A 144,179-nucleotide genomic window follows, 5' to 3' on the forward strand; every position below is an offset into this window, starting at 1 on the left:
CCAAATCCGTGGCCACCCAGAACTTGATCCCAAATTTGTCTGGCTTGGTTGCAATATACTGTGTGAATGGACAACAAACCTTGGTAGGGAACAGCTGTTCATCTATGGTCATGTGTTCTCCTGGAGTGAAACTCTTAGCACAGTTCTTGTTGAAGCGTGTCCAGATGTCGGAGATTGACGCAAATTTGTCTGTTTTCACCCGTTCTGCCCACGTGTCCCTGTCATCAAATCAAAGGTGTTGCATAATTGAAATGAATCTATCTCGGGGCATTGTATCTTTGATTACTGGCACCAGAAATCCTTCTAACCAGCAATCCACAATGGCACCAACAGGACATATGATTGCTCTTACAAACAGGATTGAAATGAATGCCATCAGTTCATGAACTGACAAATTCCAGTCCGGCTCTGTTCTGCGGGCTTGATGTACCGTGCATTCTCTGATGGTCTGCAGCATTCCCTGGTCTAACAGGCAAAGGAAGCTTTGGAGCACACTCGTAATCTTACGTTGTCAGAAGATAAACAAATAGAGAATGGTAAATTTACATGAACCTCACTTTAAATGGGTTTATATAAATATCATATGTAATATGGCAATGAGGTGTGAATGTGTGTCATTTATATTTGCAGGTCAGTCAATGTGTGGAATATTTTGTATAGATACGGCAGGCATTTCTGAAAGTTGTAACACAGAGGTTTGGCCTGACTTGGATCTGAGCAACTCTGAGTGAGCAAATGCAAACGTGCCAGGCCTCAAGGATAATGGGTGGTTTGCACAACAAAAGCTGGAGGAGAAACGAGCTGACGACCTGTGAAAATCTCAGCAGGGGTGATTAACTCGGGACTTGCACCAGAAAATAAAAAAGCCAGTAATTCTACTAGGTGTTGGGTTTAGGGAAGTTACGCAAATTTGCGCAGGTTAGTAAACCTAGTGTTAATGGGTAATCAGCCCACTAAGTTTACTGTTGACGAACAGTGGTTAGGAAAAAAAATGTGTCCAGGCGCTGGACAAATTAGTGTGGAAAGATGGAGAAATCCTAAAAAGACCAAATGTCCCACCAGAGAAGGAAAATGTAGCCCATCTGCATTATTACAACTTAAAGGAGCATTACTGAAAGAAGTAGGAGAGACAAAAGATTTAAAGAAAAAAGGAAAACGCACGCAAGAATTAGAATATTTCCAAGTATGGAAGCGAGAGGCAGATAGACGATGTGAGAATAAACAAAAGAAACAAGAAAAGAAAAAAGAAAAGGCAGAAGTATCAAACCCCCCACCATATGCACCACTCCCTGAAGCAGCATCAATACTGAAGACAACCCCCACTCCCGCTGCTGCAAAGCTAACCCCCACTCCCGCTGCTGCGACCCCCCTTAAACTATCCTGTGATCCGTTTAGACCTCAACCTGGTCCTTATGCAGAGGCACAAAACATGTTAGATAAAATGGCACTAGGTGAAAATCCACAGGAAAAAATAGGAAAAGATCCCTACGGACGAGATATGGGAGGCGATGTCGATCCACCTGGTCCTCCCGGCATTTTTCCCATGATAGCAGTACCAAACCCCAGATACGGCCAACCCACAGGGGAAGGTGAAGAAGGTGGAGAGGCACAACGTGATAATAACCCAAATGTATTCGTGTTCCGGCCATGGTCACAAAAAGATAGGCAAAATTGGTGAAGTGAAACAAAAAGAAAATGAAACAGCGTCCGATTTTTTAGATCGCCTGCGTCCAGTTTTTAGGCAACATTCAGGAATGGATTATAATGAAGGTCCTGACGGTCCTTACCAACAGCAGCTAAAAAATGCATTCCTGAATGGCCTGCTACCCTCAGTGAAATCCCACGTTGAAAAACACTGGGTCACAATGAATACGGGACCACTAGCCGACGCATTGCAACATGCCGAGCACGCTCGCCGTGTAATAAAGAAAAAAACTGCAAGCACAGGTACTTTCACATTAGATCCAGAAACGGTTTATCGCATTCTCAGGAGGATTTAGAGGTAACAGACAGGGACAGAGGAGAGGAAATAGAGGCAGAGGAAGAGGAGGATTTAGAGGAAAGGGCCAGAGATACGTAGGACAGACAGACTTACGCGAAAGAAGTGAAGAAAGAGATAATACGTGCTGGAACTGAGGCAAGGAAGGGCATTTCGCCAGAGATTGCAGACATAAAACAGACAGACGGCAATATTCAAATGAATGACTAAATGAGAAAAAGCCAAATGAAAATGACAAAAGTGACGCAGAAGTATTTAATGTCTATCAATTAGTTTCTGAAGTAAAAGGCAAACCAGTGCAGATGTTATGTGATACAGGAGTATGTAAAACCGTTTTGAACAGAAAACCACAGGAAGTACAATTCTCAGAAGATACTTTAATAGTAAAATCAGCATCAGGTCACACTACAGTGCAGTGACTGATAAAACCCTTATTAAGTGAAAACCAGAGATCAAAATAGTTTAAAGTAGTTTAAAAAGGTTGGAAACAGACCCCACCGAATAGATATAAATATAAGAAGTACAAAAATAAAAATAAACAAAGACAAAATTGCATTAGAACTTATTTTTAACGTATTGAAACTAATAATAGGAAGGATAACAACCTGTAAACTGATATTAACAATGAAACATAGTTGGCATGACGACCATGCCCAGAATGTATAAAATGAATAAAAGGAAATAATTCACACGAAAACCTTTTAAATAAAATAGAGAGATGCATAAGGTACATTAAGGCTGTGTCATTGTTCAGCCAAGGAAAGTGTGTGAAAAGGTAAATGTCTCCAGCTTCGGAAAGGGTGAAACTGCAGATCACCCGAAGCCCTTGATGGATACAAAATAAAATATAAAATATATAATAATAAACTGCTTGGTCCGCCATGCAACAGAGAGAATGTGACTGAAGGTTGGATCTGAGATGAGGCAAACAGAAGACCAGTCTAAAAAGTAGGCACAAACCTGTTCAGAGAAAAGCAAATCTGTGCAGATTGGATGAATTCTAAATTATCTGTTTGCTGAGTAAGATGATCCTAACTATTAAATTGGCTCAGTAGTAGTATAGTGATATACACTAATAAAATATTGTAATATACTATTGTTATTATATAGAAAGAAAAAGATGATAATATTAATAATGATATAATATTAATAATAAGAAGCAACCTAGTCAGTTATGATGTGAGGTGGACGATTGTTATGAAGTAGTCTGCATCAAGCTTAAGGTTTGCTCAAACTCAGTATAATGACATATGAGATGAAGAAAATAAAGAAACTTTCTAAACTAATTAGGTGCATAGAGGCACTTAACCTGCTTGAAAACCTGTCATTTATCCTAGATAAAATATTACTGAGATATAGAGCACATCTATAATAACAACTAATAAGCCAAACCCTGTAGACAACAGCTAAAGCTACAGGATTGAGAAGCTGAATTAAATATGTGGACACCGCTAAGTTGATGAGCATGTTACACATTTTCTTTTATTTTTTATTTATTTGTTTTTAGAGCAGAGGCTGCATGCTATTAAAAGCCAACACATGCAGCTGTCTGTGAGCTCAGTTTTTACCTCACACTTCTGCTCTGTTTCAGTAGCAGCATTTTTCTTTTTGTGTCCTGACTCATGTATGTTTTCTGTTTTGGTTGATTATTTTATTTTGTTGGTTTGGAAGCGAATTTGTGACCATACTTGTGGATCACAGTGACACATAGTGATTAGGCATATGATTTACAAATGCCCAGTTTTAGAACTGTGAGCAATTCAAAGTTTAAAAATAAATATATATATATATATATATATATATATATATATATATATATATATATATATATATATATATATATATATATATATAAAAAAAAAAACACCCAGCACGCCCCTGCGGGCGGTTTATCCTTCAAGCTCGGGTCCTCTACCAGAGGCCTGGGAGCTTGAGGGTCCTGCGCAGTATCTTAGCTGTTCCCAGGACTGCGCTCTTCTGGACAGAGATCTCCGATGTTATTCCCGGGATCTGCTGGAGCCACTCGCCTAGCTTGGGAGTCACCGCACCTAGTGCTCCGATTACCACGGGGACCACCGTTACCTTCACCCTCCACATCCTCTCGAGCTCTTCTCTGAGCCCTTGGTATTTCTCCAGCTTCTCGTGTTCCTTCTTCCTGATATTGCTGTCATTCGGAACCGCTACATCGATCACTACGGCCGTCTTCTTCTGTTTGTCTACCACCACTATGTCCGGTTGGTTAGCCACCACCATTTTGTCCGTCTGTATCTGGAAGTCCCACAGGATCTTAGCTCGGTCATTCTCCACCACCCTTGGGGGCATCTCCCATTTTGACCTCGGGACTTCTAGGTTATACTCGGCACAGATGTTCCTGTACACTATGCCGGCCACTTGGTTATGGCGTTCCATGTATGCCTTGCCTGCTAGCATCTTGCACCCTGCTGTTATGTGCTGGATTGTCTCTGGGGCATCTTTACACAGCCTGCACCTGGGGTCTTGCCTGGTGTGATAGACCCCAGCCTCTATGGATCTTGTACTCAGAGCTTGTTCTTGTGCTGCCATGATTAGTGCCTCTGTGCTGTCTTTCAGTCCAGCTTTGTCCAGCCACTGGTAGGATTTCTGGATATCAGCCACCTCCTCTATCTGCCGGTGGTACATACCGTGCAGGGGCCTGTCCTTCCATGATGGTTCCTCGTCTCCCTCCTCTTTCTTGGGTTTCTGCTGCCTGAGGTATTCACTGAGCACTCGGTCAGTTGGGGCCATCTTCCCAATGTATTCTTGGATGTTCCTTGTCTCATCCTGGACTGTGGTGCTGACACTCACCAGTCCCCGGCCCCCTTCCTTCCGCTTAGCGTACAGCCTCAGGGTGCTGGACTTGGGGTGAAACCCTCCATGCATGGTCAGGAGCTTTCTTGTCTTTATGTCAGTGGCTTCTATCTCCTCCTTTGGCCAGCCTATTACCCCAGCAGGGTACCTGATCACGGGCAGGGCGTATGTGTTGATGGCCCGGATCTTGTTCTTACCATTCAGCTGACTCCTCAGGACTTGCCTGACCCTCTGCAGGTACTTGGTGGTTGCAGCCTTTCTAGCGGCCTCTTCATGGTTCCCATTTGCCTGCGGGATCCCCAGGTACTTGTAACTGTCCTCTATGTCTGCAATGTTGCCTTCTGGTAGTTCAATCCCCTCAGTTCTGACTACCTTCCCTCTCTTTGTTACCATCCGACTACACTTCTCCAGTCCGAACGACATTCCAATGTCATTGCTGTATAGCCTGGTAGTGTGGATCAGTGAATCGATGTCTCGTTCACTCTTGGCATACAGCTTGATGTCATCCATGTACAGGAGGTGGCTGACAACTGCTCCGTTCCGTAGTCGGTATCCGTAGCCAGTCTTGTTAATGATCTCACTGAGGGGGTTCAGGCCTATGCAGAACAGCAGTGGGGACAGAGCATCTCCTTGGTAGATCCCGCACTTGATGGTAACTTGTGCTATGGGCTTGGAGTTGGCCTCTAGTGTTGTACGCCACATCCCCATTGAGTTCCTGATGAAGGCTCTTAGGGTCCCATTGATCTTGTACAATTCTAGGCATTCCAGTATCCAGCTGTGGGGCATTGAGTCATAGGCCTTCTTGTAATCAATCCAGGCAGTGCACAGGTTGGTCAGTCTGGTCTTGCAGTCTCGGCTGATTGTTCTGTCTACCAGTAGCTGGTGTTTTGCACCTCTGGTATTCTTGCCAATTCCTTTCTGTGTCCCGCTCATGTATTGACCCATGTGCCTGTTCATCTTAGCCGATATGATGCCTGACAGGAGCTTCCATGTAGTACTGAGGCAGGTTATTGGTCGGTAGTTGGAGGGGACCGCTCCCTTCTTGGGGTCCTTGGGGATCAGGACCGTCCGACCTTCGGTTAGCCATTCCGGGTGTCTCTCGTTAACTAGCAGCTGGTTCATTTGTGCTGCCAGACGCTCGTGGAGTGCAGTCAGCTTCTTCAGCCAGTAGGCGTGAACCATGTCGGGCCCTGGTGCTGTCCAACTCTTCATACTGGAGACCCTTTCTTGGATATCTGCCACTGTGATGGTTACTGGACCCTGTTCAGGGAGGTCGCTGTGGTCTGCCCTCAGATCCACTAGCCACTGAGCATTGCCGTTATGGGTTGCATCCTTCTCCCATATGCTCTTCCAGTATTGCTCCGTCTCCAGCCTTGGTGGTGCTGTTCTCTTATTGTTCCCTTGCCACTGAGAGTACACCTTTGCTGGTTCTGTGGAGAACAGCTGGTTTATTCTCCTGCCTTCTATCTCTCTGGTGTACCTCCTCAAGCGGCTGGCCAAGGCTGTGAGTCTTTGCTTGGCAGTTTCCAAGGCCTCAGGTATGGACAGCTTGCTGTATTTCTTAGGCACCTTATTTGTCGCACCTTTCTGCAACTCTGTTAGTTGGCTAACCTCCCTCCGTGCTACTTTGATCTTGCCCTCTAGCCTCCTTCTCCATGGAGGGTACTGCCCCTTGTGGCTGTTCAACTTGTAGCCAAGCATCTCACTGATCACTGCTGCCGTATTGTAGATCAGCTTGTTAGTGTCGGTAATCGTGGTTGTAGGTATTGCCCGTAGTGCTGCATTAACATCATCTAGCAGACCTTCTGAGGGTACTTCACGTAATCTTGGTAACCGGCTACGGGGGATCCAGGTTTCAAGCTTGGCCATGATCCTATTTTTCAGGTCAGTTCCTCTCGCACTCAACGATCCTTCTCCTATCGCACTTGGGGCTATGTACCCAATCTCGGGTGGGGGTGATGATATCTCCCCCCTGACCTGGCGTCCTGACTCCTCCTTGCCGTAGCATTTGTGTTGTACCTCGTCAATCTCTAGCTGTGAGAGCAGTCCCTTCTTTCGAATGTTGGAACACTGAGCTACTAGTTGTTTCGCTGTCATTGTGGATGTTGGGTATCGAAGAATCCATAGGTCCCTCATCCTATTCATGTAGCCCCTTCCGCCGGGGTTACTTGCGTAGTAGCATTCCAACAACGCCCTGTTTTCGTCCCTTGCCCACCGATGCCTTCTTGTTCCAGTAGCCCACTTTTCGTCAGGGTGCCCTGGTTCCTCAACACCTGACGCGGACCTTGTTGATCCGGGCGACGTCCGAGCCGGCATGCCTTCATATTTATCTGTCTCGCTCATGTCTGCGGTAGGCTTGCTTAGCATAGGGGGTCTAGCCTTAGGACCCTTACTGGATACAGACGCCCCAGGCAGGAATCGAACTTGCGATCCTCTGTTCCAAAGGCGTGTAGTTTAACCACTACGCTATCCAGCTGCTATATATATATATATATATATATATATATATATTAGTGCTGTCAATAGATTAAAAAAAAATAACTAACTAATCTCACAATTTTCTGTTATTAATTGCGATTAATCTCAATTACTTTATTAATAGCCTGGCTCCAATTACATTTTTTTTATTCTTTATATTTTAAGATTGTAACAGACATTTATGCAACACAATGAAGTAAATGCAGAATAAACACAAAGAATGTATGCTGAAATTCAAAGAGAATTTTAATGGTTTTCATCAATCTTTAACACAGTGAAAACTTACAAAAAACCTTTAAGGCCATCAACAGTGACTGAACCCAGGCCTACAGGTTAAAGTGAATATCATAACAATAAAGGGTGCACAAAACTCAGTATTTAAAACACAAAAAGACACGGCTGAAAACCCAGAATGTTGAACATTTTTCACTTCAAAGGAGCAATCTGGATTAGTCCTTCTTTGCACTCAGCCAGTTACTGAGGCAGACTATTCTGTTTACATTGTCTGATGACAAAGAAGCACGCTTCTTTTGAATGATGTGACCTGAGAGTGAGAATAATCTCTCACAAGGCACTGTGGTTGCAGGGGTTGACAGGTACTTGCGTGCAATAGGTGCCAGCCTGGCATGTGCTCCTTCTCTCTTTAACCACCACTGTAGTGGACACTCTCCTATGTCAATTTTGGGCTCTGCTTTGTACAGATTCAGACAGCAGTCTATAGCATCTTCCTCTTCCTCTGTATCTGAATCAGGAGAACCCAGCAAGCAGATGGACATCTTGCTCTTCTTTGGTGAGGGTTCCTCTGTTGTCTGAGCAGATGGTTGGTGTGCATCCGTCTCTGACATCAGAAGGTCATGTACTGATGCCCACACCTCTCTTCTTTCATCTTTGGAAAGGCATTTAAGGTCTTTAAACCTGGGATCAAGGGCAGTAGCGATCTTCAGCCATGTGAGATTGCTGCTGTCCCTCCGCTGAGCTAGGTCTGTGGTAAAAATCTTCTTAAACCTCAAAACGTAGACTGGGTCATCATCTGAGGGCTCCATAATCCTGAACAAATGACACAAGGCTGGCAACACCATGGAACAAGAGACATACCGCTCTTCTCCCAGCAGTTCGGTAACATATCTGCAATAGAAAGATCAAGTCTGTATTTTTCTATTAATCACACAGAGACAAACATAAATACCACATATGAAAATACACAGAGAGGTGGAGGTGGAGAACATACTTGAAAACAAAGCTAGAATGCAAAGATAGACACACAATCATGAGAAACAAAATGTATTTACCTGCAAGGTTCCAGTAGTTCCTCCAGCTTTTGCAGTCTGTCAAGCTCCTGGTCAGTCAACATAGTCACCTTGCTGTTTTGTTGAGTCAGGATGGTGGTCAGCCCAAATTTGTTTCTCTGGATCCGCTTGATCATCTCTAGGGTGGAGTTCCATCTTGTTGGAACGTCCTGAACAAGCGGTTCTGTTTGATGTCCATGTGCAGCTTGCTGTGCCTTTAATTCCTGAGCGTTTGCTGGACTATGCTTAAAATGTCCAACAATCTTGCGACATTTGGCCAGAGCCCTTTCAAATGCGCTGTCATTAAGAGAAACTGTGACCGTTCTTTGCAGAATGTGGGCCATGCAGGGCATGTGTTCAAATGGAAGTAGTCTGGCGGCTGCAACCATGTTACGAGCACTGTAGGTGCCAAGCGTGGTTACCTTGTCCTTGATTTTCCATTCGTTTGCAACATTCAGAAAATGGTCAGCACACGCCTCAGCATAGTGTCTCTCTTCAGTTTTACTCACTGTTAGTGCAAACGATTGCATAGTCCAGTCGTTATCAATAAAATGCGCCATGACCCCCAAGTAATTATCGTTGTTCACCGAAGTCCAGTGGTCTCCGGTGAGAGCGACATTCCTTACTTGCACAAGCTTGCTGACTGCTGAGCCCTCTGGTCCCCATACAAAGTGTGCAGTCTCGACACAATGGTTCCTCTCGAGGGCAGATTGTAACACACATCTCCTGATGCAGCACGAATGACTTCTCTCAGTCCATCATCTTCTACTATGCTAACTGGTCGGCAGTTTTTAGCTATCCAAACAACCAAGGAATTGGTTACCTTTTCTCTCACATTTTTTGTTATTCGTCCACAAGCACCATACTCCTGAAGCGTAGACTGGCGAGGTCCCGTAGAGGTGGATTCAGTTGGGTGTTTTGCTCTCAGGTGATACGCCAGTGATGAACTGCTTCTGTGGTACTTGAATTCAGCTTTGCAAATTGTGCATATTACTCTCGTTTTGTCCAACAAGCCATCAGGCAACTTCTTAAAGAGAAACTTTCCACCCAAAAGTCCGCCCTCGTCCATGCTTGCGTGTGTTAGCTAGTGTTAGCTAGATAGTAGCATGGTGTCACTTCTTCTTCTAATCATTTCTGTCAGGCCAAACGCCAGCATAGCACACTGTTGCCCCCTCCTCCAGAGGTGCTCATGAATTTAAAGGTCTTAGATTACAGGAAATTAATAAAAAAACAAAATCAGCGTTAAATTTTTTTAATGCATTAAACATTTCGCGTTGATCTTAACAATTAACGCGATAATTTTGACAGCACTAATATATATATATAAAAACTCTAACTTCAAAGTTTGAAATATGTAAGATCTGTGAGAGGGTGAATTCTTTGAAAAACTAGAAATTATCTAAAAATGCATTAAGTGAAAATGTAATGTTGCATCTATAGAGAAGAAAGAAGAAGCATTCAGTTGTTTAAAAATAGGCATTACAGACAGATACAGTTTTAGCATTGCCTGACTATGATAAGCCTTTCTACTTACGTGTAGATAGAGGAGCAGGTTATATGAAAGCTGTGATAACACAGGCATTTGGAGAAAAATAACGCCTGTTAACATTCCTGGTGAAACTTAGACTTGTGTAAATTAGACTCTGTTGCGTCAGGCCTGCCTGCATGTGCAAGTCTGTGTAGCCGCAGCAGAGGCAGTAAAAGAGTCAGCTGCACGTATGCAGTCATACGTGCATATGAATTGCACACAGGCCAAAATATAAATATATACACTGACAGCCAGTTTGTTTTTCAGCAGTGCACCACTTTGCAAAAATTTTGCATAATAGAGATATGGTCACCTCTACGGGTAACCCAGTGAAACACGGCAGCTTATTAAAAATCTTATTGGAAGTGATCACCTTGCCAAAACAATTGGCACTTTGCAAATGTGCAGCACATCAAAAAGACAATTTTATTGTCACAAAAGGAAATAATTTTGCAGATCAAGCAGCAAAACAGGCTGCACAACAATCGGCAGAGCTACTAGTATCCGACTACTGCCCAGAAATACCACTTGACGTACTAAAAACCGAACAAAAAGCTGCAACAATCACTGAACAAAACAAGTGGCTGAAATGTGGAGCACAACTGAAAGATGACTTAATGGTCTGTGATGGAAAACCAATATTACCAGAGTCGTTACACAGGACAGCGGCTGTAGTGACACATGAAGTAACACATGTGTCAACAGGAGGGAAATATAGTATAGATAAACAATACACACTTTTACACTATAAATTTTTACACTATAAATTTTGAAACTTCAGCGAAAAAATTTGTAAGAACATGCCTATTCTGTCAAAAACACAACTCACAAGGAAACTTAAGACCTAAGAGAGGCCAGTTCTCCACACAATCCACATGGATTTTATCAAATTGAAAGAATGTCAAGGATCAAAATATGCCTTAGTGATCACAGATGTGTTTTCAAACTGACCAGAGATACAGTGGGGCAAAAAAGTATTTAGTCAGCCACCGATTGTGCAAGTTCCCCCACTTAAAATGATGACAGAGGTCAGTAATTTGCACCAGAGGTACACTTCAACTGTGAGAGACAGAATGTGAAAAAAAAAATCCATGAATCCACATGGTAGGATTTGTAAAGAATTTATTCGTAAATCAGGGTGGAAAATAAGTATTTGGTCAATAACAAAAATACAACTCAATACTTTGTAACATAACCTTTGTTGGCAATAACAGAGGTCAAACGTTTACTATAAGTCTTTACCAGGTTTGCACACACAGTAGCTGGTATTTTGGCCCATTCCTCCATGCAGATCTTCTCGAGAGCAGTGATGTTTTGGGGCTGTCGCCGAGCAACACGGACTTTCAACTCCCGCCACAGATTTTCTATGGGGTTGAGGTCTGGAGACTGGCTAGGCCACTCCAGGACTTTCAAATGCTTCTTGCTTCTACACTCCTTTGTTGCCCGGGCGGTGTGTTTTGGATCATTGTCATGTTGGAAGACCCAGCCTCGTTTCATCTTCAAAGTACTCACTGATGGAAGGAGGTTTTGGCTCAAAATCTCACGATACATGGCCCCATTCATTCTGTCCTTAACACGGATCAGTCGTCCTGTCCCCTTGGCAGAAAAACAGCCCCATAGCATGATGTTTCCACCCCCATGCTTCACAGTAGGTATGGTGTTCTTGGGATGCAACTCAGTATTCTTCTTCCTCCAAACACGACGAGTTGAGTTTATACCAAAAAGTTCTACTTTGGTTTCATCTGACCACATGACATTCTCCCAATCCTCTGCTGTATCATCCATGTGCTCTCTGGCAAACTTCAGACGGGCCTGGACATGCACTGGCTTCAGCAGCGGAACACGTCTGGCACTGCGGGATTTGATTCCCTGCCGTTGTAGTGTGTTACTGATGGTGACCTTTGTTACTTTGGTCCCAGCTCTCTGCAGGTCATTCACCAGGTCCCCCCGTGTGGTTCTGGGATCTTTGCTCACCGTTCTCATGATCATTTTGACCCCACGGGATGAGATCTTGCGTGGAGCCCCAGATGGAGGGAGATTATCAGTGGTCTTGTATGTCTTCCATTTTCTGATGATTGCTCCCACAGTTGATTTTTTCACACCAAGCTGCTTGCCTATTGTAGATTCACTCTTCCCAGTCTGGTGCAGGTCTACAATACTTTTCCTGGTGTCCTTCGAAAGCTCTTTGGTCTTGGCCATGGCGGAGTTTGGAGTCTGACTGTTTGAGGCTGTGGACAGGTGTCTTTTATACAGATGATGAGTTCAAACAGGTGCCATTCATACAGGTAACGAGTGGTGGACAGAAAAGCTTCTTACAGAAGACGTTACAGGTCTGTGAGAGCCAGAGATTTTCCTTGTTTGAGGTGACCAAATACTTATTTTCCACCCTGATTTACGAATAAATTCTTTACAAATCCTACCATGTGGATTCATGGATTTTATTTTCACATTCTGTCTCTCACAGTTGAAGTGTACCTCTGGTGCAAATTACTGACCTCTGTCATCATTTTAAGTGGGGGAACTTGCACAATCGGTGGCTGACTAAATACTTTTTTGCCCCACTGTATATCCAGTAAAAAGCAGAGGCAATCTCCATTGCAAAATGTTTATGTAATCATTTTATTCCAACATATGGTATCCCTTCTCTGATAAGATCAGACAATGGGACACATTTTGTCAATGATGTGATCAGTAAGGTCTCTGAAGCACTAGGATTCAGCATAAGAAATCAATGTGCTTATCATCTATGGAGTGCAGGGTTAGTAGAGAGAACTAACGGCACCATAAAACAGAGACCCAGAAAATGCCTGAAATAGATAAAAATGCAAAGAGTTTAGTTTATTTAAAAGGCAGTGTGTGTGAGAGGATTATGAAATTATTGTGTGAATGATGCTACATTTTAGATTAAAAGTTAGTAGAATTACAGAGGGTTTGTAGATTGTAAATACAAAATGAGTTTGATTAGCCTGTAGAAACACAAAAGAGAGTAACAGGAAGTGTGTGTGTGACAGGACCTTTGCATGCCCATAAAAGGAGTGAGCACCCAGAGAGAAAAACAGAAGAGACAGACTCTAGCCAGATGAAGCAAATGGAGGCTTTAAGAAAAGAAATGAAAATGATATTAATGTTATGGTTTAGTGTGTCAATATAGGTCACAAATAAATAAAGGTGGACTTTTCTCAACCTAGAATTTTGAGCATAGCAGCAAAACCATAGATTAACATAATTGGGAGAAAACAGGCCAAAGTTTGGCTTAAATTTTTACAGCTTGACCTTCCACTTGTCCCGATCCTGAGAAGAAGCTCAAAGGACAGTCAATCTCCTGATGAAGACCAACAGAACATCGTGGACTTGAAGAATTAACAGCAGGCTGGTAAGAACAGTGTGACATAACTGTTTAAAGGCACTGAATGTGATATTTTGCCTGGCTGGGACTTAATCTAAAAGGAAAATACTGAAAAGAAACAGAGAAGAAACAGATTATGTTTGCTGGAGATTTAAGACAACGAAGGATACTTTGAGAAGGGTACAGGGGCCAGTGAACGTGAAGCCCAGAGGAGTATAATTGGGTTGAAATTGAAGCCTGAACTCATGATGGTGTTTAGAGATGTCCACCAGATCACAACAAAGAGGTAAACAAAAATAGAAAACACACATATATACAGTAAATTGTTACATGTGAAATTATTTTTGGAAAGAATCAGAAGTAAGATAGTTTGAATCAGACCTCAGTGAAAAGATGCATGATTTGATGCAAGTGAACCAATAGATAAATCTGTTAGAGAGGCAACTTTAGTAGAAAATAGAGATATTGTTTTGAACTGCTGTGCGACGCTTCTCAAGTCTCTTGCAGATTAAAACCAGGCGATTGGGTCCTTATACGAGTACTCCAGAGAAAGAATTGGAACTCACCTCGGTGGGAAGGTCCATACCAAGTACTCCTAACGACACCAACAGCTTGCAAAATCGCTGAGAGGCCCTCTTGGGTCCACCAGAGCCATTGCAAAAAAGTGGAAGTGAGTGACAGCACAACCTAAAGACACCACCACCCCGACTCTTTGGTGATCTACAGGTGAAGGGAGGGCTGATTGGGTATATCCCGCCTTCTACTTCTCGCCTGTAGTCCACTCACCAGAGTAAATCGGTGTGTCTGGTCATCATGAAGATTATTCTGTTTACCACCTTGGCCCTGCTGCTTACAGCATGGACTCTGATGCACTTAAAGGATCAAGAAGCCAACTTGCATAGAAGGGCATGGACATATGACAACTCACACCTGGCTGAAGTGACACAGGACCACATCCATCCCTGGATGAACAAGGCCTGGTATAGATACATATATAATCGCACAGAAGGCAAAGATTGTTATATATACTCACACATGCCTGCTACAACACAGCATGCTACATTATATGGCAGACCTATGAACATGACTCAAGTGACATGCGCAGCAAGCTTTGCCAGTCTAGGTTATCAATATTCAGGAATTGTCCTAAACCACAGCGACCCCCTGACTATTGGATTATCGTTTTGGGCTGTTTTTAAATGCATCGACCAGCATCAACAAAGAGCAAAATCAGGAAATTGATGCCATAAGAATAACTGTTATGCAACACCGAGTTGCCCTGGACATGATCTTGGCAGAAAAGGGTGGACTGTGTGTTTTGTTTAATACAACTTGTTGTACATATATTCCAGACAATGTGCATTCTGGTAATATGACAAATAATCTACAATTACTTCGAAACGTTCAACAGGCACAGGTAACCGATTGGGCAAATTCACAAAGTAATTGGTGGGATTGGCTTATGAGCGGCTCATGGAGAACATTGATGTTTAAGGTTTTGATGTTTATTGGCCTAATACTTATCATGTTTTATATCTTTACTACATGCATTATCCCCTGTGTAAGAGGAATGGTATCAAGAATGATATCTCAATCTCTTGTTGCATATGTCACTGTGCCAGACGAGGAAGAAGGAGAAGACGATGAGTATGAAACTAATGTGATGAATGATTATGTTTGAATGATACACATTTTATGACGACCAGACCGAAAGCACTCACAATGTAGGGTCTGTGTCTGAAACACGTTGATGTATCTGTTTAAATTCGCTACAACAGGAGGGAATGATGAAAGATTTTTTAGTTTTGTGATTATGTTTAGTTGTAGCTTCATTTAAAGGAAGGAGAGCTTGTGAATTGGAACCACCACAGGAAAAGAGAGTGAAGCCATATGTGTAGAAGAATGCTGTGACATATGATACTACCTCCTGTGTTAACAGACAAGTTAACGGTCTCTGAGTTGTGAGTTTCTTTGCCTTCTAACAATTTTCTCCTCACAAGGGGTGAAAGGTCTTCAAGAAACTTAGAGAATTCCAGCTGCTTTCTTTCAAAGCTCCTCAGACTACCATGACCTGGATGACTGGGAACCCTTTTTTTTCTCATTCATTGTGTGCAGTCCCTCTGGAGTCATCCCTGTTGGAGCTTGTTAGTAGCAAAGGCCTGAAAGTACAAAAATGGCTACTGAGGAGCGCTTAAGTGCATTTGATAATCAGCACCTGGCTGGACAGCTAACGTTGGCTGTAGGTCAGGAGGTATAGTCCATCTACTAATTGGAAGGTTGGTGGTTTGATCTGTGGCTGCTCCAGTCTGCACGCTGTCAGATTCATTTCATGAGATGAAAGACAAATATGCCCAAAGTACATTTTCTTAAATTTATTAAGCAGTTAAAAGGTTCAAGTTAAAAACACCATGCCTCTTAGGTTGTTCAGGAGACCCAGAGTTGTTTTCTTGTAGGTATCACAACCCAACACCCACATTGGAAAGATAACATTTGAATGTGTGAGATTAGATAAAACATAAATGTGTTATGAGTTTATTTGAAATATAAAGTAATGAGGTTTATAAGCATTAAACATAAAAAGTATATTCTAACAATGCCCAAGCATCTGTGGAAAAGACACTGATACCCATAGTTGCTCTCTGATCATTGGAATGTGTAGAAAAGTAGACTAGAAAAGTGATATATAAGAACCAGTCCATTTTCCATTTATTTGCCTAAATAAGGCTTTACTTAATTGTTTCACACTACTTCTACATTTGGATTTACTATACCTGTTAAGGACCAGATGATTTTTAAACATTTTTTGCCACTTTGGGAGCATCCATATAGTGTTTGTTGATTTTTCATCGTTTTCATATTCTGAGGAGCTTTGGGCTGCTTTCACTGAGCATATTTATCTATATCGGTTTTGTTTTTTGTTCAAGTAGCTGGTGGATACTGAGGTCTTGCTTTGGATTATTTACTGGTTGACTGGCATCTCCTTCCAGTACCGTGTTGGAGGGCCCAGTCTTTTTTCACTTTGATGGTTGACAGCTGCACATTTTCACTCGTAATAACTGCCACTCCACGTTTCCGGTCCTTTCACTGTTGGAAGTAAGGATCGACTCTATAATATTGAACCACCACTTTCTCAGCATCAGTTACATGCTCCTGCAGCTCTTCTCCAGTAACATTGCCTGTTTTACTTTTTTGCCCAGCAAAAGTCATCACTGAAAAAGTTACAAATAATCACATCCCGTCCTATTAAGAGTTCTTCATTCCCACTGTCACAGAGTGCTCCCCATTGGAAGGTCATCTGATTGTTGCGGTTTCCTCTCTAATATTGTAGGGGTAAAGTGCTGTAAATTGGTGCTATATAAATGAAGCACAAGTTTCACAAAGTTTGAGCTTGACAGTGGAGGAATAGAGCATCAATTAGAGTTTTCAGAAGAAAGAAAATGAATAAACTGCTGTCCAGTGATATAATGTATAAGGTTTAAATGTTAGACTACAAAAATACCTTAAATGTACATTAACTGTTATGAAGCTGACCCCAACTTTAGGTGGAATTTACTTAAAATGAGGTAGTAAAGACTAATATCAGTTTTTTAGGGATTTAATTTAATGTATAGATTATGTATGTAATTTTTAAAAATATCATTATACCTTTATATACAAACTTTATGTAAAAGAAAGAAACCCTCAACTGCATATGACTAAATAGATTAAATGTGGACTATTAAACATTAAGTGAACTTGATTAGAGCAGGCAGAATGCAATAGTTAAAATGAATCAATACCTAAATCATACTAACTCTCAGAATCCTTGAAGCACAGGCAGAGGAGGAAGAGGAGTGACAGCAGCAGTAATCTTTCTTGCCAGCTGTCTAATTTCAGGGTTTTGCAACCCCTCAGCTGTGGCTCCGGTAATAAAAAGAAAAACAAAAAAAATATATAGGGAAAAAACACTGAGATTGTAGACTTGGCCAGCTCTTTCTTCCACATTTTTGGTCTTGGTTTTCCTGAGACAGGACAGTAGTGGCCCCTGTGTATCATTGAAGTAAAGACCACTGGACAAGCAAGAAGTCAACAATGGAAATGTGTGTTTTGAATGAGTCGGAAAATAATGCGTTCCCCACAGTGAGTACTGCAATCTGGTGCTTTATTTGAAGTAGTGTCTATTTAAATCTTACCATTTTAACAGGATCACAGACCGAGTGTGTCATCTCTCTGACAGGCCTGTGATAACGCACGTGCACGCACACCTGCAAACAGTGGCTTCCTATCGTATGGGGCTGCTCAGAGTAAAAGGTAAAAAGGAAGCCCTCACTTTGCTTTAAAGTTTGGTTAGAAGGCTCATTATGAGGTCATTAAAAAAGGGTAGCTAAATAAAATTAGACACATTAGATTTATGATTGTAAAAAGCAGTGTAGGGGATGACGGACACTCCAGTGTGTATAATTGAAAGGATGAGGGGGCTGCATGTCCCACCCCAATGTCAGTGCAAATCAATGTCCCCATCTCTAATAGACTCTTACACAAAATACATTTGTAAAGGCAGTTTCTTACATAATCCACTTTAGTTGTGACTTTCTATATTTCATCATAATAGAGTATGTACAACAATTTATACTCTTGGTATGCAGCTCTATTTACATTTAAGTCTAGTCACAAATATATAGAACTGTTGTGGAATGTGTACAACTACAGCCATAAAAGTCATAAATGCAAAGGCCAAATGCAGTACAAGGGCTTTCTACATATACACAGTGAAAAGAACACTGCAGTGCAAGTTTTATTTTTTTTCTATCCTGTACATGTCTGTGCTTTCTGAAACATCAGGTCACGTATCTGTACCCAGTACCCTTTACTGCTGTTTGTCAAAACAGATTTAAAAAAACTGTTATCTGCAAAAATCAATTAAATGCCCCACAATCCTGCAGACACCATCTCCAAAAGTCCTGATCAGGATTCAAGCAGTAAGCAGTCCTCATTCTCAGTGGAAGGAAGCATGAGCTGTTGCTCGTAGTACAGACTCTTGGCGTAGTTGATTTCTTGAGATATTTTGATGGCGAGGCTCTCGCTTTTCACATGGACCTACGGAAGGAGCGTCAAAGAATGAAAACACTGAAGTTGGGAAGAGACAGAACAATTTGAATGAAAACTGGTCCTATAAGCCACCAGTCACTGAAATTGGAGAACTAAATTAGACAACTTCTTACAATTTAAAATGACATGGATTTTAAAAATTCAGCTGAAGTGTATCTCATTATCTGATTGAAAAAGAATCCTAGCTCATGAAGGTTCGGGATTAAAGAAAGTTATTTTGGTCTTCTAACCCACAACTTGACCTCTGCAATGTTATCATCACATTATGTAAGTGGGGAGTACTTCTAAGACCTTGAATTTTGTATCTGCAGGCTTCCCCAAACCATTATTATAAAGTGTCAAACTCCAGTCCTGGAGGGCTGGTGTCCCCAAACGTTTACTTTTTTTGCTGCAACACACCTGAATAACATGAGTAGATCAACACTCTATAGACTTGACTGCATGCTGACAGCTCTGAAGCCCATGGGTGTCTGCCCAGAGTCAGCTGCCATAAGAGTATCATCTGTGATTTTGACCAGGGCTGTCTCACTACTGTGAAGTGACCAAAAACCAGAGTGAAAATGCTCAAACAGACGATTGTTAGGAAGGTGAGAGTAGATCTAAACAGCAAGTTTTCAAAAGAAAAGGTAAATTAGCAATTGGACACAAATTATTTAGGTTGGAAGGGTCTGCATCAGGTTTGTTGAGAGTTGGAATTATCACAGCTGTTTTAAGAGGTAAAGGAAAAAAGCAGAGATTAGGGAAGAATGAATAATGTCTGCTATTAAAGGAAAGAGTAAGGATAAGTAGGATTTAGCCTCCTAAGTGGGAAGTGGGTCAAATTCCACCCAGCAGAGTGGATAAAGGAGACACTGGGTTTTTAAAGGAGCAAAAATATCCATAAGACTGGAGTCCATAATTGCAGTGAGACACCAGTTCATCAGGAGTAGATAAATTGTCTCTGCTAGGAAGACTCAATTAAATGGGAGAAAGCAGTTATATCAATGTTCTTGATATTATGATAATCGAAATGGGAAAATTAGCTTTCTTCAGGCGGTGGATGTGCTCTCCCTTAGCATGGGGTGAGGAGTTCAGTCATTTGGGAGGAGTTCACAGTAGAGCTGCTACTCTTACATATCGAAATGAGCCAGTTGATGCGGTTGCCTCCTGGGTTCCAACTGGAGGCCACGGGGTAGACCCAGGACACACTGGATTGGGAATGAAGTGTTTTTTCCCAGATAAGGTGGAGAAGGTGGCTCACTGCTTTTTCAGTAACTTATCTTTCTTGTAGAAATGTGCTCCAAATAAAGAACTTTGTGTTGACAAGATTGTTAATTAATTGTTTACAAATCAATTGTCTGTATGGACAGCAATTCCCCCCCCCCAAAAAGTGCACATGTAAAACTGTGGTGTTAAGCAATGCGGTTGAAAAATTTGGGTGCACCTAACTTTTGTGCTGGTGCGCAAAAAGTACACTGGTGCGCAAAGTGCTCACCAGTGCAACCGTGGCAAAAAGTTTGTCTAGAGCCCTGTATATGAGTGTTTCTTAGTTTTAAATTGGTCTATTAGTCTCATTTTCCCACTTGCTTAGTCGATTTAGGAAATTAGTCGGCAGGAACATCCCTACTTGTGATGACACATGATCAGAGGGTAAGCACCAGACACTTACATGGCTACTAAGATGAAGTTATATTCTTAGTTACCAAACATACTGCAGAAGATGTTCAAAGGGAAATTAGGAGTCTCTTTTTCTGCAGTAAACCATATTGATGGGTGTAGTTGTTTGAGTATCACACAGGACACAAAATAAAAAACATAGTGGATTGGTTTCTTCTTCTGTGAATGAATCTGTGTCTGGCTTTTATTTGTCCTGCTTGGTCTAATGCAAACTATCTGCTTAAAGAGAAATGAGACAGTATTTTTGTCTAATTTGAATCAATCAAAACCACTGGAACAATCCAAAAATGTCACCGAAAACTCACCATGGGCTTCTGGTGGGAAGGACCGGGAATTGCCACACCACTGCTAGTATTCTCAGCCTTCTTGGTGAGTTGCACATATACCTTCCCATGATCCTTAGATACCAGACAGTGGTAGAGGTCATCGTATTTGACCTCCAGAATGATGGCCTCACGATCCACGAAGTCACCTGGCTTCAGGAAGTAGACAACTTTCGAGGAGATGAGTACGCAGTACGTGTCGATGGGCTCAACAGCAATGAAGCTGTAGGAAATAAAACATTAAGCTTTGCTGAATCTGCAGGCAATCAACTGTAAGAACACACAATGAACTGAGTTACACTCACAACTCGGAGTGAATGTTGTCTGTGAGGTGGAACAGTTGCTCCTGACCGTCCGCCTGTGTGGCTGAGTATCGAGGCAGCAGACCCTGGGGTCCCTTACAGCAGCGGGGCTTCCTCACACGCTGCACAGTGAGCCTGAACGACATAGCAGCAGAATGTAAACACTTCCAAGAACAAGAACGATTCAGGATATTTCAGTTCTAAGAACATTAGACAAAAATGAAGCTGTGCCTTAGGGTCGGGGAACGGGTCCTGACTGTCAATTGTGCTTATGCGCCGAACGGGCAGGGTGCTTGAGGGTGCTCCACCTGAGGACTCTTTTGTCCTACTGGGAGACTTCAACGCTCATGTAGGCAACGACAGTGACCTGGAGCATCGTGATTGGGCAGAACGGCCTCCTGGATCGAAACCAGAGTGGTGTTTTGTTGTTGGACTTCTGTGCAAATCACAGTTTGTCCATAACAAACACCATGTTTGAACATAAGGGTGTCCATAAGTGCACGCAGCTGCCCTAGGTCGCAGGTTGATGATTGATTTTGTAATCATATCACCAGACCTGCAGCCATATGTTCTGGACACTCAGGTAAGGAGAAGGGCTGAGCTGTCAACTGATCAACACCTGGTGGTGAGTTGGATCAGGTGGCGGGGGAGGATGCTGGACAGACCTGGCACACATAAAACGTACGCCTGCTGCCAGGTCTATGGCAGAACTTCAACAGCATTCTGAGGGAGACTGGAGACGTTGAGGTGTAAATTTGATCCAGGAAGTTATGGCCGCACATTGGAAAGTCTACATGCTGGTAATACTTAGCAGGAATTTCTTCTTGATTCTCAGCAGGGCTGAAGATTGGCTCCCACATACCGATGGACCATTAACAACTGACATATGAAATGATCTTGCGTGCCAGATATAATTGTATCGCTGACCGTAGGTTTGGCCCCCCTGGTCTAAATGGTTCAGAGAAGGCTTGGGAGAAAGTGCTGTGGTCAGATGAAACCAAAAAACAACTTTCTGACATCAACTAACCCATTTAAACCTGAACAAGAACCTCCCTCCCTCAACTAGAACAGTGAAGACCGATCGTGGATGAGTCTTCCACCATGGCAATGACTCAAAACATACCACCAAGGCAACAAAGGAGTAGCTAAAGAAGAAGCACACTGTAAGAGGCCATAAGAAGATCATTTGTAACCTCCACTAAAGCTGTTTCTGTGCTGTGATGAGTTTTGAAACCTGACTGAAACTGTTTGAATAAACCATTCCCCTGCAGATGATCTGTTAGCTGTTTTACAGCTACTATTTCAACCATTTTTAAGATAACAGGAAAGTTGGAGATTGTCTTTAATTAGAGAGTCTATAATTAGCTAAGACAGATGTGTAAAGCGATGGCTTTTGAGTAGTGGTTTAATCACTGCTAGCTTGAAAGTCTGTGGTACCGAGGTCATTAATAGAGATAGGCATGTTTAAGAGTGAAAGATTGTAGGATGGCAGGACTTCATTGAGCAGTCTTGTAGGAATATGGTCTAAAACACATGTTGATGTTTTGGAATTACTGAAGTAATAATTACTGAGGTTGGAGAAAAAGAGTCTAAATAAACTTCAGTGATACTGAAAGCTGTACTGCGCTGAAGAGAAATCTAAGGTTGCTATTATTTTTTTTTTCAATCAGTGATGAACAGTAAGATGTTCTAGCTTCACAGGGAGCTTTTTTATAGAGTAACAAAGTATTTCAAAGTATCTTCAGGCTAAATGTAGATTGCACATTTCAGTTACATCTTTCCTTTTCAGAGGAGCCACAGTATCCAGACTTGTATGCACCAAACATGTAATACATTTAATAAGATAATTGATGTCTGGGGGCATAGAGTTTAAGTAGTTGCTCTGCACTGTGTGGGCACAAGGCATTGAAGGAGATAGTGGATAGTGGAGGAATAATATCCTTAAACTTACTTTCACCACTATCAGAAAAACATCTACTGAAATGAAGAGTATTCCCCACCGCAGAGTGGCCTAATCTGCTTGGAGAGAATCCGTGTGCACATGGTCAAAATATAAGCTGGTGCATGTTCAGGTTGAGGTTATATAATAAAACTGACTTTAACAAAATAAAAGAATGTTTTGGATTCGAATACTACAGAGAACAGACTTAACCCACCTATGATTACTTAGACTAGCCATATCACGGACTGTCTGGGCTGTCTCTGATGCAAAGTCCAGAGCTCCAGCCACCGGTTTGGTCACAGTACCAACAAGGCCTTTACCCAGGCCAGAGAAGAAGCCACCGACCCCACCCTCCGTCTTCACACCCTCCACTGTGGAAGTGATGATGCTCGTCATGCCTCCAATGATACCTGAGAGAGGACAGAACGTGTATTTAAAAGGATGTACAAACTTGCAAAAATGCTAGCTTCAAGGGGAGCAGGCAGTGGGTCTTTAGTTTAATGTAGGCAATCCGTAACTTTGATATTTCATGTGAGTAATGTTTCTGGTATGTTGTTCTGAGGCTCTTGGATGAGTCGTTGCTGCGCTGTGTAAGTTTGGTTGCCCAGCTACTCTTGGGAAGGTTCACTACTGTTCCATATTTTCGCCCTTTGTGGATGTCAGAGGTTGTGTGTGGAGGCGTGGAAGAGATGACCCAAACGCAGGACTCACGGTGCAGAAATGATGAGGATTTATTGGAGTGGGTGAATGAACAACGCAGGAACGGCAGAACTGACTAGCTGACTGAAAGACTGAGTGGCTGGCTAAATAACTGAGCACTAACGGGAACGACGACATAACATCAATGACATGACAAAAAACTGGTGAAACCGAGGAACTTAAATACACAGGTTGAATGATGACAATGATTGGAAACAGGTGAGTACAGGGCTGAACATAATCTGACTAATGACACGGGAGACAAGCTGACACGGGGAAAAAACAGGAAGTGAGAACATTAATGTGGCGAACTAAACTGAACATGAGCAAACTGAAATCACTGGGTCAACGACCCAGGAACCCTGACAGTGGATAATAGTTAAAAAATTCCTTGCTCCATTAAACAGCACTTTTCAACTTTTCACAATTTCCATAGGGGGCTAATAATTCTGTCATCTGAAGATCAGCTCAAATTATGTAAAAATCAATTCTGAAACATCACTTATTCCAAAGGGCTCAAATATTTTCTATTAACAATTATCATTTTAGTGTCATCTTTCATTCAGTAATCTGTATTGTTTGATCTTAAATCTTTTGTTTCAACAATAATTTGTTCTCCCCACCACTTTTTTTTTTTTTTTTTTAGCATTTTAGCATACGGACAACAGAATTTACATAAATTACATTTTTAAGGGTTTGGGAGGCTCTTCATTCAGACACTAATTAAATGAATCTTTTATCAACTAGTGGTAGCATTAACCAGACAAAGAAGAGTTTTGAAGTTGTACCGTGAGCCAATCCATGAATCCCTGCTACCAGGTGCTCTCCACTGGTGGCTCCGTGGTATCTGATGTACTCTCGTTCATTCTGGTGCCGATTGTCCATAGTCTTTCCCAGCCCATCTGATAAAGTCCCTGCAAACTGACAAACAAAGTAGAGTCCCACCACACTATAAATGGACTGGTTCTATGCACCATTTCTGCAAAGAGTGTGGCGCAGGTGCCGTTTCAGGTCATCTCCAGAAAGACATACTGATCGACCAGGGCACATCGTTCATGTCTCGCACAAGTGAAATGTCACAGCTTGATGCGTAGCCCATGCCCTGGGTTGACGAGCTCACGGACCGGTTAGGCACTGCTCACTTTTTTTTACAACACTGGATTTAACCAAGGAATACTGGCACATTCCCTTGTCTCTGCAGTCTAAGGAAAAAAATGGCCTTCTCTACTCCATATGGTTTGTACAAATTTTTCACACCTCCTTTTGGCTTGTTCGGAGCCCCAGCCACTTTCCAACAGCTCATGAACCAGGTGCTACGTCCACAAGGTGAATATGCTGCCACCGAATTTGAATCATCCACAGTGACACCTGGGCAGAGCTTGATTAAATGATTAAATCATTTCAGATTTAATCTACTATAATCTTAGAATATTTAATCAACAAAAACGAATTAAAAGAATTTAGATGCCTAAATTATGACTAAAACTAAATGACGATTTGCTGTCATTGGCTGGACATTATACACCTAAACAACAAAACTTACTTAACTCTTCTAATGTCTATGTATATATTTGAGGCTTTATGTATATTTTTGATCATGTGTGGATTTGCAGAAAATCCTAAATAAATTTGAAGTTGTGTATCCGAATCTTGTTTTTTTTAATCTCATTAGAGATGCTGCACAATCATTCTAACCTGGAAAAAGAAAGTTAAAAGAAATGATTAAAAGATGACATTCATACCTAATGACCAGGGTATATAAACTATATAAAAATATCACAGAAATACAGAATTCCCTGAATTTTGGGGGTGAATAAAGTTTATCTGATTTTAACCAAACCTAAAAAGTGAGAGGCACCGTGAAACAAACCTAAGATATACATACCTTGGCTGCAGAGTTGGACACACCGTGGGTTACACTGCGTATGAGACCACCCACATTGCCATGTTTGAAGAGTTCAGTCATGCCCTCAGAGACGTCATTTAGGAGGCCCATGGGGTTCCCCAGGAAGTCCACAGACCCAAGTATCTGAGCCGCTTGACTGATGAGCTCCTACATAAAGACAACACTGCACTGTAAGGCTCTGACACAAGCTACACTGTCTACCACAGCACATGACATAGTTGTCTATGTGATAACTTATAGTGGATTTAAAAACATTTTTTTATAAACACTTTAACAGCTTAGAATTGTTGCAGTTTTAATTTTTTATATATTTTTTGTTGTTCTACTAAATTCTTCTAAATGAAATCTCTGTTGACATGTAGTACTGTGCAAAATTCCTGAGCCCACCACATTTCTTTATAGTTTGCTATGAAAATGGGATATAATAGCTGCAGCCTTTCATTGAAAGATATATATATATATAAAAAAAACACCCAGCACGCCCCTGCGGGTGGTTTATCCTTCAAGCTCGGGTCCTCTACCAGAGGCCTGGGAGCTTGAGGGTCCTGCGCAGTATCTTAGCTGTTCCCAGGACTGCGCTCTTCTGGACAGAGATCTCCGATGTTGTTCCTGGGATCTGCTGGAGCCACTCGCCTAGCTTGGGAGTCACCGCACCTAGTGCTCCGATTACCACGGGGACCACCGTTACCTTCACCCTCCACATCCTCTCGAGCTCTTCTCTGAGCCCTTGGTATTTCTCCAGCTTCTCGTGTTCCTTCTTCCTGATATTGCTGTCATTCGGAACCGCTACATCGATCACTACGGCCGTCTTCTTCTGTTTGTCTACCACCACTATGTCCGGTTGGTTAGCCACCACCATTTTGTCCGTCTGTATCTGGAAGTCCCACAGGATCTTAGCTCGGTCATTCTCCACCACCCTTGGGGGCATCTCCCATTTTGACCTCGGGACTTCCAGGTTATACTCGGCACAGATGTTCCTGTACACTATGCCGGCCACTTGGTTATGGCGTTCCATGTATGCCTTGCCTGCTAGCATCTTGCACCCTGCTGTTATGTGCTGGATTGTCTCTGGGGCATCTTTACACAGCCTGCACCTGGGGTCTTGCCTGGTGTGATAGACCCCAGCCTCTATGGATCTTGTGCTCAGAGCTTGTTCTTGTGCTGCCATGATTAGTGCCTCTGTGCTGTCTTTCAGTCCAGCTTTGTCCAGCCACTGGTAGGATTTCTGGATATCAGCCACCTCCTCTATCTGCCGGTGGTACATACCGTGCAGGGGCCTGTCCTTCCATGATGGTTCCTCGTCTCCCTCCTCTTTCTTGGGTTTCTGCTGCCTGAGGTATTCACTGAGCACTCGGTCAGTTGGGGCCATCTTCCTAATGTATTCTTGGATGTTCGTTGTCTCATCCTGGACTGTGGTGCTGACACTCACCAGTCCCCGGCCCCCTTCCTTCCGCTTAGCGTACAGCCTCAGGGTGCTGGATTTGGGGTGAAACCCTCCATGCATGGTAAGGAGCTTTCTTGTCTTTATGTCAGTGGCTTCTATCTCCTCCTTTGGCCAGCCTATTACCCCAGCAGGGTACCTGATCACGGGCAGGGCGTACGTGTTGATGGCCCGGATCTTGTTCTTACCATTCAGCTGACTCCTCAGGACTTGCCTGACCCTCTGCAGGTACTTGGTGGTTGCAGCTTTTCTAGCGGCCTCTTCATGGTTCCCATTCGCCTGTGGGATCCCCAAGTACTTGTAACTGTCCTCTATGTCTGCAATGTTGCCTTCTGGTAGTTCAATCCCCTCAGTTCTGACTACCTTCCCTCTCTTTGTTACCATCCGACTACACTTCTCCAGTCCGAACGACATTCCAATGTCATTGCTGTATAGCCTGGTAGTGTATATAAAGCCTGTTACCTCTCTAAAGTGCTTAAGGATGTCATTGATGATGATCTCCTGTGTTTCATAGGGATGCACTCTTGTGAATGGGTACATGTTGATGACTGCATCTTCAAAGCGAACTAGAGGAAAGCCCAGGGTACCTTTCAGGGCCTAAAATGACCAAAAAAAAGGAAAAGAAAAACAAATCATGTAATAATATGAGGCAGTAGCATGGCAGCTCTCAGATACTTGAATTGTTTTATGCCACAAATGCAGAGTGCCTGCAAAGTCAGGCTTTAACCACATTAGAATAGAATAGAATAATCCTTTAATTGTCCCACAAGGGGAAATTTGGGTGTAACAGCAGCAAGAAAGACACATATACAAACAAACAGTACACATGACAAAGAACAGAAACATGCACAATTTTTACATATTTACATGAAGGACAATGGTTACCAAGAGTACTGTACCGTTATTAAATTAAATAATTAAATACAGATAAGAGGCAAACACTGTTTATAGTGTGAATCGGTTGATAAAATAGTGCAAGTTACAGCGCTGATGTAAACATCTATGTTTGTTGGGAGTGGTGGTCTGAAACAAAAGGCAGCCTCAGGGGCCCACGGACAGCCTGATACAAAACAGCTTGGTAAAAAAATATGTTGCCGTCCATCTCTCCCTAGTAACAACTATATGGGAAGTAATGTGTTTTTTACGATAAATCTCCCATTTGGACGTTGGTTAGTCAGTGGCTTGGCTGCTTGGATTGCCAGGTGTACCTGTGTAGTGCTTTAGCTAGCAGCTGTCTGACTTCACCTCGGCTAACTGTCAATGATCTGGACCTTTTAACAACGTTTGGGTTTTTGGCGCCATTTGGTACTATTTTAACAGATTTATCTAATCAGCAGATATGCACAGGTGTGTGTGTGTGTGTGTGCATGTGTTGCATCAAGCAGTTTATAGATGCCCCTTGGTAAATGAGCTACCAACTGTTAGCTGATAACGTAGCACTCCATATCGAGCTCCAGATGTACTCTCCAGGCTCCAAAACCCAATATGGTGACAGCTTTAAAATAAATTAATTAATAATCGGCAAAGTCACAACTTTATGGTGTGAAAACCAGCTGATCACACATAACATTATAAGTATTTAAGTATTTAATGTAAGAAATGAAAAGCACTGATCTCCTGTGACAGAATACGATGTTCTGGTTGGAAACCTTGTGTCCTAGTATTCATGTGGATATCTCCCACCTAAATATTGCTGCTGTTGGCAGCACGAGTGAGAGCTACACAGAACTGGTGCCTGTCTACTGTTATATCAATCCTTTAAGATTTCATCTGCCCTACAAAGACGTTTTCAACTTTAAACAATTAATTTAGCTTTATTATTTATAAAGATCCAAGCTACTCCAATTTTTATACTTGGTTAGGTTAATTAAATTGTATTTACATGTAAACAGCATATTAAGGAAAAGAAGAAAATATTCTCAAAATGCTGAGCAACTGCTTTAAGAAAATAAAACTTTTGAGTGGTTATGTCTACCATTAAGCTTTGGTTTTTGGACATGTTGCTCTCTATCAAAGGCACCGCCACTTTGCATTATCAGAATGATTTCAAGCTTGGTTATAAAAAAAGATCAGTGTCTGGTTACCTTGAGTTCAGCAGGCAGCTTGTGAGAGGTGAAGACACTCAGTTTGACCTGAGGAAGGCTGATCTTCAAATTCTCAAAGTAGTACCGTTTGTGAGGTCCAGTGTCCTCGTTGGGCTTGTCACGGAGGTTTTCATCCAACTTCTCCAGCTCTGGATAAGGATAAAAATGATCAGTTTTGCGGTGAGCCTCTTACCACTATTAACAATGATGCTGAAACAAAGACCCACCAGCATCTGTCTGTCCATATCCAACAAAACTGAGCAGCTTGAGCAGCAACTTCTCCTCAATTATGACAGTGAAGCGACGAGCTGTCACCATCAGGTGCTGCGTATATATCATGGTTACATCTTTAGTCACAAGATTCTGGTACAACAAAGCTATATGTTTTCTAAAAAAAAATATCAAGATTAAGTTAAAAAATATACTTTATGACAGTTTCATCAGTTTACTTTTCTACAGTCCCCAGTGATCACCTGTGATGGAGCACTGTGTGGTACTCACCTTGTAGAGGTCAGTAAGCATGAGGCTGCTAGGAACCTTGACTGAATTGACTTGCATCGCTGGGCCACTGTCACTTACACTGCTCTCACTGGAACTGGGAGTCACACACAGCATGACAGGATGAGTGGTACCCAAGAGCTGATTATCCACCTGATAACCACAATGTGACAGAAAGAGTATTTATAGAGTTAGCGAAACATTTACTACATAAACAAGTTCATGAGGAAAGCATTCACAGCACAGTGTCAGACTGAATACTTATGTACATATTATATTTTTATTTTCAGATTTTAATTTACAAGAATTTCAAGAAAACTTTTTCCCTTTGTCATTATAAGGTATGTGTGTAAAAATGTGAAATTAAAAAAATAAATAAATCCATTTTGGAATAATATGACAACATCTGGAAAAGGTTAAATGTTGTGAATACTTTCCAGATGCACTTATCAGACTCACAAGTACAGCAAGTTAAATAATTATTTGTAAATTTGCTCACTTACAATACAAAGATGTGAAATCTCTCATTTTTATGGCAGCTTAATTTTGATTTAAAAACATATTTCATAAAAAGTTACGAATTGATTTGTATGTCATTGAGTGAATTAAGTATTTGATGCCTAAGCTAAAATGACTTAGAAACCACAAACACAGCAATAAGATGTTTCTTGTAGGATTTTGGCTGGGGGGGTCAAAATCCTACAAGAAACATCTTATTAAACATCTAACGGCACCAAGAAACCTAAAGGAATTAGTGTTTCTGTGGAGATGGGGGATCTCCACAGAAACACTAATTCCTTTAGGTTTCTTGGTGCCGTTTGGCAACTTGAAGCTTTAGCTCCCTCCATACATTTTCTCTAGTACTGAGGTCTGGAGACTGGCTCCATGATGTTAATGTGCTTGTTATCTGGCTGTTCCTTTGTTAGGTTATGTTGTTGGTATGTTTTGGATAACCGTCATGCTGGAAGACCCATCATGACCCATCGTCAGCCCTCTGGCCGAGGGAAAGAGGTTCTCATCCAAGATTTTACCGTACACGATCCCATACATTGGCCGCTCAATACAACAAAGTCACCCTGTACCCTTAGCAGAGAAACAACTCCAAAGCATCCACGTCTGTGCTTGACTGTTATTTATATGAAGTGTTTTTCTGGATTTTTGGTTTATATTCTGTCTCTCTCCAATAAAATTAAACTACCACAAAATTTAGAGACTTTTCTTTTGTTTGTAAGTGAACTTACAAATTCAGAGGGGGATCAAACAATTTTCCTTCTTAACTTTCAGCATGTATACCACATGAATGTAAAATGAAGCATCTTTTGCATTCATTTATCTATATTATCAACCGCTCTATTCGAATTCAAGGTCATGTGGGGCTTGTGCCTATGAATGTATGTGTTAGATAGAAAGCACGGAAGCATAGAAAAAAGTGCCTGTATGAATGGCTGAATGAGGCAAGTTGTATAAAATCCTCTGAGTGCTCAGGTAGAGTAGAAAAGCAGTATATAAGAATCAGTCCATTTCCCATTTACTCCACATGGAAAGGCCCTAGTCTGGACTCTAACCCAGGACTTTCTTACTGTGAGGCAATGATGCTAACCACTGTATCATTCTGCCACCCATTTAAGCTGAAAGTACACATTTCAATAAAATCTTGGTTGCTTAATTGAAGTCATTTATGCATCTTTTAATAACATGAATTCAAATTTAAGTGATTTATGGCTCAGCTGCAGGGCAGAAGTGGAGCAGTGGGTTCAGGGTGTGGTGTCAGGGGAGGCATGAGACCTGACTGCAGAGCGGTGTCCTGTACTAGAGAGAGGAAGCTGGAAAACTGTTTTACTCTAGGGTTTTATGTAAGCTGGGTTTTATGTATTACGAAGGTGGTTTAATTCCTACTGTAAACCAGTATGTTGCCATGGTAATTTTTGCTTCCTCCCAGACTATCATACACCACAGAGGCTACAACTAAGAGAAAAAAAAAAACAGATTAGTGAAACCTTGTGTTAACGTTGATAGCCAGCTTTGTGTGAAACTTATCCTGACTGTCAGTGTTGGGTAAGTGAGTCCAGATAATGGAAAGCTACCCTGAGCATGTGAAACAGTTCGTTTAAAGTAGCTCTGGAATAAACCTCACACTGCGTGGTCCTCCAATGCGTTTATTAAGTACTGTAAATATTTTCAAATGTGCAGTAAGCTCACCTGTATATTGTGGATGCTCAGCTCCAACACTTCATTGGCAGCAGTGCGAGTAAAGTGGACATCTATACCAGACAGCGTAGTAAAAACAAGCTCCTCAGGAACCTTGTTGACCAGAGACAGCCCTAGCCCCTCCTCCAAGTTCACCAACACCTGGGTATAATTACAGAGAAGAAGTGTATGATTCCTAGATGAACCATTTTAAGGTTTTCTAGAAAGCCTATTCTAACCAAGACCAGTGCAACAATGTAAAAAATTCTAGAAAATAATAAGATAATATTCATCCACACATTCACCATCTTTCTCTTATTCAGGGCAGAGTTGTAGGGCTAGGAAGAGAGAAGGCAAGACAACCCTCTCCCCACCCCATCCAGCATAACCAGGAGAACATTGAGGGATTCCCAGACACGCCAAGAGATGTAATTTCTCCAGCAGATCCAGGGGCTTTCTCCTGGTGTGACATGCTTGGAACATTTCACCCATTTCATCTTTGCCAGATTACTGAGCCACCTCAACTGGCTCCTTTCGATGTCGAGGAACGGGGGCTCTTCTCTAAGACTCTCTCAAATGACTATCTCCTCATCCTATCTCTAAGGAAGAGAGACCAGAGAGCATCACTGTAGCCATGGTCTCTTGCTCCCTTCTCCCATCAATCATGAACAAGACCCTGAGATACTTAAGCTCCTTCACATGACGCAGCAGCTCACGTGGAGGACTCCACCCTATTCCAGCTAAGGGCCATGGCCTCAAATTTGGAGGTGCTAATACTCAGTTTTTTTTTGTTTTTTGTTTTTTTTTTTTCTTTTGCCTGTCCCGTTTGGCTCTTTTGCCATCAGAATTATTGTCTAAAGGCAAAGAAAGATGCCCAACAGATTTACTTTACCAAATTGACCATCCCAGCCTTGCCGTAATGGTCCATTTGATTCACCTTTTATTGTTTATTTTATTTTCACTTGCTGAATACGGGACAGACTTGACTGGGGGAAAGAAGGGGAGAAAGAAAGAGGGAAAGAGAAACAGCTCAGAAGAGGGAAGGGGGACTCATTGTTGGTACGTCACACTCTGCTGTGCTCCTATCCAGTACCATGGAACAGATTTTTCAAGGGAGGCTGTGGAGAGTGATCCCCCAGTAGTTTAAGCACAGCCTCCAGTCTTCGTTCTTAAAGATGAAGAGCTGGGAGAACATATTCACTTTTTTAAACTGTGAGAATATCTGAATCCCCAAATTGAGAAGTATATATACACTACAAATAAACACTTGAAGTGAAAGATTTTTGTTACAGCATAATAAATGCATTTCAAATGATTTTACCTCCAGCTCCTGCTCAGCCTCTCTCTTCTTCACGTCATCTTTGCCCCGATCCTGTTCTGTACTAGGTGAGCTCCTCATCATTCTCCTCTGATTGAAGTCACTGATCTGCAAAAAATGCAGTTTAAACCAAAATCAATACTGAGGAGGTTCACAGATATGAAATTCAGATATTTTCACAAGTATTTTTGGATCATTAGAGTGATAAATATCTGGTACATCATAAAAGAAGCAGTTACCAGATTTATAGTGTGTGAACAAAAAAGAAAAACCAAAGAGACTGTATATCAGATTTGGAACATCTGGAGTCAGGTCAAATATAAATGACTGAAGTAAAGACTGGAAAGCAAAAACAACTGTATTATGGAATTGCAATTTTTTTTCAACATCAAATGTGTTACTCTACCATCCCACCTTCAGTAAAAAAAAACAAAAAACACATGCTCAGATGGGTTAAAATCATTCAAGAACATTCAATTCTTTGTCTTAAGGCACGCTCACACAGGAAGTGATTTGCCTGTCGTGCATCATTTTGTTGCTCACAGTTGTTCGCTACCAGTGTTTTTAGGAATGTTAGTCAGAGGTTTCTAACTTGTTTTGTGTTGCATGCTCTGGCCCCTGGAATACATTGACAAGTCTCTAGGGTGGAAACATGAGTGAGTTGGTAGTGTACCCAAGGCTTCTGATTCACACAATTACTGGGGGGTGTCCTATTGACCATAGCATATTCAGGAGCAGGATAATGAGTCAAGACCTGCTCCCAATAACATGATCCCAAAAAGTTGATTCTGTTCATCCAGACATCTCGTTTTCAGTGGGAGAAACCTTTCGTCACTCATTCAAGTGACTTCTTCAGTCTCAGCTGACTGCAGATTTCCCCAACCTTATAAACAGTACATTTGCATAATGACTGAAACAAGCACCACTTGTGAAAAATGGGCTGTGAGGTCAGTTTCTTGATCATTATTGCGCATGAACAACCACTGGTCACTGACCAATGACTAATGATCAGTGTCCATGAGTACCACAGAGAGTTCACAGAGAGTTGGGGAATGGCTGCAATCACAGCACTGCAAGATGGTGACAGATGTACCCTTAGGACCCCTCCTCGATTCAGAGATGGTCTTTCCCTTTTCATGTAAATGGCCTCTTTGACTCCCCACTCAAACCAGCGTTCCTCCCTGTCCAGGATGTGTACACCCTTATCACTGAAAGAGTGTCCACTGTGGTGAAGATAGACTGCAGAGTCCTGGCCTGACAACTTAACTCTTTTGAGTGTTGTGCCATCTGCTTCGCCAGAGGTTGTTTGGTTTCCCCGATATATAAATTCTGGCAATTCTCCCGGCACTTAACAGTGTACAGTATACTACTCTGTTTGTGTCGGGGGACACGTCCTCCACGTCTGCAATGTTGCCGTTTCTGTGGCTGTGATCAGTTCCACTAGAGGGATTTGTTTCTGTGTCACAGCAAAGTTCAACCCTTTTGTTTTTCTCTGCTTGGATGAGTTGTCTGTTAGACATATTTTTCACCCACTTGTCCCCTTCGGTGTGGCATCCTTCTCTCTTCTGGCCGCATTGTAAGTCTCTGTTGGATCCGCTCCTCTTTCGCAAGTGGTGCTAGTTTTACTCATTGTGCAAATTTACTGTTTATAAGGCTGTGGAAACCTGCAGTCAGCTGAGACAGAAGAAGACACTTGGATGATTGACGAAACCTCCGGATGAACAGCATCAACTTTTTGGAATTTTCTTGCCTGGATGACTGAGCATTCATTAAGTCAATATCATGATGTTATAACAGTATGTTAAAGACTCAAAAAAAAAAGCATACATACCAAGTTGCTTGAGAAGAGAGTACTGCACCTAATCTACAGGGTAGGCGAGTTTGCCATGTAGGGAGGAAAAGATTGATAACTCCCTGGTACGTTGTGGTTTCTAGTAAACCAGGTAAAACAACAATAAACTACAACAAACAAGCAGGTTAAACTATTGGTATGACCTTTTAAGATGAACAAAAGCTGTCAGAACGCATTTTCTTAGTTATTATTTTGAAGAGCCTGTTAGGTGAAACTGTTTGTAATTGCTGTGTTTTTTTATTTGTCTAAACCAGGGGTCAGCAACCTTTAAGACCCAAAGAGCCATTTGGCCCCAGTTTCCACGGAAAAGAAAACACTGGGAGCCGCAAATACTTTTTCACATCTAAAATGAAGATAACACTGCATACATTGTTTTTTTTACCTTTATGCTTTGTATGAACAGCTATAAAGTGTTGCTTATGAAATTCACGAAGTGCTACAAAGAAAATAAAATTTAATTCATGTAATGAACACATTTTGAACTCTTAAAAAAATTACAAAAAAGAATGACATCCAGCTGAAGGTCTCTTTTAAATGAATTAAAAGGCTGAACTTAAATTATCCATGTAGCAAACAAAAACTGAGCTGTCATTCTTATATCACCTTTGGGCTTGCTCTGAATTTTAAAAATAATTGGAAAAAAGCAACCTATCCCCACAAGCTTGTGGGGATAGGTTGATTGGATAATCCAAATTGTCACTAGGTGTGAATGTGTGAATGAATGTGAGTGCGAATGGTTGTCTGTCCCTGTGTGTTGGCCCTGTGACAGACTGGTGACCTGTCCAGGGCAGGGCTCGCAATATCGCTAGCCCGACGTCCCGGAGCTAGCGATTTTTCCAGTCGGGCTACCAAAATCTATCTCTTCCCTGCCCGTCGGGCTATTGTAGGAAGGAAAAATATATGTCAATGCTTTTGCATTCTTTCAGAAATGTAGCTGGGTAATTATGTCATTGGCATCGGTGAGCCACTGTCAATATGTGACATATTGAAATCGCGTTTGAATTTGCGCTTGTTTTTTTGCTTTCACTTTGCAATCGTGCGAACTGTGTATAGAGAGCGACAGCACTGATCTGTGAGTGATGATAATTTGTGCACCAATACCTCTGACATCGTCTTATCAATCGTTAGCTTACTATGCAAACATGACAAGTGAAATCTCCCGCAGCTTAAACATGTGAGAGGTTGATCGCGCAGAGAATCGCTGAGCTTATGTGAGTGCGTGTGTAAAAGCAGCAGGATATATATTTTAGTTCTGCTGAGCCAAATAAGACAGGTCAGGGTGAAGAAGTGACAGCCAAAGAAAAGCTTACCACAAGCAGCTTTATGGTTTCATGGACAAAAGAATTTCTGTGGCTGCAATATGACGAGCTATATAACCAGGGGTGCACATAAGTGGTCCGCAGGTGCGCATTCGCTGTCAAAAAAAAAAAAAAAAAACGCGCACAAGATATGAACTTGCAACGCGTGTTTGCATACATAAGATTTTCTGGAGGAGGACAGACATTTGTTTAAAACTCTTAAAGATGTCGAAGAAGCTCCTTTAAGCAATTACTTTGGTGTTCCTCTACCTCCAAAGAAATGTCAGAAGGAGTCCGAACCACAAAAGAAGCACGTATTCTCGGAAAAGTGGTTGCAGGAGGTGAGCTGGCTTCAAACAAATGATGAACGCACAGAGATGTGGTGTGGAATGTGCCGTGAAAATCCCACTCTAGCGGACAAAAACAGTGCTTTTTATATGGACGCAAACGCGCGTTGCAACTCCTTATCTGGTGGCGTCTTTTATTTTGACAGCGAATGCGCACATGCGGACCACTTATGTGCACCCGTGTAAATAACATAATGTTCTGCCGGGTGTGTTGTTGGTTTTCTCTCGATTTCTGAGTCGACAAGCGCCTTTGTTACTGGGACCAGTCATTTTAAGAAAGGCCCCCATTAGAACCCATGAGAAATGCAAGAAATGCATTATTGCTCAGTCTGCAATATCTTTCCCAGAACAAACACCAATTGCAAATAACATACTAAAAATAAACCTGAAAAATCTGTTTAGAACAGCGTACTATGTTGCAAAGAGTGAACTACCACTGGCAAAATTTAGCAGTCTTTGCAAACTTCAAAAAGCAAATGGCCTAGATCTTGGTTCCACTTGTCTCTTACCCGTGACTTCAGTGGAAATTTCAAATTCAGGATCTGGCACAGACTGATTCATGTCCTACACAGTTCTTACAAGTTCATAGAAATTTCTGTTCAATTAGAACCAAGTATTTGAGTTGATGATTGTAATTTTTATACAATGTTGTAATTTGTTTTTCAACAATTTTTTGATTAATGTTTTGTTTCCTTTACAATATTATACTTTAATGTATAATATTGTAAAGGAAACAAAACATCAATCAAAAAATTGCTCTCTTTTTTATTCGGGCTACTTACATTTATTTTGGGCTACCAAAAACTGAAGAGTCCCTGCCCGAAGGGCTACCAGGAATTTTGAAATTTTGAGAACCCTGCAGGGTGTACCCCGCCTCTCGCTGGGATAGGCTCCAGCGCCCCCCGCGACCCTGAAAAGGATAAGCGGAAGCGAATGGATGGATAGATGGATGGAAAAAAGCACTATGCTGCTAAAAAATGGTTAATGTGTATGGCGGGGCGTGGCCTGCAATGCCTCTGCAGAAGAGGTGGACGCACCTGAGTATCATCCGCAATGACGCCTTGCCACCTTAAAGTCTGTGCTCTCTCTGCTGTTGTGTTATGTGTCGGGCTCTGTGCTGGAAAGCTAAAGCCAGCTGCATGTGTACAGCAACCGTGTGTGAAAAGTGGTCAATAAAGAGATGCTAAAAAGCATGTTCATGCAAACATTGTTGGGTCTGCCGTGGTATGTTTACAATGGGGCTTTTGCTCCTGAACCTCTGCGCACAGCGTCTGCAAATCGGGGCTGTATGAAGTCACTTTCATCTTTACGCAAGACTGTAAGCTGTCATCTGTGAGGCGCGAGCGGTTTTTGTTTTTAACGTAGTGGGGAATAGCTGCTCAAATACGTATGTGGATCCGAAGTCCGAATTTAGGCATACTGGCAGGCCTCGTCAGAAGTAAATGCAAATAAATCTGCCCAGGCATCATTAAATGTTCTATTTTCTTCAGATATTTTTCTTTTCTTACATTTCTCCATACTTGGCCTACCTGGGGTTGAAAGTCCCGAGTCACACTCGCGGAAGCCGGGAGTGTGACTCTTATTTTGAGCAACGAAAAATAATAAAATATCATTTTATATTTTTTCAAGATCACCATGGTAAATGGCCTGTATTTGTATAGCGCTTTACTTAGTCCCTAAGGACCCCAAAGCGCTTTACACTACATTCAGTCATCCACCCACACATTGGTGATGGCAAGCTACATTGTAGCCGCAGCTGCCCTGGGGCGCACTGACAGAGGCGAGACACTGCCGGACACTGGCGCCACCAGGCCCTCTGACCACTACCAGTAGGCAACGGGTGAAGTGTCTTGCCCAAGAACACAACAACCGAGACTGTCCAGGTCGGGGCTCGAACTGGCAACCTTCCGATTACAAGACGAACTGCAAACTCTATACACAGTATAAAGACTAAAGAGCCGCAGGTTGCCGACCCCTGGTCTAAACAATTCTTTACGAGCAGCTTTTTGTCATTTCTTTAGACTTTCCTGTTTTGGGTTTTTCACCTGTAAGACACGTGTGGGTCCATCTGGCAGCACCTGGACCGACAGAACCCCAGAACCCGGCCTCATCTTCTGGTTGATGAACTGCTGCTCAAGACTAGGCTCCAGAAGTCCAGAATCTGGTCCCAGAACCACCTCTGCTCCATCATACAGACCCGCAACCCCACCTTTCACCTGGAGAGTACCAGTCACCGAATAGTGTAAAACTGAAGAAAGTCATGAAAGGAAAAACACAAGCACAATAATAAGCTAAGCTGGTGGTGCACCTACCTGTACTACCAGTCGAGGCAGGCCACAGGTCAGCATGCCTGAGCTGAAGTACCATGTCTGGGTGGTGCTGCGTCGTGAGTCTGGCCTCCTCAGCATTAGTGGCTCAAAACTGGGAGAGGTAAAGAAATACCTCTTACACCCAGAGTTCATCTCAGCTTACGGTCTGGGGTCATTAAATTACTGAAAATTACTCCTGAGAGAGAATTCTTAAACTGCAGAGAACAAACCTGTTGTCACTAACAGCTGCAAGTCCAGCGATGTCCAGTACAAGAGAGGAGTCCAGTGGGCGTGGCTGAGCTGGTTTGCTCTGTGGTGGAGATGAACCTTCATGACAAAGCATGCCAGTCCCAGTCATCCTCCACAGCTGGGAACGCTTTCCTGGTTCCTGCACAATATTCCATGTAAACAGAATGATTAGAATTTTCTATAATTTTCCTTTTTCCTCTCTCCTCTCTCCTCTCTCCTCTCTCTCTCTCTCTCTCTCACACACACACACACACACACACACACACACACACACACACGAAAAGATAATGGCAACAGGTTTTCTGATCAGCCTGACACGTGCATAAAACTTGAGTTGATGGCAAGTTTTGCTGCTGGGTTGCTGCTTATTCACAGTAGTGGAGAGCTAGCCTGCACACAGATGAATGCGTTAACACAATTCCAGGTAGTATTTAAAGTGTGATATTAGCAATGTGACCATTTTTAAAAGAGGGCACCTATGACTGGAGATTCAAGCCATTGCACGGTTGTATAAGGACCGGTCAATCTAAGTCGCTACACTCACCAATAGACAAGTGCTAGTGACTGAAAGAATTAGATCTTGGATGTTAGATGAGCTTTCTCCAAAGGGTGGCTGGCCCTCGTTAAAGCCAGGGGGAGAAGCTTAGCAATTCGGGAGGGGTTCCAAGTAGAGCTGCTACATCTATTGATAGATTTAAATTTATCACAAGCAATGTGATGGAGGAGACTTGTACGTTTTTCTTGAGAGGCCATTAGTCTTATGTTGTGGGAATGTGGATCTACGTCATATTGTAGCTCTTGTCTTTTTCTATTGCATTCATTTTGAGACATTTTGAGTTTATATGGCTGCTAACCTGGCCAGGTCTCCCTTGAAAAAGAGATTTTATCTCAGTGAGACTTTAAGGTTAAATAAAGGTAATAACTAATAAATAAATCAATTACTATCTTAAATGACTTGTAAATCAGTGCATTCTGTTTTACATTTTACAATGTATAACCTAACAAATATACTACCTTCTTCCTCAGGATGACCCTCTGAGTCTTAGTGTCCACATCTAGAACCAGTTCAGCACAGCTCACCAAACACTTCTTCCCAACAAGTCGTCTCTCGACAATCCTGCAGATACAAAATTAACCTTTGAACTTAAAAAAAAAGGAAAACAAAGAAAATGATGTCCTTTTTAATTCCTTCAGCCATACTGTGAGAAAGTGTGCGTGGCTGCGATGTAGATGAAGTTCTCATAGTAGAGTTTGTTGTATTCTCGGAAGAAGTTCATGTCAGCTGTGACCTCAGAAGATCCAGCTCCCTTCACAGTGAGTATGAGGCATGGGGGCAATGTAGGCTCATCACATGCGTAGTCTAGCACTGCGCCTGGCTTCACCTCAGTGTGCAGCTGCATGTCAACTACACCATGCTGCCAGAATCGAATAGGCACCTGCAACAATTAAAACAAAGGAGTTTATTCTAACAATTTACCTCATGCTCCATTTGTCTTTCATTTTTACTGAAGACGTGTAACAGATAATAAAGCCAACCCAGACACTTTTGCATGTGAAGGACACAAAAAGATAAGAAATAACAAATAACCAGACCATAACTGCTATGGATCTCAAAAAAAGATTCTGAATTCCTCTCAGAACAACACCCCCCAAGTTGCAAATTAATAATAAGACCCTTTGTCTCTGGTATACTATCCATTACAGGAGGTAGAGCAGGTCGTTTAACACAAAGCACATCAAAGTATCCTTGGGCAAGTTACTGAACCCTTGGTTTACCTAATGTGTGAGAGTGTGCATGAACGTTAGACAAAAGCACTTGTTGTCCAGTGTTTTGAGTACAGGCGTTGTTTATCTGACTAACACAGTAGCACCTGACAGTTAGGACCAACCTCAGAGGTGTTGTCAATGCGGAAAGGAGGAGGCAGCTGGTCAGTGTCAGTAAAGGAGATCTGGTAGGTGGCTCCCTTGAGGGTGATCTCTGTCCGTAGGAAGAAACAATTCCCCAGTGTGTCCCTTTTTAAAATAAGATACAAATAAAATCAAATAAATACATAAAATATTGTGAAATGTGTTTCTGTTTGTCTGTCTGTAACACCTGCTCCCCAGTATCCTTCTCTGTCTCAATCACCCTCTCATGTCCTCCTTCACTACATTTGTGAATCATCTCTGAGGTTTCCTCCTGCCTGGCAGCTCCATCTTCAAACTCTTTGTCTTATGTATCCACCATCTCTCAGTTGCCCATGTGCAAACCATCTCTCTAACTTGCACTCAGCTCTACACACCACCCTTGTTCTTGAAAATTGATACCAGCGCATTTCTTTCAATTTCCAAGATTGTGTTAAACAATCTGAGTAAAACATCCACTGTCCTTTTTTCCGAGACATCTTCCTACCTGTGCAGGTATTTACACGAACCACTTTTCTACTCTTCATAGCCAAACTCACTTTTTCATTAAAAATCCTCTTCATTATTCACTAACTATTCCCCATCCCTCCTCCCGTAGATGTCTTTCTGAAAGTGCTGTAACTAAGTTTAAGAATATAATCCACCCACTGTTATCATCTTCAATGCCCTGTACCAACACAGAGCAGAGCAGCTACCTGAACACTACTCCAACAGAGGTGGATAGTAATTTTGCATCCTCACTACGTATGACTCTGGATACTGTAACTCCTCTGGAATATAGAGCCTCAAATCAGAAGTACCTGACTCCGTGGTATAATTCTCAAACACATAGCCTAAAGCAGATGACTCATAAGCTTGAGAGGAAATGGCGTGTCACAAATTTAGAAAATCATCATTTAGCCTGGAGAAATAGTGTGTTGCTTTATAAAAATAAATAAATAAACAAAATTAAATTTTAAAAAGCGTCCCCCCGTTAAGCTACAACATCTTTCTATTCTTCACTGATTGAAGAAAATAAGAACAACCCCAGGTTTCTCTTCAGCACTGTAGCCAGGCTGACAAAAAGTCAGAGCTCTGTTGAGCCAACCATCCCTTTAACGTTAACTAGTAATGACTTCATGAACTTCTTCACAAATAAAATGTTAACCATTAGAGAAAAAATTACTCATAATCATCTCACAGATGTAATATTATCTACAGCTACTTTTAGTACCATTGATATTAATTTAGACTCTTTTCTCCAATTGATCTTTCTGAGTTAGCATCAGTAATTACTTCCTCCAAACCATCAATGTGTCTTTTAGACCCCACAAAACTACTACTTCCTACAAAACTGCTAAAAGATGTCCTGCCATTAATTAACCATGGGTTCCTCAGTTTCAGCCAATGTGGCAACTTGTACATGGAAGAATGGAAAAACAGGGCTTTGTTATCCTACCCTGGTCATTGTCATTGTCTCAGGTATGTGGATGACACCTGGGTGAAAATCAGATCTCAAGATTTAAGAGATTTTATCCATAAAATATTCTCTCAGATTATTAGAGAAACAAAATTCATGAGAATTTTTTTTACAGCCAGTAACAAGATTGCTTTCAATGCAACATTCGATACCCCTCATCAAGTGACAGATGGAGCTGTTTATCATGAATTTGTCTGCCATGACCTGACCTAATCAAGTCATAGCAGACACAGATGAGAGAGGGACATGGAAATCAAATAATCCAGACTACACATATGCATAGCAATTCCACAGTAGTATATCATTCCAGCTTTTGAATTTTTTGTTTAGAGGCCACGCTACACATAAATAGAAATGGCACATTCTTTAAATAACTGCATGTGAATTTCATCAAGCTGGCTGCTGAGTGGGGAAACGTGCTCCTAGAGGGACTTTGGCATCACGGAAAGACAACATGGACATTTGCTAAAAGATTAATGTGTCTTCATACAGTAGGTAGCTCACCTCATATTTACATGAAAAGACTTGGGTTTGTTAACCTCAAAACCTCCTGACCATGTGCAATTGGGGATGTCCATGAAGCGCACACATAGCAGTTGGTCATAATCATTTCGTGGCCAGTGAAAGACAACGCTGGAGCCTGGCAGGGTGGAGATGTAACCATCCGGGTTGGCCGTACCCTAGGGCACACATGAATATTTGTTGTTATGGGAATACTGGTTCCCTGGAATCACTTTATTACTTTATTTATCTTTAATTATTTACTTAGTTACCAACCAGCAAAGCAAAAAGAAGCACTGTTTTAGTCTTTGGGCCTGAAAAGTAAAAGTCCAGAGTGACAGGGATGTCAAGGCTGAACCTGGTTGGTTTGTTTGTTTGGTTTGTTTATGTAGGGACAGGATATGGACAGTTTTTTTTCCTGTTTGCGTATCGTATCTTTGCAGGTCAGAGTAAAGAAGTAGACAGGGAATGATAGAGAGGAGTATGAAACAAAGATCACTCTAAGCTGCCACTACTCTAAAACACCTGTGCAAAATAAATAAAAAATAAAATAAGTATTATCCAGAGTTTCTTTCACCTTTCCTCTTGCAAATTCTCTCTGAGCAAAGGCCAGTTTGTGTGTAGATCGGTTGTCCAGCAGGTAGCGTGGGGCAAAGGTTACGATGTGTGTGTCTCTATAGCGTCCTTTTCCTTTGCGCACACTGATACCTGTGTTAGTGAGACAGGGAACAGTTAATGAACTGACATTATATTTTGGGGTAGTGAGAAGAGAGTGCTGTAACAGGCGACATTTAGGAACAGGAGAAAGATCCTTGTTGCACAGAACTATAGAATCAGGGCAAAAGGCCACTATTTACAAGGCACAAAATAACTCAAAACTGATCAAAAAAATGAGGGAGAATACTAAGAAAATAATTAGAGAAAAAATATTAACTCATCTAAAATGTAACCATGAATTTGTTGCATCAGTACTGACAGCAAATCATCCAGAGAGGTCACGAACACACTATGATAAAATCTGCCGGACATCATTCAATCATTCAGCTCACACCGATTGTGAATAGACCAACTTGCCTATGTTGTAAATGAGGCCAGGCCTGTTTCCATGTTGGATCACTTTGACTGCTCTGACTCCACTTCCTCCATCCAGGGAGAAGCCTTGACACCAGCCAGGAATTCCATCTGGATGGATCCCTTTACCAATCCGCATTGTACACCTGGGATCATTATAGATGGGGAAATAAATAGAAAGTAAGGATGAAGGAATCAAATTCTATACCTGCTGGGTAGAACTTGAGGCTTACTGTGGAATCCCTGTTGTTTATGGCACACACTTACATGGCAGGCTGTTCCTTGTCGGTGTAGCAGAAGAGTAACGGGCTGAGGCTACGGGCCAGCTCGTGCTCCTCAAACTGGCCTGCTGCATCAGTCTTGGTATTGTCCTGACGGAAAATTAATGGCAGACCTGAGGGATAAAACCGGCTTTAGAGAACAGAAGCTTCCGGGAAAATGTTTGCTTTTAATAATCAGAGTAACTATTGCGTTCAGAAAACATTACCAGTCTTGTTGATAAGCCAGTAGGGGGCAGAAATCAAGATTTTTAATGCTCCTTGTGCTCGTAAAATGATGCGAATGGTGAGACAAAGAAGACGTTTGTTGGTGTCATACAGCCGCATGCGCACTACATAGTTCTGAGTTCCCGGAGGAATCAGCAGCTCTTTACACACAGGGAAGTTCTCCAGCAGGACTCCTAAAGAACGATGCACATCATCAACATGGAGACTGAGAATACAAGTTTATGACATAAACACCAGCTGATGTTTGGCTAATGCTCACCCAGCTCCATGTTCTGTGAGGTGTCAGCAGCATGGAGCACAGCCTCTTTTCCCGGCTTCAATGAGCCTTTAATGGACATTCCTTTAATGTAGTAGCTGATGTCACAGGGCAGCAAATTGGCCAGCACCATGGTAGGCAGAAGGTAGATCGTGTGCCCTGGCTGTCGATAGATTTGCTTTGTACTGCCAGAAACGTATTTGTTGGCAGGCTGCTGGTCTGGGTAGTTCTCCTTTTTTATGACCACGCAAAACCTGCAAGACATGAAGAAACATTAAGAATGGTATTGAGCGCAGGCGAGACAAGAAGAAAGAGCAAAAACATCTGACCAGATCTACCTGAAGTTGAGCTTGAGGCTGTCATCAAAGTCTGCTGACTGACACTCCCTCTTACTGCTGCTGATCTCTCCAGGCCGCTCCACCGTGGTCCAGTGGATAGGAACCTTACAGAAGAACAAGCCCAGGCCTTTAGGCCGAGACTGCAGCCGCCAGGAGGTCAAGTGGAGGGGGACTGCCAAGGCCTGGCCAGGCAGGATTGGAGGCAACACTACTGGTTCTGTCAAAACACACACGCACACACAAATAGAAGGATTTGACAGAAGACAAGAAAATAACATAGAATAACCCAAACTACATACAATAAAACATAATTAAAAATAGGATAAATCAGTGGTTGATTGGATAGTTGATAAAATAAATGACCCTACAGTAGATGGGAAATTGAGCAGCGTCTTACTGTCAGGCGCGGAGGGGCTATCCAGTCTGACCTCCATAGGAACATCCAGTTGGTTCTTGACCATGAGGGCAGAGCGGACTGTGACCACCTTCCTGGCACTGCCCTCCATTGTGATGGAGAAGACCACTCTCACAGGAGGCAGGGCAGAGAACTGAGGAGCCATTAAGTATGAGGTGTATTATTAGCAACAGTCACGTCAAAGTCGTCCATCTCTTCACACTCAGAGTCTCTTAACTTCTGAGAACAGCTTAGAACCTTTGTAATTACTTTGACAAATGCAGCGAAGTTTGTCTTCAGCTTCTTTGTCCTTTTAACTCCAATGAACTTCATTTTTTTTTATTTGTAGTATTAGATCATAATCAACAATATACAAGGTACATTATACTAGATCCCCTATTATACTGGGCTGCTATTTGTTGCCAGTCATTTGAAAACTGTGAAAAACCTGACTAGACTAAAGACTGACAGAGCTGTTCACAGTCTGATTTCCTGCTGCGTAACAAGCATTACGCTGTTACTGTAGCTTTAGAGTCTCTTCAAAATGCTTGCCTTCTCTGCTGTTCACTAATCTGGAAACAAGATGTGGCATACTTACGTAAACGTGTGGGTGGATAATGTTGGTCCTGCTGATAGGGCTGCCGACCTGTGGGAAAGTAAAGGAGCAAAAAATATTTAAGATGAGAAAAAAAGGAACAACAAAAAAACATCCAACCCTAGAAGGCAGAAAACCTTAGCATTACTAATATGAATTCTGTTTTTGAGTTGCGCTCACAGTGTTGGAAGAGCTGCTCCTGTCTGGAGCTGCATAACGAAAGAAAATGCCCACTTTGTCCACAGACACCGGCTTCACTTGCTCCCATCCACATACACGAACCAGCAGCTGGTGCAGTTTCAGCTCATGAGTGTGTCTGTATTGAAAAAGGCAGTGATACACAGTAAGGGTGCGTAGCTCTATAGAGATGAACCATCTAAAAATATGAGCTGCATCGTGTTGGAGCTCATTTACCTCAACCAAATTGCTATTCACCCTGTTAATGTACTGATAATTTTCTTTTGATTAAAAAGGCAAATGTGAAATGCTTTACACTAACCAAATATCATTCAGATTCTTCTTGCATATCATCATTTGAGCAAAGTAGACAGCTTCTTAACAACATCTTAATTTCAGACAGCTGCTTATTAATAGCACAGTTAAGCTGCTGTGTTATCACAAATAATCAAACCGGGAGGAATAAAGATTAAGACAGTCAACAGAGTCACTGGATGCAACGTGAAGCCGAGCAGTACCGATGACGGAGTTTCTCATGGGCTTCAAACTCAAAGGGAATCTCCTCCCCAGGCAGCACCTCTCTCCACTGGCTCACATTGTGGCTGTCATCAGATCCTGAACTGTGGACATCAGAAATGGAGTCTGCACTACTGCTGTGGGAGAGTGCTACCCTGTGGGAAACATGTAAAGAGCTTCAGGTACTTGTCTATTCTTTGTGGCTGAGGCAATTCTTTGCTGTGTAAATTCATGCTTCATTAGATACAAATTAAACCCAAACGGAGAAAGTTGTGGTGTTAGCAAACTGATGCACTCAGCATTAACAGAACTGTCAGAGTACAGTCAGTGTTCACTTGTTGGCAGTTCATTTCTATGAAACATGGTGTTTCTGCAGATTGTATGCATTAAGATCGTTATGGTTACACCTACCTGGTGGGTGTTGTAGTCATAGTGGCAAACCACATAGTACATCCAGTATGGTTGCGTAGAGCATAGGGGACAAAGGGCTGCCTCTTCTTAGACAACTTGACATCTGACAGAAACAGAATTAAAAACAGAGTTTGTGTATATACATATACACAGACAGATAGAAAGATAGATATTCAGATGGGTTACTGGAACAAGAAGGTCTAAGTGGATGACGGATGAGAATAGGGAGCAGAAAGGATAACAATAAAATTAAATATATATAAATAAAACACATAGAACTAATAATGGTTCATCCTAATACCAACTGCAGTATTATTTTGAATCCCTCAGTAATGTTTGTAGCGCTGCTGAGCAGATAGAGCTAGACTTAAATGGGTTTATTTTTTGGTTAAGAACTCTAAATGCAGACATTTAGACACATTTTTTCCATTCCAAGTCATTTCTATTTTTTTGTATGCATGTTGTTTGTATGGTTGAGTACTATAACAGTATTAACAATTAATGATCAACGGCCAAAAGGAGTGATGTGTGCAAGCAAGAGAGTTTTACATCCAGAACAGGTTTTAGCAGTTCATCCACAACCAGAGACTGAAATGCACCAAGTATTGCATTTCACTTGGTATCAAAAAACTTAACAATACTCACTTAGAAGCTGGAAACATCACATTTTTTATTTAAAAGCTTTAGGTAACAGACATGAGGAGAAATGAGAGTGAGAGAGAATGAACAGATGGAGCGGCTCTGCTGTAAGTCGGCTTCTTGGTTATTCTTGTCTGTAGTTTGGCATTTTTAATACTGATATCAGACATAATTTATAGAGTACGATCATTTTGGTGCTAGTCAGAATCTGACTGAGCCCAGTATAATAAGGGAACACACAACAAACTGTGATGCAGTGATAAGAAGATTCAAACCCATCGGCCAGCTTTGCAAAATTTGCATGTTCTGTGTTGTTTGGTTACGACAGCTTTTCCCCACAGTCCAAAGACACTGTGTTGGGTTAACTGGTGACTCTGAATTGCCTGCAGCTGCGAATGTGATTCTGCCTGTCAGTGTTAGCTCTGTAATAGACCGGGGACCTGTCCAAGGTGCACCCTGCCTCTTGCCCTATGACTGGGATAGGCTCAAGTAGTTAAGAAAACGAATGGACAGATCAATGGATGAAGTGAGGCTATCCAACAGAAGTCATTTTGTTCTCACTTCTAAACAACTTGTGGCAATTTTGAGCAAAAACAGTTTGGGTTTAGTAGCTAAAATAGATTCCCAGCACGAAGCAGGTGCCAGTGAAATCATGGCGATGCTGACATCAGGTCAGCTACAATTCAGCTTCACAGGTTTAGTACAAGTACTAACGCGAATTACAAGTACTGAAATAAAGAGACTACTCAGAAGAACAAAAGGTCTGCAGAGCTTAGGAAAAAGCTGGCTTTGTGTACCAGTGGAAACACATGGGGTATGTGGTTCCTAAAAGAGACAGGCATGCAAAACAAGAACCTCACCAGCACTCCAATAGTTAAAAAAAAATCCCTAACTGTGGTACTGATGCTACTGAGGAAGCTGAGTGGGTGGCTTAATCTGAACTGTACCTCTGGAATGAATCTGCTGCTCGAGGCAAGTCAAGCTGGCTGTGCTCCTAGTTCTAAGGTGAGCAAGAGGCGCACCTGATAGTAGAGACAGATAGTTGAAACAGAGACACATGCAGAGGGAACACACAAGAGGGTTAGTGTTATCCTTCAAACAAGAACACCAGCAATGCACTGAAAATCATCTCTCGACCAACACCCAGCTTCTAAACTAGGATAACAGGCGGGCTTCTGTTTTCTTACCCTGGCAACAATCTTACATAGTACTGTCTGAGCTGACAATACAAATAAAAACGGTTCAAAGAACACAATGTAACTGTTCATTCAGCTTTACAAAGTTACAAGACTGGAGATGTCATGCAACTTGTCGTGCAGTGTTAGCATTGTACTGATAATGACACCTGAGTGCTGATGACACCTGAAACGGCCACTTTACCATTCAGGTGATTTTCAGGCGATTTCAGGTTTTTGGATTTTCTCTTTTACGCATTAAAAAAAAAAAGCTCTAGAGTCCATTAGGTGTTACCGATTTGCTGTAACTTACTTTGCCCAAAGCTGGGTGGATCAACTGAAGAGCCTATCCAGGGCATAGGGGGCGACGTCTGGGGGGGCTGGTCCTCCTCATTACAGTAGTCAGCTATCCAGGAGCTCTTGGTGGTGGTGTATTGTTCTGAAAAGGCCAGACATACACATGAGCCACAGGTCTGCCATGTGGGACAATTTTAACAATGTAACTGGAAACACTGTGTGAAAGTCCCTCCTTACTTACCCAGCAGGACAGACGTGATGTTGATGTCCAGTCTCTGCTTGGCTCGAATCCCCATCTTAAGACGTGGAGGATGGAGACGACCGGCGGCCTGCTGCTGCCACGAAAGGATGCAGGGCCAGGGCTCAATAAAGGGCTCCCAGCCTGGCACGCAGACAGAGATCAACTTAGCAAAACACTGTGCAGTATGCAGTATCATGGTAGTATTAATTTCTTATTATTTTTTAGAGCTAAATACTGCCTGAACTGAAGCTCCTATTTCTGCTTATCTAGCATTATGTCAAAGTTTATAGCAACTCTTGGCTCTCTATATTCTTCTGTTATACCTTTCTACTATAAGGTTGGACTGTCTGTGGAAGTCGCTTCTCTCATCTCGGGAACAATGTTAAAGTCAAGCCCTTGCTCCTCGATAAATGGATGATTGGGTGAATGAATGTTTTTCTCTCATTTACACAATATAATTCACAAATCCTGGTTTTGCATTCAGAGCATTCTGTTGTCAGTAACGTGCCCATTTTAAAGAGCTGCTTAAAACAAGCAGCCAGAAGGAATCTGAGTTTCTCAGATCAGAGAGGAGGATGAGCTTTGATGGTTGTAGCTCTATACCTTTAGAACTCCACCCTAATGGACTCTTGGGTCCTCCACTAGGCCTCAGTCCCCCCCTGTGAGCAAAGTGTGCAGTGACAAGAGAAGAGGCCTGGCCTGCCTACAGGGGCTGCACTTGACATGACTCACTTTGTTGATCGTGGTGCACATGATTCTGTTATACAAACCTGCTGACAACATGAAAATGAAGAGCCGTTGTTTTTCTAATGGCTGTAAAATAAGTAAACACGAGTTTCACACTAGGGCTGCCACGATTAGTCGACTAGTCACGATTACGTCGACTATCAAAATCGTCGACGACTGATTTAATAGTCGACGCGTCGTTTGAAGCTTTGTAAGGTCACAAAAGACGCAGGAATAAGTAGTGGGATTTAAGAGGGTAATAACGGACTGAAACAGAAGATGGCAGCACTGCATGTACAAGGATGCCAGCTGCCGTTAAACCCCGAAGAAGAAGAAGCAGCTCTGTCCCAGAATTCATAGCGCAGCCCAGCTCAGTTTCCAACAATGGTGGCAGCTAGTTAGTTTTAATATTACTCTTATTATACTTTCTGGGTCACAAAATAAACGTTTAACATATTTTCAGGCGAGAATGTAGCTGTATAAACCTCAAGTATCTGTTCAGTTTATCAAGACACCACATATTTTCAAAAGCGCTCCGACGTTTTCGGAGACGTCTGTTACCCACTAGCTTGATAGCTAGCTGGCGGCAAGGCTCTGTCTGAGATTGAGAGATAGATTCTCTCAATCTATCTAGAGAGAGATCGATTGAGGTCACCTTGTTCTGAACTCTGTTGTGAAACATCCTAATACATTTTACAATGCCATTAAAACTCTTGTCAAACTCTGAAAATAACAGTCTACTGAGACACTACTTTTGATTAATCTGCATAAACATAAAAACACAGATGTAGGAAACAAAGAATGTTCACCATATTGTGTAAACATGCAGTAAGTAAATCCTATTACCTGACAGCTCTCTGTTGTAGTAGTCTCCAGACAGAGTGAAGCTAGCGTTGCCTTCATGGATGGAACCAATGCGCTGCAGCACGTAAAGTCCTTTAATGACAAAGACTCTGAGATCAGGCTGAGAAACAGGTGGATGCTGTTCCTTGGATTTAGTGAAGGTGCTTACCTGTTTCATCTTATGCTTAAGGTCTAAAATTTCTAATACTAAAGTATTTTCTCCAATAACATAAAAGAAGCGCTTTCAATTTTGTTGTCCAACATTATTTGGAACACAAGCAGCCCATGTTAGTGGGCACGAGAACAGTAACTTCTAAGTGAATCTAATAAATGGCTTTGCTCAGCAGCAGTTGCTGAGGTAAGATTAAAATGTGCCACTTGAGCTTAAACTACTGGATGCTGACTAATCAATTTTAAATGTCTTTGGTAACAACCATTATTTAGAGAGACTTACTGGAAAAGGTTAGTTCTGCCAGCGGAATGTCACAGTCCAGGCAGTCATCGATGAAACAGATGCAGATGCTATCAGCCTTCACCTCCACTCCTGACAAAGGAGCCGAGTGGCTGCTGGTCCCAGAGCTAGCCCTGGCTCGATGATGACCTGCTATATTCTCAGCATTCTCCAGCAGCCATGTTGCAGCTTGATCCAGCTGACCTGATGGACAAATAATTGGATTTTTAGGAAGGTTTGCACAGATTGTTAAGCATTTCATCTACTTCCAGTTTTAATAGTCTCACTCACCTTTACAGTGGATCAGGGCTGTTTTGCAGTCCTCCTTCCTGAAACCAAGGTCTTCTAAGTGGGTTAGCTGACCCTCTGAGGGAAACATATTTTAGAGGAATAACAGCATATAATCAGTAATCAGTGCAACTAAAAATACAATCTAAAAAGTCAGGAATGAGGTAATAATGTAAAAAATTATGTGTATACATGCACACTGATCCAAGGAGCTTGAAAAGAAAAGCGTGTGGATTTCTTTAAGTTTCCTTGAATACGTTTCACCTCTCATCAGAGAAGTTTCTTCAGTTCTAATAGCAACTGGTGGAGAGTTCCAGTCTTAACGCCCACTCACATCCTGGGCCATTTGACCTCAGGAAATCACATGATAGGGTGGGGCTAGGTTTCACAGTGGGTTCACCCAAAACCTTGGCTGATTGTGACCCACACAAGTTTTCTCACCTTGGCTTAGTGTGATTAAGCAGAGGATCAATAGGGGCTCCTTGACCCTCTTGGGGGACACTCCCATAGGGCTTAAAATCTGGGACTCTCCTCCATTTGACCTTAGAACTGATGAAGCTTGTCAGATGAAATGTCTTCAAGAAACTTAAATGCATTATGTTGATCTATGAAGACTTAAAAATCTGTACAGCATACCTATAAGGGACTCAGTCTTCTGCCTGAAGATGTCTTTGGGTGCAGGGCTGGCTCCTTTGGTGGGGGGAGCAGTGGTGTCAGAGACATGAGGCAGTGGGGCACTGGCAGTAGGGAGAGACTTGGTGATGGCCAAGAAGAGCTGTATGTCGTTGTAGGACAGACGGATGTCTAGAGCTGGAAACTGAATCTGCCAGAAAATCAGATCCAAAGCTAACTTGGTAATCCATAATGTTACATTCTGTGAAGAAATACTGGGAAATACTCCATATCTGCTTTCAAAGCTCTTTTTAACGTATGTCTTCTAACTTCAACTATTTTATGACAAAACTAAAACCTCAATCGTAGGACAAGTCTTTACCAGCCATGCTCAGCGTCACTGATATTTTTTTCACAAACTTATGTAGTTACTAGTTGAAGCTATCAAACATTAACAAAAATATAAACAATGAATGGAAATGATATGTGAATTAAATTTTATTGATGTTAGGGAAAATGTTCTAAAACACTTCTTCAGTAAAGACTCAGAGAAGAGAAACACACAGAACTTCTTGCTAGCAAGGGCAGCCTCCACTCTAAGAGACTCCAGTGAGAGAACTGCCCCGGTCTTTATTTATACTCCATTGAGCGTATGTGTGTGTGTGTGTGTGTGTGTGTGTGTGTGTGTGTGTGTGTGTGTGTGTGTGTGTGTGTGTGTGTTGATCAAAGGGTCATATAACATGAAAGCACAAAAGGTACATCCTTGGTCATAAAGAGGGTAGTCTCCCCCACCCTAGATGGCACGGTGAGGAAGTCCAGCAGTTAAAGCACTTAGACTAAAACAGACATAGCTACGTTAAAACAATAAAACAAGGTACGACCTCTCCCATGCTCCCAGGATGTGGGGGTGAACCAAGCCTGCTAAAAATCACACATCCTGTCACTACCAAATAACTACAAACAGCATCCTACCATAAGCAAACTTATATCACTAAAAGATTATACTGACTACTAAATACAATTTTCCATTGACAATTGACATAGAGGCAGCAAAGGTTGAGTTGAGATTAAGGAAATTGTCCAAAAATACAGTACAGCTAGCTTCATGTGCATTTCGAGTTACCAGCTTTAATCACCAAGTGTCATCATTATTCCAAAGCCATTGTCATTAAAGTTGAATCTTGCCCATTTCTATGCACTAACAGGCAGCCTGGACAACAAGGCTTTCTTAACTCATTCACTGCCATTGACGTCTATAGCCGTCAATTGCAGTGAATGAGTCAGTGGGTTTAACTCATTCACTGCCAATGGCTGGCAGTGAATGAGTTAATAATCTTCGGGGCGTCCTGCCAATGTAATGCAATATCTTATCCTATGTCTCTTTTGAAAATATGTTGAACTTGCAAGTAACTCCCAACCTTAGTTTACTGTACATAGGTTGATTGTAAACCTCTAACCTCCAGCAGCGGTGGGATGTCCTCTACATTGAAGGCGTCCAACAGACCTGAACTGCTTTGGTATGTGGGGCTCCCACACAGCTCCAGCTGGATATTGACCGGGTCGATGATGGAGAGTGCAGTTTCCTGCTCGCTGCCCAGCCGACATGAGAACACCTGGTGTCACAAAATTCGTCAGAATCAAAGGAGTTGAAGTTGATAGCAGTTTTCATATGCTAACCTACTCACTCATCCAAGTTACTTCTGCAGTTTCAGCTGAATGCTGGTTTCCTCATTCTTATAAACAGAACATTTGTACAGGGTGGGCCATTTATATGGATAAACCGTAATAACATGGGAATGGTTGGTGATATTAAAGTCCTATTTGTGGCACATTAGTATATGTGAGGGGGCAAACTCCTCAAGATGAGTGGCGACCATGGTGGCTATTTAGAAGTCGGCCATCTTGGATACAACTTTTGTTTTTTCAATAGGAAGAGGGCCATGTGACACATCAAACTTATTGGTAATGTCACAAGAAAAACAATGGTGTGCTTGGTTTCAACGTAACTTTATTCTTTCATGAGTTATTTACAAGTTTCTCTTTGTTCACAGCCATTGACATGTCCAAGAGGTTAACACATGAGGAGCGGATCGAAATTGTGTTGATATCTGGTGACCGCAGTAACCGGGTCATTGTAGCAGATTTCAATGGAAAACACCGTACGAGACCACCCATCTCCCATGCTACAGTTAGCAAACTGCTCGCTAAGTTTCGTGAAACTGGTTCAGTGTTGGATTTGCCAAAATGTGGACACAAGAAAACTGTCACTAATGAAGAAACATCAGTGGCTGTCCTAGTTTCATTCAGCAAGAGCCCACAGCGTAGCACTCGCCGCATGTCACTGGAGAGTGACATTAGTCGAACATCCCTTCGGCGGATATTAGCTACTCACAAATGGCACCCTTACAAACTCCAGCTACTGCAGCATCTCAACGAGGATGACCCAGATCGGCGCACAGAATTTGCAGAATGGGCAAAACAAAAATTGGAACAGGATTTTGTTCAGTGATGAGGCAAACTTTTATGTGAATGAAGTTAACAAACAAAACCACCGCTATTGGTCTGACACTAACCCACATTGGATGGATCCCTCCAAGACTGTTGGACCAACAAAAGGGATGGTTTGGTGTAGTATATGGGGTACAACGATAGTGGGTCCATTCTTCATCAATGGAAACCTCAAGGCCACTGGATATTTGAAATTGCTACATGATGATGTGTTTCCCTCTTTATACACTGAAGCTGGCACGTTCCCTGAGTTTTTCCAGCAAGATGGTGCACCACCACATTATGGGTGCCAGGTCCGAGCATTCCTAGATGAACAGTTTCCTGGAAAGTGGATTGGTCGTCGTGGGCCAGTTGAATGGCCCCCAAGGTCTCCCAATCTGACCCCCTTAGACTTTTATCTTTGGGGTCATCTGAAGGCAATTGTCTATGGTGTGAAGATACGAGATGTGCAGCACCTGAAACTACGGATACTGGATGCCTGTGCTGGCATTTCTCCTGTGGTGTTACTATCAGTGTGTGAAGAGTGGGAGAAGAGGGTTGCATTGACAATCCAACACAATGGGCAGCACATTGAACACATTTTATAAGTGGTCAGAAACTTGTAAATAACTCATGAAAGAATAAAGTTACGTTGAAACCAAGCACACCATTGTTTTTCTTGTGACATTACCAATAAGTTTGATGTGTCACATGGCCCTCTTCCTATTGGAAAAAAACAAAGGTTGTATCCAAGATGGCCGACTTCTAAATGACCACCATGGTCACCACCCATCTTGAGGAGTTTGCCCCCTCACATATACTAATGTGCCACAAACAGGACTTTAATATCACCAACCATTCCCATGTTATTACGGTTTATCCATTTAAATGGCCCACCCTGTATATTGACTGAAACTAGCACCACTGACTAACAATGTGCTGTGAGGTAGTTTCTTGATCATTAATATGCATCATGACCATTGATCAGCAAATACTGATCAAAGACCATTGATCAATCTCAACTGATTAATGTCCATGAGTACCATTCACAGAGAGCTGGGGAATAGTTGCAATCACAGCATTGTAAGATGGTGACAGATGTACCCTAAAGCCCCCTCCTCAATTCAGAGATTGTCTTTCCCTTTTCATGCAAATAGCCTCTTTGACTGTTACTGATGGGTGGATAAGTGATGAAACACTTAATAATAATAATAATAATGGATTGGATTTATATAGCGCTTTTCAAGGCACCCAAAGCGCTTTACCATGCCATTGTTCATTCACTCTCACATTCACACACTGGTGGAGGCAAGCTACGGTTGTAGCTACAGCTGCCCTGGGGCAGACTGACAGAAGCGAGGCTGCCATATCGCGCCATCGGCCCCTCTGGCCAACACCAGTAGGCGGTAGGGTAAAGTGTCTTGCCCAAGGACACAACGACCAGGACAGAGAGCCCGGGGATCGAACCGGCGACCTTCCAGTTACAGATACGCTTCCCACCCCCCTGACCCACGGTCGCCCCACTTCTCCCACTGAAGGCGCTACATCCAGATGAACTTTTTGGTAGAGCCATAATACTAATACCACAATTAGATCATTTAATGAGTTTTAATTTTTAAACATCATCTCTTTGAACTGAATAAAAGAACTGTGATAAATGAGCAGCAGTACAACAACTAGCAGTCTCAGCTGTCACCTCTATTCCTGCCAGGCTGCCAGAGAAGGGTCGGTCCAGCAGACGGGGTTTGTAGGTAAGGACAGTGGTGCCCTTTAAAATGATGGCATTGGTATCCAGGCAGGACGAATCCTCCACAACCACAAACTCTGTTCCTGTAAATCAAATGGCAAATATTTAAAATGGCAAACTCAGTAAAATATGCAGGTCAGGTATTTTAGGATAACCCAAAATATTTCTAAGCCCTGGCATAATTTACAAATGCAGGAGATGAAATGCTACACAAATATATTTTTCTTCAGTGAGATTTAAGTTATTATGTGACTTTTTTTTAAACTATAAATGTAAAAAAAAAAAAAAAAAGGTTTTAGTTGTCTGACCAGTGACTGCCCGATGTGCAAGTCCTGTTTTTTTAACACTATGCAAAATAATTGTTAACAACATAGCATTCTAAAATGGGAGTGTATACAGCAACTAAGTTGTGCATGAAGATTGTGAGAGAAATACAGCACGTCATGTAAAGGAGATGGGGTATACAGCTGATTTTGTAAGTTTTCCCTCTAACAAAGAAATGATCAGCCTATAATTTTAATGGCAGGTTTATTTGAACAGTGAGAGACAGGACAATAACCAAAAAATCCAGAAAAATGCATTTCAAAAAAGTTAAAAATTAATTTGCATCTTCATGAAGGAAATAAATATTTGATCCCTTTGCAAAACGTGGTTTAGTACTTCGTAGCAAAACCTGTTTTGGTAACTGCAGAAGTCATACGTGTCTTGTCGTTGGACACAAGTTTTGCACATACCTCAGGGGGGATTTTGTCCCACTCCTCTTTGCAGATCCTCTCCAACTCATCGATGTTTCATGGCTAATGTTTGGCAACTCTAACCTTCAGCTCCCTCCACAGCTTTTCTCTGGGATTGGAGACTGACTAGGCCACTCCAAGACCTTAATATGCTTCTTCTTGAGCCAATCCTTTGTTGCCTTGGTCGTGTGTTTTGGATCATTGTTATGCTGGAATAACCGCCCACGGCCCATTATCAGTACCCTGGCTAAAGGAAGGTGATTATCACCCCATCCATCCTCCCTTTGATGTGATGCAGTTGTTCTGTCCCTTTGGCAGAAAAACACCCCAAAGCATGTTTCTACCTCCATGTTTGATGGAGTTCCTTCCGAGTAGTTCTGGCCTGATTCCTCACAGTTCTTATTTTATAAACTCCACGAGGTGAGATCTTGTGTGGAGCTCCAGACCGAGGGAAACTGGCAGTTATTTTATGATTCTTCCATATGCGAATAATCGCACCAACTGTTGTCACCTTCTTACCCAGCTGCTTGGTGATGGTCTTGTAGTCCATTCCAGCCTTGTGTAGGTCAACAATCTTGTCCCTGATATCCATGGAAAACTCTTTGGTCTTGGCCATGGTGCAGGTCGATTGATTGCTTCTACGGACAGCTGTCTTTTATACAGGTAACAAGCTGAGAAGGCTCCAAATGTCAGCTTGTTACCTGTATAAAATATAAATGGGAGCCAGAAATCTTGCTGATTGATGGGGGATCAAATACTTATTTCCTTCAAAATACAAATTAATTTACAACTTTTTTTAAAATGCATTTTTCTGGATTTCTTTTTCTCTCACAGTTCAAATAAACCTATCATTGAAATGACAGACTGGCCATTTCTTTACTGGTGGGCAAACTTACAAAATCAGTAGGGGTTCAAATAATTTCTCCCCTGACTGTGAGAGACCAAGCAATCTTTTCCCAATATGTCACAAGCACTAAAGGACAGTCTTATGAAGTAGTTAGCTCCATATAATGAGTGGAGGAAAATCAATCACTTTTCATTGCAGTTCTTTTCATTTGTAGATGCAGTGAAAATACAACTGCTGAATGGAAGTATTTCTGAATTCATTAAAAAATAAAACTATCTTTAAAAAAAACAACAAACTTGTTCCTGTTAGACTGCTAGTAGCATTAGTTACAGTACTGTGTGTAGCCACTGTAATCTGAAGTTTAAGCTACATTTTGGTGTGCCAACAACCACACTTTGACTACTTTTCAATATAAGAGCACACACAGTTTTCTTTCTTTGTTCTTCATGTCTGACCTGTGACGTTGATCTTGATCTCAAGGCAGCGCTCCTGGGTGACCGACACTGTGGACCTCTTGGTGACTACCCCACTCTTGACTGTCTTTGGCATAACAGTTCCTATTGTACTGGCCATGGTACAGGAACCTGAATCTGTGCTAGTGTTACTAGGCCAGCGCTGATGATGTTTGGCATCACTGGGTATCTTCTCAGTCGGCTTCTGCAGGAAGTCCTGTACCAGCTGGACCCAGTCAAAGATGAGAAAGACCCTGAGGTTGTTGAGGACCACTGTGAAGCTGGAAGACTCACGTGTGGATCTGTAGAAAGGGAGATCATAATGTAAGTGACTAACATTATCTAGAATGTCCACTTCTTCCAGTTCAAAGATGTTCTCCAGTGTTACCTATAATGCAGTTCAAGCTGTAAGGATGCCCGGTTGGTGCCTGTTTTGGATGCCTGGAGAATGCAATCAAATACATTGTGCCTTGCCCCATCATCTTCACCGGCTCTTTTATTTAACCCGGTGTATCGAGTGTCATATGCCAGCAGGGAATGAGACACCAGGTTGACAGACTTGGATCCATTAGAGAGACTCTCAAAGAGCAGTTTTGATTTAAGGAAGTCGAACCTTTGCAAGAAAAATAAAAACAAAAGGGTGAAATGGAATAGTTTCAGACTCCCCTGTAAAAAAAATTAACAATTTAAATCCCTCGAACACCACCACAGTTTTTCATCCATCAAATATTAGATGACCAAACCCAAGTTGCAACTTTTAGCTGATGTTTCTAGGAAATCAAAGAAGACATATAGCTTCTGTTTCTTCTTGGTGCACAAACTAAAATGATACCAAATGATTTAAAATTCTCTGGAGAAGTTTGGCTATGATGCACAGTGCCACGTTTGAAGAAAACCAAATACAGCATATCAACACACCTCATGCCAACTGTTAGCTTAATGCTAGAGCGGTGATGGGCTACATTGCAGCCACTTGCAGTCACTAAGTATGGAGACCATGAACAATCTGTGCACATATCTCAAGCACTGTCCACCATAATGGACATGATAAAAGCACCAGTTGCTAGGGAAAAATGTCTATTCCCCCACAGGCTGGCAGAGGTTTTTGGAGGTTTCTGGCTTTTGGTAGGTGACCTTGAATGCAAAGAAGGTACTGTACCAGAAAAGCGCCAAGTGTTTGATTTGATTGCTAGCAGACTGCCACAGTTGCCGGTAGCTTTTTATGTTTGTCTGCAAACTACGAGTTAAGCAGTAGTACATCTTGAGAAAGAGTGACGCAAACCAGAGATTAAGAAGATTGATCTCAAAATAAAAGTTGTGCCTTTGTGCTGCAGCCAACATGGTTCCTTAGGCACAGCATTTACTCTGAAGACAAACAGTCTCCATTTCCAGTTTGAGGCACCCTTAGTTTCACTTCCGCTCAGAGAGTAACTGGCCAGCCTGCATGAACTGTGTAACTGAGGTTACACAGGCTTAGAGAATGTGGGTTCACTTGATCCCACATTGTCACGTGTCCAAAATGGCAAACAAACGAACCTCAGTACCAAAAATTCTAGGGCCAAATGTGAGGCCTCGTCTCCCACAGATAAAAGCTTGAATTAAACCGGGTCATCCATCAGGATAATGGTCCCAAGCACAGCAGGAAATCTACAGTTGGTAAAATAAATGTTTAACCACTCATCGATATTCGAAGTAAATATATGTCTAAAGGTGCTATTAACATGAATTTCTTAATAGATGTGGTAACAACCCATACAACCCACACGAGCAATGAAATCAAATTGTAGATGTCCATAAATTAAGTGCAATTAGCAATGAGAAATGACACGGAAAAAGTATTGAACACACGCAGAACAGGGGGTCATGACAACGAAAGCCATGACCCTCAAGACCTTTGTGACCTTATTATTGCAAAACATACTAAGGGGCAACAAAAGTCACAAAACAAGTTAAAAAGAGGTAAACAAACAAACATACAAGAGAATGTGTCTGTCTGTGCATGAGCGTTTGTCCCCAGCATGAGCCAAGGAAGGGGCCCCAGACACCAGCCACCCAAGAACTGCCTGACACCTGCCGCAGCTCTCACCTCACAACAGAGAGGCCTAAGTGACCGAACCAGGGAGCAGGCTAGCAACCACCCACTAAGCACCTACATCACGGGGTTGTTACCGTTCTAAACCATGTCCCAGAGGGACCCAAGACTGGCCAAACAGATACACACACAGAAACTGCACAGAGGCACACATCCTTCCACATCCACCAAGAATTATCGCAATAGCTGTGCAAGAGCCAAGGGCCCCTTGTGGAGAGCTTAAGAAAGACCCTGAATCAGAAGGTATGATTGTTTCAAAGAAAACAACAAGTAACACACTCAATCTCCATGGCCTGTACCGCACAACTCCATTGCTGAAGAAAGCCTGTGAAATACTGGGAAACTATAGCCTGCTAAGATGTTTGGAGGTCTAAAAGCACAGCATATCACCCCAAAAACACCATACCATGAAGTCTGGAGGTAGGGCTGTTTTTCAGCACACACCACTTCATATAACTGAAGGAAGGATGAATGGAAAACGTACAGAGACATTCCTGTTAAAAATCTGCTGCCATTAAAATGAAATGAGGGTGGACATTTCAGCAGGACAATGATCCCAAACACACAACCAAGAAAATAATCAACTGGTTTTAGAGAAAGAAAATAAAGCTGCTCTAATGGCTCAGCTAATCAGCTGACCTGAATCTAATTGAAAATCTAAATGCTAAAGCTCAGAGTTTAGGATTTGGAGACTCTGTGGAAGAATGGGCCAAAATCACACTTGAGGAGTGCATTCGACTAGTTTCCCTATACAGGAGCTTTCTTGAAACTGTCATCACCAATAAATGCTTTAAATAAATAAATTTCCGTCGCATAATTTTTGGACATCTATGGTTGGATTTCTTTGCATGTGTGGACTGGATGGGTTGTTACAGACATCTGGTGAAAATAGCACCTTTAGAAATATATTTGCTTAGAAAAATGGTGACCATACCTATGTTACCTGCTGTATAACACCATGGCTGAAACCCCGCCCACAAGGTGCTACAATGACTCAAAGTCCAAACCTCAACCTGACTGAAGTGCTATTGCGGGACTGTAAGAGAGCTGCGCATAAATGACTGCCTGCAAATTTCAGTGAAGTGAAGGAATGCTGTAGCTCCTCCACAACAACACCAGCCCGAAATATGTTAAAGAGCCGTGAAATAGCTGTAAATGCTTCTATATAGAAAGTCAGAAAGGACTTACCTTGCTAGTGAGCATTTGTGTTCACTGTTTTGGGGATTGTACAGTAGCTCCAAACTGACATCCATCATGTTCAACAAGAATGAAAAGTTGGTATAAACATCTCCACTCAACACCGTCTAGGGAGAGAGAAAAAAGTCAGTCTGCAAACTGAAATATGAAAAAAGAGCTAATCTGTTTTGCCATTCTGGCAATGAGATCTTCTATAATTGTAGTTGCTGTCCTCACTACCCACCACGTAGCCTCACCTGAAGAATTCCCTGCACTTTCCAATGTCAGCTTTACGCTCTACATCACCTCCTTTTTACAGCTTTTAAAATGAGTAAATGTTCTGCAGTATTTAAGACATAAAAAACCAGCAAATGCTATATTTTGTAGGATATATGACATATCCTTATTTAAAAATGTACTACAATGCACTGTAAACTGCTCAGGTGTACGTATGTGTGCTTTCTCACATAGGTGCTGGGATCCTGCAGGTTGTAGGGTCGCAGGAACTCTTCAATAGGCTCTCCCAGGTTGTTTTCCAGTAGCCCTCTGACAAGTTGGTAGTGGTCCACATCCAGAGAGCAGTGTACCGATGACAGGCTGCCTTGGATGGACATGTCGGGTACCACATGGCTGAGCTCTCTGAGTTAGGACCAGGTTTGGATTATGAGTATGGTCATATACTGAAACAATTCTAGCATGTGCTACAGAAAAAGGTTTTCTCTAAACATTATCCCATTATTCATGTGAGAGTTGGTGATGTTTAAAACTTCAGCATATCAATGAGTGTAGGATTAAAATATTTGATGTACTGAAAGCCTGTACTTTTCAGTATCCTTCAAAGTTGGAGGAGAACCCAACAAAGCCAAAGTTGGGTGCTCGTGAGCCTAATAGCCCTGAGTTATAACTGACTTATTTTACGGTAGGGGAGCAAAACAACACAAAAATAATGGATGGACAGTGAAAATATGCCCTGAAAACTGATTTTCAATTCAGCTTCAATTCAGTTTTATTCATTTAGTGCCAAATCTCAACAAAAGTCACCTCAAGGTGCTTCCACTGCTAAAGAAAAAAGAAAAGAAAGTCTGTTATGAGCATTTAAAAGCAGGGCTTACTTGTCCAGGTTGCGCTCCACTTTAAGTTCGAGGCGGCAGCAGTCTTTCAGCAGGTTGTTTCCGGTGCGACGGACACAATAGGAAGGAAAGACCAGGTCTGAATATTCAAGAGGTTTACCACCACTGTCCAAAGGTTGACTTGGCAAACGCTCTGCAGCAAAGATATCCATCTCCTGCAGGTCCAATGCAATGCAGTCCAACAAGCACACATGGTTTTCTAATGGGGATAAAGACACACCACATACAGCTAGGTTCATAGTGTTTTGGACAAATTCTATAACACTGCCTTTACCATCTTCAATAGATGACATGGCTTCCTTTGGCTGCTCTTACTTTCATAATTCTTTTCACTTCCCATCATTCTGATACAAATTAATCTTGTACCAGAATGATGGGAATCAGTCCAATGTTGTTTCTCTACAGGCCTCAACTGACATGTTAAATGTTACGTTTCATATCAGTATAATTACAGAAAATATGGCCTGTTTGGAGTTAGGGAAAGTCTCCTCGCTCTTAAAGGAAGACAGCAGCAGGGCTAAAGTTTGCAAAGCTCCAGCTGAACAAAGCACAAGACTTCTATTATGTCCTTTGGATAGATGAGGTGAAAGTGGAGATATTTTGCCATAAGTTATGCAGTCTAAGACCTAAGTCCAGACCTCAACAAGATTAAAATGATGTGGTAGGACCTTAAGAGAGCTTATCATAAATGACGGCCTGCAAACACTATGAAACACCAAGGACTGCTAGAGATGTGTGAAATGGCCGTGCATCCTTATCGAGGGCTTTAAGAACTCAGAAATTACTCACCTTGCTAACGAGCATTTGCATTCACTGTTTTTTGGGACTGTACAGTAGCTACAGAGATGCTGACCTAAACTGCGAGGGCCATCCTTCTCAGGTGTCTTCTCTGTGTCTACGGTTTGTGGCCTCCCAGAGGTGAAACCTGTGTATGAGGTCGAACTGGATGTGGAGACTCTGCACGTCTCCTGATCACTGCACCTCTCTGCTGCACTCTGGACATGCTCCTTTAAAAAAAAGAAAAAGAAAAGAGCTGTATAGTTGAACACCAAGTACTTTTAAAATTGATTTCTACATACACACACAAATAGTAAATCATATTTTTGTTAAATGCCAAAATAACTAAAAGCAAAAGACACTATAAACTGTTTTACATATATATTTATGAGATGGGACTGTGGAAAAGCTTACCAAGAGCTTAGAAAATAATATACACGAAAAACAAATACAATTTTCAAAATACTTTATCATAATAACCTAAATCTAACATAATTCCTAAAATTTAGTAACACCAATTGTTAATTTTTAAGTGAAGTCTATTTCTTTGTAAGCACATTTAAAAACAACACACAGATTGACCAAAGTGTCATGCAAACTGGGGGAAAAACACTGAAACAAAAACAGAGACAAGACACAAACCAAAAAAAGAATTTAAAAAAATCCTAGGGAGTAAAGACGTGTCTTCAGGCGGGTTATACAATACAATATTCTTAATTATTTTTATATAATTTAATCTGTGGATCTCTTTAGGTCACAGTTAAACTTATACATTCAAGCATGTATTTGTCCTTAAGAGTATTTTTTCCCCCCTGTGTTATACATTTATGACAGGAGGAGTAACCTCTGTTTAGTCAGTGTAACATGTAACAATAACTGTACAACCAGCTTTGTGAGGCAAATGAGTATGTAATATATGCCGATCATTGACATATCGGCATTACTTTACATCATCATTCAGATATTTATAGTATGGTGACTTGTGGCACTGTAAAAACAGTACAACCTGTTTCCACATCAAAAGCATTGTCCCATTTCAGATCCTTGTTTTTGAATTTGCTGGGATTTAATTCTTCACACACACACACACACACACACACACACACACACACACACACACACACACACACACACACACACACACACACACACACACACACACACACACACACACACACACACACACGTAGATAAGCATCATTCCAAAAAAACAGTGATGATGTGCACACAGTCATCATAATAGCTGGTTAAACACCAAAGCCAATCAGAAATTGAACTACACTTGACAATCACTAACTTATAGTACATTAGTGTGTGAAGTGACATGTTGTTTTTTTTAAACGTATAATTTAAATAATAATAAATGTGGTGAAATTAGAAAAGACTGGAAGAGAAATGGGGCGCAGGCATCACTCCATGCATGGATGAAACCAGAAGCATGACTCACCAGAGAAGGGAAAAAGGCATGTGCCATGGTCAGTTTCTCTACCTTGTCTCTGAGGGAAAAAGTCCCATACGCCCCTGCAGGAAGGAAGTGGTTCTTCACCCTCAGCTGACCAAGGTTGACTACAATGAGCCTTGGTGACCAGGAGCTCTCTGGGATGAGAATAACTGGGGCACCAGCCTCAATATCCAGCAGGAGTCTGGATGCCCTCTGAGGCTGATCTCGTACCTTTTGACAGACACAGGGAGGAAGGAATGAGCAATATGCAACAAAACCCCCACTGGTTAGCACAATCTCTCCAGTGCTTTATCATGAAATGTAATGGAAAAACACAATCTAATTAAAAAATTAACAAGTAAACACCTGTGCTTATTTAGTGCCCCTCCAATTAAAAAAAGTCATGCAAAGTGTAGTTACTGACAAAGCCTGCTCTGCCCAAGAGTGAACTGTGCCACTTTAGCAGTGGTCAAATTGACAATGTGGTCCATTCTCCAAAAGAAGGAACGAACCTTCTCAAGAACACTAAACGGCCTGAAGACCACAGAGGACAACTGAAGTCTTTCCTTGGTTAAGAGTCTTTACATCTAACCAAATGAAATGCAGCCTGGAGAACATATGCATAACTTTACAAGGGGCTACAGGCAATGACACCAACTTCACTAACATTTGGTTTGTAAAAACTACAGCCTAAAGAAATCATGTTGTTTTCTTTCCATGACGGCAGCCCTAGCAGACAGCACTCACAAGCTGGCCCTCCACTGCAGCCCGCTGCCGGCCTAGCACATCCTGTAGCTGAGTGAAGTGTTGGATGAAGGCTGCCACCTCAGCTTGAAAGCGCTGTGTGTGCACGTAATGCACTGACGCCATCTGCAAAGACACCTTGATGTCACATTCCCGCTCCAGGTCGGGGTCAGGCTGGCCATACCTGAGGAGAACAGAGCACACAGGTGACTAAAAACAGCACGATACTTCTAATTCCTTTAGCACAGAGGAACAGTCTTTCGAGCACTGCAGTGATACATACTTAAGAATATTGAAGATCAGTGCCTCCCCTCCTTGTGTAGTGAAACGCTCTCTGTAGAGATCACCATGTGGGGTCAGGTCACTCAGGGACAAACTTCCTAAAGCTCCTTGTAATGCCATGTCACCATCTGAAATACCAGACAAAATATAACAACAATATACATTTTGGTGAATCGATAATAATAAGATAAAATCTGAATATGCACAGTTTGTTTTTTTGCTTTTACAATATGGAAAATAAAATAAAAAAGATTCATTCATACCAAACATCTCCAGATGAGCAGATAATTTGGACACACTTGCTTTGGCAAGCTCATTGAGTTTCTTATTCAGTACAAGAGACAAAGAATGAACCTATGAATGAAAACACGGAAAGGGGTTAGCAATACAAAAATCACTTCAGAATTGCCACTTTACACTCACCAGCCACTTTTATCAAGGACACCTTGCTAGTAGTAGGGTGGACCCCATTTCACCTTCAGAACTGCCTCAGTTCTTATTGACACAGATTGAACAAAGTGTTTAAAACATTCCTCAGAGATCCATGTCCATGCTGATATGACATCATCACACAGTTACTGCAAATGTTTTGCCTGCATCCATGATTTTAATTCTCCTGTTGCACTAGAGCCCAAAGGTGCTCAAAGTATCTAGCCATTACATTACCGCCAACCTGAACCAATGATAAAACGTAGGATGGATCAAATTGTGACTACGATCCAAATCTTGCAGGAGAAACTGAAACTCATAAGACCAACATTTTTTTCCCCCAAATCTTCTGACCATTTTTGGAGAGCCCTTGTAAACTGCGGCCTCAGTTTTTAACCCCCTACTTAGCTGACAGGAGTGGCACCCGGCATGGTCTTCTGCTGCTTTAGCCTATGCGACTAGTTCACTCCCATGTATTCATGTGTGATTATCAGGGTTGCAGCAAGGCTATATGTTCCAGGTGTAATCTCTCCACTGTGGAGGTCTCTCCGGTTGGTTCACAGCATGACTGACTGTTATGAACCAACACTTGATGAATTTGCTAGTATGTTTACTAGATGATTAGCAAATGACATGGTATGCTTTAGATCATAAGCCCTGTTTTTCCCCAGCAACCCCCTCACCTATTATCATTGTGCTACAAAGTCCTTCTTTTCCTTCTGTTTTTTTTATTTCTAGCAGCGTGACAGAAGTTTATGTTCTTGAATTATTATGCTATCTCTTGATTGCAGACTTTGAAAATAATACACCTACCTGTTAAGTACGTTCTTGACTTGACTACATGCTGTACACCACATTCCAAATTATTATGCAAATTGTGTTTAAGTGGCATAAAGATCAAATAAGTTGTTTTTCAATTAAACTCTTGGATGGAATTGTGTCTCAGGGCTCTTTGTATCACTGAAATTAATCTCGGATACCTATGATCATTCGTTTGGCAGGTGAGCCCAATTAAAGGACAAACCACTAAAATTGTATCTGACAGCCTTACATTGCTATCCTTAGAGCAATGTAGCCTGCATCAATGATAAACAGACTATATTTTCATACAGGATCTCTTAATTATTGAATCCATATGCATTCAGCATAAGGTCTGATAACTTTTAGCAGGCTATGTGACATACCTTTAGGTCGACTTTGGTGTTGACAGGCTCTCTTTTGTCTTTCTCACTGCTGTCTGGCTCATAGAGAGGCTCTCCTGGCGCGGGCTGGGGTGTCACAGGCACCTTGACTGCATGATTATTGGCAGTAGAGCCAACACCAAAAAAGTCCAGAATAACCACCCAGGTCTGCAGCGTGATCAAGACGTCCAGGCAGTTAAAGTCAACGTCCACACTTCGGCCTACGCTCCCATAACGCGTTCTGAACTCTGGATGGTTCTGGTCAACCAGCTGTACACTGATATGGACTAATGACTCATCAAAATCTGGTGGTGGGTTAGGAGAGGGTGTGTGGTGGTTCGGAGAAGGAGGAGGAGTGCAGGGACAGTCCGGGCCCCTCTTGGATTTGCGACTGCTAGATGAAGGGTTGCTGGGGTGCCTCTGGTACAGCTGGAAGACATTCTGAGCCTCCTCCATGTGAGCGGGCAGTGACCGAGGCATGACTGGGTACAGAGCATTAGATGCTGACGGACAGCTTTGAGAAAGGTACTCCTTTGGACTAAAGGTGGAAGGTTTGGGAGCTCCACGCGACACCATCAAATGTTTGTACTTGGACTCGGGATTCTGCTCCAAAAGGTCTTCCATGAGCAGGGAACGAAGAGCCAGCTGGATTTCCAGTAAATGAGGGTGATCCTTGGTAAAGTCTCCCTCCAAATCTTGGAAGCGCAAACTGACTAAGCCCTGGGACCCCTGTGTTAGATCAGCACTGAGATGAACCTGCAATTCTGCCACATGTAAGGTGACTTTTAGCTGAGTGAACGAGGAAGAGTCAATTGTATGTTTGTTTGACTGTAGAGGCAAAGGAGATGAAAGTGACATGTGAGAGAAGCTGAAGTGAGGAGGGTCCCTTGCAAACATTCCTCCCTGGGGGTCGGGAAAGCGGTGAGGTTTGGTGCAGGAAGGTGTTGGTGGTGGGGGTGTGGGCGGCTGGCTCGGTGTAACATGTTGCTCTTCAGTCAGAGACAAATTGTCCAGTGTCTGGAGGACTTGTTCATACACAGGCTTGCACAGGAACACCTGTCACCAGAATGAAATGTTAAAGCAATTAATAACCCAGCAGTAAGACTTGCACAGCCATCGCATGTTATATCCGACTTCATCTCAAGCAGAAGATGGTGCAGCTGTGTTGGAATAAAGTATTCTCAAAAGGGAAAGGTGAAGCCAGTCAAGCTAGTCTTGGTGTAACCATGTGATGTTGTGATAAGCCAAAATTATTAAAGTAATAGAGTCAGTTTAAAATTTGTATCTTTAAAATCTAGAAAAAAAGAGAGGTAGTTACATCTAAACAAAAACTGTGGTTTTTAAATTATTGCTTTTAATTACAAAAGTCTTACTTCCTAACTTTTTACAAGTATATTTTAGGAAGATTAATCCAAAATACTCTCCACCTTTCCACCTCTGAAAAATATAAATGATGCAGATGTGCCACAAACTGCAGTTACACGAGTGGCTGGCAGCTGAATTCCATTTTTATCTTAAAATGCACAACTCTACAGCAGCGTGTTATAGCCTACAATAAAAAATGTTTTTTGTCTCTATGTATAGTTTTCTCTATATTAAAAACATGCATGGGCGGTGAATTTTTTAAATCAGTTGTTTGGGGAATCTGGTGTCTACGACAGAGTATTATGGCCACATTAAGAAAAAAAACAAATACAGATCAATTTGAGAATAAAGTTGAAATTCTATTTTAAGAAAAAACTCAAAATGTGGAGATTACAGCTGTTTCTAGGCAAACTTCCACTTTCACTTTAATTTTAAAATGATCAATGCTATATTTGTTTCTTATTGTGGTCATAATACTGCTTCATAGATGTCCACAGCTTTTAGCTCAGGTCTCTGAACTAGACCTTTAGACCAACATTTTCTGTGTTGGTGCAACTTTTGTATATGATAAATTACATGACTTACTACATGTTACAGACCAGCTCAGAAACTAATGGAGGAAATCAAGCTGTGTTATTTTTGTAATCTTGTTTATAAATTTAGTTTAAATATAGTTTACACTTCTCACACATTAATATTCAGTAATTGTCAGACTACTGTTGTTTAGAATTTTTCTTTTATAGAAATACAGATTTTTCCAACTATAAGGAGTTCAAAATGTTCTACTTCATGGTTCTTTGTTCAGTATTGATGTGAAGGACACTTTACAGAAACATCTACTGACAGTAGTTTAAAGAAAGAAAGGTAAAGTACAGGTTTGAATTGTTGTAAGGACAGCATTTATGTTAAAAAGTGAAATTGGGCCCAGCTCTGTTGTAATACTGATGTGCAAGCACTGTTGTGCTTTCCTTAATGTACTATGTGATCTGTAAAGGCAAAAACCACCAGTCTGTGTTTTCTATTTATGTGTTTAGAAGTAAATGGTAAATGGCCTGCATTTGTATAGCGCTTTTCTAGTCCCTAAGGACCCCAAAGCGCTTCACACTACATTCAGTCATTCACCCATTCACACACACATTCACACACTGGCGATGGCAAGCTACATTGTAGCCACAGCTGCCCTGGGGCGCACTGACAGAGGCGAGGCTGCCGGACACTGGCGCCACCGGGCCCTCTGACCACCACCAGTAGGCAAACATGGGGTTAGTATCTTGCCCAAGGATATTTGGCATGCAGCCAGGAGGCAGCCTGGGATCGAACCACCGACCTTCTGATTAGTGGCTGACCTGCTCTGCCACCTGAGCTACAGCCACCCCATAGTAACCAGTCCTTCATTCACGAATAGTGACTTATATTTAGAATGCATATATAGTTATGTTATATACCTTAACAGGATTAACAAATTTGCCCTCAATTCTCAGTAGTCCTGTGCTCTTGAAGGATTCCTCTGTGGTGAGGAGAGTAAACTGTGCATCTCCATCAACAGGAACTTTCTCCAGGGTGAACTGTATAGTGGTGTCTTTCAGTATATGGAAAGCTAATGAAAGAAAGAAATTATATGAACATACTTGCATTACCATGGAGAGAATCTGCCATCCGAAATACAACTATCCTAGAAATTTTAAGCGTGCTCACCTTTTCCATCATTTAAGGATTCAAAGAAGTCATGACGTGTGAACTGTGGTCCATCCTGAGTGTTGCTCCTGTTGCGAGTTGGTGACACGCTGCCAGCATTAACCCCCTTGCCTAGCCTCTTCACAACTAAATTACTCATGTTGAGTGAATAGAGGCAAATGTCCTTCACCAACACCTGCAACCTTTCTTTTTCTGAGTCTTGCCCAGCAACAAAATTCTGGATTGTTATGCTTCCCAGGTGACCAACCAAGAGTTCTGGGTGACCAGGTTTACGGGGAATGGACACAACTGGTGATTCAATGCTAATGTTGAGGGTCAGTTTTACTAAGAATGTATCTAAAGTGGATTCAGGTTCCTCCATGGGAACGTCCTCTTCATCCTCAAACGGATAGGCCCAGCTCTGACTCAAAGATCGCATTTTCCGTGACGGCGTCTCAAAGAGTGACACCATCCCACTATACTCTGCTGTTTTGTTAGCTAAAACTGTTGACACTTTCGTGGCAGCTCTTTTCAACATGGAGCGGAAATTGTCTTCTACTTCATTGGCTGACAGACTGAGTTCCTTTAAGAACTTAGCTGAGTGGTTGTAGTGCAATGATGCCATTTGAAGTTTCAAAGAACACTCTCCTTGGGATTTCTCCATAAGGCGGAAATTCAAAGCTTCTGCAGGAGAACGTTCTCCTGTATTGGGAAGGAATGTTAATCCATCAAGACTTGGGGAGCAGTCTTCAACACTACCGATGCTGACCACAAACTGGCTTCGGCCTCCCTCCTGGGTTAGGTCCACCAGCTGCATGCATCCAAGTGAACCATTAATGTCCAACCGGCTACCCATGGACACATTGACCTTGGTACCAGTAATGCTGGCAGTGGCAATCTTCAAACCCTTCTTCTCAGTACCTAAAACAGTGCTGGTAGACTCTGTACGGAGGAGAAGCAGGTTGAGGCGATGGATCTCCACAGTCAGTTCTTTGTTCTGGTCATAGGTGGACTGATATATCCCATCTTGTTCCTCACCACAGTCCTGTTCTGTATGTTGTTGTGCTTTATCGTGTTGCACTGGTGACGTCCAGGTGCCTTCTTCTTTGGGGAAAGACTTCTGTAGGAACTTGAGCAGTTCTACCATAGTCTCAGGGTTGAGAATGATATCCAGGTTATTAACCTGCATGCTTGTAACCTGAAGGGAGCTTTCCAAATTCATGGAGGGGCAGTCTGAGCTGACAAACTGGTACTCAAGCTTAATCAGGGCTTCTTGGTCTTTGAAAAAGGAACTGAAGGGGGAGAGTCCATCTGAGGGCAGGTGAGAAGACTGCTCAGTATAGCTTTGCTGATGTGGAGGAGAACTGCCATTAGCTGAAACAGGAGACGATGGCTGGCTTTCTTTTAGGCTGCCTGTGGGTATGTCAAAACTGAGATGCTTATGAGAAGCAACAAGGAGGTCAAAGTCTGAGCCGTAAGTTTGTAGGGTGTCCACCAGCAGAAGACCATGGACAGTTAGAGCAACTTCTGCATCATATGGTCGCTTGACAAAATGAGCATTTGTGCCAAACACTTTAAGAACAGATATGTACCGCCCATCACTCTCTACACCAAGCTGCATGTAGTTAATGTTGAATTCAGCTAACAGTAGACGGGATTCCACCAAGACTTCACGTGTATGCTGCTCCAATGTCATCACGCTCTGAGTAAGATTTTTGGCTGAACCCTGCAGCTTCCATGAGCTCTCTTCTCTTTGAAATATCTTTTCATGGCGGAGGGTAAGAGGATCAGAAGGTCTGACAGTCTGACTCTTCTCTTGGCCTTTGTTTCCTTCATTTACAGCTGGACTGTTTAGTCTAGCCAGACAACTCCTGAGAGCAGTCATCTTCTCAAGGTTCATATGGATCTTGAGGTCTGGTAGGGTTCCTGACAGCACAGCACCGGGGAGCTGGGGGTCAGATGTGTAGCGCAGTCTCTGCTCAAGCTGCAAGAGCACATTGAATTTCTCCACCACGTGTGTAGGCCCTACCTCACTCTCCTGAAGATGCTTCCAGTTGTCTTTATAGCGACCAACCATTATCTGGAGGTCTTTAAAGGACAAGGAATATTTTTCATAAAGCTTTTGTCTGTAGGCCTGAGTACCTTCCAGAGACCTGAAGCTTGTAAACTCAGGGTATTTCACCTGTGCTTTCAAAGGCACATCGAGTTCAGGTGGGGGAGATTCTGGTGGGGTTGCAAGAGGAGTCTGGTACTCATCATCACTTATGTTTTCTCTTTCTGGCTGAGTAGCCACTGAGTTGGACTTATTGTCATCTTGAAAAACAATGGATACAATAGCAGGGGTAAGTCAGATATCACTCTTAACAGTGGGAAAAATAACAAAGACACTGAGGCATATTAGTGAAATGGCTAATTTACCTTGAGAGTTTGTCAGTAGAATCCTGCCTAAATCAACAACAACAAGCATTGGGTCTCCTGACTGGAAGTCATCAGGAAAAATCACCTGGGGTGCAGAGATGTCCAATTTCATTGTCCAGCGCTTACTGTTCTCCTACGAATCAGACATGAGTAAGATTTAATGGTGATTTAACTTTTTCATACCACCATGAGCAACATGAGGCAATTGTTGTTGTGATTTGACACTATAAACTGAATTGACTGAAAAATATAATTGAATTCAGAGTATGTTTCTTACAATGAACTCTCCCACAAGCAGCTGATCGATGGTTTGTCGGATTTCTGCCTTGGTCTGCATTTTCAGCTTGTTGTACTGCCTCCTTGCAGCTTCTGCCACTCTCAGCTCCAGTTCTGACTGATACCCAAAACCTGGGTTTGAAAGACATTTATTTAAACAGTAAACTGTTTTTAAACAGTCTCAATTCAGTCAACTCTGCTTGTAATTGCATATCACATGACCACTCACGCAGAACACATTTCTGGTCTCAGTGCTTGCAAAACATGCTACAGAGGAAAACCAGCAAGGTATAAAATCCACTTTAAATATACTTACCCGAGGTGTGAATTCTTCCCTTATAAAAGAATTCAATCACTTCTTTTATTGCTTGTGGGTTGTAGATTATGTTCAGTGGACTAGTGTTTACTTCCAGTCTTCTCTCAAACTTGCACCTCACAGGGTTACGCTCGTAAATCATCTCAAACACTGGGCATGAAACGCATTCCACATTGCATCCTGACAGAAACATAACAAACAAAGTGTTCTCAAGTGCGTTATGTTAAAAAAGGAAATAGTCACTCAAATCTGGTAGTATGCAATAAAAGCACAATTCCATTACACAGCAGTGGGTGATAAGTTTCATCACAGCAGGTGTCTTTCTGAAAGTGCTGCAACTAAGTTTAAGAATACAATTCCTCTACTGTTATTTTCTTCACTGCCATGAGCCAACACAGAACAGAACAGCAACCTGAACTCTGCTCTCACATGTAGGCTGATTATCTCAGCTTTACATCTTCACTGCATATGACTCTGGATACTGTGTAAAGGAGAACAACCCTAGGTTTCTCTCTGCACGGTTGCCATGCTCACAAAAAAATAAGAGCTCTGTTGAACCAATCAATCCTTTAAATCTTAACTAGCAACCTTAAATAGCAACAGCTTTATGAATTTATCCACAAACAAAATTTTGCTCTTTGGAGAAGAAGTTACTCATAACCATCTCACAGACGACATTCAATTCAGTTCAATTTTATTTATATGGCACCAAATCAAATCAAAACAACAGCCGCCTTGAGGTGCTTAATACTGTAATTTAAAGAGATTAGTTAAATTAATACAACCAAATGCTTTGGTTACAGTGAGAAGGAAAATCTCCCTTTTAACAGGAAGAAACCTCCAGAACCAGCCTCGGGGAGGGGCAGCCATCTGCCATGATCGGTTGGGGCAATGAATGACAGGACAAAGACACACTCTGGAAGAGAGCCAGAGATTAATAATAATTAATGCAGAGTGGTGTATAAACACAGTGAGTGAAAAAGGTGAATGAAGAAGAAACACTCAATGCATTGTGGGAATCCCTCAGCATTTCCCTCGGGATAAATATCATCAATCAATCCATCATCCTAGACCTATTGCAGTGTAACTAAGAGGGGGTTCAGGGTCACTTGATCCAGTTCTAACTATACACTTTATCAAAGTAGAAGACATATATGATTCAAACCACTATAGCACAGTTCCTGTAATACCTACAGTATGCTCTAATAAGCACAACGATGAATCCACACCCAGAGACCACATTCTGTACTGAAACCTGACTGAAACTCAAATAAACCTTTCCTCTGCAGATGATCGGGAAGGTTGGAGATTGGAATGTAATTAGCTAAGAGAGAAGGGTCAAGTGATGGGTTTTTTAGTAACAGTTTAAATACTGCCAGCTTGAAGATCTTTGGTACATTTGGTACACAGCGGATTAATCGAAATAGGTTGATCATATTTAAGATTGAAACATTAATTAATAGTAGGACTTCTAGGAAGAAGACTGCAAAAGACTGACGAAGTTCATGAAGTCATTACTAGTTAAGGTTAAAGGAATGCTTGGCACAACAGAGCTTTGACCTTTTGTCAACCTGGCTACAGTGCTGAAGAGGAACCTAGGGTTGCTTTTATTTTCTTCAATTAGTGATGAAAAGTAAGACGTTCTACCTTTACAAAGGGCTTTTTTAATAAAAGCAGCAAACTATTTTTCCGGACTAAATTATGAGATGGTCTAAATTAATCCACTGGCAGGACACAAATATCGACACACTGAATTTAAAAACTTCCCCCAACCATTTGTGCACAATTTAATACTCACCCACATACAGCATGGCCACAAGCTCAGCGAACCAATTATTTTATTCCGTTTCCATAAAACTTTACTTCATAACTGTAATTGGTCATTAACATTAACACAAAACAAAAATCTTACCAGAAGTAGTGCTGGACTGGCTCGATGACTGGTTAGCTACAACAACAACGTTCCCCTATAACATGTAACAGCAAAATATAATTAACTGTGTGTTTGAGGAACTGCAATCCACTTTTTCAATATTTTTATGTGATGAACTCCCTGCTCTGCCATCACTGCTTACCGTTTTGGGCGACACCAGGACAGGAAAGATGGTGCCCTGAGTGGTCAAGTCTCGAAGGAACAAACTTCCCAGCTTTACAGACAATAAGGAGGACTCTGAGCGAGGGAGAGACTCCACCATCACTTTCACCCCTGTGGAAACAGTTACAGTCATTTGGATTTTAACAGACGTGCACAGGTTTTGAGTTTATTACATTTTCCCATCAGTCTATGGGAAAAACAGCTGTAGGTAGATTAAACTACAGCTAGATTGTGAACATCAGTCACTTGTTGGAACAAAGACTTTGATGGCATCAGTCATGTGACTCTTAACTGGCTGGTTTCTTATGTCTCTAACAGGTCCTTATCTGTAAGGCTAGGACATTAATGTTTTACGTGAGATCATCCATCTCAACTAAAATATTTTAGGGGGACTTGAATTTGTTCACCCAGGGTACCCCCCTCTCTTGATATTCAATGCAGACTGTATTCAACTATGTTTCCATCCTGCATCCTGCAGGTGAATGAAGCCACAAAACAAGTGAACAAACATGTTACAGTTTATCAGAGCTGCTGGGTCCATTTAGGGTTGATTAACTGCCCGAGTGGAAGAAGTTGAAAAATTACCATCATTGAGAGAGTATTAATGGTTCTCTAATAAATCTAACCAAAGCACGGCCTCCTCAATCCAACTCTTCCACACACAGCAGATTAGACGTGCAAATACTCTGGTTTTTCACTTGAGATGCTTGAGTTTAGACATTTAAAAGACACAATTCCTGCTTTGATATACCAGAGAATTCCAGCTGTATGACTCCACTCTCATGTAGCGTGTCTCCGCACTTGTCCTGGTGGAAGAGGGTGACTCCACCTTTCTCCAGTAAGAACTCCAACCGGCCAAACAGATGATCTCGCCTGGTGAAAGTGTTCAAAGTGTGAGAGTCCTCCAAGGGGTCGAACAAGTCTTCTGTTTCTGCTGGAAAAATATTAAACGTTTACATTATTTTAAACAGAAGATTGTTTCACAAGACATGTGTGCACTACCACAACTAGAGTTTACAAACAGATGAAAAATAGATGTAAAACTGTTCGCAGCTGGCATTTGTCAAAGGTACCACGATCGCCTAGCTCACCAAGAATATTCCAAGAGGATGGACTTTGCAGGAGTTCTTGTGGCCTATCTGGATCCTGGGACTCTCCATACCAGCCCCCCCAGCCTGGGAACCACGATTGTAGGTACTGGATCATTCCTGAACTCCCGCTCTTTGGAACAGATGTTGTAGATGAACACGTCTGGGGCTCACTGCTGGGCTCACGTGCATTCTGACAGAGGTGACACGGAAATAAGATGACTGGAACGTTCACAACGATCAATGACCGTCTGAGGAGGGATGGCTGCATTTCTTGTAGGCTGACTAGTTTAAGGGTGGGGGTGATTAATGACAACACAATATCTGAAAGGCATTTACGTAAGGCTGGGAAATGACACAATAATGTGTTTTTTGTTTAAAATGAATAAAACCTGAGAATACCTCTGCGATTACTTCCTGCTTTCGAAACCACTCATGGACAACTTCTCTGAGAAGCTGCAGCTCTTCAAAAGTCTGCTCCTCCTCAACCCGCTCCAGCTCACTCTAGATGAAAAAGTCCAGGGAAATGTTCTCAGAAGAATATAATCTTGAAAGATCAGTACAGTACAAATTAACTGCCTTCCTATCCATGCACTTGGACAGACAACAAGAGTGAATCTAAGAAGATAATGAGGTTAATGTGTTTTAGCTGGAAACAAATCCAACAATTTCACACACTTTTCATGCCATCACTGTTCAGCTAAGCAGGATTGTATACAAAAATATCTTTCTTATCTATAGAAAATGGTACAGATGTGGGCAACAGGAGTATCTGTTAAGGGATCTAGCCATCATTCAAAAATACTCAACACTGTGTACTTTTGGCAGTTTTTATTAGTAATAGATTTTTTCTTTTCATATTAGCAACATGTTATACTGAATGCTTATTATTCATCTCGTCTTTCTCTTACTGAAGTACCTCTTCCTGAGGACTCAGTGGAACTCCTTTGAGTCTTCTGAAGTAGAGGCTGGTGTAGGTTAGGGAGTCCCGGGCGCGCTGCAGGGCAAAGTCCCAACTGCCTCGCCGCCGTTGCTCGTTTATGTCACTCAGGTTGGCTTGGATGGCAAACATCCACCACTGTCGGCAGCTGCATGATTTCAAAGGTTTATTAAACAACAACCCGAGTATTAAAATACAGTACAGCATGTTATCAAGTCTACTGGTAAAGGAAAAAACAGACATTATTTTGACCCGTAGCAGAGTGGGGAGAATGTGACTGAACACTTGGGTTACTGACTGTTCTGAGCAGCGGGGTTACGGTAGCTGAACTCAGGAGAGACTTTAGAGTGTGGAAAACTAATCCGAGGAAATAAAGAGGAAATTCCATGGCCAAATGGTAAATGGCCTGCATTTGTATAGTGCTTTTCTAGTCCCTGAGGACCCCAAAGCGCTTCACACTACATTCAGTCATTCACACACACATTCACACACTGGCGATGGCAAGCTACATTGTAGCCACAGCTGCCCTGGGGCGCACTGACAGAGGCGAGGCTGCCGGACACTGGCGCCACCGGGCCCTCTGACCACCACCAGTAGGCAAACATGGGGTTAGTATCTTGCCCAAGGATATTTGGCATGCAGCCAGGAGGCAGCCTGGGATCGAACCACCGACCTTCTGATTAGTGGCTGACCTGCTCTGCCACCTGAGCTACAGCCACCCAAATAGTTTCAGGTCTGAGCAGCAGAGCTGAGGAGAGGCAGCTGCAGACTGAGGCGGAGCAGAGTGGATGCTGGATCAGAGGCTGGAAGTTTGGTGATCAGTGTTTGTGTGTCTGCATGTAGCTACGGGCCAGGCAGATACACAGTAAACCACAGGTGGAGAAAAGAACTTGTAGGCATTCGTGTGCTGTGGGGGCAAATTTGATTTGAGTGTACACCTTCAAGATATACCTTCAAATCAAGCTATCAAGAATCACATCTATGTTTTATCATCGAACAAAGTGTCCTTCACCAAAGAAGCAAAACATGAAAGAAAGGGACAACGTGACCAGCATAGGGATAAAGTAATCCGATTACAAAGGTTCATGTTTTTGTCATAAAAAACTAATTTCACCTCCTGATTTCCTATTCGCAAATATCAACTTTTTAAGCGAAAGTAATAGTTTATAACTCAAAAGCTAAAATGTCTTTGGTTACAGTCGCTAGTGTTATGGAGTTCAATCAAGAGAGGTAAGAAAACGGAATTCAGTTGACTGCAGTCTGCAATCTACTGACATCCAGCAGTGAGATCTTCCACACTGTACCTTTAAGTGTGAACTTACTTTCCTGAAATAGGTACTTTTGGTCTCCACTTTCTGTAAAACATCTCCCTTTCCCTGCGATCCAGCTCTTTAAGGAAGGCCATGATCTGCTGGTACTGCACCTAAGAGGCAAGACACACAGACAACAAACATCATCCAAAATTCTAGCCTTGGTCTGTGAAAGCTCTAGATTAGGTTCAGTTCCTAAGGATACAAGGAATGCTTCAATGGAAAATCCATACATCCATTTTCTACTGGTGATCAGGGGTCAGATTGTGGGGCAAGTAGCCTGAGCAGAGAAGCCCAGACTTCCCTCACCTAGTCCACCTCTTCCAGCTCATCCAGTGGGACACTGAGACGTACCCAAGCCAGCCAAGAAATGCATTCTCTCCAGTGAGTCCTGGGTCTGCCCTGGGGCCTCCTCCCTGTAGGACACCTAGGAGCCGTCTAGTAGGTATCCTAGTCAGACCCCCCCTGAACTACCTCAACTGGCTCATTTCGAGGTGAAGGAGCAGCGGCTCTTGTCTAAGGAAGAACCCAGCTACCCAGAAACTCATTTCTGCCGCTTGTATCCATGATCTCATTGGTCACTACTCATAGCTTGGCGCCACAGGTGAGGAATGCAGATTGACCAGTAGCTCAGCTCTTTTATGCTCAGCTGTTTCCTCACCAGAACAGATCTGTACAGCCCCAATCCATCTGTCAATCTCACGCTTTGCTCTCTCTTCACTAGCGAACAAGACCCCGATACCTCCTTCACCTGGGGTTCTAACTTTTCCTTGATCCTTTTCCAGCTGAGAGCCATGGTTTCAGACTTAAGAGGTGCTGATTCTCATTTCCACCACTTCAAGCTCAGCCTCAAATCACTCCGCTAAAAGCTGGAGGTCACTACCTGGCCATGCCTAGATTTTCTGTATATAAAAACTATGAAAAATCAGTGACAAAGGGTAGCTCTAGATGATCCCCTTAGTTCGAGCACATCCTCTGGTCCCTCTTCTGAAACAGGGGAACCACCTACCCAGTATGCCAATCCAGAGGTATCGCTCAAGACAACGTTGCAAAAACGTGTCAGCCAGGACAGCCCTACAACATCCAGAGCCTTCAGGAACTTTTAGGGCAAATCTTATCCATCCCAGGAGCCCACTGTACAGTTGTTTACCTACATCAGTTATCTCAGCCCCAGTTATGGGCAGACACTGCTTCAATCATACATCCCCACAGCATGACTGTGGGATTATGGAGATCCTCAAATTATTCCTTGGGGATATGAAACCCTCACATATATAATTTTACGAAAACAGTTGTCACTGTTTAAAAAAAGAGGGCATTAGGTTTTCATACAGACCTGTGAAAGGCGTAAAGACATAGACTCCAGCTGAACCTGGCCTTCGATTCGTGGGGTGTGTCGGGACCTCAAAGGCTCCTTGGAGGTGTTTCTTCGGAGCAGCACAGAGGCACACACCGGCTCAAAGATGTACTGATGCTCACGGCTTTGCATACACTGGCTCATAGCATCCTGTTAGTTAGAAAAACAATTAGCCTACTCATATGGGGTATCTCTTTTGAGAAAATTTTACTTTTGATCTATCTTTGTATAATCACAGATCAGAATCCAAGAGGATTTCTAACTGGTGGACTATAAAAAGAGGGGTGGCAAAATAAAAGAAAATCATGAACCCTTGATCCTCACAGTATAACAATCAGGTGGACCTGTGATGCTGTGGGCATCATCTGGGTCCCTAGAGGACTATGGTCATCAGAATAAACGTCTTTTGAATGTGTTGTAATGCTATGGAAATTATAGTTATTTGATACAACCCAAACACGTTTCATCATCATCAAAACAGCAAAAGAGTGAATGTATTTTGGAAGATTGTTGTTCATTCTATCAGCGTTTTAGTGAACTGAATTTTAAAGACAAGCCATCCAGGTGGTCTTCAGAACTGAGCTGTAATACTCCAGTGATTTGCCACCAAGTTCACCTTATGACTGACCTGGATCTGGTTAATGGGCAGCTTTCCCAGCATTTCACACTCAGTGTCCCAGTAGACACTGAAGTCTTCGATCTCCAACTGCTTTTGTCTGAAGAGCTTCTGGACCTGCAAAAGAAAACCACCACTAACCTCAAATCCAAAGACCAAACCAAGTCCTTAATCAATAAAAGGAGCAGTTTACCCTCTAACCTCTTTTGTAAATGTGATGCACATCTGATATTAACTGACTGATTGACTGATGTCATTTTAGGGCATGTCTCAGGGTTAGCTGACAGATTAACAGACTGATGGCTCTTAATGGAAGTGTTTGATAATGCTTCTAATTTTCCACAGAAAAAAATGAATAGGCACACAGAATCTCTTTTTGTGATACTCTGCTGCTCATCAGTAATACTTAATACTTAAATAGTTAACAGTATTTAGTGCTTTCAAGGGAAATTTTGCATTAATGTAACACAGCATTAAGGAGGATGACTTGTGATTAGGCATCTGCACGTCTAGTTGACTAGCCGACTAATTGTCAGTGTTGTCACTGGTCGGTAACTAGGGGTGGGGGAAAAAATCGATACTGTGTAGTATCATGATATTTTGTTTGCTAATAATGTATCGATACAGGGACAGCAGAAATCGATATTTTGTTACACAAAAGGTTCTTGTGCTCTGACTTCAGAGCATGTTGATCCTTTTTCTGAGCAAGAATCCTGACATTCCTTCACTGTCCAAATGTGTTTAACTTATTTTTGGCAGCAATAAACATGACTGTTTACTTATTTTAATTTAAGACATGTTTTATTTTAATTACGTTTAAAACTTTTTTATTTAATGTAAAATTATATTTTGTTTTAATTTACTTTCAAATTCTTCAGTTGCTGAATGGGCTGCATAGTTTTCATAAATTGCATAGTTCAGAATAGCTATAATTGTACCAGATGGTTGCATTCAGTTAAGTTGGACTAGACTGTAATACAAACCGTTCAGTTTGTCAACAATAAAACTGACTGAAATGAGAGAAAGACTGAGTGCGAGACTTTGATATCAGATAAAATGAATATTGATAAAGTTTACCTTTATGTACAGAATCTGAATATCGCAAAATATTTTTAAAAAATTGCAATAATATCGTATCGTGCATTAAGTATTGTGATAATATCGTATCGTGGGATGTATGGTGATTCCCACCTCTATCGGTAACAGACATAATAGTCTTTTAATCTAATAGTTCAAATTTGAATTGATGCCCAATGCCGGTAAGTTATTGTCCTAAATATTAGGCAGACATCTGCCACGAGATGGCACACTGTTGTTGAAAAATGGCGTAAATCTGTTAATCTAGGCCTGTTGTTTTTGCTAACCCTATCAGACTGAGATCACGGATATACCCGGAAATTAACTTTCTCCAAAAGGTGGGTTAGGAGTTCAATCATTCAGCAGGGTTTCAGAGTAGAGCCACTACTCATCCTGGATCGAAATGAGACACCTAAGGCCGTCACCTCCCGGGTAAGGTGCTTCGGCCAGGTATGGCCTACCGGAAGGAGGTCCAGGGGTAGACCCAGGACAAGATGGAGAGATTACATCTATCAGCCGGCCTGCGAATAGCTCGACGCTTCCCTGGATAAGCTAGAGGAGTTGGCGAGAGAGATGTCTGGGCTTTCCTGCTGTCATGCGGCCCGACTTCAGATAAGCGGAAGAAAATAGTTGGATGATTTATTGATTTATTATTTTAGATTTTAACCTACATTGAAGTGGTTGTCATGAATTTTCAAACCGCATGAATCATAATGCACGGCATAATGCTCCACTCTTTTCAGTTGCAATTTAATTGATCACATTTTAGTAATACCAAGTGATATCTTTTATAGTAACATGTTGGTTTATTTTAATTGTTTTTCGTCTGCTACTTAACGGTGCAAAACCTCATGTCGTGCATTATCAACATTACGCTGTGTGTAATGTTGCCACCAACATGATTTATTATTAAGAATGTCCTTAATAGTTTAAAATGCCTTTGTTATTAGTTTTTGACATTTTCCATTAAACGGTTCTCAGATGTAACTGAGTATATATAATAATGCAGTAATATCTTAGTGTTTCTTAGTTTCAGACTAGTCACCAGGAACATCCCTGTGTAATGACTGCCCATTTCATGAAAGAGGCTGAGAATGATCAGAACAAGAATAGATGACATATTAATCCACATCAGTTAAACTTTCTAATACAAATATATATGTTTACACTATAAGCTAAAGACCCTACAATAATACAGAGAAAACCCCAACTATGGGGTGATAACCTTCTATGAAAAAGCACTTGGTGACAGTGGGAAGGAGAAACTTCCTTTTATCAGGAAGAAACCTCCACCAGAACCAGGCTCAGACAAAGGCAGCCATCTGTCATGACTGGTTGGGGTGAGTTGGTTATGGTGCTGTAGGAAGATGAGAAGAACGTCTTATGGTAATGTTTTTTTGTTGTTCTTGTTTTCAGACAAACACAGGTAATTTCCTTCTTGTCTTTTCAATTTCCTTAGTTCTCATTCATTGCTACAGCTGCTGTTTGTAACCGCAAAATGTCATGATGGCTGCCAGTCCAAACTGAGAGTAGCAATAGTATGAGATGCAATAAGTTTACAGGTCTGGGCTAAGCTATAAAGTGAAAATGTCAATACATAAATCAGTATGCAATGGAAGAACTTGTTTACAATGATGCACACAGTGTTTTTGAACTGCTTTGATCAGAAAATCTTTATGTAGCAATAACTAGTCTTACAAGAAGAACAGAAAACAAATGGACTACTGTATCATCTGTTCTCATGAATATAACAAATGATTGGATTTTATGAAATCAACTAACACTTACCAATTCCCTGGAAGGGTTCTGAGCACATATATTTTTGATGCAAACACCAAAGGAAAAGTGCTTCTCTGGGTTGGAAAAGTCATCCTCAAATCGTAGATGCACATTTTGGATCTTCAGCTAGACATATAAAAAAAACATCATTTAGTCACAGTTCAATCTGTAACTCAAGGTCAGACAATGAGAACTACCTTAGTACCAAAGAGTTAAGATAACTTTTTAATGAAGCAAACCAGCTGTGTCGTTGTTCATAAATGAAGAAATTCAAAGTCTGCAGTAAATGTGACCCTGAGAGAATTGTGCCTGATGTGTGTATTCTGTGTAGTTTGTAACCCATTCATTCACATGTCAGGTGTTCTCAACAGGCCAAAATGACCCTCTGGTCACCGCCTGCTCCTTGTTCAAAAAAGATCACAAGCTGACTGCACACGCATGCACGTTTCTATTTTCAGAGACTTTTCAGGAAGATTTCTTTTAAAAGCTGCTTCATGGAAGAGAGGAGGTTATTTATTTATTTTTAACTGCTGAAGACAAAACCACCGCTGAGATCTACTGTGAGGGCAAAACATAAAATGGACCAAATTCTGTTTATCCGTTGGGCTGTTTGTAATAATTATTTATATTATTATTTGTTTTTGATATAATCTCAACTGGTATCTCATGTCTTACCTCAATATTTTCCACAATTCTGGTGACTAATGAGGCAGTCACAGAGTACCAGTACGACTCTCCTGTCTGTTCACACTCATTCTGAAAGAGCCAAAGACATACGAAAAATACATTAAAGATAACTGTGCTTAGTAGAAAAGCCAGACATCATAAAATCACTGTATGAGATAAAAGCGATTCCTGTGACTTCTGGATGGACAGACGAACAGACAACTTGTCATGTCATGAGCTCGTCTGGATATAAGACAGAAAATAATTTTATCACAATCAAAAATAATAGTTAGGTGAGATAACCTTAAATTGTTTAGGCGAGAACTGATGCAGTGGCCTGCATCTACAATTTACAACGGTGTTTTCACTGTGTGGCAAAGTTCATTAGTAACCAGACAATTAAATGGCAAGACAAACTTATTGTTACATTGTTATTTTTTATTTCCACCATTTCTGGGAAAAAAACAAAACACTTTTGATCTACTTACTTTGAATTTGTCCTCGAGAGCTTTGAGGAGGCGTTTTTTGCGTTCTCTCTCCTCGTCTATGTCCCTCTCCCTATCATACTCCTGCAACTGGGCAGGGCCAACAATCAGGTTGAGCTGGGACATGGAGATGACCCATGGGTCACTGTGAGGCCGGTAGAAAGGGATCTGGAGAGTGATCTTTCCAATGAAGCCTAGTAAAAGAAACAGAACAAGTACTTTTTAAATTCATGTCTGTTAATCATGCATTGCAAGGCTTGAAATGGCTTTTAAACTCCCTACTGAGTAATCACTCAGTAACACAAAAAGAACCTGACACATAAGGCACTGCAGTGCTGTGGAAGTTTATTTTGTTGCACTTTGTTCACCACAGCTTTTCCCACTATTTGAGAAGGTCCAACGGAAAGCCATGATTGGACGATGGAGACCAGCAATGCTGGTTAGCCTCCCCTGACACCACCGCTGAACCCACTGCTCCAACCATCCCCAGCTGAGCCAGAAACCACAACCCACCAAAGACTCCTTACAGCATTTGTGCTTATTCCACTTGACTGCAGCAACACCTTTCAAAAACAGTTGCAACAAAAATTATTCACACTGTGTTGTACAACCTCTTCTTTTACCAAAATGCTGTAATGCTTTGAAACTGAAGAGAGTAATTGCTGCAGTTTTGAATCCAAAAGGTATCCTTTGTCATATTTTTTGCCGCCACCCTTTAAAGCCTGAATCATGAAATAACTGCAAACTGGAAAAATAGAGACTTAGCGGGGCTGCATTTTGATGCTATGTCATCTTAAATCGGTCATGTGATTTGGATTTAAGATAAGATAAGATAAGATAAGATAACCTTTATTAGTCCCACACGTGGGAAATTTGTTTTGTCACAGCAGGAAGTGGACAGTGCAAAAGTTATGAGGCAAAAATTAGAATACAATAAGAATAAATACAGTACACAGCTGTACAGAATAGAATAAAATAAAATACTATATACAGTAGAATAAAATAAAATAAATATACAATAAGATAAAAATAGAATACAAATACTATATACAACTGAGTAAAAATACAACGATGACAGAAAGGATTATTGCACTTGGTATTATTGCACATGTGTGGATGTGTGTGCTTGATCAGTTAAAGTCTTTATTATGGAGTCTGACAGCAGTGGGGAGGAAAGACCTGCGAAATCTCTCCGTCCCACACCGTGGGTGCCGCAGTCTCCCACTGAAGGAGCTGCTCAGTGCTGTCACAGTCTGCTGCATGGGGTGGGAGATGTTGTCCAACAGGGATGACAGCTTAGCCGCCGTTCTCCTGTCACTCACCACCTCCACTGGGTCCAGAGGGCATCCTAGAACAGAGCTGGCCCTTCGGATCACCCTGTTCAGTCTCTTCCTGTCCCCAGCAGAGATGCTGCCGCCCCAGCAGACCACGCCATAAAAGATAGCAGAAGCCACAACAGAGCCACAACAATTTGTTGGCGTGTCTGTCGTCCCCAGAGGGTTAAAGGAGCTTCGCAAGTTACTAAGCATCAAGTCTATTCGAACCAGCGTCTACCATCTGCTGAGGCATTGGTGGAGCAGCTGAATAACACCTTGAAGTTCATGCTTTGTAAGTTCATTCACAGGGATGAACGCAATTAGAATCCTGGTTAGACTCTCCCTTTGAGTTACTGTTCGCTCAGAGTGTTGGATCTGGTTAAAAAAAACTGGGAGAAAAGTCCAAGCCCAGCTAAGAACGAAATTCAATACGTTCTGGACCTGAGAGCTGAACTTCACACATTGGTGAGGTTATCTCACGAAAATCCGCTCCAGGCTCAGGAATGTCAGCGCAGACAATTTTCACTCATTGCTCCCTTCATTCAGCTCAAAGTTACTCGCCAAGTGACAATGGCCCTTTGTTGTCATACAGCCAGTAGGGGATGTTCACTATGCAACGGTACGGTTGGATAGTGGGGGTGCCACACAAATATATCACCTCAACCTCCTGAAAGAATGGAGAGAGGCTAAATCACCTCTCTGGTGAGCCTGGTTAAAGAGATCGGTTGGGACTGGAAGTGCCTAATTCACCCATTCCATCCTTGCCTCATTGTGACAAGCGTATCACACAGGCCCAGACAGCAGATGTTGCTGCTGGACTGGGCTAGATGGCTTCCCGGCCGGTCAGAAGGTATGTAGCAGGGTACGGTCGGCATAACACCCCACTGTTAGAAAGGCAATGATAGAGAAAAACTTGTTTGACCTAACAGAGAAAGTCCTATCAGATAAATAGGAAAAAAATAATTTAATGCAGAGCCAAAGATATCCACTACAGCCTTAAGCATGTTAGGTAAGAATTTATGGTAAACAGTATCAATGACTGATACTGTAGAAAAAAAATCCAGAGCAGTTCCCTGCATCGAAAGCTATCAAAAGATAACTATAGACCTCCAAAAGTCGAGTACAGCTTTTGAAAATCCCACTGAAAAGGGTGAAAAACCTGCCATTTGCATAATAAAGATCTGAACTGACTTTCCAACTTTTTAAAAATAATTTCCTAACAAAGGGCAAATTCAAAATATGGCAACAATTGCCAATAGAGCATGGCATCAGGATTACGTTTCTTTAGTTCTATATGACACTACTTGGATTACAAACACAACACAAAAGGCTTCTGGTACCAAATAAATGTGGAAGGAAATATTGATACAGAGATATATTATATCCACTGCCTCTTTTGATACACTGATGCCCAAAATCAATTGTTTTATGAAAACATGTAGGCACTCTGAAAATATTCTGTAGCCAGTCTGACAAACTACTTGGTTGACTGCTGGTGATTTCACTTAGCAAATAAGTGACTAGTAGTTCTGTGTATTCATACAGATACAGATCTGTTTAAACAAAGTAGTTGTCTCTACACTATGTGCAGATATCAGTGAATGTGTTTCACCTGCTTTGACTTCGAATGGTAAGTCAAACTCTCGAAGGGCATCCTTCCTCAGAGGGAGGTTCTCTAACTCCACCGCACCTGAGGAATAACAACAAACAGATAAACACCATGTTTACTAGGGCTGCTGCACACTCCTTTAAAAGTGTCTGAATTCAGATTGACCTTGACAGTTTTTACACTGTCTTTAAATGATTTTCCAAGCACACTCCCTTTGACCACACACAGTTAACATTGAGCTGCAGATCATTAAAACAGCAGCAGATCAAACCACTATTAGTCCACCGGCATAGCAGAGGTGTGCCAATCTTCATCCCCCTGAAATAAATTTTACTTAGAACTAATATTCATAAACTGGTTAAAGTGGAGTGGCAGCCATCTAGTACAACAGACTAGGGTGAGAGGAAAATGGACAAAGACAACAAGAAGAAACACAAGCAAATATGAAAGAAGTGAAGTTACTCGCCTGTACAATTTCAGCATGTGTAATTACCTTTCAGAAGAGCAATGGAAAGTTGATCTGTATTTAGGTTGCTAACATATTTTCCTAGGTATGTGTTCAGCACCCAGGCAACAAGGCCCTCCAACATCCTGATGGCTCGGGGGTGATGAGAGCCACCCGCGGTGGGAGAAAATTGTGATGATGAAAGATTGACCCTCTTGATTGCAGGTCTTACGAGGGAGCCGTTAAATGTCTAATAAACATAGCAAACAAATTTCTTTTAACCATTTGCATAATGTTCCTACAAAATTCTAGTAAATTGCTACAAGTCAGATACAGATAGATGACAGCTTAAAGAAATCAAGCTGTAGTGGTTCAGAGATAGCACTTGTACTCTAAAATGAAACATTTTGTCTTAATGGGACTGGTTTCGTGTGGGATTTCAACTACTTGGTCAATAGGGCACACACTGAATTGTACGAGAATGAAAATTGTGTGATTCATATACTATAACCTTCACAATCATCATACCACTACTATGGGAGATTTTTGCCTGAGGGGTCAGAAAATGCTCTCCAACACCACCATTAAAACATTAAAGTATGGTGTCTGTTGGAGCAATTATGTTTAGCCCTCCTGTAAGATCCAAGGACTGAAGCTACTCTATCAGCATGTGGTGGCTGAACACTTTACTAACACAGGTTTTCCATGAAATGCCCTTTAACGTGTCACTTGTGCAGTGCCCCACTAAGAGACCCGAAATTCGTTTCGTAATCACACATATTTATTTATAAGCAACTGCGGTGCGGTTTTGGGGGTGTAGGCTTGCTGTTCTTTAGCCAAATGTAGCAGCCAGGCTGTGATAACCTTCTCTGCAAACTGGTATCCTCACAAATCAGCGGTTTTGCAGCTGGTTTCATCACCGAAATACTCACGGCAGGCACCAGGCTAAAGCTATCCAATCACGTGTCGTCAGAAACGGCTACTATTAATGAAGCAACGACATAGTCATATATATGGGATTAGCGGCAATGTTTTGATTTATCCAGTGTTAGCACAGAAGGACTAACTGGAAATTCCTCAACTGGAAAGTCAGCAGTTAGCTATCATATGCGTGTTACAACAAACATCGGTCAAATGTTACTCTCACGGACAGCAGTGCCACTGACTCACCGCCAAAGACGACAGCTGCCTTATCGATCCATCCTTGAGTTCTTGTCAGTACCAGCCTATTGCCACTATCAGTGGGTGGCCATGTCATGTCAGAGCACTCAGGACAGGACTTTAGAAACATTTAGCGGGACAGCAACAGCAACCCAAGGTAGTCAAATATGTTCCGGCATTAAGGAAGGGGCACTAGCTAAATAAGGGAAAAAGTGAAACTGAAAGCGGACTTATTGACAAGCGTTATTCGTCAAAAGAGAGCACCCAAGTCGAGATGGCTGTAGTGACGGGTGATAGCAAGGTAGCCAGTATGCTAAATGCTAAATCTAGCATGTTACAGAGCTCACAACCCGCTAATCTAATAAGCAACTGATGGCAACACTGCTGAGCTTCTCAAAATAAAAAAAAACAACAACCTGTAACTGTCGTATTTCAATGCGTTAGAGTTATGTGTCGCTACATTGTAAATAACACACTTCCGAATAATGTCGAACTTCACGTATACTTCCTGTCACATGACAAAAACAATTCTTCTCGTGTGGCGTTGATGAACCACGGGGAAAATGAATGATACTAATATCTCGTCGCAAAACTAATTTCGATAAACAAGTAATTGTTAATGATGTACAGCCAAAAAACTAATCTTCGTACAGCACACTTGTTCCCGTATTTCGTTGATATTAGCTGTCATTTAAAGTGTTGGCGTATAAAAAATGTAAATCCCGTGTGCTGTCATTAACAAAGGAAAGAGACCATAAACACAACACGAGAACTTCCGGTACTAGGTAAGTTGGCAATACTGGAGTAATACCTGAACTTCCGGTTCATATCGTAAGAAAGAAATATGCTTTATGCAACAGTCTGTGTAATCCCGTGTGCAGGAATATAAAAACATAGTTAAACACAAGCATCCGCACATGACGACGTGTTTTCACATACGAAATCGTTTCTACCTCATAACTTCCGTTTATATCTTTCAAAGTAAAAGTCCTCCTGAAGGCAATAAAACAACTTGTACATTAATAATTACACGGAATCAGATAGTACTGATAAAGCACGTGTGAAGAAAAAATAAAACACAAACAAAAAAATAAATAAAGTACACAAACTGATTCATGGAGGGGTTCTGAAGCCTGTACAAGTGATTCTTGTTCGTGGCAGATACTTGAACCACCAGAAGGGACTTCCCAGGGTACCTGTCCCTCCTCTACGGAAAATATGTGAGGGCTACCTCGGTGCCCTGGATCCCATCATAGAAGAGTATGAGTTAAAGCAAGCAAAACAGATGGTGGAGACGTTTATGAAAGGAGGAGGTGTTGGAGAGGAACTGCAGAGAAACCTGGTGAGGAAAGCATGCAACACTGACAACTGGGTGAGCTCATTTACTGCCACTAAAAGAAAGATCCAAGTTGCAGTGAGCGGACATAGGGAACTGACTGATAATGAAAGAAAGTATGGAAATTCCAACTCGTGATCATGCTATAGGGAAGGAAGAAGATGGAATTACATAGGTCTGCATAAGGATTGCATATCGTGGATAGACAGGTGGGATACCCCCCGAAATAAATCGCACATCATACTTTATAGATGGCATATAGATTCGGAACTGATAACCATTCTGATTGAAAAGATGAAGTGAATCTTTATTGGCCTTATGAATTCACAATGTTGCATTAAACAGTAAAATGAAACACTGTTGCAGCAAATGTGTTGATATTAATCCAAAAGAGAACTTGTTTTTTGTTAATTGCAAGTGGGGGTTTGAGGGATGCAAGTGAAATTTATATAAGTCTGTTTTTCTGCTCACTGTGCTCCAGGTGCTGCCATCAGTTTCTAATCTGACAGCTGCTCATCAGTGTTAAAACATTTTATGTTTAAATGCATTGGGTTAAAGTTTACTCTGTTTCAAGTCTGACATTGTCCCACAGCCTGATTTGGAAACTAGTTTATCGCCAACAAAGTGTGATACATTTTATTGAGTGAATGCGATTCCCGAGCAGTGGCAAAGGTAGGATTTTGTCTAGAAGTAATCACACATTAATCATTACATTTTTTGTTTATGAGCAGTTTTAGTTTTTAGTCCAATAAAATACCATTCTTTAAGTGAGCTGTGGTACTGCATTCAATGAATTTAAAAATCTTTTAAAAATAACTCTCAGGTGAGAAGTTGTTTTTTGTGCACAACATATTACCAGAGGCTTTGTGCAGATACTTGCAAAGAGCCAAAGTTGTTTTACAAGCATAATGCGGTTGTTTCTGTTCTGGATATAGTATACACTTTGCCATCAAGCTTTTGTGCAATTGAAATAAAAGTAATGTTCATATCTATGGAGGAGACTGTGCCACTGTCTCCTCTGAGACAAAATAAAATCAGCTGATTGTAGTGCAAGTGGAACCGATTAATGGACTCGATAGGCAAGCGAGCTAACAATTCCAACAAACTGAACTACTGGGATGAAATGAGTACACCTTTTTCAAAAGACATTTGATTATTTGCTTGAATATTGTAGTGTAGCGAGTCACATTTTCACAGGTTTGACATAGGATTGTTGCTCCTGGCTACTGACCTGGGAAAACACTGTCCTACTTAATGTTAGCTTAATATTTGCTCTATAAACACTACTCATGACCTAGAAAAAAAACTGTCACATGGATTCCATTTGTCACCATTCCTTATCTTTGCATATTCTCCATTGCTCAAAGGGTATTTTCCTTCCTCTTCTTATCCTCCACCACTTGGTTGGTGGAGGACCACCAACCAGTTGGTTTTATTTATACAGCACCAAATCACAGCAGCAGTCGCCTCATGGCGCTTTATATTGTAAGGTAGACCCTACAACTTATCAATAAAATCATAGCAAAAGATTTAAACCCCCGTCAGTTCCGTACGTTACTGGATGAGGTGGAGAGCACGTACTCTGATCTCCTGCTGTATAACAGAGTCCAGTGGCTTTCCAGAAGAGAGGTGCTGAAACGGTTTGCTGCATGTCTGGGAGAGGTGAAAACTTTCATGAGCAGCAGAGGGCTCACCTTTTTTGAGCTGGAACAGCCAGAGTGGCTGGAAAGCTGCACTTTATGGTGGACATGACAGCAAACCTGAACAAGCTGAATACAACTCTTCAGGGGAGAGGAGGCAACACGTTAGTGTTTGAGCTGACAAACTGACAGTTTTAGCCAGAGATTTACAGAGGGCTCTTTGCTTAGGCTGCTGCCCCCGCGACCCGGCCCCGGATAAAGCGGATGAAGATGGATGGATGGATGGATTTACAGAGGGCCACGATGTCTGTCGATCTTCGAATCCACATACGTATGTGAGCAGCTATTCTCCACCATGAACTATGTTAAAAACAAACACTGCTCACGCCTCACAGACGACAGCTTACAGTCCTGTGAAAAGATGAAAGTGACTTCGTACAGCCCTGATTTGCAGACGCTGTGCGCAGAGGTTCATGAGCAGAAGCCTCATTAGCCAGGTAAAATAAATATTTAGCAAATATTTATTTTTCATAATTAATTTCGAAAGCCCAAAGGTGATAAAGATGACAGCTCACAATTTTTTTTTGTTTGCTACATGGATAATTTGAGTTCAGCTTTTTAATTCATTTGAAAGACACCTTCAACTCGGTGTGTTTCTTTTTTGTTATTATTTTTTTAAGAGTTCAAAATGTTTAAAATGTGTTCATTACATAAATATAATGTAATTTTCTCTGTAGCACTTCATGGATTTCATAAGCAACACACTATAGTTGTTTATACAAAGTGTAAAGGTAAAAAACAAACAAATAATATATATCGTGTTATCTTCATTTTAGTTGTCAAAAAGTATTTGCAGCTCCCACTGTTTCCTTTTCTGTGGAAACCGGGTCCAAATGGCTCTTTGGGTGTTAAAGGTTGCCAACCACTGCTCTAGGAGGCAGGATCAACTTTTTAAAAATGTGCATACTCCCTAAAGTCCTGTACTTGTTCCAATGTCTCCCTATCTTCCTAAAAAAATCTTGTTTATCAACTTAAATAGCCAGGTATCTCGGTTTGTATGGAACAAAAAACAACCATGAAACGCAAAATTGGCGGCCTATCCCGTCCAAATTTTCTGTTCTGTTATTAGGCAACAAACATTGGCCATTGCTTGTTTGGGGGGATGAATGGCGCTGTTTCCAAATTCAGCTGGCTAGCTCTGGAGGACAGCTCAATTAAAGAAACATCTCTTGCAGCTGTACTGGGATCCAGCATACTGTGAGAACTAGAAATGTTTGGTTTACAAGACCTATGCTCGCAAATGATACAGATGTCTTTTTCTTGTGTGTAAATAAGTAACGCACTACATTACCTTTAAGAAAAATGTTCTGTGTAACATTCTGTGTGATAATGACTTTTTTGAGTGATCAATGTTGGGGTACATTGATCACAACAAAGAGGGGAAATACCTTCAACGTGCACAAACATATGACCACTTAGCACGTAATTAATTTGCATGAATGTAATGTCTTTGATATGCTGCTTAGAGGAGGTGGAGCCAATGACAATTGATAAGGAGTCAGTTATGCTGGAGGTTTCCTCCTGTTAAAAGGGAGTTTTACCTTCCTACTGTCACCAAAGTGACAGTAGGAAGTAGGGGGTCATATGATTGTTGGGTTTTCTTTGTATTATTGTAGGTCTCGAACTTGGAGCCCAACCCGTCATCCCTATTTGCGCCCCGTATATTGACGTGGTGAAATATGCGATTTGACCCTTGAAATTACGTTTTTTGTTAGGGAGGATTTGGTTGTTGTTGAGTGCAATGTTAAAATGTTTTTTTTAAAAAGCAAAACATGATTTAATATGAAGGTGATATGAGCAGAGAGTACAAATTATTATTGTTATTTGTAAAGAAAACAATTTTCACGCAGGCAAAAACTAATGTGTACACTTATGTCTGCATTTTTATTTTGTTAAATACAAAGCAAAAGTATAGCAGAAGTGCTGCCACGTGTCTGGCCAGAAAGAGAGTACCAATTTGTTTATTTGGTAGTTCAATGGAAGGCTTCAGTTACTTAAGAGCGAGAAAAATCCCCTGTTGTTGGATTTATCTTACAGTATAAAGCGCCTTGAGGCAACTGTTGTTGTAATTTGACGCTATATAAACTACCAGTCAAAAATTTTGACATACCTTCTCAATAAATATTTTTTCTTTATTTTTACTAAATGGTAAATGGACTGTTATAGCACTTTTCTACTCTCCCAGAGCACTCAAAGCGCTTTATACAACATCCCATATTCACCCATTCACACAAGCACTTTCTTCTATGCTTTTCAGTGCTTCCTAGCTAACTAGCTTACCTGGATGATTGAGCGTGCATCAAGACTTCCTAGCTAACACACACACACACATTCATATTCTGATGGATGCAGCAGAGAGCAACCACTTGGCATGCAAACTGGGGGAACGAGGAATCAAACCACTAACCTGATCAGTAGATGACAGCTACCCCTACCATCTACATTGTAGATACATACTGAAAAAAATCAAATATATGAAGCAAGACATATGGAATTATGTAGCAAAGAATAAATAACAAGAATAAACATAATAAGAATAAATATGTTTTATATCACAGATTCCTTAAAGTAGCCACCCTTTGCTTTGTTGACAGTGCTGCAAACCCTCGGTCTTCTCTCAGTGAGTGTTAGGCTGCCTGGGTCGTTGACCCAGAGTTTTGAGTTTATTATATTATTTATCATTTCTAGTTTTTTGGTTTCTTTGTCAGAGTTGTGTCTTCTGGTTTCTGTTCTGTTCCATAGTTGCTGCCTCCCTGTGTCCAGTCAGAGTCTGTGGCTGTGTCCCAATTCAGGTTCTGCACGCTTGAAGTACGCATTTTAAGTGCGATTACGTCACCGCCACGCAACGACGGCTGTCCCAATTCGAAGTGTACTCCAAATGCGCTCGATTTCCCCAAATATCAAGCGTGGTCCGGTGCACGCTTCGTGGTTCCATATATCCCACAATTCATAGCGCGGCGGTGGGTGTGGATAATTTTGCCGTAAGAATACGGCAGAAGGGAGCGGCCGAAGAGTGAACTGTCAAAAGTAAGTACTGAATATGATGTCACTTATTTATGTGCTAATGTTTAATAACGAAGAACATTAAAACATTACAGTTGACCACATGTCGGCAAAGTTGTGTGACATTAGTGATGTTTGTACTTTCAGCATTAACTTGGTTTTAAACCTTAAACCATCTTAACCTTTATACCTTAATCTTACAGAGAATGTGATGATTTTATGGATAATTAAAGTCAGTCATATATCCACAAACACAACAAGCTGAAAGTCTGTGATACTGCTCGGTTTGTAGTCCTGAATATCACGGCACAAGCAGGATTCACTGCACTGTTAATGTTAGCTATGTTATATTGCTGCCTCTGTTCGGTGGTGTCGAGCCAAACGGACTTTAACGTGTGTTTGAACGAGCTGACGGTTCACTCGTTAAGCTGAAGGAAAGATGCTTTAATCACAGGAGTCACACATGTGTCCACTGCACCATCTGGAACTCTTCTTGTTTCGTAATAACACAAACACTAAATCCTCCTTCTCTTGTGCTGTTTTGTAGCAGTGTATACATCTGAGACTGTCACCTGTCTGTCTGTCCTGCACTCTCTCTGTTTCTTTCTCTCCAATTGTGGAATAAAAGTATGAACATGTATTTATAAGTTACACTTGTGTTTGAATCTTGCAGTTTATCACACATTTGATTTCCATGTGTGACAACTGTTCCCTGTTTGTGAAGGACTGCTAGAAAAGTTTAAAATAACTAATTGTCTGTCCTGAATCAGTCGTATTAGGTAATGTTCAAACAATTTTATCATTCCAGTGTTTTCAGTGTGGGAGAAAATACTCAGGGCCTTCAAGTTAAACACTATGAAAGGCAGAAACAAGTTTAATATTCAGAAACCTAAAGTCTGTATCAGCAGCAGAATGGACCTAAAAATAAATGTTTGTTTCAGTTCTATGAAGCTTTGAGTATTTTCGGTTAGTAGTACTGCTGTGTTTGCTGCATCATATTGCTGTAATTGTTTATATGCTTTATATATTCTGAGGTAAGTTGATCTATAGTGTTACATCATATTCTATAAGGATGTTATGTGTTTGTATACTTTCTGCCCAGTTTGACCCATTTAGCAGAAGTCAGCCTGTTTAAGGCTCTAATATCTATTCTGTATGACTTAAAGCAGTTATGACATGGTATGATTTTCTCACCCAATAAAGGAATATTTCATATATCAGTTTACTCTTCATTCTATCAGAAACAGTTCTCACAGCTCGTACATTTTTCTTTTTACACATATATGTAAGCATTGAGCCAAATGTAATAATTCCAACATATTAAACGAACAATATTTGTCTCTTATGTATAATACATCTGTATATACACTGTCACAGATACTTGTCTTTGAGTGAAGATTTAAGGTGATAGGAAATATAAATAACTGCAACTTGAATCTTTGACGCAGAGTTCAAGCTCACTGCTGTAATATATATATATATATATATATATATATATATATATATATATATTAGGGGTGCAACGATATTCGTATCGATATTGAACCGTTCGATACAGTGCTTTCGGTTCGGTACGCATATGTATCGAACAATACAACATTTGTAATTTATTTTATCAACTTTCCTTCTGACGATGCTGTCTGTGTTGAGCGCTCAGTGAATCTGCGTTCGACTACTCCGCCTAGGCTGCACTGTCGAGCGCAGATCCACTGAGCGCTCAACACAGACAGCATAGTCAGAAGGAAGAGCGCAGGGCAAGCTAGCAAGACAGAAGTTAAGCTCTCCTTGCAACATGGACCTCCCCCACTCTCATTCAGATCTGGCGTTTGGAATTATTTTGGTTTTCATGTGACGTATGACCCTGAAGGTAAGCGAGTCATGGACTAAAGTAGGGCTGCCACAAACGATTATTTTGATAGTCGACTAGTCAGATCATCATCCATTGGACGTAAAACTACAGCTTATTGCACCAGCAGCATCTGCTCTTATATAACTATCATTAGCTTACAACTTTAAGTGTTTAAGGTCTGTGCTAACTAAAAATAAAGACAAGATGATAGTTTATTAAATTTTAATGAAATTTGCAGATTGTTTCGGTGAAGTTTAATAAACTCCTTGCTATCTAAAATATAACAGGACACTGGAGTATATTCTGGAGCATCTCACACTTCTGATAATCAGTTGTCTGCTTGACGTTTATTCAGCTGTGTAAAAACTATAACTTTAATCTCAGACAAACTGATTTACTCAGGAACAAATAAAATATTTTTTAAAAAAAGCCAAACAATAACATTTTAAGTTATCTAAGTGACTCATATATATTTAACCTGAGTAGCGAAAGACGGCGGTGGGTTTGAAAACGATTTGCGGGGAGTCCGGTGTTCTCACGGCGCTAGTGAGCCTAGCCCCCGGCTCGCTAACGAGCTAGTGGGTAACAGATGTCTCCGAAAACGTCTGAGCGCTTTTGAAAATATGTGGTGTCCTGATAAACTGAGCAGATATTTGAGGTTTACACAGCTACATTCTCGCCTGAAAATATGTTAAACGTTTATTTTGTGACCCAGAAAGAATAATAAGAGTAACATTAAAACTAACTAGCTGCCGCCATTGTTGGAAACTGCACTGGGCCACGCTATGAATTCTGGGACACAGCTGCTTCTTCTTCTTCTTCTTCGGGGTTTAACGGTAGCTGGCATCCTTGTACATGCAATGCTGCCATCTTCTGTTTCAGTCCGTTATTACACTCTTAAATCCTGCCACTTATTCCTGCGTCTTTTGTGATCTTACAAAGCTTCAAACGACGCGTCGACTATTAAATCAGTCGTCGACGATTTTGATAGTCGACGTAATCGTGACTAGTCGACAAATCGTGGCAGCCCTAGACTAAAGTAAAACAGTATGTTGGATGTGCCATGCAATGCTCAATTACATGGGTGGGAACTAGTGTGTTAGCGCAGTTAGCTCGTTAACGTGTTGGCCGTCTAGCCCCATGCACGGGGCGATCGGCGGTAGCTCGTTAACGAGATTTGCCGTGTTGTGGCGTTAAGGTCATTTCAACGAGATTAACCTGAAAGCACTAGTGGGAACACAACGAATATGACTGCACATTTACATCATCCTAGTGCAAAGACAAAAACAACAAGCATGCTACTAACTTTAGCCGAGTCATTTAGACAGCTGTTAGCACATGATTCTACTTATGCTGCTGAGAATATAGCCCAGAAGAAGCGGATAGTATAGCTTTTATTTTGGAAAGAGACATTTCTCTGTAATAAACTCTCTTTTCCAAAGATGAGTGATTCCTCAATCAGATACAGGGCTCGCAAAATCGCTAGCCCGACGTCCTGGGGCTAGCGATTTTTTTCAGACGGGCTACCCTGCCCGTCGGGCTATTGTAGGAAGGAAAAATATATGTCAATGCTTTTGCATTCTTTCAGAAATGTAGCTGGGTAATTATGTCATTGGCATCGGTGAGCCACTGTCAATATGTGACATATTGAAATCGCGTTTGAATTTGCGCTTGTTTTTTTGCTTTCATTTTGCAATCGTGCGAACTGTGTATAGAGAGCGACAGCACTGATCTGTGAGTGATGATCATTTGTGCACCAATTCCTCTGACATCGTCTTATTAATCGTTAGCTTACTACGCAAACATGACAAGTGAAATCTCCCGCAGCTTAAACATGTGAGAGGTTGATCGCGCAGAGAATCGCTGAGCTTATGTGAGTGCGTGTGTAAAAGCAGCAGGATGTTTAGCACTGATCACCACCTGCACTCATGTATATATCATGTATATATCTATCTATCTACTTAGCACTTTTAATTCTTATTCTCATTTTTATTTTCATGTCTATTTAAGCTTAATTTATAACAGTATTTATAACAGTATGTTTGCACTGAAGCACCGCAGCAATTTCCTAATGTTGTAAACCCGCTCAACATTTGGCAATAAAACCCTTTCTGATTTCTGATATATATTTTAGTTCTGCTGAGCCAAATAAGACAGGTCAGGGTGAAGAAGTGACAGCCAAAGAAAAGCTTACCACAAAACGGAGAAGTTATGACAAATCAGACTATAAGGCAAAAAGAAAGTGCAGCTTTATGGTTTCATGGACAAAAGAATTTCTGTGGCTACAATATGACGAGCTAAATAACCAGGGCTGCACATAAGTGGTCCGCAGGTGCGCATTCGCTGTCAAAATAAAAAACGCGCACAAGGGTTAGGGTTAAATTTAAAAACTGTACTTTTGAGTTAAAATATATATTTATAATTTTAATAAATGACAAATTAAAAATGCATGAACATTTTTTTTGTATCGAAAAAATATCGAACTGTGACACCAAAGTATCGAACCGAACCGTGAATTTTGTGTATCGTTGCACCCCTAATTAATAAAAAAAAAAAAAAAAAAATATATATATATATATATATATATATATATATATATATATATATACACACACACACATACACACAGTGGGGCAAAAAAATATATATATATACAGTGGGGCAAAAAAGTATTTAGTCAGCCACCGATTGTGCAAGTTCCCCCACTTAAAATGATGACAGAGGTCAGTAATTTGCACCAGAGGTACACTTCATCTGTGAGAGACAGAATGTGAAAAAAAAAAAAATCCATGAATCCACATGGTAGGATTTGTAAAGAATTTATTCGTAAATCAGGGTGGAAAATAAGTATTTGGTCAATAACAAAAATACAACTCAATACTTTGTAACATAACCTTTGTTGGCAATAACAGAGGTCAAACGTTTACTATAGGTCTTTACCAGGTTTGCACACACAGTAGCTGGTATTTTGGCCCATTCCTCCATGCAGATCTTCTCGAGAGCAGTGATGTTTTGGGGCTGTCGCACTGCGGGATTTGATTCCCTGCCGTTGTAGTGTGTTACTGATGGTGACCTTTGTTACTTTGGTCCCAGCTCTCTGCAGGTCATTCACCAGGTCCCCCCGTGTGGTTCTGGGATCTTTGCTCACCGTTCTCATGATCATTTTGACCCCACGGGATGAGATCTTGCGTGGAGCCCCAGATCGAGGGAGATTATCAGTGGTCTTGTATGTCTTCCATTTTCTGATGATTGCTCCCACAGTTGATTTTTTCACACCAAGCTGCTTGCCTATTGTAGATTCACTCTTCCCAGTCTGGTGCAGGTCTACAATACTTTTCCTGGTGTCCTTCGAAAGCTCTTTGGTCTTGGCCATGGCAGAGCTTGGAATCTGACTGTTTGCGGCTGTGGACAGGTGTCTTTTATACAGATGATGAGTTCAAACAGGTGCCATTCATACAGGTAACGAGTGGGGGACAGAAAAGCGTCTTACAGAAGACGTTACAGGTCTGTGAGAGCCAGAGATTTTCCATGTTTGAGGTGACTAAATACTTATTTTCCACCCTGATTTACGAATAAATTCTTTACAAATCCTACCATGTGAATTCATGGATTTTTTTTTCACATTCTGTCTCTCACAGTTGAAGTGTACCTCTGGTGCAAATTACTGACCTCTGTCATCATTTTGAGTGGGGGAACTTGCACAATCGGTGGCTGACTAAATACTTTTTTGCCCCACTGTATATATATCAGAATAATCTGACAATACTATAATATTGGCCATATCATATTTACATTACCACAGTGAGATAATTTTAGTCTCATGAACAACATTAGCTAATTGTTATTTACTAACTACTCTTGAAATGACTGTTCAGTACACAAATGAAGCCCAACAATCATGTTTTACAGTCCCGTGGTCTCAGCCTCAGATACTCAATTAATCAAAGGGATGTCATGACAAAAATTAATGACCAAAAAAACATGTTTCTCCTTCATTTCTGTCAAACAATGCTGTATGTAACGTTTCTCGCGGTTAGTATCATGGTTGCTAGGGAACCTGAACAGCGCGACGAAGGCTAGACCGTCCCATTTCACAAGCCTCTCACTTCCACCCTTCTCGTACTTATAGTACGCACCGTACGTAGTACGCTTAGTGCGTGTACCCTGAATTGGGACACAGCCTGTGTCTGTAGTTCAGTCTGTGTTATGTTTCCTGTTTTACTTTGGAGGTGCATGTCTTATGTTAATGTGTCTGGTTTTGCTTCCCCTGTTTCGTTAGGCCTGATTTGCCCCAGCTGTGTTTCCCTCCTGTTACTCATTCCCTGATTGCTCCCTCTATGTATTTAAGCCCTGTGTTTCAGGTTGTTGGTGTCGTGATCTACCTTTATCTTGCTGTGTGTTCTGTTTGCGTAGGTTTACCTTGGAGTCTCAGTTTTGTTACATTTTTGGAGTTCAGCATTAAAGCTGTATTTAAGTTCATCTTTTGTCTCCGGTTGTCTGCACTTTGGGTCCTTTTCCTGCCTGCACACAGCCGTCAAATAACTAGTGATGGTGAGATGAAGCCTCATGATGAACTGAAGCTTCCCATCCAACTGGTCGACTCATGGTTCGAAGCATTGTGATGATTCATTTGCTCTACTGCGCCATCAAGTGGACAATTCAAGTGAAATGGGCTCAATAATTATAATGATGTGATGTGTAAACCGCTAAACCGAATAAATAAATTGTTTTTCATGGTTATTTATCCCGAATATTGTCTCAGTATGTCTGATACAAAAGAGAAAGTGGAAACTATCAGTACACAGTTTTTGGGATGATTGTGTAACTGCGTAATCATTCTTATGTACATCTCAATAATGACACAAACTAGTGTGTGGCACTTCAAGTTGAATGAATAAAGGAATTACTATTGTTCATGACACCAATAACTGAACTCTAAATATTAGTTATATTTAATATTATACTAATTTTATATTAATTTAATTAATATTTGTGTATAATAAATTGGCAGCTTAACACAGGAATGTACATGGAAACAAAAAGGGAGGGAGTTGTGATGTGAATGTGCTTGTATAACAGTGCTCATGACACTAGGGGAAAGTTTTCATTTGTTTTTATTCAAAAATAGCAGCTTTCCCACAGTGCTGGGCTGAAGACGGTTCCTCTTTTTTGAGAGGATTTCTCCTGCTTTTGAAAATATCCTCTCACAGGGCACAGATGAAGCAGGGGTTGCAAGAAAAACCACAGCAAGTTTATACAAGTTTGGATAAAGAAATTTGTGTCCAGTACTCCAGTAGCTATGTAACACGTACGTAATCCAATTCCACAACACGATGTGATGAGGGAATCAGCTGTGTTTTGCTGCCCATTTTATTTCGAATCTGGCGCGAACCGGTGAACCAGTTCCCGAATCAGTCACGTGGTACGGACTGCCCGCGAGGCCTCGAACGTCACTGCATACGTAATCAACGCAAGCCTCGATACGCGCTTCAGAAAAACGCCCCCGCGATTACCCGACGCGCGATTCGAAGCTTCGACACACAGGACACATCACTACAAATAACAGTTAGCTTCATGATGTCGTCACCTGAAATGGTTTCACTTCACAGGTGTGTCTGTCAGGGTTCATTTGTTGCCTTCTTAATGGGGTTGGGACCATCAGTTGTGTTGTGTAGCAGTCAGGTTGGTACACTGCTGACAGCCCTATTTGACAACTGTTAGAATTCATATTATGGCAAGAACCAATCAACTAAGTAAAGAGAAACAACAGTCCATCATTACTTTAAGAACGGAAAGTCAGTCAGTCCAGAAAACTTTGAATGTGAAACTGTCTCACATGAGGACGCCCCAGGAAAGGAAGACCCAGAGTCACCTCTGCTGCTGAGGACACATTCATCCAAGTCACCAGCCTCAGAAATCACAAGTTAACAGCAGCTCAGATTAGAGCCCAGATACATGCCACACAGAGCTCCAGTAGCAGACACAGCTCTACATGTTCAGAGCAGACTGTGTGAATCAGGCCTTTATGGTCAAATAGCTGCTAAGAAACCACGACTAAGGAAAAGCAACAAGCAGAAGAGATTTGTTTGGGCCAAGAAACACAAGGAATGGATATTAGACCAGTGGAAATCTGTGCTTTGGTCAGATTAGTCCAAATCTGAGATGTTTGGTTCCACCCGTGACCCAGAAAGATGAATGGATGGTCTCTACATGCATGGTTCCCACTGTGAAGCATGGAGGAGGAGGTGTGATTGTGTGGGGGGCTTTGCTGGTGACACTGTTGTGGATTTTCAAAAATCAATCCAATCTGGTTTGCATTTAGTTGGACCATCATTTATTTTTCAACAGGACGATGACCCCAAACACACCTCCAGGCTGTGGAAGGGTTGTTTGACCAAGAAGGAGAGTGATGGAGTGCTGACCAGATGGTCTGGCCTCCACAGTCACCTGACCTAAACCAAGTGGAGATGGCTTGGGATGAGATGGAGCGCAGAGTGAAGGGAAAGCGGCTCAGCACCTCCTTCAAGACTGTTGGAAAACCATTTCAGGTGATGACCTCATGGAGAGAATGCCAAGAATGTGTAAAGCAGTAATCAAAGTAAAGGGTGGCTGTTTTTAAGAATCTAAAATATAAAACATGTTTTGAGTTATTTCACACTTTTGTATTTACTACATAATTTAATGTGTTTATTCATAAGTTTGATGCCTTTAATAACAATCTGCAAAACAAACAGTCATGAAAATAAAGAAAAAATGTTAAATGAGGTGTGTCCACACTTTTGACTGGTAATGTAAATAAAACTGAATTCAATTCAATTTTATTTATATAGCGCCAAATCACAACAAAAGTCGCCTCAAGGCGCTTCATAGATACAGAGAAAAACCCAACAATCATATGACCCCCTATGAGCAAGCACTTTGGCAACAGTGGGAAGGAAAAACTCCCTTTTAACAGGAAGAAACCTCCGGCAGAACCAGGCTTAGGGAGGGGCGGAGCCATTTGCTGCGACCGGTTGGGGTGAGAGAAGGAAGACAGGATAAAGACATGCTGTGGAAGAGAGACAGAGGTTAATAACAGATATGATTCAATGCAGAGAGGTCTGTTAATACATAGTGAGTGAGAAAGGTGACTGGAAAGGAAAAACTCAATGCATCATGGGAATCCCCGGCAGCCTACGTCTATTGCAGCATAACTAAGGGAGGATTCAGGGTCACTTGGTCCAGCCCTAACTATATGCTTTAGCAAAAAGGAAAGTTTTAAGCCTAATCTTGAAAGTAGAGATAGTGTCTGTCTCCCGAATCCAAACTGGAAGCTGGTTCCACAGAAGAGGGGCCTGAAAACTGAAGGCTCTCCCTCCCATTCTACTTTTAAATACTCTAGGAACAACAAGTAAGCCTGCAGTGCGAGAGCGAAGTGCTCTAATAGGGTGATATGGTACTACAAGGTCATTAAGATAAGATGGGGCCTGATTATTTAAGACCTTGTATGTGAGGAGCAGGAGTTTGAATTCAATTCTGGATTTAACAGGAAGCCAATGAAGGGAAGCCAAAACAGGAGAAATATGCTCTCTCTTCAATCAGTGACGAATAGTAAGATGTTCTGGCTTTGCTTTCTTATAAAGCAACAAACTATTTCTCCAGGCTAAATGATGATCCTCTAAATTTGTGACACGCCATTGACCCCAGTTGCTCTAGTCCCCGCCCCCGTAACACTGCTCTTTTATTGAGGTTACATGAATATGCATAGGTTCATTAACATATGACGTCTACATACAAACAAAGAGTACCTTGTGTGTGTGTGTGTGGTCAGAGTGTGACCCCATAAATGACTTCCCTAAACCTGCTGGTCTGGAAGTCCAGCAGTTCATCTAAACAAAAGGCACTTAGACTAAAACAGATATAGCTACGTTTATCCTACCATAAAACAATAAGAGAAGGTACGACCTCTCCCATGTTCCCAGAGTGCTCTGGAATGCACACAAAGTTTTACAGACTATTAAGGATCAAACCTCTACCAATCTACAACTAATTATAAAACTCTAAGCATATATAAGTAGATATTTCTAAGCATAAATGACAATCAACAATACAAAATCTAACAGTTCAGACAGGAGAGGGTTTTCAGGAAACATTGTTAAATGTTCAGTTTCTATGCCATATGTTAAAACAAGATCTAGTGTGATTAAAGTGGTGGGTGGGTTCTTTTACATTTTGAGAGAAGCCAATTGAGTCTAATAACAGATTAAATGCCATGTTGAGGCTGTCATTTTTAGCATCTACATGGATGTTAAAATCACCCACAATAATTATTTTATCTGAGCTCAGAACTAAATCAGATAAAAAGTCTGAGAAATCAGAGAGAAAAACTGTGTAAGGGCCAGGTGGACGAGAGATGATAACAAGTAAGACTGGTTTCTGAGTTTCACAGCTGGGGTGGACGAGGCTAAGCATCAGGCTTTCAAATGAATTAAAAGTCTGTCTTGGTCTTTCATTAATTAATAGGCTGGTGTGAAAAATTGCTGCCACACCGCCCCCTCGGCCTGTGCTTCGAGATTTCTGGTAGTTAGAATGACTCGGGGGTGTTGATTCATTTAAACTAACATAATCATCCTGCTGCAACCAGGTTTCTGTAAGGGGGGGGGGTAACAGGAGGAGAGAAGCTGCAGAGAGGCGTGTAAGACTGCAACTGAAGCTGAATTGAATTGACTTGGATGAGCAGTGTCAGAGCCCTACAAAATGACCTTCAGCAGGCCATTGATGTAAATGTCTCTGACCAAATAGTCAGAAACAGACTTCATCAAGGTTGCCTGAGGGCTCGATGTCCTCCACCGGGCTTTGTGTTCACTGCCTGGCACAACTTATTGTCAGAACCTATCATGGTGCAGTGGGTCCTTGGTTCCTGCTGGTGCATGACAATGCCCGTCTTCACATGGCAAAAGTATGCAGGCAGGTCCTGGAGTATTAAGGAAGTGATGAGGGTGACTCATTGAGTCACCCTCATGCTTACCTGACCTAAATCCAGTAGAACACCTCTGGGACATTATGTTTTGGTCCATTTGCTGCACCCAGGCCACGCCTCAGATTTTCCAGGAGCTCAGCGATACTCTGGTTCAGGTCTGGGGGAGATCCTCTATGTGCTGTCTCACATTAGAAAGAAAGAGAATGTACTTTATTGATCCCCGTGGAGAAATTCCTCTCTGCATTTAACCCAATCACTCAGTGAAGCAGTGGGCAGCCATTGGACGCCCGGGGAGCAGTGTGCAAGTACGGTACCTTGCTCAGGGTACCTCAGGGTAGCTGTTCAGGGGAATCGAACCCCCGACCTTCCGATCATGGGGCCACCACTCTACCTACTGAGCTATCCCTGCCCACATTAGGAGCATGCCCCGACATTGGCAGGCATGTATACCAGCACATGGGGTCTGCACAAACTACTGAGTACTATTTTGAGTTGCTGCAGTTAAATTTTGGCCAAAATAAATAGCCTTCCACATCATTTTTTCACTTTCACACAATTTTCAGCGCATCTCTTAATTCAGCCCTCTGTAGGTTGATCATTTTCATTTCCATCAAACGATGTGGCATCCTTTTGTATCTAACATATTACCCAGTCAGTGAAATTAATGATATATATTTTAGACATTTTTCCCATTGAGATCTGATGTGCCATTCTTGCAACAAGCATGTATACTACGATTTTGAACCTCACCCTAAACCCTACACAACAAATGCAAAACTCTACCGTCCTGTGGCTCATATTAAGTCCTATTAAGAAATAAGCATTACTTAGTTTAATGCTTATTTCTGTCTTCGGTCTTTTCTTAACTACTTTTAATCATTTTTAAAAATTTTCACTGTTTTATCCTGTATTTTTCTTTTATGCTTTTATATGCATTTCTTTTGCTACTGTGTTTTAATGCCATTTAACATGCTACCATGTTGGTACTTCATCCGCCCTGTTACTTCATCTTACTCTGTTGTATGTTAAGCACTTTGGTACACCACTGGTTTTTAAATGTGCTATATAAATAAAGTTTTTTTTTGTTCAAGTTCAAGTTCAAGTTCAACTTTATTGTCACTTCAACCATATACAGTTTAAAAATACACAGTGAGGCGAAACAACGTTCCTCCAGGAACCAAGGTGCTACAAGACAAGTTAGTGCAAAAATAATAATAATATATAATATATCTAGTAATAATATTGTGCAAAAGAGCATTTACAGGTTGGTGTGTGCGATGGTTTGGTGGTGTAGGTCAGTGTGTTTGCGCTTGTGTTGGTTAGTCAGTCCAGTCTCAATGTTTTGAGGTATTTGAGTTAAGCTGAGTGATAATGTTAGTGAATGTGTGTGTGTGCGTGTTTATCAGTCAGTCCCTTTTTGCTGAGGAGACGGATGGCTTGTGGAAAAAAGCTGTTGCACAGTCTGGATGTGCATGCCCGAATGCTTCGGTACCTTTTTCCAGATGGCAGGAGTGTAAAGAGTGTGTGAGAGGGGTGTGTCCGATCAGCCACAATGCTGGTGGCTTTGCGAATGCAGCGTGTGGTGTAGATGTCCTCAATAGAGGGTAGAGAGACCCCGATGATCTTCTCTGCTGTTCCCACTATCCGCTGTAGGGTCTTGCGGTCTGATATGGCACAGCTCCCAAACCAGACAGTGATGCAGCCGCTCAGGATGCTCTCAATAGTTCCTCTATAGAAGGTGGTCAGGATCGGTGGTGGAAGCCGGGCCTTTCTCAGTCTTCTCAGAAAGAAGAGACGCTGTTGGGCTTTCTTGTGCAGGGAGCTGGTGTTGAGGGACCAGCCGAGGTCCTTCTCCAGGTGTACGCCCAGGAATTTGGTGCTGTCAACGATCTCCACAGAGGAGCCGTTGATGCTCAGCGGTGAGTGGTCGCCTCGTGTCCTCCTAAAGTCAACAACCATCTCTTTTGTCTTGTCAACATTCAGAGACAGGTTGTTGTCCTTACACCAGTCCGTTAGTCTCTGCACTTCCTCTCTGTACGCTGACTCGTCGTTCTTGCTAATGAGACCCACCACGGTCGTGTCATCAGCGAATTTAATGATGTGATTTGAACTGTGTGTTGCTACACAGTCATGAGTCAGCAGTGTGAACAGCAGAGGACTGAGCACACAGCCTTGTGGGGCCCCAGTGCTCAGTGTGGTGGTGCTGGAGGTGCAGTTCCCGATCCGTACTGACTGAGGCCTTCCGGTCAGAAAGTCCAGGATCCAGTTGCAGAGGGAGGTGTTCAGGCCTAACAGGCTCAGCTTTCCGATCAGTTGTTGGGGGATGATCGTGTTAAATGCTGAGCTGAAATCTATGTACAGCATTCGGACGTGTGAGTCCTTCTTGTCCAAGTGTGTCAGGACAAGATGGAGTGCAGTGGAGATGGCGTCGTCCGTTGAGCGGTTATGGCGGTATGCAAATTGCATTGGGTCCAGTGAGGGGGGCAGCAGGGTCTTGATGTGTCTCATGACGAGCCGTTCGAAGCACTTCATGATGGTGGGTGTAAGTGCGATAGGGCGGTAGTCATTGAGACAGGACACAGAAGACTTCTTGGGCACGGGGACGATGGTGGTGGCCTTGAAGCACGTGGGGACAACGGCACTGCTCAGAGAGATGTTGAAGATGTCGGTGAGAACATTTGCCAGCTGATCAGCACATTCTCTGAGCACTCTGCCTGGGATGTTGTCTGGTCCAGCAGCTTTACGTGGATTGACTCTGCGTAGAGTTTTCCTCACCTCAGCTGTAGTGAGACACAGGACCTGGTCGTTCGGAGGAGGGGTGGTCTTCCTCGCCGCCACGTCGTTCTGCCTGTCGAACCGAGCATAGAAGTTGTTAAGCACATCTGGGAGGGAGCCGTCACTGTCACAGGCAGGTGGTGTCATCCTGTAGTTAGCGATGGCTTGTAAGCCCTGCCACATGCGTCGTGTGTCGCCGCTGTCCTTGAAGTGGTTGTGGATTCTCTGGGCGTGTGCGCGCTTCGCCTCTCTGATGGCCCGAGAAAGTTCAGCCCTCGCTCTTCTAAGCGCCACCTTATCTCCCTCTTTGAAGGCAGAGTCTCGGGTCCTTAGAAGTGCACGCACTTCCGCAGTAATCCACGGTTTCTGGTTGGGTCGTGAGATGATGATCTTGGAGACAGTGACGTCATCGGTGCACTTGTTGATATAGCTGGACACTGATGATGTGTACTCCTCCAAGTCAGTGAAGTCGCCGTAAGTTGCAGCCTCTCTAAACATGTTCCAGTCAGTGCTCTCAAAACAGTCCTGAAGAGCAGAGATGGCTCCTGCTGGCCAGGTTTTCACCTGCTTCAGAACCGGTTTTGATCGCCTGACGAGTGGTCTGTATGCTGGAATTAGCATAACAGAGATGTGGTCTGAGTAGCCGAGGTGGGGGCGGGGCTCTGCCCGATATGCGCCGGGGATGTTTGTGTAAACAAGATCCAGCGTGTTTTCTCCCCTCGTTGCAAAGTCCACATACTGATGGAATCTAGGAAGCACTGACTTGAGATTTGCATGGTTGAAGTCCCCAGTTGTTATGAAAGTCTTGTTTGTTTGTTTCTGAGAACCTTTTGTTTGCTATTTTGGCTGTGCGCACCGTGACATTATCTACCTGAAAAGGGTCTAAAGCTGTGCTTAAGGCTGATCCTGTTGGAAACAGGGGAGTCACTTTTATGTCAGGCTCTGATTTCCCCTAAACTGGGAGTTAGGACTTTGTAGCCACTAACATCTTGCATGTATTTAAAGATTTGCGTAGACATTTACAAGTCTGATTACAGAAGGAACTGAATAAACATACTCAGATCTATATACACAGAGAGAGATTGAGAAACACAGACACAATACAGCTCCATAATAGAAGGCTTTTATTACCTGGGAGTCCACATAGATAAACAGCTGATATGTAGGCTTATCACAACACCTGCTGTTGTTAAAAACACCCAGCAGTACCTGTATGGCCTAAAGGACTGCCATCCTTTCCACTGAGAGCCTTCCGAAAGGTTGCTTTACCACCTGGTGCGAAAACTGCACAAGAAAGGACTGTATGACTGTTAAAAGATTGGTGTGCATGGGTCAGCACCTTAGTGGTTTTAAGCTACCCTGCCTACATAAACTAAACTCACAGTGGTGCTTCAGACAGGTCCTGATAGTTTGCACAATACCCACTGAATTCACACAACAGCCTTTTATCATTGATGCCCTTTGGTTTAATAGGAATTCACAATTGACACTCCAGCTGACGAGCCAAAAGAACTACGAAAAAAAAATCGTAGGTTTTTTGGCTACGAAAAACCTACCAACTGTACACTGCTGTCTACTGCTTTACATATTTTCCTTTGATTGACATTGTTTCATTTTTTTCATTAAAATAATAAACTAGTATTATTTATTTATTCATTTTAAACAATTTTAAATACACACATCTTACTCTCGTTCTCTTTTCTTTTCTTACTTCAATTTATAGTCATTGATTCACCATAATTCCAGTGTTTTTCATTGCAAACATCCCCATCTATAAGTACTTCAGTTTTAATAAGAAGAATGACATTGGCTCTTCTGTTCCTAGTAAAAATAAATTTGGTAATCATCTGCTAAAGGTTTTTCTGTTCCTGTGTTTTCATGGCAGTATTATTTAACACAGCATTTTCACCTTCTCCAGCTTGCTCTCATTTTTGTTGAGCTTTCTTATTGGATACTGGCATGCTCCTAATAATCCATTTCCCCTTCTTCTGTGACCATCAGTCATTTCCTTCTCCCTCATCTCCTTTACTGATTTTGCTAAGACGCTGGAAACAGTGGACTGTGGAAGCAAGAAAAAAGCTGGCCATGATGGCAGCCACAGAAACACAGATGCCAGAAAAGATGACAATGAGGTAGTCAGCGAGGGTGAGAATCCTATGGCACGGTCTGAAACTGTCTTCAGAAAGTAAACTCAGTGGTACCCGACGTCCATCCAGAGGCAGGGTGCAATCTATCCCTTCCAAACCTGAAAAAAAAAAACCAAAACAAGTCAACCAGCTGACAGACAGACACTGAATTTTCTCAAAGTCAGCCAACAGCAGCTTGCCTTAACTATAAGGCTAAGTGGGTGTACAGACCAATGATGGCATTAAACCACGCCCACAATGTTGTACATGACCTAACACCTGAAATAGCTGACTGGTTATTTTAAAAGATATGTATGAAATAATTGCATTCATGATTCACTTTAGTTTTATCAATATAGTGACAATTCACCAAATTTATCTCAGGACAATTTTGGAGGTCAATAAATGTTTAGTGTATGTTATTATATCATTATGTGATATTATATGAATTTTTCAGTTATTTAAGGGGTTCAACCAGACTATTGCATTAACTGTTTGGGAATTACAGCCATTTTTATACACAGTCCCCTATTTGCAGACCCTCAAAATTTTAAACATTAAGAGATGGTTTAGGTGACCCACTGAATTGGGGTGGAGAGTTTACTATTCTGCCATTGTGCTAGGTCTACACACTTTTCAGCATCACAAGGGCTGTCAAAAAGAAAGAAGGAATGGGCTAGTGCTGTTATTTGCATAACATTCACCTCCTCACTACGTACGACTCTGGATACTGTAGCTCCTGTGAAAACTAAGGTCTCTAATCAGAAGTACCTGACTCCGTGGTATAATTCTTAAACACGTACCCTAAAGCAGATGACTCGTAATCTGGAGAGGAAATGGCGTGTCACAAATTTAGAGGATCATCATTTAGCCTGGAGAAATAGTTTGCTGCTTTATAAGAAAGCCCTCCGCAAAGCCAGAACATCTTACTATTCATCACTGATTGAAGAAAATAAGAACAACCCCAGGTTTCTCTTCAGCACTGTAGCCAGGCTGACAAAAAGTCAGAGCTCTTTTGAGCCAACAATCCCTTTAACGTTAACTAGTAATGACTTCATGAACTTCTTCACAAATAAAATTTTTATCATTTGAGAAAAAATTACCAGTGATCATCCCACAGATGTAATATTATCTACAGCTACTCTTAGTACCACTGATGTTAAGTTAGACTATTTTTCTCTAATTGATCTTTCTGAGTTAACTTCAATAATTACTTCCTCCAAACCATCAACGTGTCTTTTAGACCCCATTCCTACAAAACTGCTCAAAGAAGTCCTGCCATTAATTAATTCTTCGATCTTATATATGATCAACCTATCTCTAATAATCAGCTATGTACCACAGGCCTTCAAGCTAGCTGTAGTTAAACCTTTACTCAAAAAGCCATCTCTAGACCCAGCAGTCTTAGCTAATTATAGGCCAATCTCCAACCTTCCTTTCATATCAAAAATCCTTGAAAGAGTAGTTGTCAAACAGCTAACAGATCATCTGCAGAGGAATGGTTTATTTGAAGAGTTTCAGTCAGGTTTCAGAGCTCATCACAGCACAGAAACAGCTTTAGTGAAGGTTACAAATGATCTTCTTATGGCCTCTGACAGTGGACTCATCTCTGTGCTTGTCCTGCTAGACCTTAGTGCAGCATTCGATACTGTCGATCATAATATCCTATTAGAGCGATTAGAACATGCTGTAGGTATTACAGGTACTGCACTGCAGTGGTTTGTATCATATCTATCTAATAAACTCCAGTTTGTGCATGTAAATGGAGAGTCCTCTTCACACACTGAGATTAATTATGGAGTTCCACAGGGTTCAGTGCTGGGACCAATTCTGTTTACACTATACATGCTTCCCTTAGGCAGCATCATTAGAAGACATAGCATACATTTTCACTGCTATGCAGATGACACCCAGCTCTATCTGTCCATGAAGCCAGATAACACACACCAATTAGTTAAACTGCAGGAATGTCTTAAAGACATAAAGACCTGGATGGCTGCTAACTTTCTGCTTCTTAATTCAGATAAAACTGAGGTTATTGTACTCGGCCCTGAAAAGCTTAGAAATATGGTATCTAACCAGATTCTTACTCTGGATAGCATTACCTTGGCCTCCAGTAACGCTGTGAGGAACCTTGGAGTCATTTTTGACCAGGATATGTCCTTCAATGCACATATTAAATAAATATGTAAGACTGCGTTCTTCCATTTGCGCAACATCTCTAAAATTAGAAATATCCTGTCTCAGAGTGACGCTGAAAAACTAGTTCATGCATTTATTACTTCCAGGCTGGACTACTGTAATTCATTATTATCAGGATGTCCAAACAACTCGCTGAAAAGCCTTCAGCTAATCCAAAATGCTGCAGCAAGAGTACTGACAGGGACTAGAAAGAGAGAGCATATTTCTCCTGTTTTGGCTTCCCTTCATTGGCTTCCTGTTAAATCCAGAATTGAATTCAAAATCCTGCTCCTCACATACAAGGTCTTAAATAATCAGGCCCCATCTTATCTTAATGACCTTGTAGTACCATATCACCCTATTAGAGCACTTCGCTCTCGCTCTGCAGGCCTACTTGTTGTTCCTAGAGTATTTAAAAGTAGAATGGGAGGGAGAGCCTTCAGTTTTCAGGCCCCTCTTCTGTGGAACCAGCTTCCAGTTTGGATTCAGGAGACAGACACTATCTCTACTTTCAAGATTAGGCTTAAAACTTTCCTTTTTGCTAAAGCATATAGTTAGGGCTGGACCAGGTGACCCTGAATCCTCCCTTAGTTATGCTGCAATAGACATAGGCTGCCGGGGATTCCCATGATGCATTGAGTTTTTCCTTTCCAGTCACCTTTCTCGCTCACTATGTATTAACAGACCTCTCTGCATTGAATCATATCTGTTATTAACCTCTGTCTCTCTTCCACAGCATGTCTTTTATCCTGTCTCTCACCCCAACCGGTCGCAGCAAATGGCTCCGCCCCTCCCTGAGCCTGGTTCTGCCAGAGGTTTCTTCCTGTTAAAAGGGAGTTTTTCCTTCCCACTGTTGCCAAAGTGCTTGCTCATAGGGGGTCATATGATTGTTGGGTTTTTCTCTGTATCTATGAAGCGCCTTGAGGCGACTTTTGTTGTGATTTGGCGCTATATAAATAAAATTGAATTGAATTGAACATAATACAACATTAACCAGGAACAAATCATCCAAAGAGAAGTAGCACAAGGGAGAAATATGAGGATGGACGGACAGAATACACAGAGGGTATGAGGGAAGCAGAAACAGGTGGGAAAACAGCTGACAAACTGAACATAATGCACACAGATCAAGGGTGTATAAAAAATAAAACAGGAATTAACAAACACAGAGAACAACATTAATAAAACCAAAAGCCATACAAAAAGCCTCAGAGTCAAAACAAAACAGAAAAGAGTCCAGGGGCTTGGCCTGGAAAAGGAACTAAACTGTCACGGCTGGGGAGGCGAGCTGTGGGGTGTGGAGGAAGGAGGACCCAAGATGCAAGCAGTGGATGAAAATGCTTGTGAAGTTTATTTACAAGGTGGTGTAGTGGCAAACGAGCAGTGGGGCATGACAAAATAACTGAAGACACCTAAACTGGGAGAACTAAAATAACAGACCTGGGAGCATACGACAAAGGGATGAGAGGCAGACGAAGGGCAGACGAAGGGGAACGCAGAGGAACCAGCACCAGGCAGGAGAACACACAGGGCTTAAATACACACACCAGTAATCAGGGGATGAGAGACAGGAGGGCAACACAGCTGGGAGGAATCAGAGCTGACGGGACAGGGGAAAGGTAAACTGAACACACTCACATCAGACAGAGACCTTCACAATAAAACAGGAAACTCAGACACGGGGAACCAAACAAGACACAGAACTAAACAGACAGAATCACAAACAGACGGGGTGACACCATAGACAGACAGAGACACAGACGCAGACTCAGAGGCAGATCGAATATAACACATAGAACTCAAACAATAATAATCATCATCATAATAAACTAGAAAATGATAATAAACTAAAAGCGCTGGGTCACCGACCCAGGACCATGACATAAACAAAGGGTACCAAAAAGTTCAGGAGGCTAACCGACTGGCCAGTGACAGAAATGGAAGGACCCTGGAGGTGGGAGCTGCAGTCCACCCAGCCATTACTCAGAGTTTCTATCTGATTCTAAGAACCATACCCAAGACATTGCATTCCTGTAAATTAATTACATGATGTGTGGCCAAATGTTTGTGCATGTAGGAAGTATTTCCCCTTTTTGCTGTGATCAGGGGTCGTTGCTCAACAAAAGTACTGTGTTACACATCACTTTTCTTAAAAAAAAAAAGCAGTACATTACCTAATTACTCGCTGTATAAAAGTAATTTGTTATACAATGTTATGGCATGGTGGTTAGCACTGTTGCCGCACAGCAAGAAGGTCCTGAGTTCAATTCTACCATCTGGCCGGGGTCTTTCTGTGCAGAGTTTGCATGTTCTCCCCGGGTACTCCAGCTTCCTCCCACAATCCAAAGACATGCAGTTAGTAGGGATAGGTTAATTGATCAATCTAAATTGCCCATAGGTGTGAATGTGAGTGCGAATGGTTGTCTGTGTCTCTATGTGTTAGCCCTGTGACAGACTGGCGACCTGTCCAGGGTGTACCTTTTGCTCTATGACAGCTGGGATAGCCCCCTGCAACCCTGGAAAGGATAAGCGGAAGTGAATAGATGGATGGATGTTATATACCTTTCCTGTTTCTATCCTGAAAGGCATTGTCTTATAATTACTAACCAATATACACCTTAGGCTACAGACCCACACACGCCAACACAAATCCCTATCTTTAATGAAGAAACTTAAAGAAGTCCAGTTGCTTTCCTTTCCAACTCCTTAGTGTACTTTCCCATCATGCACTCATCCTTTTGTGTGATAAAAATAAAAGTACTGGCTATATCCACGATCTAGACCACTCCACTATTTTTCTCCTCTGGCACACAAACTGAAATCAGCTGATTGTAGAACAAGTGCAGGTAGAACTGATAAGAGGAATCGATAGGCAAGCAGAATAATGGGAACCAGTCCTGAGTTCTATCTAGAGATGGCACGATACCACTTTTTTATGTCCGATACCGATACCGATATCATAAATTTGAATATCTGCCGATACCGATATGAATCCGATATAGTGTTTTTTAATCAACAAAACTGTTTTTTAAATATCTTGCTGCATTTTGTATAAGTTCATACTCAAGTTTAAAACAACAACTACACTAAAGCTATTCTGTTATACCTGTATGCAAAAAAAATATTTCATAGTTCAGCAATACTGATCAATCTAATAAACTTAAACCTACACCATCCTCCCTATTCTGGTATTTTAAAGAGTACTTAGCATAAATATTAAGCAACCTAACTAATAGGGCTCCAACTCCCAGCAACAACAAAAATAAATAAATAAAAAATAGGGAACCACCCCTCACGCGCCACCTCATGATGCTTAATCGACGTAATCAACCTTAATTTGATGCAGTGTGAAAAAAAATGCACAGAAATCAATTATTTTTCAAGAAATATTAAATAGATTCAACATCTTTCTTCAACAAAATTGCAGACTGCACAGATGGTACCTTCCCAAAGGAAAAAGTACTATAGCTTACTAGGGTATATTAGACTTAATAGTTACTATATACAGTAATTGACTTCTATTCATTTTACATCAAATTAAAACTTTGGGTGTCAGATAATTATTTATTAAAAGCTAGACATTTTAAATGAGAATAAGAAAGAAAAGTATGTCTTTGTGCCCCCTTTCCCCTGTTAATGCCCTATCGGCCCCCCTGGCTAAACTTTGCTAGATCCGCCCCTGCACAGTTACCAGCTTCAGCTACGTAGAAAAAGATCCTCGAGTAGAAAGTAATATTAAATACATTCTAACAACAGCTGATCAAGCTTAAACGTGCTGCTGTTGTTCAGCCGCTGGTTTCCTCTTTCTGGTGCAAAGTGGGCCAAAAACAAACAAGAGAGACGGACTCGTGACAGAAAAGCCGATCAGCTGATCGTTAAGCAGTTTCATGATTGAAGTAGCAGCAAGAAGAGGCAGTCGCTCCATATATCGTTTGTTAAGCTTAACGCAGGAATGCTTTACAAACATTCAGAGATGGACTTACACACTTGCTTTACTTCTCTCGGGATAACTTTGTCTGAGATGAAATGCCGGGTTGCTAGCGAAGCTCCACATGCTATCCAGACCACAGGTCCTGCATGCCACAGCCGCTCTATCACGTGATGCATACTGCTCCGACGTGCTAACGTTCTGAGGTGAGTTACGGCATGTTGCAAGTTTTGTGAGGTGCTTTCGTGATATTTAATGGATCGGATTACATTTTTTATTTTTCTCCGATATCCGATCCAGTAATTTAGGTCAGTATCGGACCGATACCGATACGTAATATCGGATCGGTCCATCTCTAGTTCTATCACAGCTTTCTTTGTAGCTAACATTTATGTTCAGGTCTATAATTAATGGTTTAAAATGGCTTCATAGAAAAAAGGAGCTTTATCGTTGATTCATTGGATTGTGAGTAATAGAAATGGTTACTGGTTTAAAAAAAAGTTGCAGCATAATTGATTGATTGGTTGATTGATTGATTGCTTGATTGATTTATTGGTCGATCGATCGATCGATCATGCTGCAACTTTTTTTTAGTTGCAGCATAACTGAAACTGTAGAACTGCTCTGAAGCAAATTAGGATTTTAAAGTATCAAAGTAAGAGAAGAGACAAAATATCCACTCAACTACACAGAACATGACTAAATTACAATAATGAGTTTAGTCACTCATTGTTTCTCATTACATGCTTATAAGTAATACTGTAACTGTTAACTATTGTTACATATTTTGTTTTATCAGAAAAAGCAACTGATGCTGAGCAATATTTATTTGTATTTATTTATATATAAATAACATTCAACTGAATTGAATTATTGTAGAGCTCTTTTAGTTTCTGCAAGCCATGTTTAACAAAAATGCTATTACACTGTGTGTGTGTGTCATACTAACAACTTAAAAATATTTTTTTAATGTGTTTAGAGAGGCAGTTCAATTTTATTCCTCTGATGCCATATTATTCCCAAATGTATGTGTGTGTGTGTGTGTGTGTGTGTGTGTGTGTGTGTGTGTGTGTGTGTGTGTGTGTGTGTGTGCGCGTGCCTGAATCACTGTAAGACCAGAGGAGGTTTTCCACATGAAAAGGGACTAAATGACCTTACTTGGTGTCACGTACAATTACAGCAGGCTCAACACTTGCTACAGTAGGCTGCTGTAATTCAGTGCTACCTGTGGTATCACCAGCCAAGAATAGGTGGCACAAGAGTACAAAGATATTTCTAGAGAAACTGAGTCCATCGGTTTTTGGGCAAGCACCATATTTTATAGTTTTCCTTCTGTACATGTCAAGGCTGGCTGAAGGAGAATCCAAATGCTGGACTTGAATGGAGAAAGTGTTTTTATTTACAGAGAAAACAGTGCCAACAATCCACAGTGTGTGTTCTTCCAATTCCCTGTGCCGTGATTCCTCTCCGTGATGCGTGGTAGTGTTTCGTCCTCCTCAGTGCCTGTGTTCAACAGTGTGCTGCTCCCTCCACACGTTTCCGTAATCACCCTGGAAACAAGAGATGCCACAATGAGTACCGTCCCATCCACCGGCCAACTAAACACGTTAAGCATTTCAACAAGAGAGCAATTGAAAACACGAGCTGCGTACTAACTGTATTTCTAGTTTAACAATCCTGCGCCGACTGCTGCGCCACAGCTCTCTTAAGTAGAGCTCCTTGATTTAGGCAGATCGGCAACAGGTGAGTGATTATCAGAGGTGTGGCTGGCTCCAAGGCAGGGACTCTCCAGGCCTGGTGGGGCAGCAAACCACAACAACACACACAAGGGAAATGAGGAACCAGGAGCAGATCACACCACAACCATAAATGATTAAGAAAGACGAATAAAACTATTCATTAAACTCAAAAATGACACATGATCCTCAGGTCACAGACCCAGGCCCATGACAGTACACCAACAAAGTAAAATTTAAATCAAAAATTTTGAAGTGAAACCTTTTAGCCCTAGTTCAGCCCTAGTTAAATACTAAACCGGTGGGACCCAAGTTGTCATGGTTTGTCGGCCCAGACTTAAACGCAGCACTCAGAGATGCAAGTAGCTGAAGGTGCTTCCTAGAGGTTGCTGTTGGCCACTCCAAAACAACCTGGATCTTTGCTGGGTCTGCTCTAATGTGTCCCTCCTCCACTATGTGTCCTAGGAATGAGATGGTGTCATTGGTGCCAATGAGATGGTTTGTCTGGTCAGTCTCACACATAGGACTCAGAGATACAAGTTTAGTGAGTTTATTTACAGTGCAGGTGCAGATTGTGCAAAGTCTTTCAGAAGTTCTCAGTTCAAAATTCAGTAACACTTTATAACATGACCCGCGAATAAGGTAAAGGACACTCAAAAAAATAATTCATTGGATGAACGTAATTTTATCTTGCGACTTATATTCCATCTAAACCAGGGGTTGGCAACCTGCGGCCCTTTAGTCCTTATAGTGCGGCTCCGCATGGTTTGGGAAAATAAATTAGAAGTATTTCGCTGAAGTGTATTTTATTTATGTTAGCTCCTTTTTAACTTGTAGTTATAAATTGGAAGATTATTGTGATATTGAAATATAAAAATAAAATTATCTTCTATTATTTTTTCATTGCTCAAAATAAGCATCACACTCGCTGAAACCGGTATACCCGCCGAAACGCCGTGCATTTATTGAGACTTTCAACCCCAGGTAGGCCAATTATGGATCTTTGGATCCACATTATGTCAGCAACTATTCTCCACCGTGAACTATGTTAGAAACGCCTCACAGATGACAGCTTACAGTCCTGCGTAAAGATGAAAGTGACTTCGTACAGCCCCGATTTGCAGACGCTGTACGCAGAGGTTCAGGAGCAGAAGTCCCATTGTAAACATATCACGGCAGACCCGACGATGTTTGCATGAACACACTTTTTAGCATCTCTCTATTGACCACTTTTCACACACGGTTGCTGTATGCATACAGCCGGCTGTAGCTTTGCAGCTCACAGCCCGACACATACCAAGACCGGAAACTGGGTCCAAATGGCTCTTTGGGTGTTAAAGGTTGCTGACCCCTGATCTAAACAAATCATGTTATATTAATCCATCTTGATTGGCCTGTAAATGGCCTGTATTTATATAGCGCTTTACTAGTCCCTAAGGACCCCAAAGCGCTTTACATATCCAGTCATCCACCCATTCACACACACATTCACACACTGATTGTGTTGTTTCAACATGATACATGTTTGTAAGTGTAACATAATATTCACATTAACATTCAATTAATTTGACTTTTATTCAGTTAACATGTTTGTACCAAGTTAGTCTAATTAAATTAATTTAAATTCATGTTATATTGTTTGAACAATGGCACATCAAAAGTCAGTCTTATTACATGAACTAGTAAATATGTCATGGTCCTGCGGCCATGACTCAGTGACTTTGTGTTTGTGTTCCTTATTGTTATTATTCTCTTTATTATTCTTGGGCTGTTTTGGGATGGTTTGTGTTTTGGGATTTTAGATACTGGGTTTTGGGTTTGTGCTCCCTCTATTGGTCCCTGGTGTTAGTGTTCCCCTGTCTCGTCAGGTTAATCAGGTCCAGCTGTGTCTCCCACCTGTGTGTGATTTCCCAGTGTCTCTTTGTGTACTTATAGTGTGTGTTTTCCTCTGCTCCTCGTCGCGTCGTCTGTGTTCATCCTCTGTGTTACCCTGCGTACTCTGCATTTCTCCGTGAATCCCCTGCGTGCTCTCCCTGCTGTTCTCCCTTCATGTTCAGGTTTGCCACTCCCTTTGTGTAGTTTCTCCCAGTTTAGTTCATCCTTAGTTCTGTTTGCCATCTCCACTTTATGTTCAGTATTGTCAATAAATCACCTTCACATCTGAGTAAGTGCTGCATCTGAGTCCTCCTTTCCACTCTTCACACGGCCGCTGCCCCGGACCGTGACAAAATATTTGTTTGTTACACCAATGTTAATCTTGTTGAATTAACAAGTGTAATTTATGTCTGTAGTACACACCAATTGTATTTCAGTTAGTGTTTGTATTGCTTATGTAAACATTACTTTTAACTCAATTAATGAAACATACATAAACGATAACTTGCAAAACCATCTCTTTTATTTTGCTTGAACATTCTTAAAACAGTTGGCAGGATCTCAGTTCAGCTCAGCTTTCTCCCCTTCAACCATCTCATACTAAACTTATTAGCTAACTTCATAGGAAGTTAAAAATTGCGCCCACACTTGGAATGGCTCAAAGCTAAGAGATCACTGAGCTCACTAGCTGAGTAAATAACAAGTACATTTAACTCAGATCTTTCTGAGTTAACTTCAATAATTACTTCCTCCAAACCATCAACGTGTCTTTTAAACCCCATTCCTACAAAACTGCTCAAAGAAGTCCTGCCATTAATTAATTCTTCGATCTTATATATGATCAACCTATCTCTAATAATCAGCTATGTACCACAGGCCTTCAAGCTAGCTGTAGTTAAACCTTTACTCAAAAAGCCATCTCTAGACCCAGTAGTCTTAGCTAATTATAGGCCAATCTCCAACCTTCCTTTCATATCAAAAGTCCTTGAAAGAGTAGTTGTCAAACAGCTAACAGATCATCTGCAGAGGAATGGTTTATTTGAAGAGTTTCAGTCAGGTTTCAGAGTTCATCACAGCACAGTGGTTTGTATCATATCTATCTAATAGACTCCAATTTGTTCATGTAAATGGAGAGTCCTCTTCACACACTGAGGTTAATTATGGAGTTCCACAGGGTTCAGTGCTAGGACCAATTCTGTTTACACTATACATGCTTCCCTTAGGCAGCATCATTAGAAGACATAGCATACATTTTCACTGCTATGCAGATGACACCCAGCTCTATCTGTCCATGAAGCCAGATAACACACACCAATTAGTTAAACTGCAGGAATGTCTTAAAGACATAAAGACCTGGATGGCCGCTAACTTTCTGCTTCTTAATTCAGATAAAACTGAGGTTATTGTACTCGGCCCTGAAAAGCTTAGAAATATGGTATCTAACCAGATTCTTACTCTGGATGGCATTACCTTGGCCTCCAGTAACGCTGTGAGGAACCTTGGAGTAAATTTTGACCAGGATATGTCCTTCAACGCACATATTAAACAAATATGTAAGACTGCGTTCTTCCATTTGCGCAACATCTCTAAAGTTAGAAATATCCTGTCTCAGAGTGACGCTGAAAAACTAGTTCATGCATTTATTACTTCCAGGCTGGACTACTGTAATTCATTATAATCAGGATGTCCAAAAAACTTACTGAAAAGCCTTCAGCTAATCCAAAATGCTGCAGCAAGAGTGCTGACAGGGACTAGAAAGAGAGAGCATATTTCTCCTGTTTTGGCTTCCCTTCATTGGCTTCCTGTTAAATCCAGAATTGAATTCAAAATCCTGCTCCTCACATACAAGGTCTTAAATAATCAGGCCCCATCTTATCTTAATGACCTTGTAGTACCATATCACCCTATTAGAGCACTTCGCTCTCGCTCTGCAGGCCTACTTGTTGTTCCTAGAGTATTTAAAAGTAGAATGGGAGGGAGAGCCTTCAGTTTTCAGGCCCCTCTTCTGTGGAACCAGCTTCCAGTTTGGATTCGGGAGACAGACACTATCTCTACTTTTATACTTTTAAGATTAGGCTTAAAACTTTCCTTTTTGCTAAAGCATATAGTTAGGGCTGGACCAAGTGACCCTGAATCCTCCCTTAGTCATGCTGCAATAGACGTAGGCTGCCGGGGGATTCCCATGATGCATTGAGTTTTTCCTTTCCAGTCACCTTTCTCACTCACTATGTGTTAATAGACCTCTCTGCATTGAATCATATCTGTTATTAACCTCTGTCTCTCTTCCACAGCATGTCTTTTATCCTGTCTTCCTTCTCTCACCCCAACCGTTCGCAGCAGATGGCCGCCCTTCCCTGAGCCTGGTTCTGCCAGAGGTTTCTTCCTGTTAAAAGGGAGTTTTTCCTTCCCACTGTCGCCAAAGTGCTTGCTCATAGGGGGTCATATGATTGTTGGGTTTTTCTCTATATCTATGAAGCGCCTTGAGGTGACTGTTGTTGTGATTTGGCGCTATATAAATAAAATTGAATTGAATTGAATTTAGAATCTTTCATTAACAGCAATGCATGTAGGAGACCACAGAACTTCCAGAGCAACCAAGACATGCTGACTGAAAGAAATAGTCTGTAGAATAGTTTGCCAACAAAAAATAATATCCCCAAAGCAACTTTGGTAAAATGTAGTAAAATATGCATTGCAAGCAAAAACATGAATTTTAACACAATTTAACATTCAACATTCAAATTCAAATTCAAATTCAAATTTTATTTGTCACATACACAGTCATACACAGTACGATATGCAGTGAAATGCTTACACAACTGCTCGTGACCTAAAGAAAAATGAAAAGGCTATGAATAAGGAAATAAATATGAGAATTAAAAAGGGTAAATTTAACTGGGAAAGAATAAGATAAAATATATAAATTAAAGTTGAAAATAAAATAACTGTACAACAAAATACACAATACACAGTATAGAAATATATAAGATATAAACATCTTATATATATATATATATATATGATATAATGTTATATAATATATAACATTACTATAATGTTTCTTGCATACATACATTAGTGCTCCATTTAATCAGGCTGTATCCATTAATGATAACTTTAGTCTATTTAACGTGTGGAGAAAACATTTAACAAGTTTGAGAAGAACTGCTCCACTCAAACAATTTGTGAAAACCTGTGGGTACATTTCCCTTTGTAACAATTGCCCAGCTTGCACAAATCAGTGTTTACACTGCAAGTGTATGAGACTTTAACTTATGAACCAACAATCTTTGTATAATGCCAACTGAGCAAACCACATAGTACTTATGAACATTTTATAACTTACAATTTTGAACTTTAAAAGGTAAACTCAAATTTGCATTGCAGAAATATGGAAAAATATCTGGCTTCCCTGAATCTGAAACCTCTGCCCATCTAGCTTCATGATAATCTTTTGCAAGACTTCAAAAGTGCATTTGAGCTCCGGTGGGTAGCTTAGGTTCAGACAGTATATCAGTCCAAATAACAGAGCACAAGCAATTGCAATGCTCCTCAAACCAGTGAAAATCTCCACACCTTCAATCAGGACACCGATGTTCTCTGGGTCATCTCCAGGCTCCACATCCTGCTGCTGTAGGACATACACTCCCATCACAGTTTGTTCCATGGCTTCAGTGTTGGCCTCAGTGTTCTGTGATGTGAAATATAATAATACATTTGTTTGAGTCTAGACATGCGGGGGGAAAAAAGGAATTCAGCAATCAGCGTGGATATGCTGATATCATATTTACCAAATTCTATGTCTCTGGTTTCACACCTCAGAAATTTGACATTAAACAAAACTAGGAAAAATTACAATACGTTTTTGTTGTACAGGGTGTCACATTTTGCTGTTTCATATATCAAAATTACCCCTGCATTAAATTACATAACACAGAACACCTTGTGAATGTAACTCACCGTATATTGCTTAACAAGTTTCTCGTGGTCTCGTAGTCACACAAGGACTTCAGGATGGATGCTCGTCTTGTATGTATTTTGTCATCCTAGGGAGAAAGGGAATCCATAATGACAATATTTAGCTTTCAGGCAGCAGTTTGAAAAAGGAATACTTAGTTTGGAAGGACCAAAAGGCAAGTACTCATATATCTCAACCAAATCAGACACAAAATGAGGCAACCAAACAGGTTTGTTTTTTCATTTTGATCAAGATTAACCATATGACTTTATCAATTACTTATTAACATAAGACTGACGCTTATATAATTCGTATAACAATATGAAAACAACTTAGGACTTTTGCCTACCATAAGTATAGATATTTTTACTCATAAAATTGGCATGTTATGGGCATAAAAAATTCTTAAACACAGGTCTAACCATTTTAGCACATACCTTGGAGATGGTCCCCATGATGTGTCTCATTTTTCTTCCAGCCCTTCACCTTTACCTCTAAAGATCTCCATCATGTGTAGTGTACAAGTCTAGCTCAGAAAGGAATGTAGATAGCAGCGGTAGTGTCGATATGCGCAAGAATTCCTTGTCAATCTGAAAAACATGAACATGACGCCAAAAAAACCAAAGAAAAAACTGATTAATAATAACAACAACAATACTACTAATACTACTACTAATAATAATAATAATATGTCAAACATATGAAACTTACCATGTATTGTTGAGGTGTAAGAATCTCAGAGCATGGGAATGTGGCTTTATTTTGAGACTTATTTCTGGGGAGAGAAATTATTTAATTAAAATACAATTATTACTCTTGATTAATTTGTGTTAATATCTACATACTGTGAAATGTGAAGACTGTTAGTCAGCCTTAATGCAGAGCACCAGAGAGCAGAGAAACTATGACCTGAACTAGGGGTGGGCGATATAAACGATATACGATAGAAACAATATAAATTTGGCAAACGATAGAGATTTTGACTATACCGCTCTATCGTGATAGCGCATGTTGATGATGTCATCAAGCTGCGCCTGTTTTGGTCGAAAGCATCGCAGTGGCTAAAACCATTATCATCTGCAAATTATGCCGACAGTCATAGCAAAGAGATGAAGCACTTTTGAAATATGGAGAAAGCCAAAAATTGCGCTTCCTCCACTTCCGTAACATTGATACATTAATGTTGAATTCTCTCACAGCTGCTCTATTCCCATGTTGTTGCAGTATATTAATAACTAACCTTGTATTGTGGATGAATGATCTCAGTTGTTCTCCTGACTGAAGTTTGGCCCATGTATAGCATCCTGCTATGCGATTGCATTTGTCCCTAACCACCAGAATACCTCATGTTAACTTTTATCGAGTAGAAAAAAAGTTGGCGTTCATCCTCCAGCTTCACTGTGCTAATGTTATGCTAACATAGCTGTGTTGCTAGCAATCACGTAGCACAACATTATATACCAGGTAGTCCAACTTCAGTAACCCTGCAAACGCCACTGCTGTTTAGTTTTCTCTCTTCATTTATGTCGGAAGTGGTAGCAGAGCTGTACGTTTTAATTAGTTTCAAAGATCTCTCAGTCAGAACATGGTATGTCATTGTAACAGAGTCATAAATCACATTGTTATAATTACACAAAATGTGTTCTAAACCCCCAAACTGCTCCTTTTATACCTGACTTTTAGGACCTCCAAGCCTGTAGTTGTGTTCATTATCAGTTAGAGCCCCTCCTCATTCTTTTCTTCTTCTTCTTTGGTGCAATACTATAAATACAGTGTACCCCTTTTGCCTCTCCCCTTTTCCTACAATTCCCCTGTGGGAGAGGTGGGTGTCATTTCTTTCCAACACCCTGAAACACACATAATTCATATTTAGTCACCCTGATGTTTATGATTGCGATGTTAGTTCAGTTATTGTCATTATTAAGCCTGTTTTTGTAAGATGTTATAAGTGTGTAGTATGTGTGTATCATAAATGTGTTTTAGGCGCCATAAATGCTAGCATGAATATATACTCCTTGCTAGCTTGGGAGCTGTGGTGGGTTGAGCTAACCCTCTTCCCCACTGTTTGTATTTGGTCTAGGAGCTGGAGTGGGCAAATTATTTACTTGGAGGTCTTTCTTTCTTTTACCTTTTTTATCAGGTATGTCGGATTTCATGTTGTTGTTTTTGTTTTATCTTATGTCAAATATGTTACGTGTAAATGCATATTTTATGTTTAATGTAAAAATAAATGCCGCCCTTTTCCTACAATTCCCCTGTGGGAGAGGAGCTGGAGTGGGCAAATTATTTACTTGGAGGTCTTTCTTTCTTTTACCTTTTTTATCAGACACAACGCAGAATCACACTGGTTACATCATGTTTAGGTGGAAACTAGCGAGCTAACTTCCTGCTAACTTCTAACTCCGTTAAATTTAATAACTTCTGTTTTCATGGATGCCTGGATATTAAACTTAATTGTTACACCTGGTAAAGCAGCAACACTGATGATTTTATTAAAGATTAAAGAATTTAGACCGAATTTCTCAGTGTTCGTTTGACTTTGGGACCTGAAATGGACAGAGTTTTGGACACAGATTACTCCGCAAAGCTCCTCACTACGGCAACCGTAATGCTCTGACAATCCATCAAGCAGTGCGGCTTACCAAAGTTGTACTAAAACATTTTTTAACAGTTTTCTGCACGCCCAAATCGGTTCGAGATCAGTAAGCACAACCAGAATTCATACATAAGTGCATACACTCTCGATTTCTGAGAAAATTAAAGGATTTTAAGTGTGCTTTATAGTGTGGAAAATACGTTATACAGAAGAAAAGAATATATCGCGATATATATCGTTACCGCACATGCCTCAAATTATATCGCGTTATGAATTTTAGGCCATATCGTCCAGCCCTAACCCGAACAATGATCTACCTAAATCATTCTGAATTCAAAAAATAAGTGAAGATATTACAAAAAAAAGAAAATGCACATGCAATTATTGTGACAGATTTTCTCTTACTCCTTGTTGTTAAATCCGCAAAACACTGGTTTAGTTGAATTCAACCCTTCATCCATCCAGTTAATGCGGTCGTTCCCTTACTAAACTCCACTGACAAAAACAGCAATTTTAGGTACAGCATCATAAAAAAATCACCAAAACTGTTTCGGTCAGTCTTACCACTGCTACCAACAATCACCAACTTCGGTTAAGGAGAAAGTAACCCTTCATTCAAGGCGTTATATGCGAAGACATTACTCTACGCGGCTTTCCCGCCGACATGACGCGCTTCAAAGTTAGCTAACTCCAGAGAAAAAACAGTCCTAACCTTGCAGATAACCATGAAACACACCTCATTCAAAGTCGACAGACACAAAAACCGAACTTACCAAAATAGCCTCGTCAGTTTTTGCTCTGTTGCAACAATTAGCGACTCTGGTTAAGTTGGAAAAAAATTCAAATTCACCAACTTACATGTGAAAAGTGTTTGGCTCTACACACTCCCTGATATACAGTATAAAGCTCCTCTAAGTTACCACACTACATGGGTAAAACATTTAACAAATAGTATTTATATATATATAAATAAATATATAAAGAGATATGTGAATAACTTACCTTACTGTCAGGTATACCAAAGGACTAACTCCACGTGCGCTCGTTAACGTCTCAACGGTCTCTTCCGCATCCGGTGGGCGTAGAGCATGCACAATACATGACACCATCTGAGTCGTTGGTTTGATGGACCTCATTCTCAGTGGATTGCCATGAATGAATTTAAATCATCAGAATGTTCTTTGACTCATATTCAACAAATAAGAATGAATCATTTAATACCCATAAAAATGATTTCTTCATGTAATGTAAACATATTACTGCTTTGCTAATCAAACACATGCCCTAGTTTATTTTTTTGAGTGTACACTGCACTTACAGGCAATTTTCAGGCAACAAGTTTCACTATTCAACTGTCGTTATACATTACCTATAAAATTAATACAGTGATGATCACTTTTCTCCATTTCTAATTGGAAATTATACATTGATACGTACAATCAAACTTTGGAGAGCATAGGCTCATCTGAGCATATCAAAATGGAAACTAAGAACCACCATGGAATTCACAAGTTTTCTCTCTTTTCAATTTGGAAAATGTCTTTTACTTTGTGAGCAAATGTCAAAAAACCTCCTCAGACTGTCAGCACATTTTCAGTCATTCCAGCTAATAGAAATGCTTTCACCTTCTTGAGTGATCTCTACCTGTACAGACAAAAATTTAAGATAAAAGTTTTCAGCACATAATTTTTCCCCTTTAGCATTAAAACAAAATGAATTATTTTTTTTGTTGAAAGTCAGCCTAAATCCACCCTGCCATGACGATAAATTGAATAAGCAGTTATAGATGTAACATAAATCTTTTCCACGGAGACCTAAAAAATACAATATACAATGTAAAATCATGTATTTTATTTTTGGCTTTTACAAACAGACTTTATTCTGTCCCTCCTGTTATTTCTAAGGTATGTTTTTTATAAGTTTGTTATATGGCGGGTCATAATCATTCGTTCTGTAATTAACTGTTGCAACGTGTCAGAAAATATGTTTATTCCTGATCTTGTCTGGACAAAGCCTGCCATTTAGTGGGTTGACAGGGTAGCGCCATGTTAGAGCGCAAGCAGTTTTTTTTCTCCCAGCGCTCGACAGGGAAGGTCCATTTCTCTGTGTCTCTGTAATTTCCTGCATCTGACGCCCTTGAAAAGGCATAATCTGTAAGTGTGCCAAAGCGGTTTATTGTTCCCACTTATTAGTACCTTGTTCAGCAAAGTAATGAGTTTCTTGTGTGTTTAGCGAGTTTGTTACATTACTAGCACAAGCTAGCTGTTAGCCCTTTGTTTAGCCTGCTAACATGAAGCATACCAGCATGTGGTGTTAGCTGTATCTCTTGACATGTGTTGATACTGAGATTGTGTAGTGACTGTTTACATAAGTCAACAATATTTAATGTAATCTTTGTGTATTTGTATGGAGAGTGAATACACTGTATTCTGTTTCTGTTATTACAGTTTTACAAAAAGAAAAATAAGGATCAGTAAAGCTCTGAAGAATGCCACACGGTCTCCTGAGTGTTTACTGAAGCCATTTAATGTTTAGCTCTCTGCATAAGCCGGATAGAGACATTCAGCTGAGGGCAGAAGAGTAAAAAGATTGTCCACGCATCAAGTGCACTGCCAGGATCCTGAGACACTCCACTCCAGCGACAGCAATCATGTCCAACCACAGAGACACCTCGCAGCTTTCACAGCTGGAAGTCAGGTCGGAATGCAGATCAGCAGCTTCACGCCGGTCAAACAGCTCAGCAGCAAGCCTTGCTGCAGCACGAGCACGAGCTGAAGCTGAAGCTGCTCGAGCAAGAGCAGAATACGCCAAACGCCAAATAGACATGGAGGTCGAAAAGGCCTGGATGGAGGCAGCGCTAAATGCTCTGAAGCAGGAGGGAGAAGCAGAAGCAGCACTTGCAGCCGCAAGGGTCCTAGAGGCTGCAGTTCTGGACCAAGCAGAGTCTGTGAAGCCACCAGACATTCCTGCCACAATAGCTGCGGCTGTCAGCCGCACTCAAGAGTACGTAGATACCAACTTCCACAACAACACTAATATGGAAGGTGAATCAAAACACAGTAGAGAGCAAAAATGTGACTTAGACAACACCCACACTACAGGGCCGGACATATCAGCAGCAGCTGCGCGTGGGTATCCCCCCAGTTCTCCACCCGTTTGGCAGCCCAAACTTCCACCTCCCCGTTGGTCCAACCATGTTGGCGCAGCCACACCACAACGACAAGCAGATGTATCAGACCTCGCTGCCCTCCTCTCACGTTGTGACCTACTGACAGCAGGATTGACAGTGTTTGATAACAAGCCAGAGACTTATCTAGCATGGAGATCTGTGTTTCACAATGCCACGGAAGATTTAAACCTAAAGAGCAGTGAAGAACTTGATCTGCTCACTAAGTGGCTTAGTGGGGAGTCTCTCCAGCATGCTCTGAGAATCAGGGCTGTCCATGTTAACAATCCAGAAACAGGTCTTCAGTGTTTATGGCAAAGGCTAGACAGGATTTATGGCTCATCAGAAGTTATTGAAGCTTCTCTGTTCAAACGCCTAGAGAGCTTTCCCAGAGTTACTCCGAGAGACAATCACCTTCTTCACAAACTTGCAGATCTCCTCCTGGAACTTGAAGCAGCAAAAAATGAAGGATATCTGCCAGGCCTCAGCTTTCTCGACACTCCAAGAGGCATAAACCCAATTGTGGAAAAACTCCCACATACCCTGCAAGAGTTATGGATCAAACAGGGGTCCAAGTATAAGAAAGAACACAGAGTGCACTATCCGCCTTTCTCCTACTTTGTTCAGTTCGTGAATAGCAATGCTGAAATGAAAACTGACCCCAGCTTCATTCTACAAAATTACAGCACTGGGCACATGAAGATAGAAAGGCCACTGGTGAGACAATCACATTTTAGAGCCCCGCTAACAGCAAGCAAAACACAGGTTGGCACACCCAGCAACAAATCTAACACTCACTCTCTTGATCCCGACAAACAGTGTCCAGTACACATGAAGCCCCATTCACTTGCAAAATGTAGAGGGTTTAGGATGAAAACACTGGATGAGCGGAAAAGTCTGCTCAAAGGGCTCTCGATCTGTTACAAGTGTCTCTCATCAACAGAACACAGGGCCAAAGACCGTAAAGCTGATATTCGTTGTCTGGAGTGCAAAAGCGATACCCACATCTCCGCCATACTATGGATTCAAGAAAACTGCTGTGGAAGTAGAGAAAGAATATGGCAGCGATGTATGGGAATTTATTGAGCGCCATTTTTATGTAGATGATGGGCTAAAGTCATTTCCCTCTCAGACCCAGGCGATTGACGTCCTTCACAGAACACAAAGGATGCTGGCTCAGTCTAACATCCACCTTCACAAGATCTCATCCAACAGCCCTGTAGTCGTCAGTGCCTTCCCAAGTGAAGATCTAGCCACAGGCCCGCAGGAACTCCAACGTGGACAACACGCCCCACTCATGCAACGCAGCCTTGGGTTAGGCTGGGACCTGTCGACAGACCAATTGTCATTTCAAGTTGAAATCAGTGACAGGCCTTTCACCAAACGTGGTGTATTGTCAGTCATCAACAGTTTGTATGACCCATTTGGCTTCGCTGTGCCAGTCAGCATCGAAAGCCGCTCCATTCTGAGAGAGATTTCTATGGACATTAGCGAATGGGATGCATCGCTGCCGAGGGAGAAACAGGACAAGTGGCAACAATGGAAAGATTCCCTAAAGCACTTACAACAGCTCAAGATCTCCTGCATGTATACAGTGGGGCAAAAAAGTATTTCGTCAGCCACCGATTGTGCAAGTTCCCCCACTTAAAATGATGACAGAGGTCAGTAATTTGCACCAGAGGTACACTTCAACTGTGAGAGACAGAATGTGAAAAAAAAAATCCATGAATCCACATGGTAGGATTTGTAAAGAATTTATTCGTAAATCAGGGTGGAAAATAAGTATTTGGTCAATAACAAAAATACAACTCAATACTTTGTAACATAACCTTTGTTGGCAATAACAGAGGTCAAACGTTTACTATAAGTCTTTACCAGGTTTGCACACACAGTAGCTGGTATTTTGGCCCATTCCTCCATGCAGATCTTCTCGAGAGCAGTGATGTTTTGGGGCTGTCGCCGAGCAACACGGACTTTCAACTCCCGCCACAGATTTTCTATGGGGTTGAGGTCTGGAGACTGGCTAGGCCACTCCAGGACTTTCAAATGCTTCTTACGGAGCCACTCCTTTGTTGCCCGGGTGGTGTGTTTTGGATCATTGTCATGTTGGAAGACCCAGCCTCGTTTCATCTTCAAAGTTCTCACTGATGGAAGGAGGTTTTGGCTCAAAATCTCACAATACATGGCCCCATTCATTCTGTCCTTAACACGGATCAGTCATCCTGTCCCCTTGGCAGAAAAACAGCCCCATAGCATGATGTTTCCACCCCCATGCTTCACAGTAGGTATGGTGTTCTTGGGATGCAACTCAGTATTCTTCTTCCTCCAAACACGACGAGTTGAGTTTATACCAAAAAGTTCTACTTTGGTTTCATCTGACCACATGACATTCTCCCAATCCTCTGCTGTATCATCCATGTGCTCTCTGGCAAACTTCAGACGGGCCTGGACATGCACTGGCTTCAGCAGCGGAACACGTCTGGCACTGCGGGATTTGATTCCCTGCCGTTGTAGTGTGTTACTGATGGTGACCTTTGTTACTTTGGTCCCAGCTCTCTGCAGGTCATTCACCAGGTCCCCCCGTGTGGTTCTGGGATCTTTGCTCACCGTTCTCATGATCATTTTGACCCCACGGGATGAGATCTTGCGTGGAGCCCCAGATCGAGGGAGATTATCAGTGGTCTTGTATGTCTTCCATTTTCTGATGATTGCTCCCACAGTTGATTTTTTCACACCAAGCTGCTTGCCTATTGTAGATTCACTCTTCCCAGTCTGGTGCAGGTCTACAATACTTTTCCTGGTGTCCTTCGAAAGCTCTTTGGTCTTGGCCATGGCAGAGTTTGGAGTCTGATTGTTTGAGGCTGTGGACGGGTGTCTTTTATACAGATGATGAGTTCAAACAGGTGCCATTCATACAGGTAACGAGTGGGGGACAGAAAAGCTTCTTACAGAAGACGTTACAGGTCTGTGAGAGCCAGAGATTTTCCTTGTTTGAGGTGACCAAATACTTATTTTCCACCCTAATTTACGAATAAATTCTTTACAAATCCTACCATGTGGATTCATGGATTTTTTTTTTTCACATTCTGTCTCTCATAGTTGAAGTGTACCTCTGGTGCAAATTACTGACCTCTGTCATCATTTTAAGTGGGGGAACTTGCACAATCGGTGGCTGACTAAATACTTTTTTGCCCCACTGTAAATCAAGTTTAGGTGTAGTTTTTTTTCTTTTTTTTTTTCTTTTCTTTTTTTTTTGCCTGTCCCATTCGTTAGCCGTCAGAATTGTTGTCTGAAGACCAACAAGGATACCCAATGGATTTACTTTGCCAAATGGATCATCACGGCCTTGCCGTATTGGTCCATTTGATCGACCTTTGCTGTTATTTTTTCTTTTCTTTTATTTTCAGTTGTTACAGACTGGACAGATATGACTGAGGGATAGGAAAGGGAGAAAGAAAGATGAAGGAAAAGAAAAACAGAAGGGAAGAGGGACAGTGAGAAAGGGCACTTAAAAAGAGAAAGAAGAGAAAACTTACTTCAGGTAAGAAGTTATGACCTGCAGTCTATCTGGGTCAGATATAAATCAAGTTTAGGTGTGGTTTATTTTCGCTGTGCTGACTTTTTACCGTCAGTTACAATAACTCATACTGCGTACTAGCTAGCATGATGGAGTTTCTATACAGCTGGGTGGGTGCTCTGATGTTACTGATAGTGAACTTTATTTTATTCATAAGGCTAAGTTATTAGAGTTGCCAACCGTCCCGTAAAAAACAGAATCATCCCGTATTCATAGAAAATATTACGCATTTTGTATTGAGCTGAAAAGGAACACAGTTTGTCCCATACTTCAGCTAGAATGGAAAAAGACACAAAGCTGGAGTTATTCTGTGTCTTTATGCTGCAGCTGTTTCTTCTTCTCTCATTCTGTCCCCTTCCCTCTCCTGTTGCTACTTCAATCATCGAATGTTTTCTGGAGCCACAGCTGTAAAAGCTGCTGGTCCTGATGTCGGTTTGGATATGTGGTGAGAGGGAAATATGAAGATGAAACCAGGAGATGTCCTTACTGAATCATCAGAGCTGAACAGGTGATGGAGAAACAGGTTTATTGTTTAGGTGACATGAATGAGTTTAAGGGAAGTTATGAACTGTTTCTGAGAGACAAATAACACCAGGATCCTTTTCTAAGTAGCTGACAGCTGGTAACTGTGCAGGGGCGGGTCTAGCAAAGTTTTGCCAGGGGGCCAGGTAGGGCATTAACAGGGAGAGCGGGGCACAAAGAAATACTTTTCTTTCTTATTCTCATTTAAAATGTCTAGCTTTTAATAAGTAATTATCTGAATCTTACAACCAAAGTTTTTATCTGATATAAAATCTATAGACATCATACATATACCAACAAGACAGTGTACATCACTGTCACAACAGCATTCGTTTTCATTCAAAGGCTTTATGGCTTTTCCTATAATACCTGGTGGACCGGTCTCTAGTCAAAATGCCCGGGCTGATGTTTTGTCCCAGTCCAGCCCTGTGTCACCTCAACCTATGGGGCGCCATTTATAAAGTGAAACATGCTGAAATTAACGGCAACATTTTTCCACATTTAGCTCAAAACCTTACAAAACATGTTTTTTCGAGTCATTTTTTACAACATTTAGTAAAATATTTGTAAACTTTTCATATTTAAAACACAATTTTAAATGTTAAATCTAAATGTTAAATCTAAATATTATATTTAAATCTAAATGTTAAATTGAAATATTATATTTAAATCTAAATGTCACAGGAAACTAAATATTTAGCTACCATGCAAATTTATTGCATGGATCAATGGAAATACCAAAATAAAAGCTTCACGAAAACCTAGTAGTGGTCAGATTGTGTCTGCTATCCCCCTCACTTCTCATCGCCATGAGCTGCTTCACTTCTTGCCTACCAACACGTCCAGCGATTTAGCTGAAATCATCGGAAGATCCGTTTTGTTGGCCATCCAAAGGTTCAGCAGTAGTGGAAGCCAATCACTGCAGCACTCGTAGGCAAGAAATGAAGCAGCTCATGGCAGTGAGAAGTGAGGGGGAGAGCAGACACAATCTGACCACTACTGGCACACTTTTGCACCGGAGGTTTTTGTAAAGCTTTTATTTTGGTATTTCTGTTGATCCATACAATAAATTTGCATGTTAGCTAAATATTTAGTTTCCTGTAACATTTAGATTTAACATTTAACATTTAGATTTAGATATAAATTTAATATTTAGATTAACATTTAACATTAAGATTTAATCTTTAACATTTAGATATAACATTTTTAAAATTGTGTTTTAAATATGAAATTTTTTTTTTGTCTGTTTGTTTTGTTGGTTTTTGGTTTTTGCCCTTTATCACCGCTCCTCTTCCCCGCTGTTTTTCTTTCCCTCTTTCTTTCTCCCTTTTCTTCTCCCCAGACAAGTCTGTCCCGTGTTCAGCAAATGAAAATAAAATAAACAATAAAAGCAAAGGTGAATCAAATAGACCAATACGGCAAGGCTGGGATGGTCCATTTGGTAAAGTAAATCCATTGGGCATCTTTCTTTGCCTTTAGACAACAATTCTGATGGCAAAAGAACCAAACGGGACAGGCAAAAAGAAAAAAGAAAAAAAGAAAAGAGAAGAAATGTGGCCCTGAACTGGAGATAGCTATACATGCATTTATTTCCTCACGCTTGGACTATTGTAACTGTTTGTTTATGTGTCTAAGCAAAGGATCTCTGGATCGTCTGCAGGTTGTGCAAAATGCTGCAGCTAGGCTGTTGACAAATTCGTTTTCTGGCTCTTGGCGAAGGCGGTCGCACTTTTTCTCCTCTCCTCCTTCCCCTTATCTTCCCTGCTTAGCCTCTTGTGTCCTTGTCTTGTCTCGTGTGTATTACTTTCCCTCGAACAGTCTCTCACTGTCGTTCTCTAAAACCTAAAAGAGAATTATGGATTTGATCAACTGGTCTCTGAATGCTATTGACACCCTTTTCTCAACGAGAAGTCTGGGCTCGGGAGAGCCCGAGTGCCCTGGAGGGACTTTCCCTGCCGGATACACGATGGACGGGTGGCAGAACTGGAGGGTCATGTGCCTGGCGGGACTGTCGATCGAGGACGCTGAAGATATCTACCTATTCGGAACCATGATAACAGGGTTCTTGCTGATCGGAGCTGGCTTGGCCCTGATCTATCGGAGAAATAAGAGAACGGAACCAGCTGTTCAAACCCCCCCCCCCCCCCAAGGCTGACCGCTGGAATTGAAGCGATGGGACGAGGCGCGACCTCTCACAACGAACGCAGCATGGTTAACACCTTGGAGACGCTTACAGCTGCCGTGAAGACTCAAAATAACAACATTGAGCGTATATTGGGATACATCAGAGAGAGGCCTGCTCAAAATGACACCCTTGAGCGAAAGTTGGATCACATCGCAGAACGGCTCACTGCAGTTGTGGGGTCTCAGAATCAAAAGAATGACAACACCACGGAACAGAAGTTAGATACCATCATGGGGAGGCTCACGGCTCTCCAACGGGAGATCGAGAGACCAGTGTCGGAGTGTTAAAAAACAGCTTGAAATTTGGAGCTGCTTGCATAAAGGAGAAATCAACAATATTCAACATATGGACATCACGGCGCCAGCTGCTCAGGCCCAAGGCTGAAGCCGAACAACAACTCCCAGATAACGACTGTGTGATGACTATTCTTCCCATCCCATGGAAGGCCACCTGGGTTGGCTGGCAGACTGTTTACTTAGCCTGATAGAGCGAAGGACACTGTCTCAGCTGAACTCTGGACACGCACACACATACACTGATAAGCACGCACTCACCCCCCTCCCTTTCCAAACGCCTTCGATGCTTGTTTCCTGTGGGGGAGGATGGCGGGTCTGTGTGCCGCGCTGGAATGGTAGCGCTGTGTAGGACGACTGCTGTGTTCCTTCGGATTACTCCTCACCCCCTACCCAACCCCTGTGGCTTGTCACGTGCTCCAATGTTTTAATGTGGACATTTATGTGCTCTCTGTGCAGAGGAATTTTTTTGTTTCCTGTTCTCATGCTGTCCTCCCATAGGTGCCCAGCGTGAGAAGAGGTCTCTTTTTTCCTCTTGTACTTTTCCCATTGTTGTGTACTTTTTCAGTATTTTTTTTCTGTAACGCTGCCGATCTCCGACTGTATTCCCATGTGATGTCTTGTTGTGTGTGTACGTCGGGGGGGGGGGGGGTCCTATTCCTCTGTGGGGCAACCTGCAAATGGCCAATAAAGCATTCATTCAATTCAATTCAACTATTCACATGTGACACCATTGCTATTTCAGCTACACTGGCTTCCTGTTGAATGTAGAGTACATTTTAAGATCCTGGTCTTGACATTTAGAGCCTTGCATGGACTGGCACCATCCTACATCTCCGATCTGCTACAGCCCTATGTCCACAGCAGGTCCCTGAGGTCATCTGATCGGGGCTTACTTGCTATAAAACAGACAAAGGGTGACAGAGCTTTTGCCACTGTGGCCCCAACACTGTGGAACTCTCTCCCTCATACATTAAGAATTGTGGACTTGGTAGTTGTTTTTAAAAAACAACTCAAAACTCACCTTTTTAAAACTGTTTTTGGTTAAATTTCTGCCTGTTTTATATTGTCTGTTTTACCCTTTTATTATTTGTTATCTTATGTGCAGCACTTTGTGATTCTGTCTAGAAAGGTGCTATATAAATAAAATTTTATTTATTTATTTATTTATTTATTTATTAAGGGGCAGTGCCAGGGTAGCTGGCTGAGTAGCTGCTGCCACTCAGTAATCAGGTTCTCCTCTTTTTTCATTGACACTGGGACCTAGGAGGGGAGAGAGGTGTGGAGCGGGCAAGCAGCTGGAAAGCTGACTGCCCTGATGTCAAAACATAGTCTTGGTCTCGAGACTTTTGGTTGGTCTTGATCTTGTCTTGATCTCGGATCCCTCGGTCTTGTCTTGGTATCGCTGTCTCGGCTTACTGGGCTTAAGCCCGTGTCATTTCTTTTTCAGAAGCCTGGGGTCTTTTGGAGTGTAATTTGTTTCATAGCTAGATGCCTGACTGACAACTGTATAAAACAAAAACTACACACAATATTCGAAGCACATAGTGCACAGTCGTAAATTCACCCTGATTTTGGTATGATCCGAGCTCAGGCACTGGGTGACTGAGCACAGCACTTACGCATGTGAGCGAGGAGGGAGAAGCTGCTGCCTGCAGTCCTGATTTTGAACTGTTGTAGTCCTGTTTTAATTCCGTATCAGTTCTGGGTCTGGTTGAATTGGGGTTTAGTCCTCGTGTCTTGATGCAGCCCTGATTTTGTTCTGCCTTGCTGCTTAATTAAAAAACTAGTTTAAGGTGTCCTGCATACGTGATATATACTTTTTTCCTATATGAAGTCATTCTTTTTTGAACAAAACTCAAAACACAGCCTAATAAATCTTTCAGTCATTTCTAACTGGTAAGACAGTAGACAGCGATGAGGAGGGCTGTGCGAGTGCATCATAAAAACACATAATTATGCCTGACACCCGTAAACGAAGCAGCATCTGGCTGCAGTTTAAAGACTTTTTTGTCTCGGTCTTGGTCTTAGTCTTGGTCTTAATACCCTCTGGTCTTGGTATTGTCTTGGTCTCGGTTTAGGCGGTCTTGACTACAAGTCTACCACACACAGAGAAGCAAGCACACAAACCAAGATGTATCTTTATAGAATTTTGATTTTGTCATAGTTTATCTTTTCTAGTCTTTTGGTTTCTGTTTCTGTGTTCTTGGGTTGCTGTCTCCCCTGTCAGCTGTATCCCCTGGTCAAGTCCGCATCTCTTATGTTTTCTGTTTTACTTTGAAAGTCTGTGTCCTATGTCAATGTATTGATTTTTCCTTCCCTTGGTCTTGTCATGTCAGATTACTCCCAGCTGTGCTCTCCTTCTGTCTCATTCCCCTCATTATCCCTCAGTGTATTTAAGCCCCGTGTTTCTCTTTGTCAGTGTCGTGTTGTCTGTGTTCCACCCCCTATGTTATGTCAGGTTTCAAGATTCTGTACAGGACATGATTCATGTTGCTTGTTCTTGTATATGTTTCATAATTCTTTCATGTTCCGGCACAAAGTCTTGTTCATAGTCGTCACAGTCTTCATAGTCATAGTCTTCACAGTTCTTAGTTTCTTCCCAGTTTAGGATCCTGTTGTCACGGCGGGGTGCGCCGATGTGTGTGGAAACAGGACCCAAAAGCAGATGATGACGAGGAATTGTAATGATTAACAGAAAGGTGAACCTTTAATGCGATGACGGCAGGGAAATGAACCAAGAGACCAAAAACAAACAGGCAAAAACACTAAGAAACAAAATACTAAATGGTACTGAGACCAAAACCTAAACTATGACTGTGGTGGAAAAATAATAAACAAAGACCATGACTAAGACTAATAATACATAACAAACGAAAACTAGAACTATGACTGAGGTGAGGTAAACAGGCTAAGACCATGACTAAAACTGTGACCCTGGTGAGATAAACAGACGAACTGACAATGGCATGAAGAAAACAAAAGGCTTAAATACAGACATGAGGTGATCAGGGGAAGTGGCGACACATGAGGAAACAGCTGACTGACATGAATCTAATGACAGGACCAGGAGGAGTGAAACTAAATACAATGACCAAAGAACACATGACACTGTCAGAATAAAACAGGAAACACTAAAACTAGACATGACAATACAAACCTAACATACCAAATACGTGATGAATAATGCAAGAACACAAACAGAAAACCCAGGAGCAATAACTGCCTAAACTAAAGGCAAATAGGAAATAACACAAAACTAACAACATCTCAAAAAATAAGAACAATACAAAGAAAACTCAAAGTGCTGGGTCGGAGACCCAGCCTGTGACAGAGCCCCCCCCTTAAGGGCGGATACCAGACGCCCGAAAACCTCGAAAAACAAAACCAAAAACAACCCACCAAGGGCGGGCGGTGGGGGTCCAGGACGGAGGGCCAGAAACAAGGCCAAAAAAACCAAAAACAAAACGTCCATCAAAATCACAGGAGCGCAGGGAACAGTTCATGACTCCTCAGGGGGCCGACCCGGAGGGCGACGGTCCAGAAAATCATAGTTCATGTGATCAGGGGGCCGGCCCGGAGGCCGACGGCACAGAAGTCCATGGTCGAACAGTTCCGGGGGCCGTCCGTGCGGACGGCAATGGTGGCGACATGGAAACCGTTCAGGGGGCCGACCGTGCGGACGGCAACGGCGTAGAAACAGTTCAGGTGGCCGACCGTGCGGACGGCAACGGCGTAGAAACAGTTCAGGTGGCCGACCTCGACGGCGGTGACGTCCAGCAGGTGGCCAAAGATTCCCAGGTGCAGAGCGAGGCTTGGGCGGCGGCATAACAGCCGTAGGACCAGGCGACGCTGAAGCAGAGGCTGGACCAGGCGTAGCAGAGGCCGGACCAGGCGAGGCAGAAGCCGAGGCCGGACCAGGTGAGGCAGAAACAGGAACAGAGGCCGAAGCCGGACCAGGCGAGGCAGAAACAGGAACAGAGGCCGAAGCCGGACCAGGCGTGGCAGAAGCACAGGCAGAGGCCGGACCAGGCGTAGCAGAAGCACAGGCAGAGGCCGGACCAGCCGAAGACTCTGACGAGGCCGAAGACTCTGACGAGGACGAAGACTCTGACGAGGACGAAGACTCTGAGGCTGGGCCAGACGAGGACGAAGACTCTGAGGCTGGAGCCGGACCAGGTGGAGCAGGAGCAGCTGATGCAGAGGCCGGACCGGGCGAGGATGAAGGCCCTGAGGCTGCAGCTGACGAAGCACAGGCTGGAGCTGCGGCTGACGAAGCACAGGCTGGAGCTGGACCGGGCGAAGCACAGACCGGAGCTGGTCCGGGCGAAGCAGAGGCAGAACCAGGTGACAGTGAGGCAGCCACAGGTGGTGAAGCAGAAGGCGGCCAGACGGGCTCCTCAGGCCCCCCAGCTGACGTGGCGTGAGGCCGGACGGGCTCCTCGGGCCCGCCAGCTGACGTGGCGTGAGGCTGGACGGGCTCCTCGGGCCCGCCAGCTGACGTGGCGTGAGGCTGGACGGGCTCCTCGGGCCCGCCAGCAGACGTGGTTTGAGGCTGGATGGGCTCCTCGGGCCCTCCAGCTGACGAGGCATGAGGCTGGATGGGCTCCCCGGGCCCTCCAGCTGACGAGGCATGAGGCTGGTGTGGTTCTCCTGAACCTTCAGCAGACGAAGCATGAAGCTGGCTGGATTCTTCTGAACCTCCAGCAGGCGAAGCATGAAGCTGGCTGGGTTCTCCTGAACCTCCAGCAAACGAAACATGAGGCTGGCTGGGTTCTCCTGAACCTCCAGCAGGCGAAGCATGAAGCTGGCTGGGTTCTCCTGAACCTCCAGCAAACGAAACATGAGGCTGGCTGGGTTCTCCTGAACCTCCAGCAGACGAAACATGAGGCTGGCTGGGTTCTCCTGAACCTCCAGCAGACGAAACATGAGGCCGGACGGGCTCCCCGGGCCCTCCGGCTGACACTGAAATTGGCTGCACCAGCTGTACCTCCGTCTCCGGCTCCAAACCGGCCTGGATAGCAGTCCCACAGCAGCTTAGCTGAGCCTGATGGCTAGCTTTTCCAGGGCAAACAGTCTCTGTATAGCCGGGTTGCGTTTGTGATACGGGGCGTCGGTGGCGCGCACGCCGCTTTTTCTTAGGAGTGGAAGACGGCGGAGCGATGGGTGGAAGTCCCTGGTAACTCCGAGGTCCCCCGAGAGCCAGTCGAGTTCCCCGGAAAGAGTGCTCGTGCTCCGGAATGAGCCACGGCTTCCACCGGAGCTCCTCCTCCAAGAGAGCGCAGAATATAGACTGGCGCTCGTCGTCGTCCAAGTCTATGGTGTGCGGCGCTTCCTCGCGCTGAACTGTGACAGGAGTATGGCGAGACTATGATGAGGGCGTGGAAACTGGTGAGCTGAGAGGTGGTGACGCTGCGGCGAATCTCAGCGAACCGACACGAACACACTCAGGTTCCGGAGGCAGCAATGGAGATGACTGATTGTGGGGTTGTTGTGACTGATGGGTGCTGGAAGCCATTTCCTGACTCGACAGTCCCTGGGCCTGCAGCATCTCCTTTATCCTCGTAAAGGCATCAACGATGGCAGGTGAGTCCGGGAGCTGGAGAAGGCGGGGATCCCTCTCCATAATAGCTTCAGCAGTGTTAATCATTACCAGCTTGCTCTTCAAATCGGGCGCTGTGAGGACGCGGTTGAGGATCGCTTGGATCTGAGCCATCTCCTCCAGACACTCGGTGAGAGCAGAGTCTGCTGGGTCCATGACTGGTCAGTTCGTTCTGTCACGGCGGGGTGCGCCGATGTGTGTGGAAACAGGACCCAAAAGCAGATGATGACGAGGAATTGTAATGATTAACAGAAAGGTGAACCTTTAATGCGATGACGGCAGGGAAATGAACCAAGAGACCAAAAACAAACAGGCAAAAACACTAAGAAACAAAATACTAAATGGTACTGAGACCAAAACCTAAACTATGACTGTGGTGGAAAAATAATAAACAAAGACCATGACTAAGACTAATAATACATAACAAACGAAAACTAGAACTATGACTGAGGTGAGGTAAACAGGCTAAGACCATGACTAAAACTGTGACCCTGGTGAGATAAACAGACGAACTGACAATGGCATGAAGAAAACAAAAGGCTTAAATACAGACATGAGGTGATCAGGGGAAGTGGCGACACATGAGGAAACAGCTGACTGACATGAATCTAATGACAGGACCAGGAGGAGTGAAACTAAATACAATGACCAAAGAACACATGACACTGTCAGAATAAAACAGGAAACACTAAAACTAGACATGACAATACAAACCTAACATACCAAATACGTGATGAATAATGCAAGAACACAAACAGAAAACCCAGGAGCAATAACTGCCTAAACTAAAGGCAAATAGGAAATAACACAAAACTAACAACATCTCAAAAAATAAGAACAATACAAAGAAAACTCAAAGTGCTGGGTCGGAGACCCAGCCTGTGACACCTGTTTAGTTGTTGCTCCTGTTCTGCTCTCATTTTGTTTTGTTCATGAT

General features: G+C 41.9%; 3 protein-coding genes and 1 long non-coding RNA gene across 7 annotated transcripts; 1 reads left to right on the forward strand and 3 right to left on the reverse strand.

Annotated features, from left to right (window-relative positions):
• Window positions 1-7,649: 7,649 nt before the first annotated feature.
• On the reverse strand, window positions 7,650-9,172 carry LOC146645629 (E3 SUMO-protein ligase ZBED1-like). Its single transcript, XM_085394710.1, has 2 exons — window positions 8,593-9,172; window positions 7,650-8,428 (listed from the first exon to the last, which is right to left on the reverse strand). The coding sequence occupies exons 1-2, from the start codon at window positions 9,147-9,149 to the stop codon at window positions 7,753-7,755; spliced, it is 1,233 nt and encodes a 410-aa protein (XP_085250836.1). The 5' UTR covers window positions 9,150-9,172; the 3' UTR covers window positions 7,650-7,752.
• A 6,803-nt stretch (window positions 9,173-15,975) lies between these two features.
• On the reverse strand, window positions 15,976-90,591 carry vps13d (vacuolar protein sorting 13 homolog D). 4 transcript variants are annotated; one of them, XM_085394963.1, is made up of 70 exons: window positions 89,885-90,591; window positions 88,763-88,964; window positions 88,273-88,350; window positions 85,348-85,538; window positions 84,869-84,949; window positions 84,203-84,319; window positions 81,350-81,454; window positions 80,701-80,871; window positions 79,377-79,477; window positions 78,034-78,202; window positions 77,517-77,618; window positions 77,118-77,307; window positions 76,778-76,957; window positions 76,007-76,137; window positions 75,844-75,898; window positions 73,932-74,111; window positions 73,617-73,747; window positions 73,340-73,472; window positions 70,943-73,234; window positions 70,693-70,844; window positions 67,886-68,938; window positions 66,536-66,626; window positions 66,274-66,400; window positions 65,994-66,174; window positions 65,253-65,477; window positions 63,882-64,035; window positions 63,011-63,227; window positions 62,366-62,537; window positions 61,911-62,026; window positions 59,019-59,243; window positions 58,634-58,932; window positions 56,547-56,680; window positions 53,821-53,976; window positions 52,388-52,574; window positions 51,755-51,829; window positions 51,467-51,667; window positions 51,016-51,105; window positions 49,444-49,584; window positions 49,219-49,344; window positions 48,678-48,752; window positions 47,092-47,194; window positions 46,683-46,835; window positions 46,168-46,303; window positions 45,991-46,038; window positions 45,396-45,546; window positions 44,999-45,215; window positions 44,664-44,914; window positions 44,386-44,577; window positions 44,166-44,292; window positions 43,902-44,044; window positions 43,405-43,535; window positions 42,831-43,006; window positions 40,852-40,975; window positions 40,163-40,398; window positions 39,977-40,079; window positions 38,944-39,101; window positions 38,717-38,825; window positions 38,450-38,620; window positions 32,911-33,015; window positions 31,602-31,751; window positions 29,406-29,555; window positions 29,132-29,228; window positions 28,905-29,053; window positions 27,283-27,417; window positions 25,359-25,526; window positions 24,262-24,394; window positions 22,989-23,184; window positions 20,836-20,967; window positions 20,513-20,753; window positions 15,976-18,539 (listed from the first exon to the last, which is right to left on the reverse strand). In XM_085394963.1, the coding sequence occupies exons 2-70, from the start codon at window positions 88,857-88,859 to the stop codon at window positions 18,408-18,410; spliced, it is 13,218 nt and encodes a 4,405-aa protein (XP_085251089.1). In that variant the 5' UTR covers window positions 88,860-88,964; window positions 89,885-90,591; the 3' UTR covers window positions 15,976-18,407. The 4 variants fall into 4 exon arrangements, with proteins under 4 accessions (XP_085251089.1, XP_085251088.1, XP_085251091.1 ...); XM_085394962.1 differs by having other exon boundaries at window positions 76,778-76,960; XM_085394964.1 differs by having other exon boundaries at window positions 15,977-18,539; window positions 65,295-65,477; window positions 76,778-76,960; window positions 89,885-90,590.
• Window positions 90,592-124,409: 33,818 nt separating this feature from the next.
• Window positions 124,410-127,345, reverse strand: LOC146645631 (uncharacterized). Its single transcript, XR_014909061.1, has 4 exons — window positions 126,013-127,345; window positions 125,739-125,891; window positions 125,304-125,389; window positions 124,410-125,034 (listed from the first exon to the last, which is right to left on the reverse strand). It is a non-coding gene; the product is annotated as an uncharacterized LOC146645631 (long non-coding RNA).
• A 2,602-nt stretch (window positions 127,346-129,947) lies between these two features.
• LOC146645632 (uncharacterized) lies at window positions 129,948-133,218 on the forward strand. The gene is made up of 2 exons (XM_085393831.1): window positions 129,948-130,056; window positions 130,575-133,218. The coding sequence occupies exon 2, from the start codon at window positions 130,722-130,724 to the stop codon at window positions 132,147-132,149; it is 1,428 nt and encodes a 475-aa protein (XP_085249957.1). The 5' UTR covers window positions 129,948-130,056; window positions 130,575-130,721; the 3' UTR covers window positions 132,150-133,218.
• The last annotated feature ends 10,961 nt before the right edge of the window (window positions 133,219-144,179 follow it).

Source organism: Rhamphochromis longiceps, linkage group LG20, assembly GCF_057381845.1.
Source record: "Rhamphochromis longiceps isolate RC_006_pf linkage group LG20, R_longiceps_female_GT1.1, whole genome shotgun sequence".
NCBI classification, from domain to species: domain Eukaryota; kingdom Metazoa; phylum Chordata; class Actinopteri; order Cichliformes; family Cichlidae; genus Rhamphochromis; species Rhamphochromis longiceps.

What these genes read in the sequence shown, in the direction of transcription:
- LOC146645632 (XM_085393831.1), top strand. Translation starts at nt 130,722, where the DNA reads ATGGAGGTCGAAAAGGCCTGGATGGAGGCAGCGCTAAATGCTCTGAAG.
- vps13d (XM_085394962.1), bottom strand. Translation starts at nt 88,859, where the DNA reads ATGTTGGAGGGCCTTGTTGCCTGGGTGCTGAACACATACCTAGGAAAA. An exon ending in TCCTGGTGTCGCCCAAAACG is followed by an intron (nt 75,899 to 76,006) that starts GTAAGCAGTGAT and finishes TACATGTTATAG; the next exon opens with GGGAACGTTGTTGTTGTAGC. An exon ending in GCAGCCTGGCAGGAATAGAG is followed by an intron (nt 53,977 to 56,546) that starts GTGACAGCTGAG and finishes TTGTGACACCAG; the next exon opens with GTGTTCTCATGTCGGCTGGG.
- LOC146645629 (XM_085394710.1), bottom strand. Translation starts at nt 9,149, where the DNA reads ATGGCGCATTTTATTGATAACGACTGGACTATGCAATCGTTTGCACTA. An exon ending in GAACTACTGGAACCTTGCAG is followed by an intron (nt 8,429 to 8,592) that starts GTAAATACATTT and finishes TTTCTATTGCAG; the next exon opens with ATATGTTACCGAACTGCTGG.